The sequence below is a fragment of the Cavia porcellus genome, unplaced genomic scaffold, assembly GCF_034190915.1.
Source record: "Cavia porcellus strain 051 isolate PalLab524CR breed Dunkin Hartley unplaced genomic scaffold, mCavPor4.1 scaffold_12, whole genome shotgun sequence".
Taxonomy (NCBI): Eukaryota; Metazoa; Chordata; class Mammalia; order Rodentia; family Caviidae; genus Cavia; species Cavia porcellus.
Genome location: NW_026947495.1, coordinates 35,086,468 through 35,230,646, shown reverse-complemented (window position 1 = coordinate 35,230,646; position 144,179 = coordinate 35,086,468).

Below are 144,179 nucleotides of genomic sequence, written 5' to 3'. Positions count from 1 at the left end.
GGCATATCATGATTAACAGAACACATTAACATGTTCAAATTATTTAAATTAGCTGGATGTGGTGGTTCAGGCCTGTAATTCCAGCACTTGGGAGGTTGAGGCAGGAGGAGGATCGCTGTTAGTTCAAGGCCATCTTTGGGCTACAAAGAGAGCACAAGGTCAGCCCAAACTACATAGTGAGACCCAATCTCAAACACACACACACACACACACACACACACACACACACACACACAAATTACTTAAGTTAATGTGATGGATTTTAATGTCATAAAGTTTATCTATAGATTATAAATTTTCACATCTTATTGATTATTTACTGTCAGTGATTTTTCACTTTATCTTAAAATTTATCTCTATAACAGTTATGATGATAATAAAATATCAGTTGTTTTATATATATATATATATATATATATATATATTCTTTTTGTATTTGTTATGTTTATTCAACTTTGTTATCATTAACATTTAAAATGACCCTCAAAATTTGCATGTGTTCAGACATGGCAATTTTGTCAAGTAGTTTGATTGTGGGATGATATTCTCCTCAGGAGGTTAATGCATTGATGATTATATAGGTAAGTGTGTGATTAAAAGGTAGTAAAAAATGGGAAGAGATTGGTCTCTGGGGGCCTAGCTTTGGAGGATGTGTTTTTTTCAGGTTCTTCTCACATTCTCTATTTCCTATTGCTAATGGATGAGCAATTGCCTTCTGCTGGACCTATCTACCAGGCTTTTTCTGCCTCGGAGCCAGAAAACCATGGAATGAACTTGCATTCCATGAGCTAAAATAAAACTCCTGCATGGGTGTGTCAAGTATAAAACTCCTGTGGGTGTCAAGTATTTGGTGCCAGCAACATGAAGTCTGATCAATACAGATCTAAACAATTACTTATTAAACTTTTATTGCTATAAAACATTTTACCTATTAGTTGGTCATGAAATAACATCTGATTCCATTTAATCATCATCATCATTAACATCATCACCACACAACAATGAAAACTAAATCAGACCTATTAAAGGTTGAGAATATGAAATCCTCATTAAATTTTATCTCAGAATATTTCCCATTGAGTTGTCAGAATATTAGATCATCAAGAAATGAGAAACAGAATATATATTTGATAAAATGCTCCATAACATTACATGTGGTTAGTGATAGCATACAGACACAATAATTGTAAACAAGATGTTTCTTATATGCAAATGTTTTGCGTGTGCATATGTAAATTCTTACTTGGCTATCTATGTTGCCTCCCTATGAGTGAGAGTCATTTTTGTTTTTCAAAGTCCATGGTACTTTATTAGTTCAATGCAAGAATTAAGAATGTATTTTGTCTGAAACAATCTATACTTTTTAATATAAATACAAATAACATTCCCAATAGTTTATAATTAGGTGGCAAGGGGAACTGGAGAAAACTAAATGTAGAAGTGAATTATAATTTTTAAAATCTATACAATGGTAATGTAAGAGGTAAAGACATTTTTAACTTGCCTAACAGAAAAGTTTATATAGGAGAAGTTAGAAAATATATAAAAATACAATAGATAAAATGTTTCCAGCAAGCTCTTTGTAACTGGAAACTATAGTGAAATGGAAACTTAAGGCAATACTAAAACTTATCAAAAATTAATAGCTACATGTGATTTTAACAATAGCTTATTATGATTAATTTTTAGAACTTTTGGAGTATCACTCAATTAGTATGATTTCTAAATTCCTAAATAGTCACTCTACTCAATTTCTGTGCATGTTCTGTGTCACAGGACTTATGCCAGTTTTATAAATTTCATTTCAGGATAGGTTGTCCTGAAATAGTAAACAGTTCAGAGTAAACCTGCTTCACAGCTACAAAAGATAAAATATATTGATTAGCTTTTCCATTGGACAAATATGTGACACACAATTTATTTAAGAAAACTGTGGTTTATTTGGCTCATGATTTCAGATGTTTTGGTTCATAGAATGTTGGCTCTAAGGGAATAACATCACAGCATACAGGTGCGATGCAATAAAACTCATTCTATGATAGCTGGAAAGCAAAACACTTATGAAAAGAAATAGGAAAGGGTCAGGGACTAAATATTGTCCCCAAGATCACATCCTCATGTGCCTTCCTGACATACCCAGAAATATTCTTTAATAATCTAGGGATCCTCTCAAGCCAATCACAATTAATTTCAACACAGAAAATTTAAAAATAAACATAATACTTAAATTTCATGATCTATTAAAAGGTTGTGAAAGCTTTGAAAAAAGAAAGAAAAGAAGAATGAGTTAAATGGGAATGAGCCAACAAAATGTAAGTTGTATATTATCAATTGAATAGAATGCTCTTGTAGGTGACCTTATGCAACAGGTGACAGTAGAAAAAGGTCAAAATAATTAGCAAAGTAGAAATCTGGGGAGAGGGCACTCTGTGAGCAAAAGCAGCTTGTGCCAGTGCTCTGAGGAGAAGTAGGAATGCCAGGGCAGCCACGACAAAGAAGGACATAGAGGTAACAGAGACCAGGTATTTTGGATCAAAATTCATCATACTTTTCTGTAAACAATTCAATATTAAGTACTCAATGCTTTGTAAAACCAGAGTCCTTGCCATAGCTACTCAACTTTGCCTAGATAGTGTAAAAATAGCCAAAGTTGATGCATAAATATGTGTAAACAGCTATGTTCCAATAACCTTACTTATGGACATTTAAATTTAAGCTATATGATTTTCACATACCTGCATTTAAAGTGTTTTTAAATTTTATTTTAAAGAAGGTAAAACTAAACATAACAAACCAGATCAGAAATAAACAATGTAAGTAACACAGATTTCAAAGCAAAACAGCAGGAGATCAATACTGGCTACCATAATGTCTCTCGTTTTCTTCTAAATAGTTGTCCAAATCTTCACACACAATGAATTCATACAAAACAAAGAGTATCAAACTGATCAGAATAGAGTGATGGAGGCATCATAAGCCTTCAAAACTAGACGATAGAAAAATCAACAATGGGCCATAATGTCTCTTGTTCTCTTCAAATTAGCTGTCCATACCTTCATGTATGTTGAAATTAAACAATAAAAAACAAACTAAAGCCACTCTAAACAAAAAAATAATAGGATTACTGGATTTCACAGCATGGTGATACAGAATCAGCAATGGATATCATAATGTCTCTTTTTCTTCAAAGTAGTTGTTCATTTCATCGCACATAATACAATCGATTCTCATAAACTCTTTAGAAGAAGTTCTAGGCATGTACATGGATCCTTTCTGTATTAGCAGGAAAAACAAAACAAAACAAATTATTAGAAAAACACGAAACAAAGAAGACTAATAAATAACAATAGCAAAGAACCCAAAATATATAGGCCTTCAAAACAAGGTAGGAGCATATCTAGGGTTGGTATTTTATGTAATGATCTTAGAGTTCTTCAGATCACCAGACACTAACATGCACAATACAGTCCTATCAATGTTATCTGATTTGTTTCAAGAACTTATAGAATTTGTAACACAGTCATTTTAGCTATCCTGAATGTGTTTATATAATTTTATATATTTTTTCTTTTCCCTTCTTTTTTCTTCCTTTTTTCTGAGATATTATGTTTCCCCTTTGAGCAGATTGTTACCCTTTCACTGTATTTATTGAGGATTTTGTATTTTATGTACTCTTACCATTTCTTACACAAGGGAAATTATACAAAATTTACGCGAGTTTGATTTATTTCACTTATGAGTATGGTCTCAAGTTGCATCCATTTATTTATAAATATCTCAATGTGATCATTCTTTATAACTGAGTAGTATAAAAATTATTTTTGATCATTTAAAAATGTACTAACACACTTAGCTCATGAACCATTAAAAATAGTAGAGGGTCAATTTAGCAAGCAGGCCACAGTTTGTTGACTGTTGATGTAAGATTTGCTTGGCCATTGGAAGGCATTTGTTGATAGAGAAATGGGGTTTCTATATCCAATAGTGTGAAATTTTCAGCAGAAAAATGCATCATAATTCTTACTAAAGATTCCTTGGTCTCTGTGTTGAAGTGAGACTTTTGGAGGTAACAGTTGAAGTAGAATAACTTGTTAACAGATGAATAGAAAATTTCAGGCAAGAAATCAAAGAGACCAAGATCAGAGTTGCAAAAGTCAAGGCAGAGGGAAGCAGTCAGATTCTCGACCTGTTTTGAAGGACTTGATTTTCCTAAACAATCATATATATAACATAAAGTAACAAAAGCAAACCTCAAAGTTTGATGCCAAGCAACTGAAAGAAAAAATATAAAGAAAGGCATTTTAATCAGATTTATCTTGATTGAAATCTATCTCACAACTAAGGTGACAGCCATCAAATTAATTAACTTTTTCCATGATTTGTTCTTTTAAAGTAAAGATGGCAATATTTAACGTGCAAAAATATTCAGTGGCACTGAACTAGGTAATATGTGTGGTTCTATGTGTTTTATATACTTGCACTTGAAACTCTACCTGTCTTCAGCATCGGTGCGTGTAACCAATGTGGTCTTTTGCTTTCATTGAAAAAAAATTATAATTAATTTTCCTAAAATCTAGACAACCAACCAACTGATAACTTATTTAACTATCAGAGCTTATCTTAAAGTTGGTTGGAGTTGAGAAATTTAAATTTTAGAAAGACAAAGTGAAAAACAATAATTAAGCAGAGCACTATAAAAGGTGTCTGCTGTCCTGCAGAAATTACTGTGGTTGTAATCACTGAGCAGGATTATTTTTAGTGACTTCAAGAGAACTTCAGTACTCCTGGAAAAACCTTCAGAATCACAGAAACATAACTCAATTTCTCAGCAGAAAAAGAGTAATATATTTAACTTGCAATAAGAATAGGTAAAGAAACACCAAATAGTAGGTTATTTCAATTATTTTTATTCACTTCTCAGAGTGAAATGACTATCCGTAATAGGGACTTCTTATTTCCAAGATGATCAGAGCCAAAATGTGGGCACACTACAGAAGGTACGTAGGTAGGAGAGGAAAGAAACTAACAAGCCCAATTCTGATAAAGAAATTTTTCTCTGAGGGTAAGTAGTGATCAAAATAAATTTGTTTAATAACAGAAATTGTACTACCAATGTAAGAGAACATATACCAGAAAGTGAGGATGATATGAAGCATGCAGAATTTACTTGCACAAGGAATATTATACATTTTATTTATTCATAAGAATATATTAATCTCTGTACAATATTGACAAGAAAGACATATTGATGGAGAGAATAACAGCAAATGCAGATCTGTTTTGATGATATCTATAGTTTCAGCTGAGTTCTTTATTTTTTCCTTCATCTCTCAAATACAGACCCAGGCGCATTTCTCTTGCTGTCACCCTGTGCACCTAGCAATGCCTGCTGGGTAGTGACAGTATCTTTTTGATGAGCAGGCCGGGGCCAGTCCCAGGCAGCTCCCCTTTCAGCATGACAGCTGCATATCCCAGGTGGTCTGACATTTGAGATGGAGGCTGTGGATAAGATTGAAGGTGTTTTAGGGGAGAAGTAGGCTGTGAATAACACCAAGACTCCATCCAGATGGAATCACTCATGAGACAACCTGAGATACTCTATTACGGTCCATATGTCTTCTAGGTCTCCAAAGGCCAGACACCATTGATTTATAGAAACCCACTACTTATGCTTTTGGCTCATCTCGCAGCCGACCACTGTAAAGGATTTATCAGAGATGCTGCTGTTTCTGGCGGTTATTGGAATTTTATAAGTTCTTTAAATAAAACAGCCTCCATAAATATCCTAGTAAACATCAGACAATAAAGTAAATATTTGGGGGCAAGATTCAGTTTATTTCCACTTAATATACATCACCATTTTACAAGTTTCCTTCTGCATGCAGCCTCATGGCAAAACCTTTTACAGAAAATACCTATTTTAGGTAAATAAATACATATGTGTCTCCAAAGGAATTCAAATTACCAGATATAACTATGATAACAGTTTTGCTTACAGACGATTTTTCCCTTGCAGATAAACCTCAGAAGAATTATTTCATTGTTTTACCAGCCCAAACAGTTGTTATTAGAATATCTTATTTATAGATGGCTTTTGGAGGCACTACAGTAATGTAGCAAAATATCAGTTATCCCATCACACTGGTGAATTTAATGAACCTGAAGGTGTGTGTTATTTTAGCACTTGCTGTAGCTCCTGTGAAAACCCAGTGGTGCTAAAATCTGTAAACCTGTCATTGCTTAAGTAATAACCTTGTTAAAAGCATCTTCATTTAACTTACTTTAGCTTCTGCAGGATGTAGGTTTTATTTTATCAGTGCAGAAGGTATTTGTTTCAAATCCAACTCACTGATGGTAAATATAATTAATTGTAGTTCATTAATTTATTCTTAGCATTATTGCTTTTATTTCAACATTTGCTTTAAATTAAATATTGGCTGGAATCTAGTACCCACTTTCAATTTTTTGCACTCTTAATTTGTATTGGATTTCTGTGGTTACAGGAGCAAATTTTACTCCACGCCAACCAGAACCATTCATTTTAATCTTTAATACTCCTTTATGCGAAGTCCAACAGACTGTTCCCTCACCCCTCTATACACAACATGGAAGGAAAAACAGTGCATTTTTGTTAATTTGCTTGGAATGGATTTGAGTTGATTCTTGTCTTTTAAAAATATGTAGAAAATTGGATACTGATGGTAGGTGTTCAGAATTAAAGTTGATTTCTACAAGAGCACATATACAATTATTGAAATGCCAGTAATAAAAATATTTTCCCCTTTCTCTCCTCCCTACTTGAAACTATTCTTTAAAAGGAGGAGAGAGGAAGGGAGTCAGAGGAGAGAAAAACAGAAAGGAGGGGAGAGAGAGAGAGAGAGAGAGAGAGAGAGAGAAGAAATAAAAACTGTAATTTGTCCAATTAGAGTCTCAAAGAAAAAGAAATATTTAAATCATCTATATAGACCAATATCAAGGTGTGTGATAAAAGCTATATGCTATCACTCTCTTTTAAATCTTTGGTTAATTGCAATAATGCAGACAATAAATGCTGATGCATGTTATATAACTCCACCTATAAAATCATATGAAAACTGGTGATGCTGAAATTTTAAAAACTACTAATAGTCTTATCAGTCAAGTGTGATTTATATCATTTACTTTTCTCAAATGGTATTGATAAAAATGTAAAATAGAGATAGTATAGCAGGCCTGTTTGATAATGACTTGAACCTCTCTTGGAGTTTTGATTTGTAATACATTACTTTTAATTTAAGTTTTTAAAATAAAATCATAAGATTCCTTATTTAATTTATGTTAAACTCTTAGTAAATTGACTAATCAATATTATCTCTATTAAAATACTTTTAATTTAACTTGAATTCAATGCTTTAAAATATAGTAATGATTGAACAGATTATTGTAATCTTTAAGGTGTTTTTAGAAAATTAAAAATTATAATCCTGGTGTACATCATATCTTTCTATTCTTCTAACTAAAGTGTAAATTTTAAATTTGGAGGTAGATAAGGTGAAGACATTTATCAAAAATAAAACATAGTGGGTTATCTTTAATAGTATAAATAATACTAATTTTAAATTTTCTCTATTTCATTATATAGCTTTTGATACTGATTATAGAGTTAATAATGCTCACATGTCTCACAACATTTAAATATTCTCACAATATTTAATATTTACTGAAAAATTTTGTTTTAAAGTTTTCATACCTGCAATTTCTGTAATTAACAAACTTTTTGTAATATCCTTATTTTTAATTTAGTTTATGCTTCTATGCTTATATTTTTATTTGGTTTGAATATTAGTATTGTTTTTTAAATAATGACTGGTCAAAGATTATACAATTTTATCTGTCAATAAAATGTACTTTAAATATACATGGAGAAGAATTTAATGAAATCTACACTTATATTAAGGATTTTTTAATTAAATGTATTGGTTGTTTGTATCTGTGAACTCTTAAGAATAAACACCTGCAGTGTTTTATTATGTAAAAAGGTGGTTTAATTGCATCATATTTATCACAGACAAATCAAGCCCTATTCAGAAGATAATAATGACACAGTAATTGGATCAGTAATTGGTTCAGGATGATTCAATATTGTGCTCATAATCATAAATACTGCTGTCTTCTTCTTTGATACAGGGTTGATTTACTAATATAGATTGGATTTAGAGCAATGAATATTAGTGAACTGGATCTAGTATTAATGTCTAGAACCTTAGTTTGGCCATGCCATCCAGAAATATAGGCAAAACACACGCACCACTTGGGAAAATCTATATTCTAATTTACAATATAAATGTAGTCAGTGCACTTTCTTGGCTTTTCTTAACTAGGAATCTGAAACCAACATTGTCAAGATATAGGGATTGAGGGGTATAGAAATATTTTCTTTGTTTTCCTTATAAAACTGATGGTTGGGTGGGAGGAATATAGTTTTTACATGTGATTGAGCCAACTTACCATGGTTGATGTGACATGGTGACCTGGTGGGCAAAATTATTCACATGCCAGTCATATAATGATGGATAAGAAAATCATTCCCATTACCACACTGTGCTTGGCAGACACTTGGCGGTTAAACAGGACTATTTCTTAGCCAGTGTGGTGGCAGCCTTTCACAGACAGCCAAAGGAGGGGAGGCTCATTATAAAGGAAACAATGATCCTTATTCACTCAACATGGAAACTTGCCTTACAAGAGTACGTTGGACAGCTCTGGGCTGGAACAAAATGGCATATCCCCTTTATCAATGGAACAGAAACCCAGGATCAACATGCCTTGCTTGGAATGCTGCCTAGAGGTAATAGAAATGGATATATTCAAGCATTTGTCTATTTATGATAATTTCTATATATGGAGGGAGGGTGCTTACTTTCTAAGCACCCTGTCCCTTTGGAATAAGTCTGTTTTGTGGAAGCAGAGAGGGGCAGCTTTTAGGTGGCAATAAAAATTTAATTATGTGATCATAATGCTAAAGCTGTAAAACTACAGTAGATAGTCAATTAGAATTGTAGTGCTTAACTGGCAATAGGAGAAATATTTCTCTGTTGTCTTTAAATATACATGGAATAGGAATATGTATAAGAGCTATGCACAGAACCAAAAGAATTTTGTGGATATGGAAATAATGCTGCTTCGTAAGAACACAAATATAAACATCAGGTATCATAAAAGCAATAGAAAGTCTGATGTTATCAGTGGGTCTCCAGAAGACTGATTGCATTACCCATCTTTAGCCTTTGGTATCTTATTACTTACAAATTGGAATTTTATATCCCCCAAAACTCATTATGTAGAAAATTAATATATACTTAATCAAATTTATTAGTTTTACAAGTGCTCAAGTTTGCGAGTTGAGTTTGTTTCACATTATCTCAATATTAATTATTAAAAGTATCTTTGAAAGTAAACATCATACTATGATTTGTGCTACTTCAACAGAATCCCATGGAACGGGTAATTCAGCTCTTGGTTCCAGAGGCTGGGAAGTCCAAAGCCATGATGCTGACATCTAGTGAGGGCCTTTGGGCTGTATCAGAGTATGACAGAGTGTGAAGATCAAGTGAGCATATGCAAAGGACAAAGCCCAAGTGGTGTCATGCTTTTATGACACCCCCTCATCACTAACATAACACTGAAATAATGGCATTAACCATGTATAAGGAAGTGTTTCATCCTCATACGGTTGCACTATGGCCAAGTTTCCAACACAGGAATTAACCAAAGTTATACCCCAGTGGCATAAATGCCTGCCTGGCAAGTGAAAGGTCCTGAGTTTGATTCTTAGTTAAAAAAAAAAAAAAGACAAAATGAAACAAAAACAGCAATTGGTGAGAAATATGCAAATCAGAGCAGTAAGTTTAGAGAAAAGTGATCTGCTTCTGCAAAAATCAGGCAGCAAGTGGAAGTTATGAACAATGAATTGGGAGAAAAAAAGAGATAGTCATACTATACTGGTGAGGTTTTGAACAACCCAGTGATTCATATTTAATGTAGTGGGCTGCAACTTATGTAATATTCACAGCCTTCCCTTTTTATGCAAGGTAGGGATGCTACAATTTTCTCAGCATAGGCTCAGTTTAATCTTTTTTAGCAGTATAGCCATTGGCCCTATTTTCTACACAGGCATGGAAGGATGTCTTAATCATTTGTAGAAGGCTGGGGTTACTGCCAAAGGCAATGAGCCAAGTCACAGGTGAGGAAAAAAGATGATTTCAGTTCCTGAACAGCATTGCATGCAGGAACACCTGAGCAGTGAAAAATCCTGTGGTGTCTTCATTCAACAGCCAGGGGATTCCACATGTTTTGAGAATGTATGTCTTGCCTAAGTGACGAACTGTTTATTTTGAGTACCTGCGAAAGAAAATCTGCAGTCAAAGGCAGCCAGGCAGTCACACGTTTGTCATGTGTCTACGCCCCAGTGGTTCCTAGTCTGAATCAACTGCTCAGGTGTTGTATGATAACTATTGTACTGGGGACCATGTCTCTCTGAAATCTTACATGTAGTTGAGGTTCACTGGCTTAGTGACATGAATGACAGGAATCCACTGCACTTCAAATCTCTCATTACACAATAATTAGGACCCAGCTAGAAATATCAATATATTAACAACTTGTAGCAGACCAAGTTTCTCTTCTTCATTTAATCACACATCGTAAAGTATTTTGAAGGAGGTTATCAATGTGTTCCTTTTTTTTGTTTGTTTATTTTTGCCTGTCTGAGAATTCATGACCAAATAGATTAACATCCTCATTCCAGTCAGCAACACCTATTCAAGGAAATAAATGGTAACAGCTATAAGAGAAAATACATTATTAAAGACTAGCATATTTATAATTGTTTTGCGCTGTTTTCTTTTTTGTATTTATGAGCTCCACTACTTTGAACAAAAATTGTGCTGCTAAGGCAAATCATACCTTTTTTATTTGTTACTTCTAAATTTTAGAGTAATATTTTTAATGTTGCACACTCATTTTCACCTTAGAAACCTGTCTTGGCGGGGCTGGGGATTTAGCTCAGTGGCATAAGTGCCTGCCTTGAAAGCAGACAGTCATCAGTTCGATCCCTGGTACCGGTAAAAAGGAAAACAAAAACAAAAACAAAAACAAACAGACAAAAGAAACCTGTCTTGGGGCCACTAATTATTAGTACCTGTCATTTGGGGAAACTGAGTCACTTCCTCTGTGAGACAGAGACTAATTGTAGAAAATTTTTCTGCTTACAGTATTTATATCATGACATTTTTGAAAACTAGTTTTTAGGTGTTAATATAACACTAGTATTTATAGTAATTAAGGAGAACACTTCATTTTATTTATTTATTTAAATATTTACTTTTTCCTCAAACATGATTGCATCAAATTTCTAATTAACAACAAAATACAATTAAACTATAATTTAGAAACCTACCTTCAAATCAAAGAAAGCAAGCATGCAATACTAAAATTTAATCTGTCCTTTGGGGCATGAGACAGCTTACAGGTCTAGTCAGCCAGCTAAATGACAGTCAGGATAGATCATGTGACTGGGGTCTAAAAACTAATTAATCTCCATAAAGCTGTAAGTGAGGTAGGTAAGATGACTTGAAATCTGATTACATTATTGCATTTAAGGGGAGAAAATGCACCATGTATTTTTCATGTTGATTTTAACCACCTGAGCCCTTAATGACGTTTTGTACCTTAGAAGAAAACTCATATTTCATCTATATTTATAAAGAACTACGAAGATGCTACCGTTGTTAGTATATGATTTACACATTTTGTGTAAAAACTATGAATGTGAATTATATAGATGCCTTTGTAAAGTTTAGCAAGTTTAAGTAATTCTTAAAAAATATATTCATTGCAAAAATTAAATCATAAATTCAAAGATTAAAAGAAATTGACAAACCTGATTAAAGGAAACAGTAATGTAAATATTCCCAACCTTAATATAAAAAGCAAATGGCTAGGTAGTGTATTTTGGCTATTGAACACTTAGAGGCTGCATTACTTCCAAGGTTAAGAACCTAATTGTAATAATTCCAAAAATTGACCAAAGGATGACACGTAACTCACATATTTTGCATTGGTTGGAATGTGCTGAAAATAATGTTTATTAGATTGTATTATATGTGTGTGTGTGCACATGCATGTGTGAAAGGAGCATGGGTTCGTGTTATGTAAAAGAGTGAAAAAGATTGATATTTGAAATTTTATTAAGAAATTTTTTAATAATAGATTTTATAAATCATATACTATCTACAAATTTTCATTCAAAAAATTAAGAATTTTCTATTTGAGTAGAAATGCCAGACAGGGCACATTTGCTGCCAGGTAATCCATTGTATACTGAACACAGGCAGAACTCATTCTAGGGTTTGTTTAAAAAAATGATAATTATTTTATCATAATAGTAGTGAATGTGTAAGGGGAATGAATCATAAAAATACAGTTTCTTTCACTGTCAATCCAAAGCATCCTATAGACAAAGAAATTTTTAACCATATTTTACATGAGCACTGTTTTCATAAGCTGAAGTATATGCATTTTAGAACAAAAGTATCATTTGTCATTTGGAGAAAAAGTCTAAATACTACTCAGTTTTCTTCAATACACAAATTTTAGAGGATTCATGAGTGTGGTGGGTGTACTTTTACATTTAGAAGACAAGAACTATATTTTGCTCCTTCATTTCTCTTTAATTACCTTATGGTGGTTGTGCATGAAAACAAATAAATGTATGCCTAGAGAAATTCTCCTACTCACATTAAGAAGAGGGACTACTGGACTCTGGATGATAAAACTAAGCAGAATGCTGGAAAACCACTAGATATCATGTCAGGAAGAGGAGTCACTCCACCTTTTCTGACCTCTGCCTTTGAACCCAGCTAATCTTCTCACTACTCCTTCCTATTATCCTCTTTCTTTGCCTGTAGATATGGAGCATGAAAACATTTTCCCTGTCCTGACTAAGCAGTTGAACATAACTACTTCCTGAACTCAGTGAATATTTGTAGACCTTAAAAAGAAAGCATGGTAATTACAATGTTCTGATTATAAATTATTGGATCAGTTAAAATGTTATGGTTATTTAGGATTAAATCTCACTTCTGTTTATATCACCCAGATCTATACTTTCAATTATTGATGACTTGAAGTGTTGTTAAATGAAACCTTAGCAACATAAAACTGTTATACATACAGGGTTAAAAATAAAACGAGATGGAAAATGAAAATTATGATATTTCAAAGGATTCTAAAGTACCAAAACTTTCTAAAATGATATATGAGCAAAATATTTTAAATAAAGTTCATTTCAATTATTCTGAAGAATGTTTAGTGGGGTATGGTGTATGCCTGAGGTATAAGATATTACTCCGTCAAATAGTAAATTTAACCAGAATTTTGTTCTATCATATGAAAATATACAAATTCCTGATAAATTTGATAAACTGTACTACAGAAAAAAATTTGCAGTCCTATTACGCTTTTATATAATTGGATAGAAAAAAATTGCTGCTCAAGGATAAGAAAAAAAGGATGAAAGGAAGATAAACTGGATTACTCAAAGAGAAAGCTGATGTAATTCTCTACTGTGATACTTTAATTCAATTTTTCCTTTACTCTTCATATTATAGAATTGTTTAGCACTTTTAGAATTATGATATCCAGAAAGATTAATAGGAAAATAGAAATGTTTTAGCTGCTTTAAGGGATTCCTATAAGATTTTTAAAGCAACCATTTGTATAAATGGCACAAATTCTCTACTTTTTCTGTAATCTCTAGCCAAACTTTGTTTTGGATGTCCAACTCAGGTTTCTTACTGCTTGTCTCTCTTATTTCACTTCCTTTCTGCCTCACAAGGTACTTCCTAACACATCTGAAACCTGCATGTAAATTGGTACCTCGTTTGACAATTGAGGGATAGATTTATGAACTACCAAGATTCCTAATTAGCAATTTGTGTTATTTATTTATTTCTTCAATTCATTCATATACTTACTTATAGACAGAGCATCAGATAGAAATCCACTTGATGACACTTTGATGGTAGGTAAATTCTTTTTAATACAAAAGCCTCATCAACTATTAATCATGATTATAGAAAATCTCCATTGTGACAGGATATCATTTAACTTCTAAAAATTACAAGCAATGACAGTAAACATTTTTAAAGCTCTTCAGTGTAATAATTTTGTATATAAGACAGACTGTACAACTAACCTTTGAAAGAGCTAAATTACCAATCAAATATACATAACCTATTTAATTTGTTAGTAGGGTCTTGATTTTATGTATTATGTTGGCCTTGTTTTAACAAATATACTTGGCCATAATGAAAATAAACCTGCTGAAATCTCTGAGGTCTGAGACAAGCTATAACACATTTCCACACCACGGGGTGGGCTCATGGGATACCTACTGAGAAAATGCATGCCCACTGAGCATGCCCAGACTATTAAAATGAATTGACATGTTAATGCTGACAGGAAAAGAGCACAAGAGAGCTTGCTAAATTACTGCTCAGTCAGGCACTAGGAATTCCTGAGTGGCTAAATCTTGAGCAAAACCCACAGTAAGCACAACAACAACAAAACTTTATTGTCAAGTGCACTCAGACAAACAAACACTAACAGCACTGTCAAGTTAGTAATCCACCTAGCCATAAATCATATGGCTTTTAATCACACCTGCCACCTTAGCTGCTTATCCCAAGAGAAATTGTTTTCTTTCATTCACTTTCAATTATCTGGAAGCTGTTTCACATGTTTATTTATTTATCTAAAGTTCACATACAGTATGTACACACAAATTTTCTCCAGGGGTCTGGGATCAGGCAGATCATAGGAGGATGCAATGGCGCGAAGCAGCCAACAACCCGGATGAATGTACTCCGTTTCAAATATCGGCTTTGGGCCAGGATGACAAGGAAAGAGGAGGACAGAAAGTAATTAGTATGTGTACAATGATTGATTATGGCTTAACATTCAGGCATTCCACCTACAGGCCACTCTAGGTAGACCTAAAGACTGACAAGACAGGAAGTTCACACGTTTTTTGAAAGGAAGGAAGAGAAAACTGCTTTGCTGCATGTAAGTCATTAGTCTTCTATGGGGATAGAATAAATGGAAAAATATATGCTGAATCAATTTATTTATAGGTCTAATAATTGTTCAAAGTCTCAAGTATTAAGGTGGACATGAGGAAATGACTGTAGGCCAGTAGCAAGGAAGTAAAAGCAAGCTATGTGCTTCGGATGACATTACCCAATTCTGCTAACCTCTTCTCTTTTTCTGAGGAACAACTTCAGAAAATCATATCAATTTGGCTACTCAGGAATTAAGTGCACTGTTGGTGATCTTTCTGTGGCTTGAGACACAAAAATCATGGTCGTAAGGAAAAACAGAGCAGCAATAGATATGTTAGGTGTAAACGAAACAAAAATTTCACTTCATTGCATATAAGGTTAAGTGCCTTTGACATCCTCATTGTGGTGGTAGGTGGTGGTGATTGTGTGTGTGTGCGTGTGTGTGTGTAAACTGCAATACATTTTATGCATATTTTGATCTATATTTGCCATGCTGTGTATTAGCTCCATCTCTAGATATGATGTGTTTAGAACACCCATAGAAATTAAAAGGATCACATGGAGTTTGACATTTTGCAAAATGAAAGAATAATGGATTTATTATATTGTATGTGGTGTTTTTTCTTTTAATAAAAATGTCTGACCCTTGGGAAGCTTGACTGGAAGTTTAGAGGGCTGAATCATTTTTCTTCTTCTTTATACTCAAAAAATGTAAGAATGTCATTTCTTCAGTTTTATATTTGTTTTTGATATTTCAGAAAATTTGAGTTATCTTTCATGCTCATAAATCAAAAACTAATCTATATTTATTCTAAAATAAGTTTATATTTTATATTGATTTAGAATCTTATATTCATGTGCTCAAATTGTCATATCTTTCGGATTCCTTACTTTCACACTTTTATGTTTATATCTGTGACCAAAGCTCTGCCAAAACCCACAAGTATCTGGCCTTTGACCTCAAATCTGAACAGAAAAAGTCTATATCACCCTGCATGTAAAATTTTCACTTACAACATGTCAAACTATTTGCCCATAAAATGTATTTAAATATTTTTAAGTAGAAAGAAAACTGAGCATATTTCATGGACATTTTATCACTAAAATATATGTTTTAAACATTGCTGTCAAAATTTTATAATTTCACTACTCATTCTATAAAGACTACATTCGTTATTCTATCCAACAATTACTTTTTGAATACCTAATATGTGTCAAATAGGTACTAAATCATAGTATTTGAAGTGACATCTTAGTAAATTAATGCATATACTGACCTATTCATCTGTAGGTTATCAATCTATATATATAAGGATATAATTTCAAAAATATCAATGTCAAAGTCCAATCTCATTTCAAACCTATACATGGTTTTGACATCTTCACCAAAAAATGCACACAATTTTTTTTAAGGAAAAAGACAATTTTTTATGTATCAAATAAAGGCTGCTTAATGGAGCTTTAATATTCCAAGTCTATATGAACCCATATGTATCATGGATGAGAAGAGAAGGCAGCCTATGGAAAAACATAGAAAGCGTGGAATTGTAAAAAATCTCCACAGTGACTGAAAAGGAAGAATCGGAGAGGTTGAAAGAACTTGGGAGAATGTGAAAAGGAAAAAGACTATTTCAAGAAAGAGAATCCGATACTGTAAAAAAAAAAAAAATCAAATAATGTAATGGTGGAAAAACCTTCTTTGTGTTTCAAAAAAAAGTGTTATTATTGGTCTTGCAGGTATAGTGGAGTAGAAGCCCGAGTGTAGAGGCTATAAAAACAAATAGCAGAATATATGAAGAAAAAATTAATGAAGGAAATTATAGAATTCAGCAGTGAATGAGAGGACACATGGCCCAAATAGGAAGCTGCAGCAGGGCTGTGAAGCAGGGGGAAGTTTTAAGGACACCACCCCACAACTATTTATGCCTGCCCTGGAGCTGTACAGGACACAGACAATGCAGCCCCAGAAAGTGGCAATGTTGTTATTTGTTTATTCATTCGTTTTTAAAGTAGGGATACTTTTTTATGTTTGTGTATTCATGGAAAGAAGCCAAAAATGAAGGACAAATTGTGAAACAGTACTTGAAAAGAATGAGATTCAGAACAAGTATGACTAAGGGCTGACCACTGGGGCCACATGACGTTCCTCTTTTTATTAAGACAAGTGTGAGTTTGGATCAGCTCTGTATTACTTGCCAGTCTTCCAGCTTACATAAAGCAGCCATTGAACACTGTGACCAAGTCACTATTCAGCATCATAAATTTCACGTGTCACAAACCAGTATTTATTTGAAATAGGAAAAAAGAATTTTTTTCTTTTCATCATTGTATTACTAACTCCCAGTAGCTCCCCAAATATTGCCCATAGAAGGGGCCCAACAAATATTTATGCTAGTTTCAGTCACTTTGTAGTAGTTAATTTCTAAAATAGTGCTATGTTCTTGAAGAAAATATACCTATCTGTCTAAACAATAACCAGTTTGAATTTTATCACAGATTAACAGGTCCTCATTTTGCTCATGTGTCCATCTCTTCCCTGAAGACTCAAGTAAAATTGCAGTTGGCTTTCTCAGGTTGTGATTGTCCTATCCATCTTCTTTGCAGGGAAGTAGCTCATTGTGGACATGTGACCTGGCACCACCCAATAGAAAATGAACAAATTATCTTTGGGGATTATTTTTCTGGTAATAAAATAAAAAAGTTACTCATTTTTTTAAAGGGATTCCTTGTTTGCAATAAAATAGTTTATCAGCTTTTGCTACACATCATGTCATTTCCATTTTGTACCCCACAACTAGTGCACCCATTTTACAAGCATCAGAAGAGTCTTATAAAGAACAGATTGTAGCCTGGCATGATGAAACACACCCATAATACCAGAACTCTGAGAGGTAGAGGCAGGAGTTCACAAATTTGTGGCTATTTTGATCAGTACAGCAAGATCTTATTTCAAAATTAAAAAGGAATGGGAATGAATCTTAGAGCAAAACCGTGGATTCACTCTCCCTCACTACAAGGAAAAATAAAAAGGACAAATTAAGTTGCTCAGTAGAAAACAAAAATTTGGATTACTGAACAAGTTAACCTATTTTCATTTACTCACTTAGCTCAATTACCTATCACACTACCAACTGCCCACAGACATAGAGATGGCCACCATAAACTTTAAATTCAAAATTTCACAAATACCAGGGCATGAAAATGACATACCTACCTGTAGGTTAAAGGACAATGAAGAGACGCAAAACAAATGCTTTCCTAACTGGAGGACTGGATGAAACTGGTCCTATTACAAGTTAATTCAGACTATTGACAATATCCATGTCCATGTGGCTGTATGATTCCTGGTGGATTGCTTCTGCAAAACCAGCAACATAAAGAGTGATTTCGATTTAGATGACCCTTATATAATGTAATGTAATCTTGAGAGTAACATCCTATCATATCATATAAAATTAATTAGAAGAAGAAGTCCATTAATTAGAAGAAAATGCTAGGCCCCATCCAGTCTAGACGAGGATTTATCAAGGACATATATGTGGGAATATTTAGGATCACTTTAGTCTTGTTGACCATGGTCTACTCGTTGGTCAGCAACTAAATATACCTCCCACATAAAGAACAAACCCACCCCCTGTAAGTTTCTCTAAGTTTTCTGGGTTTCATCCCATTATAGAGCAAACAAACCATATAAATTATATATATATATATATATATATATATATATATGATCAAGGTAAAAATGAAGTTACTGTCAATTATCTGTTGATTACAAGCTAGTTTCTAAGGGATAATTTCTTTATCCCTTAGATAATTTCAGATCCCATCTGTGATCCTTATACTGTGAAACTAAACACAGAAGTTATCTGACCCCAACAAGTTCAATGTAAATTAGTGGGACAGATAAAAAATAACATCAATAGGCAGTCCAGTTAAAACTGAGCATAGCATATGTCTCACTCAGTAGAGCACAAATAGGCCACAGACTCAATTCCCAGAAGTACGAAAAGAAAAAGTAAAAAAGTTAGAATAGAAGTTACAGTGTTTACTAGTCCATGAAAATTCTGAAGTCCAGCTACTCAAATTTTGGTTTTGTGGGAATAATTTTCTGTAAGTCTGGATTTCTTAGCTGCAATCTTGGTTCTGCTTTCTTCGTCACTTTTTTCCCTTGGTAGGTCGTAGATGAATAGATTTTTTTAGCATTCCTGCCAGTAGAATAATGAGGAGTTGACAATATTTTTCATATTAGCCTCTGTGTCTTTTAATCTAAGCTGGTTGTGCTATCATTGAAAGAATAATTTCAAATACATGTTCAGTTTCTGGACTTCCCAGGGATGCGCTCCATTAGACAAAAGCCAGGCCCACAGGTCTTCTTGAGATAATTCCTTGTATACCTTGGCATCTTGCTAAAATGGCTAAAACATGCCACAATTCATCTAGTAGAATCCTCATGCTTTGGAAGAATCCATGAGGCACACCATTAATCTCTGGAAAGGCCCTTTTGTGACTGAATTTTGAACTTGTAATCATTTCTCATGCTTTAGTAAAAGGTTATAGTTTTAGGCTGTTTCTACAGATAATGCTTTCTTAACATCAATTATTTTCATTTTAATGTTTTGGGGTATTATGTTTCATTTTTTTTTTTTATGTGGAGAGATTGAGAATTTTCAAAATCATCAAGTCCTTCTTTAAAAAGCAAAAATAAATAAACAATAGCAAAAAAAAATAATCAGGAAGAATAAATAAGGTGGCACCTTCAACACTTTCTTTGAAATCAAATTAGGCAAATGTTTTACTGGTTGGTTTCAGTTGCTGGTAGCCAAATCAGAGATACAACACTTACAAATTCTACTTTCCAGAGCACTGATTGGAGAAGATAGTCTCACTAAGCTTTCTGCCTCTTTAACAAAGATTCCTTTACCTCCAATTTCCAATGTCATGGTTCTCATCTCATTTTTAGTGCTCACTGACAATATCATTATTGGCCAGATTTCTGCTAATTATATGTTCAAGGTTATCTGGCCATGTTTATCATATTCATCAAAATGCCTGATGCTTCACCCATGACTGGGTTATAAAACCATTCTAGAATTTTCAGGTATTACAGTATATATATATATATATATATAGAGAGAGAGATAGATAGATAGATATTGATGCAAAATGATCACAACATTAGAGCCTTAAAACCACACATACTTACTACCTCATGGTTTCTGTAGGTCAGGAGGCCAAGCACATCTTATCTCTGCACAGCCCCAATCAGGATGTTTGACAGGTCTGGGATTCTCATCCGAGAGCTTAACTGGGGAGGAATTTGCTTCCAAGTTCACACAGGTTGTTTCAGGGTTCATTTCGTGTGGCTGTAAATCTGAGAGAGATAGTAACATCTTGTGGGTTAATGAAGGATGCCACCCATCCCAGCTCCTTGATTTGTGGCTGCTTAACGGTTTCAGAGCCAACAAGGGAGAAACTCTCCAGAGCTAGTCTGCTGAGTAATTTTTTCATGTGGCGTATCACAGGAAAAAGCTATGACTGCTTTTGCCTTATTCTGTAGTTCAAATTTCCCACCTATGCCTAAAGTTCTTTAAAAGGGAACTATAGTTTATAGTTCTTTAAAAGGAAACTATACATAGGTGTGCATTTAGGAAGGTAAATGTCATGTGTAAATGCTGCAGCTGTCCTTCCCCTACACATAAGCTGTTGTTGTCTGAATATTTGTGTTCCCCCAAAATATGGAGTTTGAAACTTTACCATCAAGGTGATAATATGAGAAAGTGGGGCTTTGGGGAAATAATTACTTTTGGAGAGTTTTGTGCTCTTGAATGAGATAAATTCCTTTGTAAAAGAGACCTTTTGAAGCTGCCTTGTCCTTTTTTCCATGTGACAATTGACTGAAAGGAGAGCATCTTTAAAGGACAGAGGATAGCCCTCCACAGACTCTCAGTCTGATAGTGCCTTAATATTGAGCTTTGCAGCTATTTAAATAGTGAGTAATAGCGGGGCGTGGTGACTCACGCCTGTAATCCCGGCCCTTGGGAGGCTGAGGCAGGAGTATCTTTATGAGTTTGAGGCCAGCCTGGACTGCAAAGTGAGCTCAAGGCCAACCTGAACTGCATAGGGAGACCCTGTCTCAAAAAGACAAAAAAAAAAAAAAAAAAAAAAAAAAAAAAAAAAAAAAAAAAAAGTAAGAATTTTTTGTTACTATAAATTAACCAGTTTAAGGTACTTTGTTATCATGGCCTAATTGGAGTAAAAGACATGGGCTTTTTAAAAGTAATTAAATGAAAATAGGGTCACTAGAGTGGGCCCTGATCCAAGGTGATGAGTTCCCTGTAAAAAGAGATAATCAGATAAACAAGCACAGAGCAGACCATGTGAACACATGGAAAGGAAATAACCATCAGCAAGCCACAGAGAGAGGCTCCAGATGAATTCAAACCTGCATAAACCTTGATCTTATATTTCCAACCTCCTGAACACAGAGAAAATAAATTTTTTTGTATAAGCTATTCAGCCTGCTAAACTGTGTGGGTTGTTACAGTCAATTTAGGGTCCACCCACAACTATTGGTGTTGATACTGGCAGTTCTAATATACTTTCTAAGGAAACTTTGGTATTCTCTGAGGATACCTAAAATGTCTCCCTGGATGTGGTCATGAATTTATCCAACCTGATTTAAGTCAGTTTGAGAACTTTTGCTCAAGTCTTTTAATCTTTCTTTACTTACTTAAACAAAAAACAAGAAAAACACAGTTAGGAGTTTTTCAAATTTATTCTCAACTATTTTCCACCTCTTAGAGACCAAAAATACAGTAGCAATACATATTTTCTTGTTGATCACTTGCTTTGTATATTATACTTATAAGGGAGTAATAAGATAATCCTACATTATGAAATTTGTCTTGCAGTGTCTTCATTCAATGTTGAAAAAGACTTCTAATAATTAAAAGCCAAACATATGTGATCTGAATAAAGAACTTGACTATTTCCTCTAGCATTAGAAAGAGTCATAGTTTGTCCACTAACTACAATGCTCATTCTTAGTCACAGTGAAAATAAATTTTTGTTGAAATTCTAGGCACTTCATTTTATTTTTTTTCTTTGAGCCTTTTCACTCACCGGTGTGGGATTTTGAACCAATGAATAATTCTTTATCCTCACACCTGTAGTCTAAAATTGCTGCCATAGTTAAAAATTTATATTTCTGCCTTCTACTTAACTCAGCCCAGAAATAAAGTACATCTCAGCTTCACCCATCATAAATAAGTATTCATTTCCTGTAGGCAGTGGTTCAAAATTTCAGGACAGCAGGAGTTTAAATTTTTCCACGATCTTTTAATTCTCATTTGTTACCTATCCTGGTTCTGATGTCTTCAGCTCCACACTGAAGGTCCCAGAGCAGAACTCATACTTAATACTTAAAAAGCCTGGTTATTAAAGCTATGCCAGCCTAGCAAGAGCTGTTACAATAACTTAAATTCTCTGATGTGCTGGTGACAAGCAAGAACTAAATTGGCAGTGTTTGTTGAATTATTCAAGTCCATAGAGGGCAGGATTCCACCTGCTTGGGATCTTCAACTGAAGTAAACTCAAGCCCAGCCTTTATGAAGTGAAACGGGCTGCAAGGGAACAGCCAAAGTGATGGCAGATTTTTGTGTTCAATGACCGTATGGTTTTCATTATCTTGTTCTCAATGAAGAATTCATCCAAAGAACAACCAAATGAAAGCAATGTGTAATCCATGTCAACCCATCCTTGGATGAATGTGCCACATTTGCTTCATTATCTAGTAGTGATTGTAGAAATGTGGGGAAATAGGAGAGGAAGGAGTGGGGAAGAGTGAAGGTAGTACAAACAGAAGGTACAGTAGGAGAAAGAGGAAAGCCATGTGTCAGCCACTCCGCTGTCTCATTATGTAGCTTCCCACACTCACCAAAGAAGTAATTCATCCTGCAGGTGCAAACATTGCTAGCTTTCTCATGCACTCCTGACGGATGGACCGGATGCATGTTTCCTTACCCCAGATGCTCCTTCGGAACACCAGCAATGAGATAGGGGATTGTGTGCACCTGAATCAGCACATTTACTGAGTCTTTTTTTGTCTCATTTCTTGTGTTAAGAAATTGTGCTATGCACAGAGCAGCAAAAACTAGGCAGAGAGCTTTTATTTTCTTTTAATATGGAGAAATGGCCAATCCAAACAACCTTTTGAACTACTTCTTCATAACTACCTCTGAACTAAATATGCCATTGCTGCCCTGCTTATAATTTTTTTCAGAGAACAATTAGCAGATCACACGACAATACTGTGTCCTGTAATAAAACATATCCTTCTGATTTCTATAAGACTTTTAAGAATTTAAGACGGATTTTCTGCTACAAACTCAGGAAAAAAGGAAGAGTTTTCAAGCCATTTCGATTTATTACACATGAGAAATGGGAACACTGATAATGCCTCAACTGGGGTCCCCTACTTCTCCAACTCATTAGCTCCATCAGCTTCCACAATTCCAGGATCCCAAAACAACTGACTCTTTTTGGGGTTGAAGTTCCACTGACACTTGGCAAAATGCAACTTCCTGGTTGAAAGAGGAAAGAAAGAACTTATGAAAAACTCACAAGGCTTCTTAGACATCAAATGAGTCTTACGAAACCACATTTTGATGAGCTAAGTGTAAATGAATCAGAAACACATGGATTAAATTTCCCTTGAAATACACATGGGTTTGAAAATTAAGGAAAAAGTGTTTAGCCAAATGTGTTTTGGGTTTCCTTGAGCTGAAAAATCTGAAAAAAGTTTAGACATTTGCTAAACCCTAATACCCTGTTGTGTTTGCTCAATCCTCCTCCAAATCAATTAAATTTCCAGGAGGCTTCCTCCATTCCCTTGTGGTTTGTCTTGTCACCTCTGCCTTGACACTTTATGAACCAAACTAAATTTCCATTAAAAAAATAGTCTGTTGCTCATCTACTTAAAAATGAGGTAGCTATTAAAACATCCACCCAGCAAATCGGAGGCATTAAGGGGTGGAAAGCACCCATTAGGTCATGTGTTCTGTCCTGAGGGTTGGAGCTCAGGCACTCACAGCTCTCTAGTGCTTTATCCACTGCAGTTTTAAATATCTCAAGTGACAGGGCTCCCGGCACCTCCCTCGGGAGAACGCTGAGCATTCTAATAGATTTGGCCATTAGGAACGGTGCCTAAGTGTATCACAGAAGCACAACGGGCTGTCTGGGGTGGGGGCAGGTGTTAGGGATAATTAACTCTTTCACCACTCTGTCACAAGCACCTGTAGCATACTCTCAAAAAGTCTTTTAGTAAGAAACGTGCTTTATGCACATTACTTTTACCAAGACTTCGGTTAATGATATAAATGTATGCCTACTTCAAAGCAAGACAAATGTTCACAATAAATAAACTCATTAAAATAAAAGTAGCATGTCATAAAGTTATTATTTCATGATTTTACTGTTCCTTAAAATTACATAACCTTGAAACTTTTCTGATTTTAATTCATCATGAAATGATGTTTAAATAGCATAAACATACACTACACTTCTATAAATATTTCATTATATACCCTTCCCCAGAACACTTTCTTTCCAATTCCAATTCCAATATCTTTTCTTTAAACGTCATGATGAATTTCTCCTGCTCCTTGGCAATGCAACATGTTTATGAGGATATATCTATTTGTCTTTCCAGATACAGCGTAAAATCTAGCTTTCAATATAACATATTTTCAAAGGTCTTATGGCAGCGTTTACATTAATTTTCTCTATTTCTCATTCTACTTACAAATGAGTTATAAGGCACATAATGACTTACATGGGCTGTCATACTGCTACTACTCTGACCTTTTCACTGTGCTGATCGTGAACAGCTGACAGGCATACCTCTTCCACGCCAGTTATTGCAAAGTATAAAGCTTACCCAATGAAATGGCTGTAAGAATCAGGTAAGGGGAAATGGAAAATAGCACATTTTTATTTCTATTTAATCTCTTGTACATGGAGATTATTTTCATGTTTCTACCAACGTTTTCACTTCTTTTAAAATAACAATTTCCTCTTCCCACCTTGTCATCTTCCTTCTCTGTCCTAAGCATTTCACTGTTACTTACAAAACAAGCTCCCTGTTGGGCATGGAGTTGAAACTTGGGTGTATCCCCCCTACTTCCAGTTTTAAGATTTTGAGGAGAAACTGGGAATTCAATTAATTTTTTTTTAAATTCTACATCTTTTTGATTATTGACACATTTACCACTTCCTTGAAGATATTTTAAAGACTATTTGAAGCTGAGAAGTTCCCTTTTGATCACTATATATTTTACTTGAATATACTGATTGTAAGCTAATAAATCTAGGTCACTTTTGCTTCCTGGACTTTCTGAAACTGTGAAGTCACTCAGCCCGTTTTGATTACTTTACTATGGCTTTACCTTTACAGTTTCAGTCTCTTTCTGCAACATATCTCTCATTCTCTTTTCTTTAACCCTTGCTTGTAATTCAGTTTTTGTGGCCCACAGAATAAGCAGGTTACTCATCTCTGAATTTCTTCTAATATTTCTGCTTCTTCTCTTGCTTAAAAGCATTAATGTTACTCCTTAAAAGTGTTTAATTTCTGGTTTTAAAAATACATATTGCACTTTTTAATATTTAGGCGGCTTTAAATTTACATTGTTTAACACAGGAAAAAAATTTAAAAAACACATATACTTTTGCCTTTTTGTAGCAACCACTACCAATGGAGAAAGAGAAAAAAAGAAAAGCAGAATTTTTTGGATGGAGGTGTTCTGCTTTTAAAGAAAATTGATATTGATATTATTCAAAGCAAAGTATAAGGCAACATTTTGAATCAAATTACTGAGATTTGAATTTAGCCCTGGGTTTGTTAAGATTCTGAGTAAGGAAATATATACTTTACAGCTATAAAATGCTTTGATTAAGTCTTATGTTCAAAAAGAAATAATAGGTTCAGCTCCTCGTGTAGAGTTAAATTCGAGATTATGGTAAGCATATGATGCACACTGCCATATTATGGGCATTAGCTTGTTTTCTTCATTGTTGGAAAAAGTGAAACCAGATTCAGCATTGCAAACAACAAGATGCCTTCGGCTTTTAGTCGTCTAAAAATCTGCCAGCTGGTGCTGATGGCAAGGCCAAGCTCAACTAAGTTCAAATGTGCATATTTACTTTTCTACTTCTTATATAATAGATTCTTTAAATAGAACTCATTATGTAGTACTTGTTAGGCACATCAGATAAGTTATTGACTGAGAAAATTCAGACACTCAAGATTTGTTGCTTTAAAGTGCTTTTATTCTATTTTACTAATAAACATTATTTCAAAAGAAGATATTAATAAATCCTTGAAAGCCAACGTTTTCTATGCTATGATCATTCCATAGACACTGAGAAGAAAGAGAAAATATTTATAAAGCATTTTGGGATGAGTAATTCACAAGGAAATAATTATAAATACAAGTTGAATAAATTGGCAATTGTTTGCATTTCAAATTAGAAATCACATGGAATGAAAAGTTCTGATTTGCTTTATGATCATTTCTCAGAAGGCTCTTCCTACCTACATGAGACTCACATGGAGGTCTAGCTGATAGAATGTTCGCCTGACTGTCTGGATTTCATAAGTGCTCTCCTGGCTCTATCAGGACTCGCTGTGTGGCCTGGTAGAATGTACTCTGGATTCTCTGTATTTCAGTTTCCTCATCAGTACAGCTGGGAATAAAAAGCAAGAAAAAGAATATTGAAGGTATTAATGGTCAAGAATGCTAGCAATTAATTAAGATCAAACTATGCTTTTCACAACAAAGTTGTTCTCTAAAGCCACCAATTCTCTAATGTGTTTGGATTTGTGAAGACTTAACTTTATGTAGAATTTTTAGGCAGTCATGAGGTTCATGTACATTTACTTATGAGAGAAAGAAATTCAGCAGAGGAGATAAGTATAAACTATACTGATGTTGAACCTCCATAGATATCAGAACAGATGATACCGTGTTTATAAAAGTACTCAATAAATACTAGATTAGATACAGACACTCTCCCTGATTGTTATTTCTTAATTGACACTGTCAGCATATCTGATTGTCCTATGTTATGTGTAACATCAGAGAGAAAACAGGTAAGAATTTCCTATCTCTTCTCAATGGTCATGTTCTAAAGCCATAAAATACTCAAATTTAATCCTTACTGGTATTCTCAGCTAATGGAATGAAGAGCAGCAAGTAGCTAGGAAGAAAGTTAAGTAGAGTCATGTCAACCCTAAGACAATTTGAAATTTAGTATTTCTCCCTACAACCAATTGAACTAACAGTAAAGTGTATTATATAGAAATATGAGTATTATGAATGCAATTTGTGATCACTCTTTTGACATACACATTTTTAGTTGATCTATGCACAGGTAGTAACAGCAATAAATTTAAGCAGGAGACTCATACCCCCAGGTCTACAGACTCACACTTCTTGCCCATACTTCCTAAAAGTATTGGCCTAGGTTTTTCATTTTTGAACAATGAATTAGTATTAATGATTGTATAAGTCAGAATTGGTTGGTCAGAATCTACCTGTTAGTCTCATAGCTATTTAGCAACTGAGATTAAAGAATAGTGTAAGTATTCTTTCATGAGAATTTTATTTTTTGATCAACTTTATAAATCTACAAATAAATACTCATTTTATTGCCTGATGACTTTCTTCCTTTTTCAATATACAAACAATTATTTTAAAATACTTTAATGAAAACAATTGAAATTTTACTTCATAAGAATAAAGAATCTTTGCATAAATTTTTAGTTAACATTTACTGTCCTGTATTGTAACTGTCTCATTAGTAATAAACACATAAAAATGATTTTTTGTGATTGAATAGACGATGAATAAGAATTTTTTAAAAAGCAACATGAAAGTATAATTTCTTCATTGTTCCTCAGTAAACTGATTTTAGAAACATTTGAGCCTTCAAGAAATTACTTTATAATTAAAAATACATAATATATTCTAAAATGGTATTAACACTCAAAATTTTATATTGAGCTATCAGAAATCACTAGAAAAATTTTAGTAAAACATTGAAAAATGAAGTATCAATGTATTTGGGGCTTTTTAGAAAAATAGCACAATGGAAGACAAATTTTGCAAACAAAAAAATTAAAATGCATCTTTGCAATAGTGACAGGGAAATTGAGAAAGCAAAATAAGGAGAAATCAAGCAGTATGCAATATTTAACTCCTCAATTCTAAAATTGCGCATTCGCAGACTGATTTGTATGAAAAAATTTTGAAATTTTTGTTCCTATTGCAAAAATATATATTATAATATACTATAATTAAAAATTATATAGGAATTATAATTTTATAGATTTAAATAAGACAAATAATATATAATAATCATGGATAATATTTTAAAATTAATGCTATATGAAAATATGTGTTATGTAAAGGCAAAAAGAATAGAAATGAAGAAAATAGCACCAATGAAAAGATTTAGAGGGGATTATGTGCATATCTGTATTTCTTAAATTTTTCACTTGTGTAATTTTACATGTGTTTTTAATGAGGTTAGTAGAACACTTAAAATTAGATAAGTGTATTATATTTGTATGGAATGAGCTTGAATGAGAACATTGGCAGGTGTATGACACCTAATTATTTAAATAGATGATATTTTTAGCACTACGTCCTGTCCCTCCTCGGAATATCCAACTGATTCATTTCAGGTAGATATCTTCACATATATATTAAATAAAATTAGAATAGAAGGTATCTTTTCTTTAGTAAGCTTAGCAGATAATCCAGGGGTCATCAAGAGATCATTTTCTCTTCTAAAATATTTTCACCCAGAGTTGGAATGTAGCTCAGTGGTAGAGTGCTTGCGAGAATTCACAAGGCCCTGGGTTTGACCCCCAGCACTCAAAAATAAATAAATAAATTAAATAAAAAGAAAGAGCCTTAATAAGAGTCAATTGGAGACATCAATACATTCAAATGAACAATGAAAAAACAACATGAAAGAACTTGGCAGATAACTCTATGAAGTAAAAAACAGAAAACCTAGTGGTGATGTTTGCAGTATTCTATAAACATTGAATTGCACAGCTACAAAGAGTGAATTTTGTATCTTGTGGATTAAAACTTGATAAATAATATATCCTATGGACTCAAACCACTAACACAATAAAAAAACAAATAAAGTAAGCTGATTAAGATATATGGAAATATACCAAAATATTTTCTATGTTGCTCTATGATGTTCAATAAACAATAACATTTTTATTTTAATATGCATATATATTTATAAAATTTAAATAATCTTTGAATTAACATATGTGTCTAAGGGAACTTTTCACAACTAATAAATAAACTTTTCACCATCTTACATAAACTTTAGTGCTCCTACCACCCCTTCTCTCTCTTAAAAGTGTCCTGCTTTGTGTGATAAGTTGCATGCTTACACTGTTCATGGCACCTCCCGCTGAGCTCTGCTCTGAGAATTTCACAGGCAATTTTATGAGGAAGGTTGGGATGGGATTGGAAGTTCAGCAATGAAGTGAATTTCCTGAGTTAATCAGGTAATGGGTGATGGCCCCAAGATCTCTACCCAGGAAGTCTGGCAGCGGAGCGGTGTTGGTAGCCACTGACTAGTCGTTCTCTTGAGCTCTGCATTTGGGGCATGTGCCTGTGGTCTGTATTTCCCCAGTCACATCATGAGGCCCTGTTTTCCTCTACTGGTGGATATTTTCCTCGCAGGGACTTGTTTTCCCATAGTCTCTCTATGCTGCTTTGGTTTAAAATGTCCCAGAAAGCCCCATAATTACAGCCATATTACACTTCTGATCCCCTCCCTGCCTGCACATAAACATTTGGAGAAAGTTAAGAGCCAATGCAATGAAGCAAATGTATGCAAAAAGAGCAAGCTGCACATTACAGTTGCTTCTGAGAACCAGGTGATACACATGTAATAAAGGAGTAAGAGCAGTACTGACTCATGTAAACGTTCCTACTTTAAAATTACATCCCTACACAAGTTCCCCACCAAACACTCCCATGTGAAATGTCACAAAGGAAAGTTGATACCTCAACAAGAGCACATTTAAATGCTGATGCGGTTCTTCCCGGTTAAGAAAATACTACCTTTCATTCCTCTAGTGAATAGATACAAAAACGGAGTAGGATTTATTCCTGTCTCTTTAGATTCAAGGGCTAGAGTGCATTTAAGGCTGTATTTCCCAGTGCTCCACTTTCACTCCTCAATTTCCCTTGAATAAGTTCTCGCTTTTCTGCTAACTCTTTTGATGATCTCATCTAGGGCTATGTTCATCAAAAGGCACATGGCTCTGTTTCATACCATATCGTTGGTCTCATGATGGCAGTGGCCATTACCTCTGTTCTCTTTTTCTTTCTCCTATCCATATAACTTCTCCTCAAAGATCTGATTATGATCCTACCTTCTTAATAGGTCTCTTTAAACATGCATAATTCCGTGTTGAATTCTAATAACATACTTTGGCTATATTACATCATTTTATACAATTACATTATTTAAAAATATGTATTTATACCATTTTAACTTTGTGTTGTTCTTATTTTCATCCTTATAACTTGCTAATTTTTATGGAAAGGAATACCGTCCTCGATTTATCGACTTTTCAAATTGTTCTTCATACTGTTAATAGATATTTGCATACAATTAAGAGTACACTTTGTCTCTGGAGCAAAACCTGACCTCTATAATTAAAAGAAGGAGAGTTTTAACAGTTACAGGCCATAGTCCTCTAGCTGCAGGGCAGAATCAGCATTGCAGGGAGGCAAAGGAGAGGCAAAGTTGCTTTGAGTCATGGCAGCCAGAAAGCAGAGAGAGGAGGAACCCTGCAAATCATATCCACAGAGATCCACCTTTCTGACCACCTTCCATAGCACACCTGCCATGCAGCACTAACAGATGATTCCAGCGCTGATACAGTGTCCCTCTACCCAAGTATCTTCCACAAACACCCTGTGAGTGCGTGAGGCTTTGGTGAGATATTCCTCTAAATCATAACTTGTATACATAAGGGGGCTTTTTTCTTCTGAGTGTTTCAAGGCACTCCTTTATAAAGCAAATGAGTCAGTAACTCTTGATTCCTAATTATTTGTACTCTGGTATATGGAATATGAAATGAACTTTTCTCATACTGAAAAGCACTATCCCATGAGTCTTGACTTCCACTAGGCTTAACATCCATCTACTCTCTAAGGCAATTCCACTGAGGCGTAGTTAGCTGGTAACACTCCACCTTCTTGACGATGCAACAATCACTGTCCAATATGTTGATTTTTTTTATTTATCTAAAAAAGCAAAACAGACAAAAGGGTAGAAATAATACTGAATTTCAAAAAAATCAGTAAGAAATCACTAGTTGATAAATTAAATACTGTTATCTTAGAAGTAGTTGTTCAAGTCACAAAATCAAAGCATAAAAAGTAGACAATCAAACATTGATAGTACAAACCATTCTGTCTGATGAACTAACACAAACTTAACAGTATGGTTTTCTATTTGCATACATATATACAGTTATATGCTTTAGAGCACTTTTTTCCCATTCATTATTACAATATTATTCATTTTGGATCTTATAAAATAATAATAAAAAGCTGAAAGAGTAAAAGGATCCAATATGTTGATTTTAAAGGAAGGAAACTGGATTAGATTTCTCTAAAGAACTTCAAACAGCAGACACACTGTAACATCTAAGTCATATCTAATCAGTCATACAGTCACTTAACATTTCTTAAGTTTTATTTAACATGGTATCACATTGAAGTATGTTGAAGGCTGAGCAAATGAGTAATAAAAGCACAGGGAGAAAAACAAAAATATTCCCAAATTTCTGGGATGTGTAGGCTGTGAAACCATCATTCATTTAATACTGTCTTATTTTTTCCTTTTCTTCTCATTCTCCTCCTTCCTCATAATTAAATTTAGGGAAAATATTCATGTATACATATAATCTACTCTGGCTGTGAACACATGCCTTTAAAAATAAATATATAAATTCTGTTCAAAGAAATATTCATGAAACAGTTATGTAGGAATGTGTGCTTTACTTTGCTTAAACCTGGATATATCAGGTTAAATATCTTAACAATTATTATTATTCATCTGTTTTAATATAAGATAGTAAATTGTTTTTATTGAATATCAGTGTAAGATAAGTACAGAAAGAAAAATAAAATTCTCATTTCTTCAAGCCAAAAACTAATTTCTAGAAGTGAAATCAGGAGATGTGACCTTTTGAACATGTATATTAATATGTTACTCTAATAATTATGTTTAAAGATTCCAAATTTCATTTGAAAATCAAAAAAGAATTAAAATGCAGTATTTTATTCTAGTAGCACTTGTATTACTTTCCATAATTCCCATCATTTGTTACATAAAAACACATACTATTAAATGCTTATACAAATATCTTTGTGGTACTCAGTATTTTCCATAAACCACATTGTGACCTATTTATGATACTAAGTGAAACAAATATGTTAATATGTTGCCTGAATGAAGTCTCTACCCTTATTCTCAACACTTATTTGGTGTATATGACATTGATTTCATCTAGAAATTTATTTAAGAGAGCAAAGACTGAAGAACAGGAGGGAAAGATCTTATTTTGTAGCAAGTTTTTGTGTGGATTTTTGTTCTTTTGTTTGCAGTCAAGTCAAACTTTTTTCTTGTAGAGGAAAAAATTGTATTTAAGTAGAAAAATTAGTCTAGAGAGGTAGCTTATTTCAATTTGATTAATGGAATATTAATAGTAAGACAAGTACAAATTCAGTAAATATGCACTGAATATGTTTTCTGAATGTCTTTATAATTGCATTTCCAGTATAGTCATTTTTAGCTTTTTTTGTTTCTAATATAAGCACCACTTAGGGTCTTTCAGGAGTGAACACCCTGGAAAAATGAACACCTCCTAGCCTTCTTTGTATGATATATATACTCTAGGAGAGGTGGGTTTTGAGTTGGTTTACTTAGGATGATCAGGAAGTGAAAGAATTTACCTCAAGTTATTTAGTGTGGCACAGAATATTTACGCATTGGGTAATCTGTAAAGCCATGAATGTTTAGCTTGGTGTCTGATTGTAGAAGAAAGCAACTGTCAAAGTATTTGTAACTTCATTAATATAAATTAATTAGTAAAAATTTTAGTGGAAAAATAAACATAATAAATATGAGGCTTATAAAAGGGGATATGAAGACCAAGAACAAATGTCACATTTTCATACTGCCATATACTTGTAGGATCCTAAGTAAGTGCCATTTTAATTGTTTCACACCAAGATAAATCTAGAAATGCAGTTTACCCATACGGAGCTTACCACCAACACTGAAACTCAGTAAAATTTGGGCAGCAAAACTGAGACTTACACACCACCAAGACAAGAAATGGGAATCAATACACACAAAGGAAGAATTATAGAATTCAGTGTTCCAGCATGACTGTTCACCTTACTACTTCTTACATCTACAAAGCATGAAATCTGGGACCAACTCTACCAAAGAAATCACCCAGCGGGATAGTTCACAAATATCGCTCCTGGGATCACTATTAGCCTAAATTCACAATAGTTGCTTTGTGCGGAAGAAGAGAAAGAGAACCAAAAATTCACAGTTCTAACACCCGATTGCAAAAATTCTGGTTGTGTAGATGTCACAGAGGTGGGACAGGGGCAACTGTGGTGTGTTATTTTGTTGTTATTGCAAGACATAGTACAACAGAGAGGGGTTCCAAGATAAGACCTTCTAAGATTAGTTGTTCTCAATTTTTATAACTTTATTGAAATCACCAGTAGGGACTTGAACTGAAGATTGCTTGAGAATTTATGTTGTTATCAAGTTACCAAGTGATGCTGATATTTTAGTCCAGAAACTATAGTTTAGAAACTCCTTTAAGCTCAAATCCTTATAAAATTTTAAAAAATTCATTTGAACAAACGTGACAGAAGACAAAACAAAAGAATGGGAGAAGTCTGTGGATTTGTGAGAGCAGGCCCAACATAAAAGAAATAATAATTTAATTTCTCTTAAAATATTCTACCTTCTAGTTAAAAGTTCTTTTGGGGAAACTTCAGACCTAACTCATTAAATGTGTGGTTTCTAGTTCTGTGGATTTAAACAGGACTTTCTAACAATGGTGGAGACATCATTCATTCATTCAACAAATATTTTTTGTGAAAGTACTAATGCTAGATATGTTTCTTGGTATATGAAATATATAAGTGAGTAAAAATTTTAAAATAAAAATGGCCTTTACTTCGGAAACTAATTGACATTCATCTACTTATTTAGTTTACTTAGAATTAAAGTAAGAATGATTGTATATTAGTTAGAAATCTGAAGATTGAAATTACTGAATATCAAGCAAAAATTCTAAATTTCAGTCTTTAAATAAAGTATTTGTATCATCTGTTAGGAAAACTAGCTTGTTTAAATTCTGAATTACAAATATAAAGCCTGTAGTGGCTTCTAAAGTAGACTTTTAAGAGGTTTGTTTTTAAAGGAAAATGTGCTTTTTCTGAATACTTACAGAATGTATAGGACAAAAAAATGGATAAGTTGCTTGAAAGAAGAAACAAATGCTCTTAACTTTAGTCTTATTTGTAGTGTATTCTTTTTCTTTGTGTACAGCTAGTATGCATTTATCACATTTGTAGCATCCGAAGCAGTCCTCTGTGCCTTTTGATGAACCACTGCTCCTCTCAGGCTCCTGCATTCTCTTTAGTCATCAGTCCCTGCAAACTGTCAGCAACCATAATTTCATCCATGTCTCCATACACTCTAAATACCTTTGAATCGTTCCTGGGCTTTCTGAGTATGTACCCCGACAAGCAATGTGTTTGATATATGAGTACATTGTACTAATTCTCCAAGCAAATCACTAAGGTAGCAAATTCTCTCATATTTTGAATACAGAAAAAGAAGTAAAGAACAGAAAAATACCATTGATTAGCTTATAGAGTAAGCCAAAAGCCAGAATTTTATATCAGATTCGGCCAACTTCAATGCCTACACTATTTTTCTAGTTTATCTTCTCAATGCTTCTGAAACATGGTTCTTTTTCTTCTTAATCATGTGGTACAATTCTAATCCCCTCTGGTAAGTGTTATTCAATGTACCAGCCTTTCGTAGGACATTTCAAAAGTATGCATTCTCATTTTTCACAGTTTTCTTTAAACATTATAATTCATACTGTCTTTATTTGTCACCATGCTTTGCAAATAGATGGAAGTGGGGCCCACAGGGCTGACTACACTCTTCCAATGTTTTGTGTATAGCACCAAGTGGAGTGGTACCATTATTTCTTTTATTCTAGCACAACACGATTAATGCAGCCTCAGGGCCCATCAGCCTTTTTGGCAGTCACATTACTGTTGGCTTCTACTGAGCTTATTGTCAACTAAATGCCTATGTCTCTTTTCACACAAGCTGCTGCTAAGGCATTTTACCCCCAGTCCTATCTTTGTGCACTTTGTTTCTGAATCTAGGTGTAGCACCTAACAGTCATTCATAGTCCATGTGAGAGTCAGATAATTATTTCAGTCTTTCAGGATTTTTTAAATGTCTCTCTACGTCTGAGTAAAGTAAGGAACATTGTGATTCTGTCATTTGCTTTATTCCCCCTCATTTACATTTTAAAGCTGATGCTTTCATCCAAATCTAGCCACATCTTCTTTGTCCATACTGAATGTTTTGACAAATCTCTTAACTGAATATCACTTGCTGAAAACCACCGGAAATTTCTGTGCAGGATGAAGAAACTGGCTTCAAGGAGATGGAGCTGTTAGGCTATAGACCAAGCTGTACCTCTCAGTACCATGTACTAGTAAATCGCACACTTCTGTATGGATCTTGTTGTGTTCATGCATAGGATTAGACTAATCATGGTGTATTTAAGACGTGACGCTCAGGGAAGCAAAAAGTTACGAGTAGCTTAAAGCAACCTAATGATAGCGAGGCTGTTCCCTTAAAATAAATTGTCCATACACATTAAATCCCAGGGACAATAAAAGGCTTTAAAATTATGACAGAATAAGAGGGGATAAACACTATGCAATATTTTTCTCACCAAAAAGTTATTACCTTCTTGAAATTATGTACATATTATGACTGAATGCACTGAAAACTTTTATATGAGGTCAGGGATGAAAACCATTTGAAAATAAACCAAACTTTTTTTTCTTTTCTTTATCCCTTGCCCTTATTCTGTTCGTTTTGTCAAACCTTAGACAAATACTTTGACCTGAAAACATTAAAGAGAGGCAAGAATGTTCCATGCCAGATAGTTTTTATCTTCATCCTCTAATAGCTTCCAAGAAACTAAAAAGGGAAAAGTGGAGAGAGGAGGCAGATAATCAGAGTTGATTGTAAATCTGGAAAAGTCTCAACTATGCATTGAGATTCACAAAAACGAAAGATGAGAGATCGCAAGAGAGGAAATGAATAACCATTTTCCTATTGCCAGAGCTCTGCTCCCCATTCTTCCAGCTGTGGCAGGGGTTTCAGTTTCACCCTTCAGATATGAGTTAGAGGCACATGCAGATATCTCAGCTGCATGCTTTCTGGTGCTGTTGTTTGCCTTTCTTTAGAATGCCCTAAAGATAGCATTCTTAGTAAACATACTGTCAGGCTGAGAAAATTTCATAGCGGGGATGGGACCTTCTGTCTGGTAGCAAAGGCTTTTCCACCTGCAAAGTGTAAGACATTGGAAATTTTTTTTAAAAAGAATTTTTGGTAGCATCAGCAGGCATAAATAAGTGCCTGATTCAGTTGGTGAGCTATTCTTTTTTAACTCTGTGGAAGACTTGTCATAGTTGTCCTATGGCTGCCTTCTTCACAGCATGTTCCTTGTGCCCTAGCACAGTGCATGGCACATACGAGGCAGGCCATAAACATTTGCTGACTGAATGTTGACTATTTGTTAGTGATCTATCCCCTGAGCTATCTAGAATCAACTGGTTCTTTTGATACATATAATAGTCAGCAAACATCAATCTGCAAACATTTATTCATCAGCTAGCTGTTGTTGGTGCTGCTGAACTAGAAATCACAATTTGTAAAAGCAGTTTAGTAAACCAACACCTTTAAATGAGAAAAGAGAAAAGTAAATTAAAAAATACAGAGAAATAGGGTGCAATATAGGCATTTGGTGTGGACATTAGGTGAGCTCCAACCTAATCCATATTTCTCAACCTAGTGCATGTTCTTGCATGCAGCTTTTCCATACTAGCACTGCATGAGATAGAGCCAAGGGGAGAACTTGGTAAAGGAAACACCAGTAAATGAGGATGGATCTTATGTGAAGGCTGTGGAATATATATATATATATATATATATATATATATATATATATATATTTTTTTTTTTTTTTTTTTTTTTTACTTAGTTTAAAGTTCTCTGGGGGAAAAAAAGAAGTTCTATAATCTTTCTTGCTAACTTCTTGCACATCTAAAAACAATATTCAGAACATTCCTGCTAGGATCTTAAGCCCATTTTCCATTGCTAATGAGGCATTCTATATTATACTACTAAGGAGTTGGTGTTGGAAAATATACGTGTCTATGAAGTAACCACAGTTTTAAAAATTTGAAATAAAAAATAATTAAATGCAGCCAGCTGCTTTAAGCAATCATTTCATCACATGGTAAGAAAAGTATTCAAAAGCTGTCCAAAATCTGTTCCTCTCTGTTACTTCTTGCCACATTGCTTCACCACAATGAGCCTTATCAGTTACTGAATACATTGTCTGTCTGCATTTCCTGGTTTTTTGGCAGGTCCTGATCCTTTTCCACGAATTGAACCATCCTCATTTATTCTTTTGTACTTATCTGATTTTGCCTTGCTCATATCACAAAGCAAACAAAGCAAAATCTTGGAGATATATATATATATATATATATATATATATATATATATATATTCTTGGATATATATTTTTTCTTGGAGATATATATATATATTTCTCTTCTAGCCACATTGAAGAGTCAATGTCAGAAAGGGAACAAGTGGCCTGCGTGCAGATTCTCAGTATAGACGGTAAGTATTATATTGTTCCTGAAAAATTAGAAGTGTCACTTTTGATCCATTTTATGCATAAATACTAATTCTTTAAAAGGGGAGCAGGATGCAGAAAAAAAAATACACCTTTCTGAGAGAGGTAATCTTATCTCTGCTATCCAGCATCACACCCTATTGTGTGTATTAGAGGACTACCCATTAACTCACATAATTATGAGCTAGATATTCCCCTGATTCACTTCAGAAGTCATTTAGTCTGCTACCTAACTTTTGTTTTCCCTATATTTTATTCAAATGGTTAATACTTGTTCTTATACAATATGAAGTGAGTAAAGCTGAAATAATAACAAAGTATTGTCCTATATTCCAAAATATTAACATAGTAGCAAATTAAAACAAGAATAAACATCGTTACACTGAATTTTTGCCTCCAATTTTTATCATGTAAGAAAGTCTGTGCTGAAAAAAAAAAATAACAAAGATTTTGATAAAATACATTTACACTTTTGATTGTTAAAAGAGCAACAATTGCTATTACATTTTGGGGCACATTTCTGTAAGTTACTTTTAAAAACTAAGTTTTTCAATGTGTCAATGTTATTATTGTCTATATGTGTGATTATATGTGCTACATATCTTTCTAATAAGATAAATGAGAATAGTAAGATTTTTGATAACACAAATCTAATCTAAATATACTGAACCAAATGTTTCTCACATCATTATTAAACATATTTAAAGAGATTATAGAACATACAACACACACAAAAATAAAAATTTCCACAGAAATTAAGTTTATTGCAATATACAAAATATATTCTGATATTTTCTAGTCTGTTATATGTTGTACTTGAAACAATTTTGATCAAATTGCTGTAAATTAATTTTATCACTCACTAAATTTCATAGAACTCTTATCTTTTGGCATACACTATATGGAGGGAACTTGATGTTTTTACAAACTCCATAGGGATAAGCAAATAGCCTGTTAGTATATTAACTTCTGACTTGCCTCTATACAACTTTTAGATTTGTAAATACAACAGATCTTTTAAAGCTATGTTTACCTCTGACTAATGCCTGGCTGTAGACAACTATGAAGCATATGTTATATCCTTAAGACCGTGTGGTACGATATAATCCATGATTGCTTAGGATACAATTTTAAATGAATGCTTTCCAGCTATAACATCAATTTGGTGAACAAAAGTTCAGTGTCCATGGTCAGCCTTATTACCTTTGTGCTTTAACTGCTTTAGGCTCATCTAGACCTTCTGTATGTTAGATTACTCCTATAGAAGTAGGAGTTAAAAAAAAAAAACTAGTAATCTTTAATTCATATGATTAAAAATTTAAAACAAGCCTTTGTACCAGCTGTTAAACTATGTCTGTAAACTGTAATCCAGAGTTCAAACCCCAGCAAATTGAAGGTTGGGTTAACAAAATCACTCAGTGGAACTACATTACACCATGGTAACTGAAACAGTAGGTAGACAGCTTTGTACATGCTCATTTGCAGGAGACAAACTAAGGATGAGCAAACTTCTTTCACAGGAAATCTTGCTATTTAATTTGATTTTTTTGGCCTACTTTCTGTAATACAGTCTAAAAGAGAAAGCACATAGATTTCATTTACTTTACAAAGAATTTTTTAAAAGAAGAAAATAGTGTAACATGGAATCTTATTTATAAATTAAAAATTAATTTATCTTTAGATTTGCTAGCTTTCTGAAATAAATCTAAAGTTTCAAAGACAAATATTCTTGCTGCTCCAAACTGAAATGTGTTAGCATGTTCATTTGTGGAATCTTTATAAATTAAAACAAGCTTTTAATAATAATATTGGTACTCCTAAATGTTTGTGGTCATCATAGTGAGAAGTTATCATTATAATTTGTTTCTTACTTTTAAAATTAAAATAATTTAACTCATAAAATAGAGCACTTGAGAGCTAAGAATTGGTAGCTCATGTCATTTCCTAGTGGAAGGGAAATTATGATCTTTTAATTCAGTGTCATTTAAACTTTTTGAACCTCATTTTCTCATGTATAAAATGAGAGAAATGACATGATCTCTTATCTGGAAATAAATGTCTTGTTGCATGAGATTTTGTACTTGGAAGTTTGTGCAAAAAATTGCTATGGGGCTGTATATAGTTGCAGCTAATTAGAGACCACAGAAAACAGAATTGAATTGTTACAAAGCTTTTCTTTTCTTTAGGCGAACTTGAAATCTTCCCGTTTTCTCCAAAACTTTTTAGTGCACTGGGAAGGTTAAATAAGACAGCTATTAAAGAGGGTGAAGAAAATGGCACAAATTAATAAACTAAGCTTAAATAAAACAAAATCAGTTGAGATAAATGTAAGCAAATGTTTCTGCCTCATAGTGCAGCTGGCATGAAAAACAAAGGTTTGAAAATTTTAAAAAGATGAATGTGAGCTTCAGGAAAGAGGGCACTGTATCACAAAGATAGCCCATAACTTTTCTTAAAAGGGGCACAGGAGTAGATTTTTCTTATGAAAGCTCGAACTGATGTTTTGAGTGAGTATCTTTACTAGCAATAACATATTTTAAAGGTAATTTCCAATAGTAAACATGAGATGCTAACCCTAACCCTAAGTATCTTGAATAAGTTGGTATGTCTACACGCTATAGATCAGATCAGGTATGTTTTGAATAATTAATTAGTGTGAATTAGCATTAATTGGTTTTCTCTGTAACAATACCTCATTCTCATCATTTTGGGTTTTTTTGTTTGTTTGGTTGGTTGGTTGTTGTTTTTTGTTTTTTTGTTTTGTTTTGTTTTTTGGCACCAGGCATCAAACTCACAAACTCACACTTGTGCCCCTGAGCTAAATCCCCAGCCCTCATCATTCTGTTATTTGTAATAAAATGTTCTCTGCATCCATGAAGAGATTTATTTCAAGCACTCTACAAGCATGAATATTAAAATTATGATATTGTTCCTTGTAAAGAGTGTATTTTTACTAAAAAAGCATTTTTGTTAATTTCTTAGGCTCAGAGACAATTGTTCGTTTTTAAGTTTCTCATAAACAATTCTGATTTATCAAGTCGATGTAATCAATAAACATTAAGGGATACGGAGTCAGAAAATCCTAAATCCAACCTCAGATCACTCTATTGTGTGAGACATAATAAGTCACTACATCTCTCTGACTTCCAGTTTTCAAATTATTAAAAAGGAGATATCCACTCACAGTATTATTTTGAGTTTGAATGAAGTAACACATATAATGCTTGCCATGTTGGAGTTAGTGTATTACTTATTAGGTTATTTTTTTCTAATACTGATCTACCAGTAATACTTTCCCAGACAGGAAAGAATCCTTCCGAAGTACGGGTTCAATAATAATTATTTATTTCATACCATACTGTATCTCCCAATGGAGATGAATTTTAAAATATATAGAATATTATGTATCCAAGTTCCTTTAAATATTAAAAAGTACTGGGCATGCTTAATTGAAAGAGTGGTTTATATTAATGTGGAAGAATATATTTCAGAAGAATGAGCATTATCTTTACTGATGAAGTTCACATAGTTAGGTATTGAGGACTCGTCTGGTAAACATCTAAGCAGAACACAAAATGACACCAGCATTTGTGGAGCAGTATCCTAGTAAGTGGAAGGGGATATATAGTAAATAACATTATTAAATTACACATTGTGCTAAAAGACAGCAAAAAGCATAAAAAAGAAATAGATCAGAGTCATTATGACCATAACGTGGTAGAGAAAGATGAATTTTAAGCATACTTCAAGAGGTAAATACATTTGCCATGTCCCTATGTGTCCTGGCAAGAGTCCAAAGTCCTAACAAAAGAAATAAGTAGTAAGTAAGGACGGAGGAGTGTGAAACTATGTTTCCTAAATAACAAAAGACCCAGTAAAACTGCAATGACCAAATCATGATGGAAATAGGAACGAAATGAGGGAAGGGTAACAGCTAGAATCAAACCTAGAACAGTATAGACCTTTACTCTAGAATACATGGTAGGGGACTGAAGATATAATTCAGTGGTATAATTTCCTGCCTAGCAAATGCAAGGTCCTGAGTTTGATTCCTGGTACACTCAAAAAGTAGATTAAATGGTAGGGCATGGGAGACCTGCAGGTATTCTGAAACAAGTAAGATACTATAACTTACTCAAATAGGATCAAACTGATTGCTGTTTGTGAAGACATTTTTTAAATTCTAAAGTGGAAGCTGTGAGACATATCTGAAGGATACCAACACAATGCAGGAAGCATAACAGAATAGTAATAATGGAGAAGCTGAGAAGAGATCTTGTGCGCAGTGTACTTAGAAATTAGAGATGATAGAAATGATGATAAAATAAACGTTGGGTGACAGACTGAATAATGACAGAGGACACTACAATTTGGAAGTTGAGTAGTTGATGGGAGGGAGTTGCCACTAGTTGAGCTGAGAAAGAAATGGTACAATAAATTTCAAAAGGAAATATAAGTAATTCAGTTTTGTCCATGTTAACTACAAGGTATTCATTGAAAAACAAGGCATTGTATTTAAATGCAGAATGAATTTACAGAAGACTGATTACCTAGAAACATAAATTTGGGGTTCTACCACATACATTTTCAGTTCTTTAGTGGATTCATTTTATTTAAGGCTGTAAAAAATAGGTAGGATCACCTAAATAAGTAAAGGTGAATAGTGAGGAAAGAGTCCAAGGGGGCAAGTGTGAGATCCTCCTTTATCAAGAGATCAACCCCACGTGCTCTGTCTCAGGTCCTTCATAGTGTTATTTTCCAAGTTTGCCAGCTCCTTTCAGAACTCTATACATTGGTTTGTATCAACACTACCCCTAACTTGAGCTCTATAATACTTATTAGAGACCTTTCTTGTCTTCCAACAAGCACTACATCTAAAAGAATAATCCTTTATATAAGCCCATATTCTTTGATCACTGCACACATCAGTTTTTGTCCATTACAGATTTGTATCTATTTGCAGTCTTCAGTAGATTTCAAAAGACTTTGATAGCAGTAATTATAGCACATCTGTCAATACTGCTGTAAAAATAGCATATGATGCTCCTTAATATGCACCAGATATACTCTTAAGTGCTTTTAATGAACAATGTCATTAAATATTTCCAGTTGAGGAAATCGAAATTTAGAGAACTAGGGTAACTTGCTTGAGATTTCCTAACAAGAAAGTGGCAGAGTTGAATTTCAGTATCATTCTCAACTATTCCGAAGGCCTTGACTATAGGTCTGAGTCAACTTCATTCCACTAATTTCATAGATATATGGTACATGGTAAATAATGCATAAAATTTTGCATAAATAGATGCTTAAATGATTACTGAAATTAATGTCGCTGCTTTCATTTTGGAAGTCATAATAAAACCCTGATGAGCAGAAATTAATTTGGCTCATCCTTAAATTAACTGAGATTTTGCTCATTTTTTCTCTAGTTTGTTTTTAATAAAATGTGGCACATCACATGTAACAAATCTTGTTTCTGATTTTCAATCTAAATTGAACAGACTGCTGAAAAATTTATTTGAAGTGGGTGCCTAATTGTCTTTGTTAACTACAACTTGGACATCTGTACAATAGATATTCTTCTTTGAGAAAGTATGACCTAAAGGATCCTGAGACCTTGAACATTCAGGGAAGCATATGTATTATACTACCCAGGCAATTCACTTGGGAACATTTTAAAAAATGATACTTTAGAATAAATATAACAATGTGAATCACAATTCCCAATTTTGTTGTATTTTTAGAAGCTTCAAATTCCACGAGATTGGGGCTGAGGATTTCGCTCAGTGGCATAAGTCCTGCCTTGCAAGCAGAAGGTCGTGAGTTCGATCCACGGTACCGATTTAAAAAAAAAAAAAAATTCCACAAGATCTTACTTTTCAGTATTTTATATGTAAGATGCTGTTGAGTGCCCCTTCCTCGCTCAACATATTTTGTTGTCTGGCCTCCAATTTCATCTGTTTGCCTAAAGAGTTTGTTTCTGAACCAGAAAGTGCTACTTTAATGCAAACATTGCTGTCTAGAATTGCCAAGAGTGAACCCACCACTACCACTATCTTTACCTCCTCTTACTCAAAATCTCTAAGTCCGTTAACTCTGAGAAGGTAGCATATGAATATCGTTCCCCCCCCCCTCACCTCTTGGATGGAATCTTTCTGAGATGTGTATTATGTAAATTCCAGGATTCTCCTGCAGGATTAATCTCAAGGCACAATCAGGGTCTCTCCTTTGCTGTCGTTGACTAGTTTTCCCTGCACCTCCCTCATAAACTGCTTGCCTTTAAGTCCTTTAAGTTCTTATCTCAAGTACACTTCTAGGGAAACACAAACCAGGACATACAAAGTTCTGTTATTTGAATATCTCTGTACTGGTGAATTCTGCCAGCTAGAGGAAAAAAAAAAGGAACGATATGCATTTCTTTTCTTCTAGAGGTCTTCCCTTCAGCCACAGAAGCATCATGTTTATATGTGATCTTAATAGAGAAATAAGGTGATAATCTGATTGTATATGGGAATTTGAGGGGTCATAGTTTTATGAGTTGGCATTATTCTATACCTTGACCCATACAGCCATAAACCACTGAGAAAACAGGGCTGAGTGGCACTGTGTATACATCTCAGAAGAACAAATCATACTTATGAGGATATTCTAGTCTAAGGTGTGACAAAAGTATGACAATTAAACCTACCCAAAAATATAAGAACATGAGTTAGCTTTCAAAATACTTTATATAGTATAAACTATGAGACAAACACCGGACCAAAAGTAACCTAAAATGTATTTCTTTTCAAATTTTTCTAAACTGTTGTTATTATAAACTATTTTGTTGATAACTAAATGTCATCATCATCATCATGGCTAATTACATTCATTGAATTTACAGAATATTTAGAACATTCTATTTAACCTCAAAAATGATTTATAAAAGAACTGTCTCACTTTTATTTTCAACTCTTATTTAACTGCAACTTATAAAACCAGTCCAAAGTTCTTAACAGAAACTACAGTTCATCCCTTAATGTCACATGCCTAAAATGATCTTTATTCTGGGAAACAGGCCGTTTCCTTTGCAACACAAATTATAAATTCGAAGTACTCTGTTATTTCTACATTAACTTCTCAAGAAAGTAGTAGCTCTAAGGTTTATCACTATCTGAAAAATCAAATGCATTTACATATGATGTAATTCACTTTTGAAATTAATTTTAGGAAGAGAAATTCCCCACTGCCAATTGGTGCACTGGGTATAAAATGTGTTTTTAGTTACGGGGTAAACAATTTACTTTTGTCTCACGGAAACATCAGTTAAGATTTTATTATAATTCTAAAAATGAATAATAAGCCCAACCCATGCTTGTTGTAATCACTAAAATAAACTTGCTGCTCACACTACGGTGACTTAGCTAAGCTCTTCTTTCGTTCCATCAAGCTGCATGGGGCAGCAGCTGGGTTTTTTTTCAACACCCTTGATATGTTTACTGCAGCCGCTTAACTTTGTCTCAGAGGGCTGGGCTGTTGCTAGGGATCGGACCACACCTTTCTCAGGGTTACCTAAAGCCTATTGGTCATGATTTCATAATTAGGCAGCTTGCACCACGTCAACATGGAAGCGTTGGCAAAAATATCATCTCTGTTTCTACAGGTGCTACAGTTTGACTCCCTTGATGACCACTAATCATTCAATTGGACTAAAATGATATATTTAAAAAAAAAAAAACAATGTCCTGGCATTGCTGAGAACATACATATAAGGCCATGAAGGTCTACACAGCAATGATTGCACAATAACCCATTAAAATAAACATTTGCAACCACAGATAGCTGGACTGAAATCCTGCTCTGATACAAATAACATCTGGACAACTTTTGTTTGCATCTTCCAGCATAAAACACCCTTGAGAAAAAATAGAAGGCAACTAAAAGACAAAGGACCGGCTAAGGTTTTAATATGCTATGGGTGTGGTGCCATAAATTTGAGGGGGTTCAGTTTGGAGTTGCCAAACCTGAATTTAAACAGTATGTTGTTTTCAAAAGTTGTAACACTAGTGAGGAACAATTCAGTTTTCTAACATAATTAATCCAGTGTGAAATAGAGTGACTGGAAAAGTTCCAGTGGTTTAAAAATAACTCAATTATTTATAAGTTCCACAGTACTATAGGATTCCACAGTAAAAGGAAAAAAGTAAATCATCTTGGTACCAAGCATGACTTTCTTACTGAGCAAGGGCTTGAAGATGTCTACTTAAACAATCAAACAATAGAAGTCTATGTCAAGAGCCAATGACGTTAATATTTCTTTGGATTATTAATCAGATTGGTGGGAAGAAAAGATTTTGGTAAAATATAAAAATATATATCTTCTGTGTATTAATATGTACTAATAATACTGAAAGGACTAAACAGTATGAAGTAGGGTAGAAGATCTGGGGAACAGAAGGAGGACAGGACAAGATCTGAGAATAAAAGAAAAATAAGCAGTTTTTATAGGATCCTCAACATAGGCCATGAATCATACACAACAGTGAATGGACTTTAATTTCTAATGTTATTCTTTGATGTGAAGCAAAATAATTACAAGCTGAAACATATTAACAAGTATTATATTCAATATAAAGATAAAGAAATTAACCATAAATAAATCCTTAAATAAAAGCTGATGCCTAGGGCGGGCTCAAAGCTAGCAGCTATATATTTGTGTCAGCCACAGCTGGCCACTGAACAAAGGGAATGAAAGTTTTCTTTAGTAATATTAAAATCTTGGAAAATATTTCACAGCTACCTCAAATATATTTTGCCCTTTCCTCTACTAAAAGGTAACATGTGAGAGGTGGCAGGAGCCCCAAAGGGCCAAGTCAGAATTTAGAAGGATTGAATTCCAAGGCCTGTCTGGGTAGGCTTTACTAAACCATTTGATTTCTTAAATTTAGGCCTTGTTTTAGCTAGATATAAAGCTTGACAAAACAATAAAAGCAGAGCTTGATTTATTCATCTACTCCACTAGCATCCAATGTTCGTTTAGTGGGTTTTAGAATAATTGTGTATTCATTTAATGTATTTGGAAATAAAATTTAAAACACAAAGACAACATAAGTTTACCAGGCTAAATAAACACTGTTGATGTGCTAATACCCACAGCAATGAAATGAATGTCAACAATTTGAACCTTTAAAATGAGAAAATAAATGTATTTTGCATTCAAATATTGATTATTTATGGATATTACCTGATAGATACGTTTCAGTAATCTCATTATGAAAGTATTTTTTTTGAAGAGCTACAAGTCACAGTGGACACATGGTGGCAGGGGTGTGAGGGCATGACAATTCTAGGTGTTTGTAGTCCTAATATCTAACAGTTACCAAGTGAAGTTGTATGAGCTGTGATAACCATACCAACAACAGAGAGAGAACTTCTAAAATAATTTTACACATTTTTGACTAAGAGTCAAGCTAATAAATAGAGCCACAACTACCTTGTTCTGTGATATCAAGTTTCCAGTGCTTTACTGCTTTTCTTTTCTGTGTATTAACAGATCATTGGCCATTATCTAATCATAAGCAGTCCCTTCGGTAATTGTCCTTTGGTTTCTATCTCCCTATTCAACTGAAAAGGAAAAAAAATAAGCCAAAACTTCTTTGTGGGCTGACTATGTGATGTAGCAAAATCTGTCTGGAAATAAACAGGTATAATTCTTACTGATTAGATCAGAGCAAGAAGAGAATATTCTATGTTAACAGCTCTGAGTGACATCTATGCACAAAAAATATCCAGCCATTTCCCCACCCATTTAAAATAATCCTTTCATATAGAACTTATTTATTTAAGATCTTCCTTGTGCTAATTATGTTATATATCAGAGTGCAAGGCAGTATATTGTTTATGGGGTTGGTCAGTGATATTTGTTCTGAATAGGAGCAGCTCTGACTCTTACTTTGGGATTTGAGAATAGCTTTGAGGATAAGCCATTTTATGTGGCTCTTGAAAAGGAGTAAAATGTATTTGATAAAAAAAGAAAAAAAGGAGCCTGGACAGAGGAGCCATAACGCTGCATAACATTTGGGAAGAAATGTCACTGTTAATCAAGACTACACAATAAAGGACAAGGAGGGATGTGCCAGGAGATGCAAACTGAGAGAGAGGGAGTGAAATTGAAAAAGAAGGCAGGCCAGAGAGTATAGCATACAGCAGTGACAGGAATGGAACATTTAGGCAGAGTTTGACAGGTTGTCTATAAAGAGCTGAGCAAAAGTTGATCATTGGTCTTAAAGAAAAGAACAGGTCTTGATTTTTAGGATTTGCCACAGTTCGGTAGAATGATTTATAAAGTCCACTTTGACAGGTAAGGAAAGATGACGGCTCACAAAGACCAGGCTTGTTTTACCCTCCCCATCAATCCTAACGCATACACTCACTTTCACTCCTGATCATGAGTTAGCAGCATAGATTTTCTTCTCCAATAACAAGTAGATTTTCATCTCTTCCCCCCACAACAGCAAAAAAAGAAAAAGAAAAAATTAAGAGAGCTTTAATTAAACTGAAGTTTCAGCCTGTAAACACATAAGCCTATATCTGCATGAGGAAAATGAGGTATTAAATCAAGCATTGACCCAGATAAATCAAGTATTCTTTATTTGTTGTCACCTCAGAACTTCTTTTAACCTATTTATATCTATATTTTGTGCAAAAGGAATATTATTCTAATAGGTCACTCCTTCATAATTCATTTTACTTTCCATAGCTAGAATAAACTTTCTAATGATTTACTAGATAAATAATAGTCCTCTTTTTAAAAATAGAAAAGATTATCCCAAGATGAAATGCATTATGACCCACGCAGACCACCTGGAATTCTTTAAACCATTATAATCAGTAACAATTCTCAGGCAATGTAACTTGTATTCCCTAATTTCTCAGGAGATATTAACTTGGACACTAGCTTTTTGTTTTCAATAGTTTTCTTTCCCTTGCAAATTAATCCCCACCTGTAGTCAAAAGCTTCCACTTATGAAATCACAACAGTTGTTTAAATCATTGGATTCAGAATGGAAAACTTTAATTTTGGGATGTGGGAAGAGGAAAAGGAAATTTTAAATGAGCCAAGCAATCATCATATTAGGTTATATCTCTAAAAATAAAATAGTAAAATTAATTAAATGTTCCTGAGGCTAGGAGAATGAACTGTAGCTATGTGTAACACTTGGTTTTTCTTGCTTTTTTTTTTTTTTTCTAAATCAAATGGTGAAAGTACTGATGCAAACTTTCAATGGTCTTAATAATCATCCGAATAATTTACTCATTCCATAGATGGTATAAAGTATCATCACCAAAGAGAAGGCTAAAATGACTAAGCTAATCACTGGGCTCCACTTTACTAAGATATTGTGGGATGATTGGTATATTAACTGACTCAGTTACACAAAGAAAAAATTATAAAAACTCTCATTGAATTCAAACTGAAATTTTGCATCCAACTAAATCATTCTAAACCATAAATCACTTTTACAGCAACCAATGCCTTTGATCCACATTTAGTCAATCATAATTGTTTCTTCTTGTTCTTCATGTTGTGAAAATTTAGTAACTCAGTGTGTAAGACAACTATGACCTACTCTTTTTGATGCTCTGAGACATAAATGATGTTATCATGAGAGAGAAAATAATGACAAAGTGATAAAATAAGACTTCCAATTCCAGCCAGGAAGTAACACTGAGTAGCTTTATTCTTAAAGTTGAGAGTGAACTAAATATATGAAAGAGTAGTTTTCAATACCTGAGATTGTGCAGTGAAGGATGTTGATCTTTGAAAGATAAGGGAAAATGGAGAGGAGGAGCTGGGCAGATCTGGGGTGCCCTCACTGGCCTCTCTGCGTGTCTGGAGGACTCTGGATTTCTGCGCCCAGACTGCTGGAGTTCCCTCAGGCTTCCAGGTGCAGTGAAGGAGAGAGGTGGGTTTAAGGCTTCCACACCAGCCTCCCCATTCCAGGCTTCATTTGGAGACCTGCTGAGCTCCCGATAGGTGGGCTGGCCCACACTACCAGCCTAGCCCAGCCTGTTTAGCTGCCGCGCCTGGCCACAGGTCTGCAGAGGAGGAGCTGGGCAGATCTGGGGTGCCCTCACTGGCCTCTCTGCGTGTCTGGAGGACTCTGGATTTCTGCGCCCAGACTGCTGGAGTTCCCTCAGGCTTCCAGGTGCAGTGAAGGAGAGAGGTGGGTTTAAGGCTTCCACACCAGCCTCCCCATTCCCGGCTTCATTTGGAGACCTGCTGAGCTCCCGATAGGTGGGCTGGCCCACACTACCAGCCTAGCCCAGCCTGTTTAGCTGCCGCGCCTGGCCACAGGTCTGCAGAGGAGGAGCTGGGCAGATCTGGGGTGCCCTCACTGGCCTCTCTGCGTGTCTGGAGGACTCTGGATTTCTGCGCCCAGACTGCTGGAGTTCCCTCAGGCTTCCAGGTGCAGTGAAGGCGAGAGGTGGGTTTGAGGCTTCCACATTAGCCTCCCCATTCCAGGCTTCATTTGGAGACCTGCTGAGCTCCCGATAGGTGGGCTGGCCCACACAACCAGCCTAGCCCAGCCTGTTTAGCTGCCGCGCCTGGCCACAGGTCTGCAGAGGAGGAGCTGGGCAGATCTGGGGTGCCCTCACTGGCCTCTCTGCGTGTCTGGAGGACTCTGGATTTCTGCGCCCAGACTGCTGGAGTTCCCTCAGGCTTCCAGGTGCAGTGAAGGAGAGAGGTGGGTTTAAGGCTTCCACACCAGCCTCCCCATTCCCGGCTTCATTTGGAGACCTGCTGAGCTCCCGATAGGTGGGCTGGCCCACACTACCAGCCTAGCCCAGCCTGTTTAGCTGCCGCGCCTGGCCACAGGTCTGCAGAGGAGGAGCTGGGCAGATCTGGGGTGCCCTCACTGGCCTCTCTGCGTGTCTGGAGGACTGTGGATATCTCTGCAACCAGGGAGGGTCCACAGGTTCCTGAAGCACTGCGACCTGTGGTGAGTACCCTAACCCGGCTGCGATTGAAGAACTGTGGAGCTTCCAAGGGGCAGGTGGGCGCACAGTGTCCCTGAGGCCCAGCTTGTCTGGAACTGCGGAGTTCTGAGCAGGCAGAGGAGGGCCACTGGTTCTGTAGGCCTAATGGCTTGGAGTAGCGCGGCGCCAGAGTCCCAGTAGCTCCAAACATAGAAGGGGATTTTCAACAGATCCTGAGAAAGCTTTCAAGTAACACTTGAAACACAGAAATATAGGAAAATGACAAAACGAAAGACCAAATTACAACCTCAAACCTCCAGCCCATCTCAAGAAACACTAGGAGGGATGTATATAGAAGAAAATATATCCCATCCACCTCATATATCGGACACAATAGCCACTGAAATTGACAAACAACTCCAGGAAGCTTTAAAGAAATTCAAACTCGAAATAATCTCCCAGATAAAAGAAGAAATGATAAAAGAAATGAAAGAGATTCTAAATATATCTAAAGAAAACACAGATAAAAAATTGGAGGAACTAAACAAAAAGATAGAATCCCTAGACGAGCAATATAAGAAACAAACAGAATACATAATGCAGATGCACAGAGATATACAGGAAATAAAAAACTCCACTGAAAGTTGTAAAAACCGCCTTAATGAAAGTGAAGATAGAATTTCAGACCTTGAAGACAGGATTGCAGCTAGTGAACAGGAAAGGGAAGATCTTTTGAAAATAACAAGGAACCAGGAAACAACAATTCAACAACTGCAAGACGATGCAAAGAAGAATAACATAAGAATGATAGGGATTAATGAAAGAGAGGGAGACAACATGAAGGATATCAGAAGGATATTTAGAGAAGTAATAGCTGAAAATTTCCCAAGCATGAGATCAGAAACTGACATCAGGATCAGTGAAGCATATAGAACTCCAAACAGTCATAACCAAAATAAAACTACACCCAGACATATAATAGTCACCATCCCAGAAATCCAACACAAGAATAGATTATTAAAAGCTGTCAGAGAGAAAAGACAAATCACTTATAAAGGAAAACCTATCAGAATCACAGCAGACTTCTCAGCACAAACGATAAAGTCAAGAAGAGCATGGAGTGAAGTATTCCAGATCCTAAAGCAAAATGATTTCCAACCAAGACTGATATATCCTGCAAAACTATCATTCAAAATAGATGGTGCAATACGATACTTCCATGACAAAGAACAGCTGAAGAACTTCATGAACACCAAACCAACCCTGCAAAAAATATTGAAAGACAGTTTAGATACACAAAGGAAAAAACCACTAAGCAAAGCAAATAATTAAACAGAACCGAAAGATAAAGATGCAACAGCAGAGAGATAACATTCCTACAATTAACCAGCATTTAACAGTAATAACCATTAATGTAAATGGTCTCAATGCACCAATCAAAAGAAACAGACTAGCAGAATGGATCAAGAAACAAAATCCAACCATATGCTGTTTACAGGAAACCCATCTAACCCAGAAAGATACTCACAGACTGAAAGTCAAAGGATGGAAAACAATTCTTCATGCAGCAGGAATCCAAAAAAAGGCAGGAGTAGCCATTCTGTTTGCAGACAACTTGAACTTTAAACCAACAATGACCATAAAGGACAAAGAAGGTCACTACATACTCGTAAGGGGAAAACTCCAAGAGGAAGAGATAACTATCTTAAATATATACGCACCAAACTCCAGAGCACCCAGTTATATAAAACAATTATTAACAGAAATGAAAACTCAAATTATCAGTAACACAATTGTAACAGGAGACCTTAATACACCACTGACACCAAGGGACAGATCAACCAGACAGAAAATGAGCAAAGAAATAACAGAACTGAATCACACCTGTGAACAAATGGGTTTGATAGACATATACAGAATGTTCCACCCAACAACATCAGAATACACATTCTTCTCAGCAGTACATGGATCATTTTCTAAAATAGACCATATATTAGCTCACAGAACATATTTAAGCAAATGCAAAAGAGTTGAAATCATCCCTTGCATATTATCGGATCATAGCGCTCTGAAATTAGAAATTAATGACAAAGGATACTGCAAAAATTCCGCAAACACATGGAAACTAAATAACACACTCTTGAGTAATCAGTGGGTCACAGAAGAAATTAAAGAAGAAATTAAACAATACCTAAAAGAAAATGAAAATGCAGATACAACTTACCGGAATCTGTGGGATGCAATGAAAGCCGTTCTGAGAGGAAAATTTATTGCACTGAGTTCCCACATCAGGAAAACAGAACGAATACAAGTAAATAACTTGATGCTACACCTCAAACAGCTAGAAAAAGAAGAGCAAGTCAAGCCCAAAGCCAAAAGAAGAGAGGAAATTATAAGAATCAGAGCAGAAATCAATGCAATAGAGACTAAGAAAACAATCCAAAGAATCAACGAATCAAAGAGTTGGTTCTTTGAAAGAATAAATAAAATCGATAAGCCCCTAGCCAACCTTATTAAAAAAAGGGAAGAAAAAGCTCAAATTCATGCAATAAGAAATGAAAAAGGAGAAATCACTACAGACCCAATAAAAATACAGAGGATCATCAACACCTATTTCGAAAACCTCTACTCTCAAAAGTTTGATAACACAGAAGAAATAGACAGATTCTTAGAAGCATATGAAGTACCAAAGCTAGATCAAGAGGATATAAAACTGTTGAATAACCCAATCTCTGCTAATGAAATTGAGAATGTAATTGGGTCCTTGCCCACCAAGAAGAGCCCAGGCCCAGATGGATTCACTGCAGAATTCTACAAGAAATATAAAGAAGACCTAATGCCGACACTCCTCAAACTATTCAATGAAATTGAAAGGGAAGCAATCCTTCCTAAGTCATTCCTGGAAGCAAATATTACTCTAGTACCAAAACCTGAGAAAGACCCAACTATAAAAGAGAACTATAGACCGATCTCCCTAATGAACACAGATGCAAAAATCCTCAATAAAATATTGGCAAATAGGATCCAGCAAATCATCAAGAAGATTATACACCATGACCAGGTGGGATTCATCCCAGGAATGCAAGGATGGTTCAACATACGCAAATCAATAAATGTAATCCACCATATCAATAAAGCCAAAAATAAGAATCACATGATCATCTCTATAGATGCAGAAAAAGCCTTCGATAAGGTCCAACACTTATTCATGATAAGAACTTTACAGAAAATTGGAATAAATGGTCTTTACCTCAATATAATAAAGGCCATTTATGACAAACCAACAGCCAGCATCATACTAAATGGCCAAAAATTGAAAGCCTTTACTTTAAAATCGGGTACAAGACAAGGATGTCCTTTATCACCACTCCTATTTAATATAGTACTGGAAGTACTAGCCAGAGCAATTAGGCAAGAAAGAGAAATAAAAGGGGTAAAGATAGGAAAAGAAGAAGTTAAATTATCATTGTTTGCAGATGACATGATACTCTACATAGAAGACCCCCTAAACTCCATTGAAATACTCTTAGATACAATAAATAAATTCAGTAATGTGGCTGGATACAAAATCAATACTCAGAAATCAATAGCATTCCTATACACGAACAACAAAATTACAGAGAGGGAAATAAGAGAAACTGGACTATTCACATTAGCAAGCAAAAAAATGAAATATTTAGGAATTACTCTTACGAAAGAAGTGAAAGACTTATACAGTGAAAATTATAATACACTGAAAAAGGAAATTGAAGATGATCTCAGAAAATGGAAAGACATCCCTTGCTCATGGATAGGAAGAACAAACATTGTGAAAATGGCCATTCTCCCAAAACTGTTATACAGATTCAATGCAATCCCAATAGAAATACCATCAACATACCTTATAGATCTAGAGAAATCACTCCTAAATTTCATCTGGAACCAGAAGAGACCTAGAATCGCAAAGGCAATTCTAAACAGCAAAGACAAAGCAGGAGGCATCACAATCCCTGACTTGAAGTTATACTACAAAGCAACAGTAGTAAAATCAACATGGTATTGGAATCAAAACAGAGCTGAAGATCAGTGGAATAGATTAGAAGATACAACCACAACTACGAACACACTCAACCACCTTATTTTTGATAAAGGAGCCAAGTAGGTTCACTGGAAGAACGACAGTCTCTTTAATAAATGGTGCTGGAAAAACTGGCTCTCCATTTGCCGAAAACTAAAGCTAGACCCATGTCTATCACCATGTACTAAATTAAAATCTAAATGGGCCAAAGATCTGAATATTAAAACAGAAACACTAAATCTATTGGAAGACAAAATAGGTAGAAACCTTGGAGACATAGGAGTACGTAAAGAATTCATGAACAGGACTCAAACCGCACGGGAAATACTTCCCAGAATCAATAACTGGGACCACTTCTTATTAAAAAGTTTCTGCATGTCAAAAGAAATCTCCAGCATAGTGAAAAGAAAACCCACAAACTGGGAAAAGATTTTAGTGAACTCTCTCTCAGACAAGGGCCTCTTGTCTAAAACATACAAAGAATTAAAGAAACTCAGACCTCCGAAATTCAAAGATCCAATCCAAAAATGGGCATCTGAGATGAATATGCAATTCTCAGATGAAGAAATGCAAATGGAAAATAAATACATGAAAAAATGCTCATCATCATTGGTCATTAGAGAAATGCAAATTAAAACCACACTGAGATACCATCTCACTCCTGAAAGAATGGCCAGGATCAAGAAAACCGACAACAAATGCTGGAGAGGCTGTGGGGAAAAAGGAACTCTCCTGCACTGCTGGTGGGAGTGTAGACTGGTACAGCCTTTGTGGAGATCTGTCTGGAGATTTCTCAAAAAGTTGGGACTGGAAATCCCATTTATTCCAGCTATTCCACTTCTAGGCATATTCCCAGAAGAACTGAAAGCATCATACCACAGTGATATATGTGCACCTATGTTTATAGCAGCACAATTTGTAATCGCCAGATCTTGGAAACAACCCAAGTGCCCATCAACTGAGGAATGGATAAAAAAGTTGTGGTATTTCTATACAATGGAGTATTATTCAGCTATAAAGAAGGATCACATTGAGATATTTATCAATAAATGGGCACAGCTTGAGACCATACTCATAAGTGAAATAAATCAATCTCGCATGTGTGAATACCGAATAGTTTCCCTAATGTAAGTAATGATTCAAATATATAAAAATATGTGGTAATCATGATTCCCCATTAGGTGGCCTTGAAGCCTTATAAAGTTTTCACTCATTAATTAGAAAGGCTTTATTCTGGGCTTCTTGATATGAAAATATTTGAAGCTAGAGTATATGAAGTTTTACCCAAATATTTCAAGGAAAAAGACACTATGGTAACTACTATTGGGTCAGGTTGTAAGGTGGTGGGGTACTGGGTTGTTGAAACAGTCATGCTGTGACCTCTATTGTTGTGTTGTTGTGTCCTGTTTTATCTCAATCTCCCCCTTATTGTTTCAAAAAAAAAATTATTTAGTCATTTCTTATGTTTGTCTTAATTAAGGAAAAAATTCAAAAAGATTGGGATATATAAATGGTAACTCTTTTCGATTTCCTATTGACTTGTTTTGAAGTCCTGTGGTACTCCGACGGTCTTGTTTTGGCTGATTAGACTCTGTTCCATTCTGTATGATAGTATCAAGTTTGAAGACATGGGCAACTGCTTTGAAGACAATAAGATTCACTAGGATGCCCATTCTGGTTTGACTGTTGTCTTCTTTGGAAGTCCTGTAATGTTTACAACGCCTGGGTTTTGTTGGTCTTGTTCTCTACTGTTTTGTCCAACTTTATAATATCTAATGGGATGGACAGTTCTTTTTAAGGAAACAAGGGACAACGTTGATAACCATTGTTGATAAACTTGTACTATGTTCTACACCATGTGCTACGTCTATCCTTGGTGTTGACTGACAGCTTTGTTTTGCCGTATTTGACTGTATTCTTCCCCCCCCCCCCAAAGAAAGTGATGGGCACTGGGGAGTAATGAAATCCAAGATGTGTGGATTTTGTTGTAAAAAAGAGAGGGGAAAAAAAAAAAAAAAGAAGAGGAGCTCTGGCGGATGTGACAGCGAGTGTGTTTGGGGGTGTTAAATGGCTGACTTTATCAATGTTTTTGGAGCGTTGGGCACGGCTGTTTGCAGTCTCCCTGTTTGAATGTCCACCTTGTGTTCTTTGATACTGTGATTTGAGGAACTATTTTCAGGAAAATAGTGTGTAGTCTACTGGCAGGTAATTTCTTACTGTTATGGTGTTTTGTTTTGTTTTGTTTTGTTTTGTTTTGTTTTGTTTTGTGGTTCTGTATTGCGTGTACCCTTGCGCCGCTTTGGTTTGTTTTGTGTTTTTCTCTTTTTCCTCTTAAATAAAAAAAAAAAAAAAAAAAAAGATAAGGGAAAATGAGTAAGCCTTGTAACTGTCCTGGAGAGTGAATAGAGCGTCCCTTGTATTGTCTACCAAGTCTACCAAGATTAGGGAGACACCCTTGCAATTTGTGGACTGAACTAGCAGTCACCCACTCTTCATCCCAGCCACCATTAATCCTAACATTGCATTATGAATCAATCACACATTCTAGATCCAGCTACCTCCAAAAAAGTCCAATCTAAACTTTGGGAGGACATATAGACACAAACCATAACATAGGGTTAAACCTAATAGCACCTATAATCACAAAATACTTAAAAGCCCCAATTAAACAGTAGAGATTATCAGATTGACTCAAAGAGCAAGATCTAACTATAAACTGACTTCAGGAAATGTACACTAAATATAAGAACAATAGGGTATTAAAATGAAACAGATGAATGTTCACCATACTAACATAGTCCCAGGAAAGATGGAGCTACTGTATCAATGATCATTGTAGAGCAAAGAATGCAAAACAGATGTATATGTATATATATATATATATATATATATATATATATATATATATTGAATATATATATATATATATATATTGAATATATATATTCAATAAGTAAATGTGATAACTAAATTTTGATATTAATAATAACAAAATTTCAAAATGCATGAAACAAAAACCGATGCAGCCACAAGTAAAAGTAAATTCATCTTGACAGTCACATGTCGAGGAAATTCCTCATTATAATCAGATTTCTGGAATTTATTGTTTAAATTTGCATGTATATGTTTGTTTTTGTGATTCTCAGTGCAGTCATAGGTCTCAATATCACTCCATAATTGTAGACCAAATAGTAAATCAGTAAAGACATATAGGAACCTAAAAAATATCATCAATCATTTGATGTAGATATCATTTCTTGCTTAAACATTCCAACCAACAATAGTAGATAATAAGCTGTTTTAAAAGTTCCAGGCAATATTTACCGAGATTACATCATTTCAGTCAATAAGCCAATATATTTAAAATTCAAATAAAGTGTGTTTTCTGATTAAAATATAATTCATTTGAAATACATGATATGAAAGACATCTGGAAAGTCCATGTATATTTACAAACTATATAGCTCATACTTATTTCATCTATTAATTAGAAAAATATATCAAAAGAGAAATTTAAAAATTATTTGAAATAAATGAAAATAATGTTTCAAGAAGTATGGAATGCCATTCCCTCAAAATCCTTATTCAGTCATGGAGACTGCTTGGTTCATTGTCCAGCACTGGGATTGCGGTGTGAATGCTGCACCCACCCAGGGGAGCAATATACAATATAAGGAAGGATACTTCTTTTTTGTTATTTTGCTCTGATCACTTCTGGTTTCTGCCCCAGCCACCATGTTGACCTCCAGCCATGCAATCCTAACTCAGAGCCAGATTTGTATGGGCTGAAGCTTCCATGTACTGTGAGCTAAATGAACCTTCCCTTCTTTCATTTTGGCATCAAGTATTTTGTCTCAGTGAGGAGAGAAAAATAACCAACGCAAGCACTACATTACTTTTTAAAAACTAAAAAGCTGTCCTGTTCCATTCACTTTCTCCATCCAGGAACTCTCTGTCTGCCTCATTAGCACACACTGAAAAATTGAGGCCATTCTTGACATTTTCCTAACAACAAGGCAAAACGGTGTCAAATCTGTGGAGATCAAAAAAATAACAGTAATAAAGATAATGACAAACTGAAGTTCAGTGCAACAGATCTTTTTGTGCCTTGATCATCATGGACAAAAACAGCAAGGAGATACAGAAGCAACCCCTACTGCAGTTTAGCAACTGTAGAGCCAAGGTCAGACACACTGATTTTAACTGCAATAAAAATCTGAAGATTATAAGGAAAAATCTCAAGTTAATAATTCAGTTTTCACCATAAAATACTAGTAAAGGGAGAATAAATTGAATCTAGAGTAATTATAAAATCAAAATAATGATTATAGCAGAGACTATATAAATGATTAATAAAACTAACAGCTTTTTCTTCTAGAAAAATCAGTGGAATTGTTAAGCATTTATCCAGATTTGTCAGATAAAAAGATACACACACACACACACACACACACACACACAAACACCCTTCTATTAGCAATATCAAGAATGACAGAGTAGCTAACAGCAGAGTTGAAAATACTAAAATAAGAGTATTATGAACAACTCAGTACAGGAAAATTCAACAAAGTTGTGTGAAGTGGAGATATTCTTTAAAAGATCAAAAATATCAAAACCTCTGAAAAGAATACTTAAGTGAGATCCTATGACTAGCACTGTCATGTAAGTTGAAACTTTTTATTTAAAAACCTTCCACAAAAAAACCCTTCCTTTTTAGATAAATTGACTAATATAATTGTACCAAATATTTAAGAATAAATAACACCCTGAATTTTAAATGAATTCATTAAAAATTCAGAGAGGAAGCACTTCCTTACTCATTCTGTAAGGCTAGAATTGCCTAACTTGAAAACTATTATCATTACAAAACTAAAAACACAGACCCATCTCCTTCACAGCATATATGCACAATTTCTCAGTGAAATACAAATAAGTCAAACAATATATAAACAAGACAGTATGGCATTGTGACTAACCGGAGTATATCAAAATGATGCCTGGGTGACTCATCTTTCAAAAATCAAACCACATGATTGATTGCATTAATATATTATAAAAGAAAAATCCCCATGGTTTTTTCATAGATACTCAGACATGAAAGCATCTGGCAAAATTCAACATTAATTGTTAATTTAAAAACGTCTTAGCAAACTAAAATAGCAAGTTCCAAGCCTTAAAAATGCACCAAGAGAAAAAATATAGCTATTATTATATTTAGATGAAAGAACAAAGATTTTTAACATTAAATTAGGAAAAAAATTTCTTTCACCCCTTCTATAATGCACTGCAAGTTGTAAGGAGCTCAATAAACCAAAGGATGGAAGTCATTTAAGTTAGAAACAAAGGGCTATTACTCTCTTTAATTTCACATGACATGATCATCTGTGCAGAATTTATAAAATATTGTTGTAAGAAATTAAACAATATCTAAAGAAAGAGAAAAATAACATATTCAACGGTTGAAGAAGTCAATATTTTTAAGATACCTATTTCCTCCAAAATTACATACAGATTAAATGTAATTGCAGGTAAATTCACCAGAAGTTTTCTTGAAAATTTATAAATTAATGCTAATAATCATATAAAAATATAAAAGACCTAGAAAACAACATTATAAAAGAATAGTAAAATTGACAACAAATATGACTTAATTTCAAAACCAGATTAATGCATTAAGAAACATGACAGAATGTTATGGTCTTAAATATAGACCAACAGAACAAGATAACAGACTACTGAGGCTAAAAAGACACCCAAACAAAGGTGATTTATTCTAAACAAAGACACAAAGATACTTCAATGGGAAATGAATATTCATTAAATATTGCTAGAACAATTCAATATTAGTATAAAAGATACATCAATCCTTATTTTGATTATGTAAAAATTAAACTAAATCATAGACATACATATAAAATATAAAACTTGTAGAAGAAAATATGGTATTTGAATAGATAATATCATTAAAATAAAAGTTAGAATACAAATGGCTATTATCAAAAATTAAAAGTTTTGCTCTTAAGAGACAGTGTTAAAATATTAAGATGAGAATCTTCAGACTGACAAAAAAATATGTGCCCAATTTATATTTGATGAAGGACTATGGTTGAAAAAACTTCCAAAGTTCATCAATAAGAAAACAAAAAATTCAATTAAAATGGACAAAATTTTTGACACTTCACCAAAGTTGTTAAATAAATGACAAAATCACTTTTCATTTATTCAACATAATATTAAAGAAATGCAAAATAAACCATCAATAGTTTTTGCTACTTACTTCTTAGAATGTTTAAAATTTAAAAGCCTGACCATATCAAGTGTTGATAAAAATTTGGAGGAACTAGAACTCTCATACACTACCAATAGGAGTAAGAATTTAAATTGGCACCTCACTTTTAAAATAATTTTACAGTTATTTTAAAAGTTAAACTTGCATGGACATTTCATCCAACCATTGTACTTCTACTTGAAGTGGAAAAAAGATGCATCCATGTAAGTAAGTATTGGTACTCAAAAGTTCACAGAGGATTTATTTTTAATAGCATCAAACTTGAAACAAGCAAAATGTCTACCAAATGAGGAATATATAAGTAAATTATATATTCTTAGATTGGACTACTACTGAACAAAAATGAAGAATGAACTATTGATACGTACAACAACACAGGTGAATCTCAAGATATTTTTGATGAATGAAAACCATCAGACACATGAGAGCTGACTCAATTATTATTTAAAAGTCTAGAAAATTCAGATTAACCTGTAACAGTGGAAAACTGATTAGTAGTTGCCTATAAGAAGACATAAGTAGGGTCCAAAAACAGGGCTTTTCAAGTGACATGAAAAGTTTTAAGGTGAAAGATACAGATATGTTCAATGACTTGAGTATAATGAAGTTAATCTCAAAGCCCATCAAATTGTGCATTTTAAATATGCTGCTTATTGCATTTCAATTATGCTTCCAAACACTTTTAAAAGACAAAAATGGGAATATGACTTTTTTAGAATACTTAATGAATACTCAAGTGTGAACTGTCAATTTCTCTAGCTTTGCCTTCTGCAGAATTACTGATAATTTTACATATTGTGATGGATGATGATTTTTACATGATGGATATAAAAATTATACAAGAATGTTCTTCTCCCTAAAGAAATTATATCTAAATAAATTTTGAGCATGAAAAATTGTACTTTCTGAATATAACACATTTATTCATATATGCAGTGTTTATACTTATATGTTAACACACTGAATTTATTTTTATGTGTCCCTTGAAGACAGGGAGGATTTATTCACTCAGAACAGAGATAACCCAAATTTGATCAGGTGCCAAATGGTATTGTGTGATCTCATTAAGTGGTGGGTATTTCATGAGTTTAGTCTTTCACATCTGGCTGTTATGAGATAGCCCTACTTGGCTACCTCACAAAGTAGCATTTGCTCTAAGGGCCAACTCTGCCCCACAGTTTACTAATATCTCTTACACTGACTAAATCCCCAGAGAAAAGTCTGGCCCAAAAAGTCAGGCTACAAAGTAGAGATACAGCTGCAGAGGAACTATTTCTTTTTCTGTTTGGATTTTAAGTGCATTTTGCCTTGACTAACTCCAAATATTGATTGTTAGAAAGTGGACCGGCACTGTAATGATTGACTGATTGCAATGTGTTACATACAATGAATTTTGAATACCACAGAACTAATTGAATAAATGAACGGAAATATTAATATTGAATTAATAAGAGTGATCAGAGTGAATTAAACACAGCAGGCCAAATTCTGCCCTTGGATATGCATGTGCAATTTCTATTGACTTCAATGGGAGTTTTGTTGTGTGTATCCAAGGGCAGAATCCAGCTTAATGAATTTTTTAATTGTTTTTAAATGGTGAATGAATTGGTTAAAGTGCAAAGCATCAGAGACAACTTTGCACATATTTCATATATTCCTGTGATTTTTAAACATGCCTGAGATGCATGCTTATAATCTTATATTATGAACTACCACAAATGTGAAATTTTAGTTTTCAGAAAACAATATAATAAAATTATTGTCATTACATTGTCTTTGTAAAAAGGTTAATACATACATTTTTCTGCAAAACTCCATTTGCTTATATGAATATAACAAAATTTTCATTTAATAATACAATACTGAAATAAATCTGAAACTTTGGTGACCTGGAATCTGTCAGTGTTCTGTCGAGTATCACTGGGGTGTATTCCAATACCTCAAGATGCCTTGTCTACTATAGAAAATATTCATCACTTTCTTATTGTAGTTATAAAATATTTTACTAAGTATATATTATCATTGACCATGCTTATTATTTAATCTTAAGCAACTATCAGATGAACTGAATTTTGAAACTTAAATTTAAAAATCTATCACCAAAGACTTTCTGTATTATGAGTCTATAATGAAATCTCAAATGTTTGCTCTAATTAATTCCATTATTAAACAACCCTAATTCTACTCCACATCAGCAAGCTACTATTACGATGCATGGAAATAAACACCAGAGACCTGAAATGTAGACCACTTTTAAATAAAATATTGTTTTTTAATATTATCTGCCCAGCAATGAAAAACAATAGTTTATGAGATAAGCATTAAACATTGATAAAGTAGTATAGGCCTACGAATGTATGCATATGCACGCATTTCTTGAGAATAAGAGTTTGAAGAACAACCCCATATAAGAACAATAAAGTAAAATAAAACAAAAGAAAAAAATCCAGTCTATTACACAAGATAACGTACTGCTAAATTGACTCCTTTTGTTTTTATTTTTTAATTAATTATTTATAACAGTTGTAGCATCTAAACAAAATGGAGCACAGAGCACAAAGAGTTGCCATACACTCCCCAACACACTCACTCCAGCGTCCCAGATCTGTGTGGCACATTCCTTACAACTGATAAACAAACATCGGCATACGATTATCAGCCAAAGACCTTAGTTGCTATTAAGCTGCACTGTTTGTATTCTTCATTATATGAGTAGTAATGAATGTGTATGTCCATCTATCCACAACTGTATTACCATGCAGGATATTTCTCCTACCCTAAAAATTGCATGTGCTCCATCTTTTCACCTTTCACACCTAAAAACTGTGCCAACCACTGTGGTTTTTTTTTCCTACTAACTCCATAGTTTTGCCTTTTCTAGAGTGGCAATATCTTGAATCACACAATAAGAAACACTTTACATTTACATTTATCACTTAGTAATATTTGACTCAAGTTCTTCTATGTCTTCACATGGTTTCTTTTTAGCATTGGATAATTTCCCACTATCTAGATACACCAAAATTTGCTCATCTCTTCTCCTGTAGAACAACATCTTCATTGCTTTCAACTTTTGATAAGTATAAAGCTGGCATAAACAATTGTGTGATAGTTGTTTTCTGAATGTGTTTGTAAAACTTCTGGGTAAGTACCAAGGAACAGATTTGATAGACCAATTGGTAAAAGAATATTTAGTTGTGTACAAAACTGCCAAACTGTCTTCCAAACAGACTGTACCATTTTGCTTTGCCACTAATAAGAGTTCCTAGTGCTCCACATGTTTCTCAGCATTTGATGTTGTCAGTGTTTTACATCTTACTTGCTTGAATAGCTGTATAGTGACATTCCATTGTTATTTTAATTTGCATTTCCCTAATGACTGTGGCGTCAAGCATCTTTTCATATGCTTATTTGCCCTCTGTATGTCATCTTTGATATGTTCACATCTTCTGTTTATTTTTTAAAGTTGAGTTGCTTGTTTCTTATAGTTAAGATTAAGATATCTTTGTATACTTTTAATAACAGTTCTTTATCAGGCTCATATTTTGGAATTTTTTTTTTCATGTCTGGGCCTTCTCTCTTTCTTTTCACAGTATTTTTTAACAGAATAAAATGTTTTTGATTTTAATGAAATCCTACTTACCATTTTTTTCTTTTCATGGATTATGTCTTTGATTCTTAATCTAAAATAGCACCAACCCCAAGATTTCATCTGGGTTTTGTAATCCTCTAGCTGTTTTTATAATTTTTCATTTTACATTTATCATTATAATCTATACTGAGTTGATTCCTTCAAAGAATATAAATTCTTAGTATCATTGTCTAATGTTTTCTTTTTTTCTCTTTTTTCATTGCAAGTGTATATTCAGTTCACTATTTGTTTATGAGATTGTCTTCAATTAAATTGTGCTTTCTACTTTGTCGAATATCTGTTGACCAAATTTGTATGGGTATACTTCTGAGATCTCTGTAGTCTTATTTATGTAGTTGTGTATTGTTTTTCCAATACCACACTATGTTGATCACTGTAGATTTATAGAAAGTCTTGAAGTCAGATAATGTGAATCCTCCATCATTACTCTTCTCTTTCAACATTGTATACAGTCCTTTGTGCTTTTACCACTCTAAAGAATTTTAAGAACTCCTTTCACAGTTTTAGAACTCCTTTTAAAGTTTTCTTTCCTTCTAGAATGTCTCCTTTTTCACCCAATTGAAATCTCTTTTTGTGTTGGCCAGAAGATAAAGCAATATATGAAAATTCTATAATTTCCTTTTGTAAAATCCAATGTATGTTTGGCAATAACTACCCCAAAAAAATAAATAAATAAAATGACCACAATTTATTCTATTGACAAGCGCTAGCATTAGGCTTTACATAATAAAATATTTGTTGTATGAAAATTATTTGTTTAAATTATTATAATTTATGTTATATGAATATTTAGTCCAAAATACTCCTACTACGTTATATAATAAACAATTTAAGAAATCGTTTAAGAAAGGACTTTAAGATAAACAAAGTACGTATTTAAAATATCTATCATTTTAATGATCAAGTTTTATAACACCAATTTTTAAGATAATAAATTTCTCTACACTCTCAGCCTAGCACCACTTGTCTGTCGTACTTGACAGTGAAGACCTGCACTCTCTCCCTAATGGAGTATTCTGAAGGTGGCAAATTAAAAAAAAAAAGAAAAAAATATATATATATGTAATTACACTAAGCACTATGAAGTACATACAGGAAAAAATCCTTCCAACTCAGACTCTATATCATTAAAACATTCCCAATAAAACTTTATTGGTGATAGCAGATTGAATTTGGGAGTATCCATTTTTGTTTTATTGCTTTGTATTTATTCATTCTGTATTTTGTGTTTTGTTTAATAAGAAACATAAATCTGTGGCACTAAAATTTAAATTCCCACAGGCAGGAGATATTTATTGGGGGGTTACCTGTAGAACAACAAAAATATTGCTAGCTGCTTACTGTATAGGAACTATGGAAGTAGAGAAATTTTTCAAATGTATCATTAATGTACCAAACTTATACCTACACTCATCCATCCAAAAAAATCTCTGTTATGCTTTTAGAAAGTACAGATTGTGATGAAGTTCAATTTCCTAAATCATGATTTAGAATTTCTCAAACAATAAGTAATATAACAAAAGCAAAAAAAAAACCTCTGTAAATTATTGTTAATAACTTAATAAAAGGTGCACCAGTAATCCTCAAAACTCATTTACAGTGGTCGTGAATCCCTGCAACACAGAATATGAGTCATGTAGTTATAGCACTCTTCTCACCTACTTGAACATTTGTTAGAAATGTGATATCTCAGGCTTATCCTAAGCCACTTGTTTCGGAATTTGCATTCAAATAAATAAATAAATATCCTGTGATCACTGCAAACAATAAATTTTAAAATCTTAATAATAAATTTGAAAACAAATGGACTTTGGAATTATAGCCATCTTCCTATTAATTATAAGTATAATCTTGTACTCTTCCCAATCAGTCTACTCAATGTTCCCCATCTGTCACATACAGGTATGTGACACACAGATAGCTATGTCCCACAGTTCTTGTGCACATAGATGAGAAAGTATTTGTGGGGGCTGGGGATTTAGCTCAGCGGCATAAGCGCCTGCCTTGCAAGCAGGCAGTCGTGAGTTCGATCCCTAGTACCGATAAAAACGAAAAAGACAAAAAAAAAAAAAAAAAAAAAAAAGAAAGTATTTGTGAAGTCCACCTATCCTTCCATTCAGGCAACTGCTCATGAAACTATCTCAAGTAATATGTTTGTACAACTTTAATTCTTCCCATGAAGTTACACAAAAATGAAAAGATAACAAAATATGCATTAGCTGTTAAAAACTTTGTGTTTTACCACAGGAGGTTCTGGAGTGCCTCAAGCTACAATATTTTTCTATGTTTTCTTTCTGTTTTCAACTGTGAAAGGACTAAGTTAAGGCGCAATTATGACTGAGTTCACCCTTCTAATTTTCCGCCGTCTGAAGCATTACTTTTTGTGAGTGGCCAGAATTCCTTTTTAGGGCTGCCATCAACTGTTGTCTCTCTTCTCTACCAGCACTGGTCCTTGATGCTTCCTGAGATATTACCCATTCCATTGTCAAAGACAATGTGAGCTTTCCACAACAGCTATCACTTAAAACACGTTTGGCTGAGTCATCCATAGTCCTTGTAGAGGCAATGAATTATGTCCTATTAGTATCCATCTCATTTATCTTCTAAAATTTTTGTTATCTCCCAAAAGTAATTTGTGACTTCCATGATCAGGTCAACTAATCACTCTAGCCTTTATATTCTCATGGCAAAATTGATGCCAATCTCAATGCCTGACACACTATTGACCTTGAATATATACTCTCTCCCTTTTTCAACTCAGGTTATAATTTGTAGTTACTCAAAATACTACTATCACTAAATAGAGAGAAAGAAATAGAGATAGAGGTATTTAAAGAGAGAGAGTTATTACATAATACTAACACTATATATTCATAGGTATTTTTTATATATTATTTATCAGAATCTTGTTGCTAAGATCAAGTTAATATTTTTATATTATAAACAGCAATTTCTAACACAGGGTCACTATTCTTTGGAGTAGAAAAGTTTACATTTACTTTCTTTTCCTGAAATGTTGTTCTAGAATTTGAATAAATTTTGCACCATTGGTGCATTTATTCTTGTTAGGAGTACAATTATGCTCATACAAATAATTTAGATTTCTTTGCCCCTAATAGCAAATCTCTCCCTCAACTGTTACGATTTTATCTCTACTCAACTTTTCTTTAAAAATGACTCTTTTATTTGGGAAATAAATATAATGCATTGAAGAGTGATGACATAAACTGTTTTTTATGGTGAGACCACATATTTTATAGAAGGCCCTGGAAGGTTGCCTCTGCATAACAGAGTGTAGAAGGGACTGGAGCCGGGCAGAGAGATAAATAGGAAGCCTGAGCCTGGATCTCCTTTCTTCACTGCACTGAATTTTTCTCAGGCCTGCAAAGCTCCTGAGTATATTTAAATTTAGATGAGAAGCATTGGTAAGTTTTAAATTTTGTAAAGAAAGAAGATAGAATTTATTTTGTCTCCTTAAAAGTGCAAATTCTAATGTTTGGGGCATGAAGAGTGCAAAAAGTAAATAAAATTGTTGCACAAATTTAGTCCTTGGGTTGTCATTCAAACCTAAGCATTTCAAGTAGAACAGAAATTTCGACAATGTGGCTTCTTTATGGCTTTCTCTGTGAAATCCAATGCTCTGTCTCCTCGACGTAACATAAAACACTCTGTAGGTCTGTGTTATGTAACCTCCAACCATATAATTCCATACTTGGCTCAAAATCTGAAATTTTCCTTGGGGAAAAAATATGAAGGAATAATAATATTAAACTTGAAGTCACTCATATAAAATATATATAAGACTTTACCTTAAAAGCTGAATACTTTGGACTATCTGCTTTAAATAATAACTAATTCAGACCAGCTTAATGCAGTTTTTGATAATGTTTCACTTTATATTTAATTTGGAAGTCTCTGGCTCTATGTATTCTTTGAATTTTGTCTTTTGATACTAAATAAACTTTGAAAAATGAATTTACTCAACTTAGCAAGGCAAATATTGATTTTGTTATAAAGTCAATGCCATTTGTCAGGCATCCTCACTTTAAATATATTAGAGTACACATGATTTTATTAAGCCACCATTAAAGTCATACTGTATATAATCAAACCCTTTTCTGACCTTAGCATTCTCTCAAGGATTCAGAGAAAAGTTTATTTTAAAGAACTAATAAAATAATCCATAATTTTGAGATTTAGCTTCCCTTTGGAATACAATATTGGGTGTGCTATCTATATGCTAACCATAATTTAATAACTCTCTAAAGACCCCAGTTTCGTAGGAAACAGTGAGTACTGTTCCCATTTCAGTCATAGAGAAAAGATATCTTTTCTAGAGTTCATGAACTCTAACTCTTGATATCCCTTTTGAATCTAAAATGAAATAAATTGAAGTATGTTATAATATTAATGAGAATCATTTTATTAATATCTATTGATTCATAAGAGCTGTATGTTCAGTCAGATGTCATTAGAGACAATTATTAAGCTATTTTCTGTTAGTAATGCTAGTCTAAGGTTAGCAGAAATAATACATTAAGATCAGAGATCTTAAGTGACTTCTAAAAATTCCAGCTAGACTAACCTGACTTCTCCAGCAGAAGGACCATATTATGCTTTTTCACAAAAACATGAACTATTTTTGGAGTGGTGAATATCTAGGATCTTACACTAAACAAAAAAGAATAATATCAATAATGTCTCCTGTTGTATCTCAGAGAAAATTTACTCTCTACAAAATATGTTTGACCCTAGACTTTCTTCTGTGTTCTTGATTCGCTGTAAATATTCCATAAAAGCCTACATTAAGAAGTTAATGTATAAATATTTTTATTTTGAATATAATAGCTACTTCACTACAGGGGTTTCTAAATTATACATTCTTTTTAAAAATACATTTTGATAGTAGGTATTTTGGTTAAAATTCCTTCAGGAAGTGAAGCACAGAAAGACAGACGATGCTATATGCTACATTTATATGTTAAAGAGTTAATCTAGAAATAGAAGAATTGAGAGCAAAGGGTAACAAAAGTATGCATGGGAGATAGAGAAGTTGATTGAGGGGAGTAAGATTCTGCTGGATAGGGACAATAACTGCCAATGTTTTAGAGCCCACAAGAATAATTATAGTTGAAAATAATTAATCATGTATTTCCAAATCACAAATAGAGAGGCTTTTAAATATTTCCAACACAAAAAAATGAAATAGGTTTGAAGTATTTGACGTACTGATTTCTCTTATCTATTCATTTTATCTTATTTATAGGTATTAAAGTAGCATACTGTGCCCTGAAAATAGGTACCACTATGATGTGTCTATCAAAACTAAGAACCATTTTTAAAACTCTTCAATAATTTCAAACCCCAAAGGCAAATAAAGTAATTGTAATTGTTGATTAATTAAACCAGGATACAATTCTAGAATTATTTGAAAGCAGGGTATCAGCAGACAGTGCCATACTGTAAGTGTACTAAAGCACTGATTTAAGAACATTGACTTTGGGAACAGATGGAATTAGCTTAAAATCTAGCTTTATCACTTAGCATATCTGAGATATGAACATAAACGATCAATCTGAAAGGCCAATCAGCAAATATTCCCTAGAAGATAAAAACCTGGAGGACTTGACATGGAAGTTCAGCAGGAATGGCACAAGTAATTCTCCATGGAGGAATTTTACTGTTTTCCTGACAACATATGAGTACTTGGGCAAGTTACTTATTCTAAGTCACTTTGGAAACACCAAACTCACAGAGAGAGTTTATAGTTCTAAATCCAGCACTTAAAATTGAAGTCTCAGCTGGGGATTTAGCTTAGCAGTATAAGCACTTGCCTGGCAAGCTCAAGGTCATGAGTTCTATCTCTGGTACCAAAAAAAAAAAAAAAAAAAAAAATTAAAATGGAAGCCTCCAATAAAGAAGCAATTATCATCAACACAAGCATCCTTTCCATGAGTATGTGGTGTGGTTTTTTTTTTTTTTGGGGGGGGGTTAATATTTTAATAGTTAATGGACATATCTAACTTTTAAATTATTATAGTTTCCATTTTTTCACATGTTCATATAGGCATTCTTCTCATGTTGCACATTAGTAACAATATATAGTTTTAGATGATGACCACACTTTCTTAAATAGGACTGCCATGTCCAGAAATCAAACAATTCTCTAGAGACATCACATCAGTTTCAAAATCATCCATCACAAGTATAATACATACAGTGACCACAGTAAAGGTATTAGGTCTAAATTTTAGCAGCTACTAGTATAAGATTAAGATTTCAGATTTTCCCATTGCACCTCATGTTCACCTCATGCAGCAGTTCTTGAAATTCCAAGCCTGATCTTCAAGTGGACGTCTCCATGCATTTCATGGGGATTACCAAACAGTACATATAGTTCATGTACATTCATCACTCTCTGATATAAGCAATTATAAGGGTTTTTCCAATTTAGAGTAATTATGCATCTAGTCCTTAAGCATCTACATGTATCTTTAGGTCAAATAACATTTCCTCCATTTATCTTCAGTGTTTTAATTTAAATACACTGTTTGGTAGTAATGATTTCAGACTTACAGAAAAATTGAAAAGGTCCCATGTACCCTGCACTACTTTATATTAACATATCCTGTGCACATTGTATATTTGACAGAATGTACAACAATGTTGTATTGCTACTAACTGAACTCCACGTTCTATTTGGGTCTCACTAGCTTTTCTGTGCCTTTTTTTTCCTACTCAAAGCCCCCTTCCAGGACACTGCAAGTCTTTTAGTATTTGTGTTTCTACACTGTCTTCTGGCATATGAGTGTCCTAAAATTTTCTGAGTTTTGATGACTTTGGGAATTTTGAAGAATATTCCTTAGGGATTTTGTACCATTCTTTCATTTGGGTTTGAGTAACATCTTTTAATAAAATAAGGGCAGTCATTTTTGTGGGAGGTCTTCTGTTTACTTTGATGTTCTGATTGCATTTTGTTTACTGAGATTTCAAAATAGTTGCTTCATATGAGACAACAGTCAGGATTACCCTGCATTATTTCATTTTCCTACCTGACTTTTACTAAGTGATTGAGCGAGGTAAGCTTCTAGATACTAATGGAGATGAGAAGATACTATCAAATAATCATACAAATTGGGGGAACCTTGTTTATTTCTCAGAATAAAGTACATTTTCCTAAATCTTTTTTCACACCAAAGACAATTGCTCACCACATACGAGTTTTCAGTATATTTCTTTCATTCTGTATGAAAAAAGACCAACCTGAAAATACACATCAAAACTGACTGAAAACATCTTCTTTCCTGTGTGACACACCAGTGCTTGAAGTTTGCTATTCCAGCATTATTTGTTTAATAGAAATATTTTCCGTACCACCTGGTTCTGGCAGAAAGTCAAAATTTGCATTTATATGAGGTAGTTTATCAAATATAACATACAGAAGTCTGTTAAGTACACATTGCATTTTGTTTGTGAGAAAATCTGTTTGTATTTAATGTAGTTTTTAAATTAACCTTAATGAAAGCTTCTGAAAATTGTTGTTCTAAGCATTTGAAATATGCAACTAGAACTGGTGGGAGACCTTAACATGTTTTCCATTATATGTTATCAGATAGCCCAAAATTACTACAAAGAAGAATGTGGGACTATGTTAAATTAGAAAGATAAGTAAGAATTTAGTTAAAAGCAAAGGCCTTTAGAAGAGGAAAGCATCTGACACAGTTAACCACAGACATCTTATAACAAACTTCAGTCAAAGGTATTTTAGTATTTTTAAGTTAGAATATTACTTACATTATATGGAAACTAAGGTTACTTACACCAAACCTAAGCTTTCATTTCTTCATCTTAGACTTGCAAAAAACTCAAGGTTTTCTGAATTGCTGACAAAGGTAACTGGAAATATGAATGAGTAAGTTTTGTCTATTAAGATAAAAGTTACAGTCCTTTCATTGTTTCATCGTCATCCTTTGCAATGGTATTCTTAATAAGTTTTAGCATTTCAACACATCACTGTGATTTTCATCTCTGATGGCTGATATAAGGTGGACATTTATTTTTATGAACTGTTTTTATCAGTTGTGGCAAACCCAAGTGTCTTTAGTGCTTAAACAAATTGCTGATGTGAGTAAACACAGGTAGACCAGTGCTGAGGTTGAACAAGAGAGCAGGTATCCAGTTTTAACAAAGAACATTTTACTTGGGCTCCATATCATCATTGCTATGTATAAGGGAACTCTTGATATCTTCAAAGAGTAGGTTTTTTAAAATTACGAATAGAAATCCAGTTGCTTGTATAAAATTATATGACTTCGATATTAGAAACTAAGATGTTCAAAATATTGTATTACTTAAGCAGAACATGGCTAAGGAGTCCAGTTTTCAGCCTGAATTATAAAATATAACAAACAAAGAAAAGTAGTAATTGCCTACTTCTACTAAAATATTTCAATATGAATATTTCTTCTAGGAAATACCTTCCTTCAGTTATAAAGCCATCTTATTTAGATATACTGTAAATCAAATTCTTTTTGGGAATTACTGCTCTTCAATGTTTTCAGCATTTGACAGAGTCTTTGTTACAGACCCCAATTGTAGAGTTTAGTACTGTTTTTGATCACAACCTCTTTGCAGCTAGTACAGTTATTGCTTTGTAACTTTAAAATGTTTTAAGACAATTTTCCATAATAAATTACATTTTGGATTAAATAATTTAACAATTTTTCCTTCCTAAACTCTTTCTCTTCTTAGATTTGCTTATTCATAAGTTTTGTCATTTGGAAACCTGGTTTGAAATTTCAGTTTTATTTTTATTTTTCAGTGGTGCTAGGGAGTGAACGTCTGGTATTGAGTATGCCAGGCATATGCTCTACCTCTGAGCTATATCCCTATTCCTCCAAATTTTTAATTCAATAATCCTATACACAGAAAGCTTGTACTAAATCTGTTTCTAATTTGATGTTCTATTAATACAAAAAACGTTTTGTTATACTATATTTAGTGCCTTTTTGGATTAATGTCCACCATGTTTGTGATAGAAGGAAGCTTGTGAACCTGTACATTTCTTTTTGTTTATTTTGCTGTTGTTGCTTTTTCTTTTTGAAATGAGGACTCACTATATAGTTCAGACTCACCTTGAACTCCTATTGTATTCCAGGAGCTTGGAAATCATAGTGACCCTCCCGCCTCAGCCTTCCAAGTGCTGGGACTACAGACATGCACCCCCATGCCTGACTATTGGGTTTGTACATTTTTATAATAAGATCTGTCAAGAAAAATCTTCTGCATCTTGTCCTTTCCTTGTAGTTGAAAAAGTGTAAAAAGAAAAGACTACTGTCCATCCGCTCTCTACAGACTTTATTTCCCCCTTTTGCTAACATCAGTGTCATTTGACAAGTTAGAGAGAAAGAGACCTAACTAGATTTAAATAGTTATCCTCTTTGTTTTTCAACTCCAATATGCTAAAAGCTCAAGGGATAAGCTTTGAATTCTTTGCCACCTTTTCTATGTCCTCCAATTCTTTCAAGTAGCTGAAAGTCAATATTACATAGACATTAATATTATTTTAATTACATTATAGTAAAAGTGTGACAATGTGTTTGGTAGGATGTTAAAGATAAAAGTGATGTTTAATGATAATTTCAGAGCTAAATAATTCTAGTGTTATTAACTTTTATAAGTCTTTTCACTATATATCACATTAACTAAATATCTGTCTCGGAGTGTAATATGGACATGCCCCCCCAAAAAAAAACAACTAGCTGGCCTTTTTGGGGTAAGGAGAACTACACTTTCATACATATGCAAATATATGGCTCTTAATATTTGAAAACGACACATATATTTCATGTTATGTAATACAATTTAAAGCTCTTTAAATATTTCGTGTAAATTTCTGCAGAAATTCCTGCATAGCTTTTAGGATAAACTCATTGGTAGGAAATACTTCCATACTTACAATATTTTGAAGTAGCCATGGTTAGTAGACAAAGTGGATAAATTAAATAACACTACACATTGCATTGCAAGATAAATGACCAAAATTCAATTTTCAATTAACACTCAATAGGTACCAAAGAACTTAAGTGGCAACCTCACTATAAAAAGAGTATAGAATCAAGTTTTTAAAAGGAAAACACCATACTAAGTTGATACTATTTTTAGGATAAGATAATGCAATTAATCAGTCATTGTTTTAGTCATCCTAATATAAGACATCAAAGGTTGTTATCATCCTGTTAGATATCTAACCTTACATGAACTTAAATTTTTTTCTGACCACAAACAGAAATCCAAATAATTTAATAACAGATAAAGTTTGAGATCTAATAACTATGTGCATTTCCACAGCTTACCAAATGCTAATGATGAGGTTCAATGGAACGAATTTTCCCTAGAAAGTGTATGTCATCCTTGGTTCAAGTTCAAGACCCCTTCACACTGAAAAAGTTATGTGGTGGTACTGGTTAAAAACATGAACTCTTGAACACTAAAGTGGAATTTACATGTCATCTATCTCAAGTTATTATCTTGTACAAAAAAATTGAAACTACCAATTTATACATCAATAAATCACTGTGATAGGCCAATCAATTTTTCACTTATTCCTAGAAAAATAGACTTTTTTTCATTAACTTCTCTGTTAATTAAGATGTTCATACATGTCAAAATGTATATTAGTGCCATGTGATTTTCTCTAAAATCTACCTGATGTATTTCCCTTTCTTGATAAACATTTATTTATATCATTTAGTTAATTTCTGTCTGAAATTAGTGTGAATTAGAAGAGTTAATTTCATAACATGAGGGGGGAACAAAGATTTCAAATCATAATTACATTGTGATCACTCTCAGGTGCTTTATCTTTTCACAGAAAAACTACTCTTTTAGATAGCTTTGAATTTTTATAAATTTGTGTCATTCGTGTATATTTATCTACAGTATGGTATATCTTTGATACATCCTATCTTTCCAAAAAGAATGTCAGGTAGGTTGATACGTTTTTTTGTTTGTTTGTTTGTTTTTGTACAGTAATTGAACTCAGGGCCTTGCACTTGCCAGGAAGACAATTGTACACCTGAGCCATATCCCAAGCCTGGTTTATACATTTTAAACAATTAAAAAATTACAGTCTTGGCAGTTGATCCCTGTCTTTGAAAATGTAAAGAAAAACATATCATTTGATACTATTGCCTTTATTATTTTTGGTGTATTTGTTTGTACCAAGCTTCTATCCTGAACAGTGCCTTGGTTACAACAAAGACACAAGTAGCAATTATTATCATGGATATGGTGTTAAAAGTGTATTTTATCTTCCTAGAAAAGACTTTTATAAAATGGATTTATTTACACACTTAACCTTTTCTGGTCATAAAGTAATGCAAATAATTGGATAACATTATTTGCTTATACTTCAAAGTTCAAATAACCAGTTACATATAGAACAATGGAGTCTTATCTGCTTCAGAAGAAACATACTCTGTGACTATACAATAGCCAATATCAGACCACTAATAGATTTAACCTTGTAAGTTCACAGATATTTAAGAGTGTTATGGTTTGAAGGTCAACTCTCTGCCTTACCGTAAAAGAAAAGCGAAGAAATGAATAAAATTTAGAAAGAATTAATTCTTCAAAAAGTTTTTACAAATCAAAACCCTGCAGTTTCACACTGAGAACAAAAGAAGCATATTAAACACCAAAGTTTATCAAGACAAATTAGGTCCCAGTTTCAAATTTTCTTTAATCTTTCGCATCTGAACGGTTTTTTTGCCTCATGCTGTTTTCCCTAGTTAAATGTTAAAATGAATTCTAGCCAATACCATTGACTTCCTCCCTTAAAAATATTGAGACACATAATAAAAAATTAATTACTTCCCCTAATTTCCGTGTGATTCTTTAAAAAGATGTAAAATTCATTTAAAGTAAGTGGTGACTTTGTCTTTGAAGATCACGACAATTAACATGGATCAAAGCTTAGGTTCTGTAACGATGATAGCTTATTAGCATAATGAAATTAACTTAGAGACAAGAATCTTTAATAGGTACAACAAAAAACGCTTTAATAATACTTGAAGAAAATTATGTATTTGCTAGAAGTACAACAGTTTCAGATTTTCTATCCAATTAATAAGTTGTTAATTAACTCCTTTTCCAAACAATGCACACTTTAAACTAACATCTGCCCACTGGAATATTCTATCTATTGTACTTCATTTTTTGGAAGAATATAGTAGTTTTACCAATTATGCTTTGTATTTTTATCATTAAGAAAATTCAAGTTTACTTTTTCTTACTCTTATTATGGTATTTCATCATTAAAGAAAGAAGAGTTAATTTCATAATGTGAGAAGGGAATAAAGATTTCAAATGATAATTACATTGTGATCACTCTCAGGTGCTTGATATTTTTCACAGAAAAATGTACTCTTTTAGATAGCTTTGATTTTTTATAAATTTGACTCACTATTTAAACCTGAGAAGAAAATACTTTAATATTAAAATTTTTAATTTAATTGTATATATCAGAATATATTTGGAATTTGGAACAAATAATGTATTATTTCCAGCATCGTCTGAATTTTTAGTCCTATATCAAAAAGTTGTAGAAGAAATGTATCTGTGATTTTTAACCCCTCATCCAATAAGCCAATAGTTATTGAACACTAATATTGAATGTGCCAGGCACTATGAGACTCTTAATACTAAAAAGAGGAGACATGCTCTGTTTTTACCACAGCTAGTATTTCAATTTCAGTTGAATGATTCATTTTCATTTCGTCCATGTATAAAAAATAGGCGTTCTATTCATTTTCTTCCTTTAGTAAGTTAGATTATCATAGAAGTTTTTTGACTAAGATAGTTAAAAACATTCACTAACGTAGAAAAAATCCCAAAAATAATTTCATAAGCACTGAGAAGAAGATTACTTTTTCTTTTCTTTTTGTGGTGTAGGAATTGTACCCAACTTCTTCAGACTGAGCCACATTCCATCTCTTTAATTTTTGTTTTATTTTATTTTTTATTTATTTTTTTTTTTTGGAGATAGAGTTTTCTTAAATCACACATTTGCCAGACATGGGCTTAATTTTGTGACATTTCTGCTTCTGCCTCACAGAATGCTGAAATTGTAGCTATGTCCCACCACACCCACCTGGCCTTAAAAAAAAAAAAAAAAAAAAAAAAACAGAACGCAACAGGGGTGGAGGCATAGTCTAGTAGGGAAGGACTTGCTGAAAACCACACACACACACACAAAAATAAATTAAAAAGTTAAAATCTTAAAATGTAACAAATAATTTCTCTATTTCAATCCCTCTTCCAATTCTATCTCTATAAATCCTCTCTTTTTCATATGCATATGAGAAATATGTGATTTTTCAATTCATGTACATTGCTAATGCATCGGCTAATTGTTTTATTTTCTGGATCTAGAAATTAGTAAACAGATTATTATCCTAAATTTATTATATTTCCCTTAATCCACAACATCATGTCTGATCCCCTTGGACAAACATGAAGTGTCTTGGCTGTTCTTTTTCCACTTAATACATGAGCACTTCTGTCCAAAGGCTACACTATTAGACATTGTTCTGTCAGACAAATATGAAAACAGGTTGCACAGAAATCAGAATTAAAGAAGATTCATCATCCTAAGAGATTAGGATTATTTGGAGATATAGCACAAAACTCTAAGATGCATTCAACAATTGCCTCTAGAATAGGCTAGATCATGGTTTGACAGAGATTCAAGACAAGGAGTTTGCTCTACTTTGTAAGGTTTTGCATAGCTGTGTTCCTGGATTTGAATTTTTCTTAATAGCCTTATTTTAGTGTCTCTAGCTTTTTCTCCTTTTTCTGAAAAATGTTTTTGTTTTTCATACTAGATTTTCAGGCCTTTGCTAACTTGAATTTGAATAACATTTTTTTCTAACCCTCAGAGGACCTTGTGGTGCCAGGCAAGAGCTGTGCTACTGAACTACAGTGCCACATTTCCAGTCTTATATGACAATTCAGCAGGATTATGTACTGTAGTTTAAAAATCTGTTTTGTTTTCTCTCATCTAGTATAAAAGATTTTAAAATTTATATTAATGTCAACTAATAGCCAAAGATTACAAAAGGAAAATGTTACAGAAAAGGAAGATTAAAGGAAGAAAACAAATATGAAAGAAAAGTTACATATGAAAGAAAAAGTTTAGGTTGGAAAAAGAGGAAAGTTAAACAAAATATTGCTTCTTTTTCCTCGTTTTGAGACTCCTTTTCTGTCTATGAGAATCATTGCAGGAATAATTATAATTGTTTTATCACTAAAACCTAGAAATTAAAGTTAGGTCAGGATCTCCCAGTGGTTATATATACAAGTACATTAGTCAAGACTTACAAAGAAAAACCAAGGAGTACAGTAAAGTCTTAGCCAAAGAATGAGTGATGCAGTTCCACTTAACGACAACCACAACAGATACAATTTCTGTTCCATTCACTTCAGTTTGAGCCAGAATCTAAATAATACAATAAGATATGAATAGATTCTCAGAATTTTTACAATACTTTAGAAAAAGCTAACATTTTCTGATACTGCCCATTTCTGCAAAAATGTTTGATTTTTCCTTTTTAGCCTGTTAATATGGTGGATTATGTTATGGGCTTTTGAATATTAAATCAAACTTGCATCACTAATAAATCCCATTTGGCCATAGAATATGACTCTTTTTATATGTTGCTATATTTAATTTGTTAATTTTATGTTAAAGATTTTTTTGTTTATATTAGTAAGGGTATTAGATTATATGATTTTTCCCTGTACTGTCTTTAGTCATCTTCAGTATTAATGTAATATTAACTTTCTAAACGACTTGAACTATGTTTTCTTTTTTTTCCTCTTTTTGAAAGAGTTTATATATGATTCATATTAATTTTTTTTAAAGTTCAATAAAATTTCCCAGTGAAATAATTTGGTGTTAGTATTTTCTCTTTCAGGACTTTTAAAATTATGAATTAATTTTTAATCATTTTAAAGTATTTTATGTCTTATATTTCCTTTCAGGAAGTTGAGATAGTTTGTGCTTGTCGAGACAATGAACTATTTCATCTAAGTTGTCAGACTTTTCTGGCTTAAATTTATTTTAAAATTTATATGAAAAGAATGCTTTATGCATATTAATAGGCTATCATTTGATATTTTAATATATGAATACATGGACGAGTGCTCAAATGGGGTAAAAAAAATCTGTCTCCTCAAATATTTGTTTCCTCCTGATGAAAGATTCTTCTAGCTTTATTTACAATTGTTTTTGTCAGAACACATTTGCAGTAAGTGATGACTACATATCTCATGGGAAGTTGGTACATAGAGACGACACATCTTTTCTTCATCCTCTCCCCCTTTACTTCCCTCCCTGCTCCCCCATCTCTAGCTTCCCTTCCCTTTTGTAAAAGATCTGTCTCTTTATGTTCTAATAATTATCATTTATTTTATTCTTTTATGTTTTGGTTTTTTTAACATAAGAGGACTCATACAATATATTAAGCTTGTGTGGTTAAATAGAATGGCTTACAAATTTCTGTTAATTTCCTTTTTGTGTCTTTAAGATCTGTACTGATATCTCATTTATTCCTCATGTCAGAAAACTGTCCTTTCTTTTTTGGTTTGTGAATTTTATTAATTTTTTCAGGGAGCCAGGTTATTGTTTTTCTTTTCCATTTCATCGAATGCTATTTTTATCTTTATTGTTTTCTTTTGCCTACTTGCTTTATGTTTCTTTTGCTCTTGTTTTAGATTTTTAAGATTGGAGTTGAAATTATTGATTTGAGAATTTTCCTTTAGAAGTATTCATTGGTATAAGTCTCCCTCTTGGTGCTGCTTTATTTGTGTTACATAAATTTGGTATGTTGTATTTTCATTTTCATTCAATTGATACAGTTTTGAATTTTTTGGAGTTTATACGTTTCCTTAAGATCCACACATTTCGTTCACCTACATATTGCTACTGAGTTTGAAGTATTTTATTTTTGTGTGTGTTCTTAATTTCGAGATTGATTTCATTTTAATCACTACATTTTTATTATTTAAAATATTTGAGCTTTGTTGAAGCTTATTGTATGGTGCAAGACATGGTATATCTTTCAGTTTTGATCTCTTTACCATGATTCCAATGATATAAATCATAGTCCTATAGAGTCTAATATCTGTTAAATTATTTTTATTTCTTTTCTATTTTTTACTTTTAATTTCTATGTGTTCATGAGATTCTTTTGTCTCACATATGTTTGCAAATGTGCATTGAAACATTTTGATGATGCTTGCTCTAAACTCTTTTCACATATTTTCAATATCTCTGTCTTCTTGATGTTGGTATAGTGAACTTGCCTTTCCTATTCAAACTGACATGTATCTGTTCTTCAAATGACCTAGATTTTCATTGAAACTGTACTTCTGGGCAACATAATGGAGAACTCAGGATCTTATTTAGAAATGTTTCATTTTAGTTGGCTCCCTTTCAGTGCAATCCAGCAAAAAGGAATGCAAATTTTTACCAGTGTGGAAAAGTGATCTAGACTACCCACTTGGCTTCCATTCAATAGTCAAGAGCTTTTTGAGACAGCATAATGCCCAGGTGGTATAATTTTATTCTCAGTGAGTATCCAGACATCTTCATCCTTGTCCAAGAGTACTTGGGCACACTGTTATAGCCTTTTGCATCATCATCTATACATAAACCAGTGCAACCAAGTATGAAGAAGACATTTTGATAATAATTCATTGAATATTTAATAGCTATCATTTGTGAAAAATAGCGACAGGTAACAAAACTCTAAAACTAATTTTTGCAGCCTTTTAACATTTAAATGATAATTTTAATTGAATAGTAATTAACCCCAAAACCCTTCCATTAATTTATACATGGGATGTTCACTTTTTAGAAATAATTTTAAATCAATTGGATGCTTCCTCATTGATGTTCAATTTATGAACACATACATTATTAGGACAATTATGCTGAAGTTATCATGAACATCATTAAAATGGCTGTCATCCAAATAAGACATACATGAATTCAATACCTTAAAAGTAATGGTGCAGGGATAACCTCACATGTCTATCTACCAAGTTTCTACTTTGTTATCATTCAACCTCTCCAATTACATCAACATAACAAAGAACGCATATACTAAGCCAACAGCTAATATTATACTAAAAAGAGAAAAGCAGAAAGCTTTTTAAAACTTTATGAAGTATGGATCAACACAAGGGTACCTGCTTTTATTCAACATTTTACTGTAAATTCTAGACAGAGAAACTAAGGCATAAACAGTATCCATTGAAAAAAAGGAAATCAAATTTTCAATGCTTCCAGGTGACAAAATCTTATTTACAGAGTCCATTAAGACTATGGTAATTAAAAAATAATTTGGAAACAATTTTAATATATATAGTCAACATATAAAAAATCAGTGGTATTGCTAACTACAAATAACAAGTTATTTGAAATAAAAATTGAGAAAAGAATAGGTTCAAACAATACCAATGATTAAATTTAACTAAAACAATGAATATTAGTCACTTTTCCATCACCAGGCAATATATCCAACACCCACAACTTGAAAAGGAAGAGGTTCATTTTGGCTCATTGCTTCAGAAGGTTCATTCCATGGATAATGATCTAGCTCCAAAACAGAAATGGCATGGTAGAAGGAACTGCGGAGGAAAACTGCTCAGTCCGTGGCAGTGAAGAGCTTGAAAGAGAGGTAGAAAAAAGAAAAAGATGCAAACTTCAGGATCTTGACTCTAGTGACTCATTTCTTCTAACCAGGATTTTAGCCTGCTAATAGCATGCTCAACCACTAAGATCTCCATAATCCAAATCACCTTCCAAAATTCTCATCTCTGAATGCATGAGACTTTCGGGACACATTTTTTACCTAAACCATAGCGAAGTGAAAGATCTCTACCATAAAAACTATGAAACATTTATTACAGCAATGGAGGAGAAAGAAAAAGAATAAAATTAAATATATCATGTATACATAGAGTAGCATAATCAGTTTTGCTGAAATGTCCTTGCTCAAAACTGTTCAAAATCTAAAGATTCTAGGCAGTCTCTGTTGAAGTACTAATGACTTGCTCAAAACAAGAAAAATAATACTAGAATTTGTATGGAGCCACAGGAAGGAGAAGAATAGTTAAGTAATGAAAATCAATTACATGTCCATCAGCATGGTTTAAAAAAAAGAAACGTAGAAGAAGTACATGCTATGGGTTGTATCTAAATGTTCCCCAAATACCTCATGTGCTTATAAGTGAAGCTTTTAGAGAGTGATTGCGTAATGAGTGCTTACAGCTGCAACTGTAGTTAGTACGTGGGGTCTGGCCTGAAGAAGGTCACTAAAGCATCTCCCTGCTTCACCCTGCTTCACCCATCTGCTTCCCACCCAGCACTGCATGAAAAGCTTTCGATTATTTTACCATATTATGGTGCCTTACAGTCAGCTGACAATGAACTAAAACATGAGCCAAAATAATCCTTACCTCCTTTTCAAGTACTGTTTCTCAGTGACAAGGTGACTAAAGCAGTACATAATAAGAGTACTAGTTTAAAAATCTGTTATTTGTGACAACCTAGAGACGTTAGGATCATTATGTTGAGTAAAATAAACCAGGTTCAGAAAAATTAGTATTTCATAATTCTACACATGGATAAAACCTAAAAAATTTAAAAAGAAGTTTATCTCATAAAAACATTATCTCATAACATTTGGAGCTTAGAATAGTGATTACTGCAGCTGGAAAGAAGTAAGGGGGACAAAGGTGCATGGAAATGTTAATGGGCAAAGTTACAGTAATATAGGAGTAAGAATCGTGTACTAAGTTGACTATGGATAACTGTATGTACTGTATAATTCAAAAATCCAGAAGAAGCATCTAGGATATTTTAACTGTAAAGAAATGATATATGATTGAAGAGAGAGAGATATTTAATCTGATTTAAATATTATATATTTATCAAAAAGCACATGGTGCTCACATAAATATGTACATCTTTATGTTCTTATACATCAGTTAATAATTTAATTAAAAATAATAAAATACTGGCCAATTAAAAATAATAAAATACTTTAACAAAAGATGTATATTTTTATTTTTTAAAAATGTCGCATGTCTATAGAAAAGTATTTTTAAATTCATTTCCCAAACTCAAGATTAAAATTAATGGATTTAAAGATTTAATAATTTAAGAAAATAGAGACAAATAATATTATTTGCATGTTGTTTTAGTGCTTAGGAAGAATGAAATTATTGCTTATGTATGTCTATGAAACTGTATCTGAAACAAAAAATAAAAACAAAGATATCATGGGTCTCAACCTATCAGACAGCCTAAAGTCTCATTATATGCTAAATGGTTAGTATTTATTGAAGATGAGCAACCAGATATAATCCTTGTTAGCACAGTACAAGCAACTGCAGTGATACACCAGCATTCCCTTGGAGAAGTCCCCATTGACAGCTATAGAAACAAATTAATTCTCACTTTGTTTTTAATTTTAGTTGTCACTAACAATGCCTCCACCTTCTGGCTTAGCATCTCAATATTAACTTACAAGCATGAAACAAGAACTTAATCAGTGAATGTTTGGGGATTTACTTTCTAGCAGCTGAGATACTGAAGGTGAGGGAAGAGCAAACATTTGGTGGTGTGGGACAGTAATTAGGTTCAGCAGAAGGTACTAACTGCAACGTTAGCAAAATCTGTTCATGGTGTCTTATCTCAACTAAAGAAAAAAAATCACATCAAGAAAGTGTGGAAAGGTTGAGCTTTCTTACAGAACAATACAGACTGATCCTGTCCTGTTAGCACTGTTGGTACTTTCACAGATAGAAGGCTTGAAAATATTACTTTTTGTGTGTTTTGTTTCTTCTTCTATTTTTTCTGTTAATTCTTAAATCATTTCCAGCCTCTGCTTCAAAGACGTATGTCACACAAGGGAAAAAGATGCACTGTGACATGGTCCTAAATGCCACGTGATTAGAGGTTGAAAAGGAGTCATTCTTCACTTATAAAAAAGCTGAGAAGTACAATCTAAAGAAAACAAAATAGTATTTTGACTTCAGATACAAGATTCATCCTGTATTAAGTTTCATCCTCTTATTAAGTTGAATAATTTTAAATATGCAAATATCCAGTGCTTCTGTTTCTATACCTGAAAAATGGTGCCATTATTCATTCTACATGCCCATCATGTGCTTGTAACTCAGTATTTCTTATACTAATTTTTAAAGTTGGCATTTATGAATGGAAATTTATTCCTCATTTAGCAGTGAAAATTTTTGTCATGTTTCACATTTAAGGACTATAATTCCTTGTGTTGCAAAGAAAAGAGTATCTGAGGTCTAGACCAATGATTTTTTGAAGATCAGCACACCAGACTCACAGAATAGGCAAATGCACACGCCCAAACCCTGGTCCACTGAATCAGAATCTTTGGGCCTGGATTCTCCTAGGAATATGTATCATCAAGAAGGTCTACTAATGGTTCCAATAGGTATTTCAGTCTAAAAGCCCTAGATTAGAAATGATCAGAGAACAAAATAATACATTTCAGGTACCTGAACAAAATTTCTAAAGGAGAACTGTAAAAGTACATGTAATGATATTTTAAAAATAGAAATAAAAATATTACATGAAATGATTATATGCATACTTGCCTCATTCTAAGCATAATTTGATTTGATAATTTAATTTCCTCTCAAAAATACCCATGTATAAAGTGCTTATATATTAAGGCAATATATAACTCAGTAATTTACAATACCTAAGGAAATGGAGAAATAAGGAACTAGGGAAGGGTAAAACCACCTAAACATGTACAGGTGAACAACTTTTCCTCTTCTCCTTTTTCTCCTTCTTCCCCATCTCCTTCTCCTTCTTCCATTCTCCTTTTTCTTCCTCTTCTCCTCTTCTTTTTCTTTTCTTCTTTGTCTTCTTGAAGTTTTGAGGCAGGATCTTATTATGTGATTCATGTTGACTTGAATTCAGTGTGTAACCTAAGCAAGTTGAGCTTTTTCATCAATTTAGTTATTCATTTTTTTTCCTCCGAACCAAAGTACATTTCTTTATCTAGATATTTAAAACGTAAATATCTAGATAAAGATAGTTTAGAAAGACCAGAAGTTTAGAATGTATGCAATCATATATGATTGCTTTAAAAAGGCTATAAGGAAACTATTTTAACAAAATTTGAAAGAAATGTTTAAGATTCCCGCAATGATATGAAGAGAACAGTGTGTATTAGCTCCCCACGAAGCCAGCTTGGCCACCACTTTTCTCCCAACCCTGGTGACTGCAGACTTCCCAGTGACTTCTCATCATGGTCCTCCCTTGACCTTTATGTGTGAAGCAGACTATCGTGGTTGCACATGACTGAAACCAACTCAAATAGGTTAAAGGAACAAGTAACAACAATGATTCAGGGGATAGGTGAATCAAAGAACAAAATGAGTAGACAGAGTTAGTTTAAATCATGCCTGGTTTCAAGATCTTACATGAATTCATAGTCCGTTTCGTTCCACTCCTATTTTAGCACTGCCTGACACTGGACTGACTTTTCCCCCATAGGTTTTTAGAATGTTCTGCTGACAAGATGATTTTCAAAACTCTAGGCTTTGGTTGGAACTTCTCAATAAGCCTAACATTCTCATGAGGGTTCTTGAGTTCTAATTGACTGCCTCTGAGTCCCACCCTTCAAAATCCTCTACATCTTGCTCCCTAGCAGAAGTGTCTTACATTTCCTTCTTCAACAAAGTGCATCTTAGTAAACTTTCTCAAATATACAGTCTATCTGTCATGACTTAAATACATTCTAAGAAATTTAACAATGATGGCCAGGAGTCCTTTGGTCTTGCTTACTTTAACTGTGCTAAAGGTCACATTCAGGTAGTCATTACTACTTTTAAGTAAATCCCGTGAACATTTTCTACCTTATCTTGAGTTTGTATGTGCTCCTCTATGCTTTCCCCATTGGTTCTGATGCTTTCTGTGATGTTATTCAAATCACATGTAAGACTTACCTTACACAGTAGATCTTAATATGTCATTCTAGACATTTAACAGCCACATATTTTTTACTTATGTCCATTTTTTCCTGCTATGCAACTCTTTTCTCCTGAATTATGTTTGATGGTAGGGGTATTACTTTATTTGCTTTCTCTTTGTGTTTATTTTCAGAATGTCAAGAAAATAAAAGTTCAACCAATATTGTATGTAGAAGTATTATTTCTTCATATCATTATCTGTCATCTACTGGTCTTATATATTACAGAGCAACAGAAATGTAATAGTTTCAGCTATGGAACAAAATATACTGAATTCCTGCATATTTTCCTGTCTTCTTTAACTTAACAGGATGTTTTACTACAAAACAAACCAAAGGTCAATTTGGATCTAATAGAAACTATAAACTTTATAATCTAAATTATGTATTACTGCAAATAGTTGGATTCCTTCACATGTGCCGTGGGAACTGAATTTCTGCCCTAATATTTTGGCACATCTTCAGTATACTTACCTCTGTAGGAGTGGTGTGTATTCACAATTATGCTATTTGAAAAGAATCTTTGTACTGGAAAATCCCATTGAGACATAGCATCACATTTGCAAGGGTGTCTTGGGACACTAAAGCATGGGGTAGTAACACACAACCACTTGGTTACATCATTTACACCAGAGAAATCATTATCCTAGTGCTGATGGGGAACACTTGTACTTCTCTATTATCAAAAATTTTACAGAATTGCTCACCCCTCCATTCATTTCATTCCAGCTGTTCTAATACAAGGAGTGAAGCAGATTGTTTCATGCTCTAAGCAAACACTGAAAAGCACAATGCCATTGTTGGGGGCTTTGAAGAGTTATTTATTTTTTTTCCTCAATTTGGACTGTGTGTGGAGCAAGCTCACTGCCTTATAACAAAAGCATAAAACTCTGTGGTGGCAGACAAGTCAAAGAGTAAAGAATTTGTTAAAAGGAAGAAGCCCCAAATGCTCAGCATAAACAAGAGACATGAGAAAGGAAGCAGGGAAAAGGTAAAGGAGACCGTGAGAAGGAATGTGCTCTGGCTCAGCACTGTGGCCTTTTATAATCCTTTGGGAAATCTCACTCCTAGGGCTCCCAATGGCTCTTTCCTGACCGTGTCCTGCTTCAGAACCGCAGCTTGTTTTGCTTGAGTTTGTACTTACTGACTCTTACGCATGGGTAGACTTGGGGATTTTTTTTAATGCCAAAATATTAGAATTGTTTTTACCAGTGTCTGGATCATGCTTACCAAACGTCATCCTAAAGCAGAGGTCTGGTGCACTCCTGGAGACACTTTACTCCTTCACACAGTCTTCATTATTCAACACATTTTCTACCACACCACAGCTATCTATCACTCATTTTCCTTTCTTTTCACTTCCTATTTCTATTCCTCTTAAATCTCAAATACATGAATTTTTACTACCACTCACTTTTTCTACACCAAGGACAGACATTACAAACTCATCATGGGAACTTTATGGTATATGAGTCATTTTCCGTGTCTTCCAGGAAGTCATCACCAAGGGGACAGGGTTGAAAAGTGAGCTGAAATCTAAACATTCTGGATAAATAATGTAACTCCCAGGAATCTAGACTTCTCCCAAAGTATTTCATCAATATGAATTTTGTGAGGAATACAGCTGTACACTAAGCTCAATAGTGGTAATAAAATTCTCAGTGTAAAGCATTGCATAGGGCAGTATTTTATCTTCAGTTAGACTCATCTGTAAGTTCCCAAATAGATACTGATATAGTACTTAAGGATTCTGAATGATTTTCAATTATCATTTTCAGAAGAATTTTAAAAATATTTGCATTCAATTGTGAACTGTAGAAAGAAATATATTCCCTGCATTTGCCTTTCCTTGTTTGCTTATTGTCTCTCTTCAGTATGTATAGGAGTGTTTTCTGAGGTTTTAGTTCCATCATTTGGAGAACTGAGAAATTGTGAAAAGGTTTACTTACTTCAAAAAGGGTTTTAGTTTTCAGGGTCTGGGGTATCCTGTCTCTCAAAACATATCTTTTCTTATTTTCCCTCCCACAATCCTAGTGAGATCTGGGCTCTATATCCTTCTAATTTATTGCAATCACAAAGTAATCCTACAGTCTCCTGTATAAACCAGTTTTGAACAGACTACATAGGGCATGGATCTCCTCTGAAATTACTAACAAGGGTATGTAGTTTTACCTAATATGTTCTCTTTCCTTTGAATACTTTTTGAAATAATACAATCAAGACTGGTATGAATTCAAAGATTTAGTGATCCTGAGCTTGGCCATTTACTAGTAATAAATATAACAATGTTTATGAAATTAACATGAGTATATGTAGAATTATATGTAGGAGGGCATTGGGTAAAAGGAATTGAATTCTTCATTCTAATTATAAAATAAAGTAAGTAGCTAACAGAGGGTAAACTGAAAAAAATTCATTCTTTAAAGAGATCATTTAGCCTAAAAGTAGATACTCAGATGTGTCACTATAACAACATACCTGGTATAATTAATTAATAGGAGAAATCATTTATTTTTCTCACAGTTTTAGAGATTTCATTGCAAGATCCGGTGGATTCATTGCTTTGGGCTCAGTGAGTGTCCTAGATAGACAATGAGAAGTCTGTATAGGAGCAAAGTGCTCACATAATGGCCCAAAACCAAAAACACATAGAAAAAAGAAGCAGCCAGGGTCTTGGCTAAGAATCTTTCACAAAGCTTCTCCTTCTAGAGACCCACAACACCTCCTTTTTGTGCCACTCTGAGTCCCAAGCCTTTAACACACGGATCTTCCAGGGACACTTAGCCAAACCACAGTACTAGGAAGGGCTGTTGATTGGCTCACATGTGTTTGTGTTTCATGATTATAAATATAATGCTGTTATGCTGTAATCTCTTCCTGGTAGGTTAATTCCCCAGCCAAGAGAACCAAAGAGCTTAGTCTGTTGCTAGGCTTTTCCCCCCAAGACCCAACTGTGTTAATATTTCCCCTATTGTTTATTCTCCAACAAAGCCATCTCCTAAAAAGTTTCTGGTCCCTGCTGTACACATACACAAATGAAAACATCATTTAACAGAAACAAAAGTTAGTCCAAAAACCTATCCAAAATTTCTTCAGATGATTGAGTTATGTGTGCTTCCAATTTTTGACATCTGCTTAATTCTTGCTCATTGAATTTGAACTGTTTTTTTAAAAGCTCTACCTTTAAACATCCCTTAGGCTCTTCAAAGCCTTTTTTATTTAACCTTAACCCCTTCTCAAAGAACCCACAAACACATTGTTAATTTTTTTTTTGTTTTGTTCTGTTTAAAGAACTGTGGGTTTGTGAGTCATAGGGAAAGGAATATTTTGTGCAACCAAATGAGTTTAAATTGTTCTTTGGACATTCCTCTCCTTATATGCCATGACCACCCTGCTCTTAGCAGTTCGCTGATCCCGAAGGCAGCCAGTGAGGAAGTATCATGATAGACTTTGTAGGGAGAGGGTTTCATGTTAGTATGTGGTAGATGGTTCTGCAGATTGAAATGTATATTAACTACAAAAAACTTTAATCCTTAAATGTCTGTCTGAATCACTGAGACTTGAGGACCTAATGAGTAGAGCCATATTTTCTTTTTTACCATAACCTCTGATGCCTTTTCATGTTAATTTTAATTAGTGATTTCTAACGTGGCTGAGCAAGGTAGAACAATGTCCAATTGTATAAAAAATTGAAATTATGCTTTTTTATTAATCATATGTTTAAAAAGTTACAAAAATGCAAAAATAAATACACATTGTGAGGTTTTGGCAAAAATTATTTTATGGAGAGTCTCTGTAACTGCAGAACTTTTTGATACTGTGCATCCGGGGAATGTGCTGGGGAGAGCGATTGCTTCCCGTCCCATGTCGTGTTCTCACCTCCTAGCAAAGCCAGTGGCAGCGTACTGAGGAGCTCCCCACCTGTCTATCTTGCATTTAGTATGCCCCAACCGTTGCCTGTCCCTTCCATTTTCCATTTCTCTTCTAACTTGTCTTTGCTCAAACAGTTGAGCAAAAGGAAAGGTATTTTTCCCTTGTAAAAAAGATCTTGTGACCGAGTGGTCTGTTTCCTCCCCTTCCTCCTTCTCCTCATATTTCTTTGTCTTTTTCTGATCTTCTGCCTCCGATTCCTCCTCCTTGTCATCTTTTTCTTTCTCTGAGAAGTTAGTGCTTTATATATTTCTTTTTTATCAGGACAACAGGAAAGATAAACACGTCCTGTTAACAGCCAGTTCTTGACTATATGACACATGACTCTGGTGTCACATAACAGAGAAATCTTGGTAACCTAAATTGTATTACTTACCATTTCCAACCTAGATAAGCAAGATTTTAAACTTTTTGTTTTTAAGACTAGATACAGTCTTTCTGCTTTCTTGATTTCCTCTTAAATACAGTGGAACTTCAGAAGTAAGAATCAAGAAATCTGCTTTTTATTTCTTTTCTTTTTCTATTTATTATGTATAGCATCTAATATTTGGTAGTCATTCAGTTAATATTTGTGAAGTTGAAGGATTTACTTAAAGAGAGTGCTCTATGTTTCAACGTTAGTTTCAGTCACAACCACCTAGCCTGCTTATACTCTTAGATTGCTGGACCCCACTCCCAAGTTTCTAATTTATTAGGTCTGGATAAGGACTCTAAAATCTGCATTTCTGCTAAAAATCCAGGTTGATGCTGGTGTTGCTGCATGAGGGAATTGCATTTTAAAAACCCCTGTAAAAATGTGCTGTGTATTCTCATAAAACACACAAAAGAATGCAGGAACTAAGCATAGAGAGATAAGATTAATTTTAAGATATATGTTTTCCTTACAATCATGTGCCATGTTATATCTCTAACTATGGAAAATAGACAATATTAAAGTTAAAAGAAATAGTGAAGAAGTTGGAGATTAAATTATTTATGTTATTGCTGTGGGATGATAATACAGAAAACTAGATATTGAACTCATAAAAATGTGGTTAAAATGTATATACTACATTGTTTTGTGATTGTTTTTGAAAAGGTAATGTCATTTATTTTGTACAACAGTCTTTCAGATTATGAGTAATCATCCACATTTTACAAGTGGAAATATTTCAGAGAGCTTGCATCACAGGAGAAGGGCATGTTAGTTCTCACAGCTCTTCACGCCTTGCTCTTGCCTCTCATGCACCCACTGTGTTGTGTCTGATGCTCAGTTGTGACATCCCTGAGACCACTGAAAATCCCCGGCAGAATCCTAAACAGTCCCTTAAGGGAGAACTTAACCTGGTAGTTGAACCCATGGGTTGTGGGCTCATGTTCTCATTTATCCACTGGATGAACTGTGGTACGAATGTTAACCTGTCTCAGATTCATCGTACATAAATGAGAATAAAGAAATCTCATCCTCTTGAAAAGAAGGGTGAAAATCAAATTTCAGAATGCATTTGTAATTTAATCCATGAATTCATACCAACCTCATTGCATAAAGGATTAGGAGGTTGGGTAGATAGAAAATAATCTAGAAATTTATGAAGGAAGGTAAATAGTTGTATGTGATTATGACTTCTGATAGTTCTATGGATTGGATAAAATAATGATCAGATTATTAATATACAAGCTACTTAAAGCACATTTTTAACAAAGAATGTGAAATTATCTTTTCAAGGATATAATCTACTGCTTGGAACTAGTAGTGTGAAGAAAAACAATACTACACATGGCTCTGTATTCTGAAATCAGGACACAAGTGTGTTACCAGGAAAGTAACAACAGCCTGCAGCTGTTTCCCCAAAGGGAAAAACTTCGATTCAACCTTTCTCCTACAAGTTTCTCTTCTTTTTTCCCTTCAAATGTTTTCCAAAAAGTTTTGAAATATCTGTCCTCTGAATTTCACATTTGTTCATATTTCTCTCATGCAATTTGTTTACAACTATTTAATGCAATGCAAATTTTACACAATTTTAATGTCCCTAGCAACTCTTACCTACTTGAGTATCTCTATCTATATCTGTATCTTTATCTATATCTATAGATCTGGGTATTATAATATAACATAAATCTAGAACTAAGGCCTAGTTAATTCAAATGAAACACAGAATATTTGAGCCAAAAAGTACCTTAAGACCACATTGAGCCCTCAGTCTCTTATGTCATAGATGAGAAACTAGCAAACCTAGAAGTCTCTAAAGGCAGATTACTATTGGGTAACAAAGCAGGCCAAAATTGAAGCATCCATCTCTCCCACAACCCTTCCTCGGCCCTCACCATTATGCTTTCACTGGAGGCTTCACCTTTTCCTAGGAAACTAAGGACATTACAGAGTCAAACCAAAAACCCTCACTGAGAGATAAAAGCTACTGAGAACACTTACAGGAGGCCAGGCAACATGTGTTGGAATCTCGGACCTATTTATAGTCAATATGGACCTGAGGTATCTGGCTTTACCTTTGTGAGTTCTGATTTATTCATTAAGGAAATGTGGAGCAAAGATATCTACACAAGAAGACTGTTGATGTAATAAAACATGACAAACTCTGTTCTGAATACATAGATGAAATAATAACCAGGTCTTCACTCTGTTCCTTGGTTCCCAATGTGCCATTGTTCCATAAGTTATATCATCTCCTCCTTACCCAGCATTCATAGAGTGAAATTTGCTGTTTCTATTGTGATCACTTTGTTAAGTTTTCTGCTTGTTTCTTTTTGCTCTTCCTTCCTTATTCTTCTGTGTGTAGTCCTGGGGTCTCTTTCTTCCTATATGGTTTTTTAGAAGTATTTTTCTATCATCCATAAAGTGTGGGAGTTATTTACAATGAAAAAAAATGGCCATAGTGTTATCCCTTCTGCATGGTTTTTCTCCCCGTGGGTTGAAGACCCTTTCAACCATGTGCTGTGCATGCTTTCCAAAACTAACACGCGTTAACTTGGCACTTGGAAAATGGGTAAGACACACACACACAGTCTCATTCTGGTTAAGAAACATCCTGTCAGTGTAATCATTAAACTTCAGTGTTTTTATTCAATTCTTGCTTCAACATTGTACATTTGATTTTTAAAATCTTTATTATATATCTGTTGCTTTAGAAAAATATGTGACACTTGTCTGAGTTCCACTATGACCTCTTACCAGTGTTGAAATACCAAGTTTTAAAGAACAAGTAGAAATAAAGGATATTCTTAAGATAGCCAGAGAATCATTCACTAGAAAATTTCTCCATTATTTTGCAACTCTGTTATGTCGCCAACAACATTGCAAGATTTGGCTGGTGTATACCTGGAAAATGTGAGCCTTGGATATTTCATGTTGACCCTCTGACTTCACTCCCCTTGAGGGTGAGGGAGGGAGGCTGAACTTCATATGTCAAATCAGTCCTTACACAGTAACAGCATATGCTAGAGGGGGCTTCCTGGTGGCATCTCAGCCTTCCAATATTTACTCCCAATCTTTTTATCCCAAATGAGTTGGTCTTAGCTGTTCCTTTATTGGAAAAAGGTGTTATTCAGAGTCAGCTTTAGCACCAGGTAGAGGAAGCAAATGCTTATGGAATATGACTTAAGGAAAATTCAGAAGCCTCTTACAGAAAATACTTTTCCTAATCGCCTTACTGACATTCCCATATTAGTCACTTCCTTGGAATGAAGCAGTGAGAAAAAAAAATCTCTGATAAAACATACAAGTTATCTAAAAGTTGCAGACATAAAACCCCTTTCACTTACTGATCAAATTAGATAAACAGACATTTCGAAGGACTAAGATAAAATAGCTGTGATGGGAAAAGGGTAAAAACAAGGCATGGAGCATGTCCAGACTCGGAACGGCCAGAGTCTAAAGAGCAGAAGGAATTGATGAAAAAAGATGCCATTAGATACATCATTCATGGTCTTGAAATGTTTGCCCAGGAAAAGCCCGAGTGCTGTACCACCACGCATCCATCCATCCACCGGTGCTTCCACCCACCCATCTCTCTGTTTCAGAGTTTACTCAATAACTTTGTACAAGGTACTGCAATGTCATGAGTCTTTAGTCATAAAGAGCTTATGAAAGAATAGAAGCCAGTGACTAAAACATGCCAAACTGCAGATGAGGACATAGCGATAAGCAGTATGGAACTTACCCAAAGTCTAAAAGATATAAATAGCCAGGATTATAATGGATGCTAAATTTATCTACCTCCAAAATCCATTTTTTTAACTCTCTGTGTTAAGAAGCTACAAGAGTTATAGCTAACCTATGAGAGATAAGACAAAAAAAATTTTTTTTTCTAAGTCATATGTATTTAAATGTTCAAGTAGTTAGGACCGAGCTATAGCTTTTTAGGTGAAATTGGGACATTGCTTCTAAAGCATTGGTATAAGCAGCATGATTTAAAGCTCAAGCATCAAACAGTTCATTGGTGAACTGTCCTTAAGCATTAAAGAAGGTTAATAGGATTATGATTCTCTGTATACTGTGTTTAAATGTGGTTCCTTAGCCAATGACTATGTCAAAATGTTTTTTTCTTTCTTTTTTTTTTTTTTTTTTTTTTTTATCAGTACTCAGGATCGAACTCACGACCGCCTGCTTGCAAGGCAGGTGCTTAAGCTGAAAATCTAAATCCCAGCCCCAACTATGTCAAATTATTACACATGAATTAAATGTATACTTAAAAAGTCTGTTCTGTGTCTTTAAAGTATTATGATTTGACCATTTTCTTTTTGAGTAGAAGAGTGCATTGGCCTTTCTGTAGCTCACAAATCAGATAGGTGATAAAAGATTGTGGAAAGGTCAGCAAGGATTTGTAAGCAGGACAGATTTTGTCCAGGCATACAGAGTAGGCCTATGAGACTACAGCATCTAATTTGATACACTTATAAGCCACAAACATGTCTGAATGACCAAGGGCCAGCCACAACCACAAAATAACTGAAGAGGACCAGAGTCAGCAGGGAAGGCCTAGGAAGAAGGCCAGGCCAATAATGAAAGGGGGCATTAAGGTACACATTAAACTCTCCAAAGGGGAAAAAATAAGCAAAATTTCCAAGACATCTCGAACAAAAAGTTGAAGTATTAAGATTTTTGCTAAAGTAGCAAAAAAGGCAAATTTGCTGGTTTCACTAAGTACATTATATTCTTTTTTTTTTTTCCCCCTTGAAGTGGGGAAGCGGTAAAGCTTCACTGAGCAGTAGTAAGTGAGGATGTAAGAGACTTTTCAAAAGTGGTACATCAACCAATTACGTGGAGTTCAGAGGGACCACTGGGAAATCAGCATATTTGGAGCCTTTGGAGCCGGCCCCCAGTGAGTTAGTCCACTTTCCTGAGCAAGTTGGGGTTTCAGATGGGAGGGCAGCTGTCTTATTCTGTGGAGTGAAGCTGCCGCTGGAACCCGGGGCGCTTGATTGAAATTTCAGACATCAGATTTTGTCAGAGTTCGGTACCTTTCCTTTGAAATGCCCTGCCTTAATAACCACTTTAACCCCTTGCCAGTCTTCCCAGCAACATGTCTCCCTGTGATGAGGAAAATTAATGAACAGGCACTAGCTAATATAATTAAACCCAAACACTCCTGATTTTAGTATTAGGAAAAGCCACTGCCCTGATTTTCTCTTGACAACACAAAAGTCCTGCCATCTCCGAACTGTTTAATTATTGAAATGAACTGTAACAGTACACCGGATAGGGGCAGAGGTCGCCCAACAGTACTGGAAGTCAGCAGCAGAGCAGCAGGGGCTGACGGGGAGCCTGCCAACGCCTCGGGCTGCAGCTACAAACCCACACACTTTTTCTCAGGCGTCCAGCCCCTGATAGGTAGCCTGATAGTGCACTCATTTGCTCATTTCCAAAGGCCCGACGACGCTTGCTTGTTTTAAGAAAAGCCAAAATATGCTCTGGTGACCATCACGACACTGCAGTTCCCATGCCCTGCCACATTCCGCTTCTCAGATCCCAGGCTCTTTTTTTTTACTCCTCTCTACGTGCAGTCCAGGATGTAGACAAAATGAATTCCAAGTGACCTATGCGGAAGCAGATTTTATTTTATTTTTTAAAAACAGAAAATTAAATGGGAAAAAAAAAAAAAAAAAAAAAAAAAAAAAAACCCTGTTCGCACTCTTTTTTTGCCGCTTTTGGAAAGGAATGTATATTTATTTTCTCAGAGACACTTTCTGGCAATGACACAGAATTCAATTGTATTAAACCTTTCTTTTCTCCTTCCCCGATTTTAAAATACTAAGTATTAGTCTTCTGTCTTGTTTAACTTTATTCTCTGCCTCCCGAGCCTAATAAATCTTAAAACACTGTTTTTTACATGGAGATACCAAATTTTCCTGCTTTAGAAATTGTTGTTTTACTAAACTAATATTTTAGAATGCCAAAATAATGGAGAAACCCTGGGAAAGTTAAAAATGTTACTGTAAGATAAATCAGAGTGAAGGTGTGACTTTGAAATGTGTTTACCAAGTTATTTAATAATCATGAATTGTAATAACAGCAAATGTATCTAATGCTTCACAAGATAATTTCAAAACATTTTAGGTGCTTCAAATTACAAACATTTTTTAAGAGAAAAATATGGGAAGAACCAGATGTTTATAACACCAGTCATCTATGGAAGCACACTTGTGAAGCTGAAGTTTTCTCTCTTTGTGAGTCTTCTTGACCTCCACATTCTCCATCCTGCCATCCTTCCTGTGTTCACGCTCTGTGCCTGGTACCAATAGAATTGCTGTATTTCTTCCTTGATGTTATTTTCTTCACTGTCTCAAATTACTTTTCAAAATTTATTTAAGACTAAGAAATTATAGTCTTTAAAGTATTTGATAATCTTAATAATTTAGCCTGAGCATAAAGCATCTTTATAAGATCACAAAAGTAATGGAAGAGTCAGATACTGTGGTGCACGTTGATTTTGTTTTTCATCTGTATTGGAACATTTCTGAAAGTGAAGAGAGAACAGTCAGGGTTTGCCTGTCCCAGAGCTCTCCCAGGTAAAAGGAGACACTGTATGTAGATAACTAAGTACTCAATAGACGAGAAACTCCTGTTCAACTGCAACTTAGATGTCTACAACTTATTTTTCTAATCACATGAGCTCTTTTTTGCTTTCACATATTGTTCTGTAATTGCAGCCTGATCCTGGATCCATACTCGCAGCTTCCTAAAGTTCCATCTCTCCCTATGGGGCCACCAGATATTTTCCAGGCTTTTAGAAAGATTTGCTAGGACCTAGTGACTCTGTGATATCTCCTGATTTATCCTACAAGAATGAGGGCTGTCATTTCTCAGCCTCTCTGTCTTGGTCTAGTTACCAGGGAGCGAAGAACTCCACACATGAGAAAACTTCCCTGAATAGGCGCCATTCCATGTATGAAACATAAGGACATGTGGAAATCCTATAGTTCTCTGTGATAAACTTAGTACCAGAATCTAGTATCATAGGAAGAGCAACCTATCAACACAACATAATAGTACACAGAGCACAGCTAGTCTAAATTTAGTTTCAGATGTCTTCAGACACAAATATAATAAATAACCCCCAAAAATCCTTCTGGTTAAGTTTTGTGAAAATGTAAATAATGGCTAGCAATTGTTTTCAGGCATTAGTCTATATAAGTCTCCCAATCTCTCAGGCACTGGTTTAAAATGGATCTTGGGTTCTTCCCCTAATAAGTAACTTGGTTAGCAACCAAATAATTTGTGTGAGTAGTAAGTCTGTCTGGTGATTTGGATCTAAATATTTTGTTCAGTCTAAACAGAGGTAAAAATCTTCATTTTAGTCATTCCCTTGCTACCAAAGAGAAGTTTATGGTCAAATATGTAGAATTTTCTGAAAGCCCAGATGTCCTCCTGTGTTGGGAGGGGTGTTCAGGTCTCCCTAAATGGGAAAAGTAAAGTTTTTGCTCCTTTAAAAGTAGCATCATGTATGCCTCAGGAGAAAAGACCAATTTTTGCCCAGATATAAAACTAAGGACTAAGAGCAGTCTCTAGAGAAATATCGTTAAGTATAACATAAACTTCATTCAGTAAGAAACTGTTAGTCCCTTTATGATTCAGTCTTGGCAAAGAAAAGTGAAAATATGGTTCAGCTCCCTCAGCAATGCACAAACTACACAGAATACAAATGAAACTGCCGTTACCAAAATATCTGAGTTTTCAGACAAGGTGAGTTTTCTTCCTTGATTGTCTAATTCAACATTCCAACATGAGAAAATCCAGCACGTGTAAACTGTACTTAATCCATTCTTTAAATAGCATTACAGCTTTAAAAAAAAAAATTGTCTTCACATTGCATTTTGTTGTTTTTGTCTCGGAGGCTTTAACGCAAGGCTGGGACTTGTGCTGGGAGGACTTCAGATTACAGGAAATAATGACCTGTATATATTTAGTTGTTCAAAGGAAATTAGAGTAGCCTGATTTTTATTATTCCCTGTTGCCCCACGTTCTCTGGTGTAATAACTTGCCCTGTTCTCTAATTTACTTTTACATCATCGGAAATGTATACCATTTAGCCCAGATTCTCCCATGACCAATCAGGACCTGCTGCTTAGCTAGGTTAACAAAACTTTGCACAGAATGTAAAGCCTTCCTAATGCAGACCATCCAGAGATACCAAAGAGCTGATCTTTCTAGAAAATACGTTATCTGGAGAAAAGTTACTTATCAACCTGTTCCCTTAGGTAGCTTATGACCCCTGTGTGTCTCTGCTATTAAATGTGACTGCTAACCTTTTCAGGACTGGTGTCAATCTAGATTAACCTTCTCTGGTAAAAATGTGTGGACAGTTTACTTCTGGTTAAACATTTAACTGTTAATCTCTTTATTCATTTCCAAGGACACTGGCTCTTCATCCTGCATTTATATCTCTCTTACCAGTTACCACCTAAATTGTGTATTTTCTCTAACATTAATATACGAAATCTAAAATTTATCTGTGTATATTTTCTTTAAAAAAGAAATATACATAGCTGATTCAAATTATGTTTAGACATTTAGAACATAGTTTTGGGGGGATTTTCTAACCCCATAGCACATATTATATCTGCTAGGATATTTGAGAAAGAGACGGACACAGTGGGAAATGCACCCTTATTGCAAATAAGACTCACAATATTTCTAGAATATTTGTACAGTATTTCAGCTTTTCTCTTCTCGTAACTCCTTATGTAGTCTTTGAGATGAAACCAACATTTGAAAACAGGTAAAACTGATTTTTGTTAGAATTGTTCTGTTTTTCAAGACATTTTATGGAGTTTTGTGTATTCTCCAAGTTCTAGTTCAGCAGTTTAAATTGTGTGCTTTTTTATGGCAGAATTTCACAAAATAAAAATAAAAACAATTTTTAATAAGTAGTTCCAATAATCTCAACTTCTGAAATTCACTCCAGCATGACTGTATTTTAAGAGCTCACAGATTTGATCTTTATGAACCTACCTTCATCTCTCCTCAAGCATTTCTTTTAGTTTGGTCAGTTCCTTCATTATGAAATAAGTTCTCTATTCCAAAAGAAACTCAAGTCGCCATATTCATTTTAGTTTAATTTCCTTCAGCTGCATTTATTATAAGATTAAATATTGGCTTTGTTTTGTCCTCTCCCTGCCCCGTCTGAAACAAAAGCAACCCACCTCACTCTCTTACTTACTACTTCTTAAAAATAACTATTCTCCTTTTAAATAATGTCTCAAAAGAAACTCGAAACTCTCTTAAAATACTAATCTATGGTTCAGACTCAAGTGATAATTTTTAGGACAGTTATTATTTTATAGTATCTTTAAGGACCTATCTATGGTTATATTGCTAGAGCTTATACAGTTTCTCCTACCAAATTGCCCCTAGTGCTTTAAATTCCAATCCTGGGCAACCCAGTATCTTGCACAGATCACTCTCCAGAGATTATAGAAATTCCTTTGGTATATTCTGGCTCACTAACCTTCATAGGACCTCAGAGCTTCAGGAAAAGCTTGGAATGGGAATAGGCTATACCTCAATGAGTATTTAAGTCAGTTAATATCTGTCCTTTCCAGGGAGTTGACCAGATGGTTGACAATGGAGCCAGGGGTAGGGGAAATACATAGGAAATTGTAGAGTAGAATGAAGAAGAAAAATATCACTCTCTCTGTGTTGAGAAAAATACTCAATTGCCAAACATCAGTTGTAAAAAATTCATTTCACTTGCTTCTATTCATTCTAAAATGCTTCCATTGGGAATCATGAAAAATATTATGGCAGGATAGACAGATAATAGTCTGTACTTCTTTACTTTAGGAAAGAAACTCTAACTTTACTGTTTTTTTTTTTTTTCTTTTCTCTTATTCTTAAAGCAGCCAACCCTTTTTTCTTTGCCTCAGCTAGTATTTTTAGCAGAGCTATTGAGCTATTTAATTCTTGAACCTATGTGGATGTGCCTACTTTAAGTCGACAGGGCAATGTCTTTTGATAGACACACAGTGTTTTGCACCCAGCACAATAATTAACTTTACAACTTTTTCATCAAGGCTCCAACACTTGTGCCCTTAGCAACCACTAACATTTTGGGACTATAAATATGCCTGTTCTGGAATCCTATTACATGTGGCTTTTGTTTTCAAGGTATGCATAATGTATCATATATAAAATACCACATTGTTTTGTTTGGTTAAATATGATTCCATTAGATAATTGTATTCCCTTTTAATTACATATTCATTAATATATATTTGAGTTCTTTGCATTTTTCTGGCTATTACTAATGCTGCTATCTGTATGAACAGTGATGTACAAGTATTATATGCACATCTGTTTCCATTTCTTTTGAGTATATGCTTAAGAACAGAATTGCTGTGTCTTATGAGAACTCCATGTTTTATCTTATGAGGAACTGCCAACTGTTATCCAAAGTTGTTTATTCAGTTTATTCTCCCAGTATCAGGGCATGAGGGTTTCAATTTTCCCACTACCTGCTTACACCTGTTACTATTTGTATTTCTTATCATCATGCTAATAGAGGTTAAATGATACCTTATTTTTAATTTTCATTTTCCTGATGGATTATGAAGTACACTTTCATGTTCTTATTGGAGCCTTCTATATCTTCTTTTGAGGGAATATTCATAATCTTTGTCAAATCTCTTTGGAGATAATGTTTATTTATTAAGTGGTAAGAATTCTTTACATAGCCCTACTTATGTCCTTTATTCAATATATAATCTGCATTTTCTCCTTACTTACTGGATTGATTTTCACTTTTCTTGTGTCATTCTTCAAATCACAAAAGTTTTTAATTTTGTGATTACCATCTTGAGACATTTCTGAAATTAAGATAATGATTTACTCCTACATCTTTTTCAGGTTTTATAGTTTGGGTTCTTATACTTGAATCTCTGACTCATCTTGCATTAATTATTATATATCATATGATACATTTTATTTTGCTTGTAGGTTTTCTGTTATCCTAGAACCATTTTCTAAAGATTAATTCCCCCCATTAGACTGTATTGACACCTATACTGAGAATAAATTGACTGTAAATATGGAAGTTTGTTTCTAGACTCTCCATTGTATTCTATTTATCTGTATGTCTCTCATTACATCTGTACCAAATTGTTTTAATTATTGTAATTTAATGGTATGTAATGGTGAGGAAGTGTGAATCCTTGAAATTTGTTTTCTTTTATTCTTTCTTTCTTAATTTTTTTTTCTTTTAAAGTGAAATATCACAACGAAGCCCAGACTAGCTTTTAACTCGTCCTTCTGCCTTGATTTCCAAGGAGCTGGGATTATAGACCTGTGCCAGTGCACTGAGCTTAAATATTATGTTGACTGCTCATAGTCTCTTGAATTTGCATATACATTACCGTTCTATCTTGTAAAATTTTATATAAAAATGGATTCAGATTTTGTTAAGGACTGTGTTAAATCTGTAGATAAATTTTGGAAGTATTGCTACTCAAACAATATTAAATCTTCTGATGTATCACATTAAATACTTTTCCATTTGTTTAAAGTGCCTTTTATTGTCAAAGTATTTTCTAGTTTTAATGTATATATCTTTGTACATCTCTTATTACATTTATCCCTAAATGTTTTATTATTTCTGATGGCATTGTTTTCTTAATTTCATTTTCTGTTTATTTACTGCCAGTGTAGAGAAATGTAATTTATTTTTAGGTGTTGATTTTATACTGCATATCTTCCCTCAGCTTTTTTCTGTATTCTTCAGTATTTTCGGTATACAACATAGTAGCTATTCAGGTACAACCATTTTTATTCTTTTTTACAGTCAGGATTTTTAAAATTTCTTTTTCTTTCATATTTATTCTTACCAGAGCTGACATTAAAATGTTGTGTGTAAATATCAAAAAGACACATCTTTGTCTTGTGCCTTGTTTTAGGGAAAAGTATTGTCTTCACCATTAATTAGCTGTGAGGTTTTGGCAGATGCCCTTTACTGAACCGATGAGTTTCCCTTTACTTGCAAATTTATGGAGTACTTTTACTGTGAAAATTTGTTGAATTTTGTCTAATCTTTTACCTGCATCTACTGAGAAGATCATATAGTCTTTGTTCTTTATTGACATAAAGACATATTCCATTTATTGGTATTCAGATATTAAACTAACCTTATATTTCTGGGAAAGACCCCATAATCATAGTGTATAATATTTTATTCCTGATGGTTATAATTTGCTAGTATTTTGTTAAGGATATTTGCATCTTTTTATAGAAGAAATTGTTCTGTGTCTTTGTTTACTAGTGATGGCTTTGGTTTTGATATTGGAGTAATTATTGGCCTCTTACAATAAGTTGAAACATATTCTTTCCTACTTGATTTTTAGAAGAGTTCACAAAGATATAATTCTACTTTTCCTATAAATAGTTGTTTCATCAGTGAAGCAATCTGAGTTTAAGATTATATTTTGAAGAAATTATTAGCAAATTAGCAGAAGTCTCTCAATTATATGTTGCTCTGAATTTCAATTTCCTAGAACTAAAAGTTGAATCATATTCCTTCTATTTGCAATAACTAAAGCTCATGGAAAAACTATCTGTGAAATCTTGGTGAGAGAAAGAAAGGAAGAGCACTAAAGCAGCATCAAGATAGAGAAGAGAGACACTTCCCTGACCAATAAAAATACCGAGTATATCAGGTTTGTATCATAGTCTGGTGGAGAGGACAAGATGTGAGAGAAGGTATATGACACAAGTAATATCTGTGGACTTGATCCCCAAATTTTGATGCCCACTAAGACATTCAGGACCTACAGACCTGCCTGCAGAGGCACAAGGTCTGAAATGTCTATACACAGTGATACGAAAGGAACTTTGGCAATACGTAGTGAAGATTTAAGTCTAAAGATTGGAGCAGTCCTCAACACTTTGATTTAACCAATGTATATGATTTATTGTAACTGTCAAAGTTATTCTTAATATCTGAAAATCTATTTCCATTTTGGAGGATAGATTATTGGTTGCATTTAAGGTGATTTATAGAAGACAAAAATATGCAATATTTTAAACATCTTAGTTGCATTATAATTATATAGATGCATAAAGTATGTGTAATTCATATATTTTATTGGAAAGTCATTGACATGCTACGTCTTTTATAGTTCCTTACAATAGATCAGTGAGGTCTGAGCATTCCTTCAGGAAATCTAACCCAGTTAAAACACTTTTAGGATACTAATCTCATTTTATATAACATATATTAAACTTCTGATTCTAGAATGAAGTCCCTTGTGATTGTCTATATCAAGATATAATTTAGCTTTAACAATTTATGTAGAATCACTGTGCTGTAATTTATTAATTTTTAAAAATACAAATAATATTTCATACCTAGTTAGCACAGGCCACTTATATTTATGTGAAAACTAAATAGTATTGACTCCTTTCCTACTATTATAATTGATATATTTTCATTAACAAGTAGCTGAGAAGCCAAATGCTATGTAATATACCAAGTATCTTTCTATTTTCCTATTCTTATCTTCATTCTTCCAATCACAAATTACCATCATTTTTCTTTTATGCTTTTATCTCTACTTTTTTTTATAATCTAGAGGCTCCCTTTGCACATTACTTTCCATATTCTTCCCTTTTTCTCCAACTCTCAGATCTTTTACTTACAATATAGAGCAACAGCTTTCCAAATTTATTTCCAGTGCTGCTTTTCTCAAGGAACTTTAACTGTGTACTCAGTTCTAGTTACTCATACACATGTTCTCTCCTATATACACAAGCCCTTCAGGACACAGGCTGCCATCTCCATTGTATAGATATGGAGCATGATCCAGACAGATTTGGTGACTGATCCCAGTTCACTTGGGTGAGACACGGTAGTCCTCACACGCAGATTTGATCTTCTAAGTATGAAATCCATGTTTTCTTATTCTTCAAGCTACTGCCAAGCTAACTTTAATACAGTACAACTTTAATTATAACACACTCAGCTCAGTGTGTCCTTATTGCTTGTAAAGTCTAAACTCAGCCTTGGAAGTAAAGCCTGCTCTAATCTGGTCTAAATCTGCATTTCCAGCTTCTCTATTCACTGATCCTTCTCACAACCACTCCACTCCAATAAAAACAAATACCTTTCCATTTCCAAGCACGTTTTGCACTTCTCCCTAAGGATGGTTTTGCCCACATCTATGCCTTCTACTGCAGTCTCACATAGTGCCACCTCCACCATAAGTGCTTTAACTCTCAGACGGATACAAAGTTGCATCCTTTGAACCCCCATAGTGCCTTGTATATTGCCAGTTAATTACTTGTATCTACTTAATATAGAAAAAGTACCAGAGAGAGGAGAGAACTTTTCCTGGGAAATAAACCTGTCTGGTTTTTAGCTACATAGTCAAGTCAAGAAAAAACAAAGGGCAAAAGTGAAGAATATGGTAATTGAGAGCAAAAATATATTGGACTGAGAAAGGAAAACAGCTTTTTTCATTTTCCCATTCATTAGAACATATAAATTATTAGGTGAAGTGAACTATATCAACAGATAAGGATTTTGGCAGAACCAGGAATTTGGCTTCCATTTAAATTACTGGCTTGGCATATTTTATATTATTTCTGGATGTTAGTTCAGTTTTATTGAGATTTTTTGTAAGACTGCCTATCCAAAATTGAAGATATTCCTGGGAAATAGGAGAATGGGAAGAGGCCAAGAGTAGCCATATTCCATGAAATTAATTACTTGGACAGATTCATGTCGAAGAACACTGATATGGATGTTAAGTAGTCATATGTAACCACATTTTAATTTTCATGTAAGTCTAAATGTACTGGGGTGTGAAGGAGGTATCTTATTCACAGTGCCTCACTCAGTGTCGATTATGTAGAAATGCATAGTGCAGGGTCTTTGGAGAGACTTGGCGTCTATTTTCATTGTGAATCGTTCACAGCTTGACGTTACATCTGTCCACTAATGGTGAGTTAGGCAGATGAAAAGAAGGGCATAGAACAACTACTAAAAGAATCACGGAGGAAAGAGATAGGTAGTGTACCCTGAGCCACAGTTGAGTGGGACCTCTTATGTTCTTGGCCCCCGTGTATACAGGTAAAGACTGGGGTTCCTCATTGTTAACATTTTGGGCCAAATTTTTTCTTTGTCATGATGATCAGTTTTGTGTCTTGTGTAACATTTAAAAGCATGGTTGATCTTTAAGTACTAAGCACCAATACCATCCCTCTTCACACAGACACACACTTGTATGCATGCATGCACACACACACACACTGTGACAAACTAATATGTCTACAGATATTTCCAGATGCCTCCAGAAAGCTGAACCCACCCTGACTGGATACCTCTGGCTGAAGATAATGAGCCAAAAAGAAACCTCTCAGGAGATGTTAACTCCAGGAGTGATGCAAAACACTGTTCAAGAGGCTTCTAGGAAGGAACTGCAGAGGAGGGAAAGAAAGGTAGGTAGTCAGACCTGGAACAATTTGTTCCGCTGCTCCTTTAAAACTTCGGAAGTCGCAAATCATCTGTTTCAGTAGATTTAGGAGCTGTTGATGGTAGAAGTATGACTGAGATAAACATCTGGGGATGGGATACAGTTATGAGACTTATGCTACTCTTAGTACCTGGATAAATGGCACAGAGGTTCTTGCTGAGATCATCAGGATAGTTTGATAAACCTGGGAAAGAGGAAAGACAGTGTGGGGAGGCATCCAAGGAAGTGCTACTCAAATAATCCAGAAGACAGTCTCTCTCTGGGTTCTAGGAAGGCAGGTACACAGAAAATATTGGAGGAGTAGCATTACACTTGGCATGTGCAAAGGTGTGGTACCTAGGTAAGAAATGGTAAAAAAAAGGGGGGTCTTTACGATGAACAGTGGAAATTGTTATGGGATGTTTGACACTTAAAGGAGACTTGGATCTGAAATTTTAGAACTATAGAACTTCAGGGGAAAAGGTAAACCAGATTCTGAGCTCCACCCTGGAGCCAAAAGATAAGCAGGACACTTCATATCATGGGTGCAATAAACCACAAAGGTGATTCAGAGTTTATGGACTCACCCTGAACGGTGCAGCAGCACATGCCAAAACAACCCACAAAAACCAGATAGAGTGAGTCAGAAGACGTTAACACATCCCCAGGCAGCCATAAAAATCGGATTTGAATATTTTGCAATGAGCTGGTTGAAAATTTAAAGTGTTATAATGGAAAAGGAGGGTACCAGAGTAGTACTATAGTATGATCACCCTTCTATATTAAAGGAGTGAAATATGTAATTTCGTAAGTAGTTACCAATTTCAGCACCTAGGAAACACTGGAGAAAGAGAAAGGGAGGCGCTCTTTATGATGTCGGAAGTTTCAGGAGGAGATAAGGAGTCTTTTTTTTTTTTTTTTTTTTTTTACTTTAACATTCGTATTTTGGGTGGTGAGCATTTTAATACTTCTTTCCAGTGTTCTACAAAAATGTGCATTCTATTTCAAGCCAGTTTTGGTCTAGGAAATAGAATTGACAAATTCTTTTAAGTGGAGCAAATTCTATAACTTATGAAAAAGTACGGGGAAATTATAGTATGAGGACAGTATGGGAAACATGGAAAATATAGTGTGCTTTGTAGTAATTACCACACTTCTTTATGAATTTCATAAGAATTTAGCATGATCATCAAAGTACTTTCTTTCTAACAGAAAACTATTTTGTTGTGTTGTAAAAAATATGTTGTCTTCTTCCTCTTTCCCCACTAAGAACTGCTCTCTGAGTGAGAAAATGAAAGAAAAACAAAAGAAAAATCCCAAACCCTTTGGCTATGTGTAACTCTATATGAGACTATAGAGTACAGGGTTTGTTTGGAATGATGAATGGTTTGACAATATAGCACAATCAGACAAGACCAGCCATCAATCACTTTAAATCAATGATAGACCCTGGGTGTGTTTTGTGCCACTTTCATTCATTCTGGTGCCCAGAGAGTTCCGCAGAGCAAACTCGTGACCTCACATGAGTAAAGAAAATGGCTTTTAAAGTTGTTTCCAGCCTCTATTCATCACTCATTCCTGGGTGAGATGCCAGGAAGTAACTTTCATGTCTTTTTCCTAAACTCATCTTTCTCACCTCAAATACAGTTTGGTGGTGAGATTTGCACATAGACAAAAAAGGAATAGTAGCCCATATGTGTGGGATACGCTTTTGGTAATGGAATTGAAATTTATCCCTTGACTGCTTTTTTGTTGTTGTTACTTTCTCTTATTCATCAAATCATCTACTCAGAATTCTCCCTTCTCTTTCGGTAAGGAACTTGTGAGTTAGTCTTGATTTCTTCTTGGTTCATTCTAGAACAGTTGGAAGAAGGCAATATGGTCATGAGTGCATACCAGGAGTGTTAATATACTCCAGTCAAGATCATCAGGCATCTTCTCTGCTGGCTGCAGATGTTTTCACTGTGACTCTTGGCCACAGTGATTAATGTTCAGTCACCAACTCCAGGAACCTTCAACTACCTCATGAATGAAATAAACACTTGTTAGGATCAAGAATGCCACAGGTGGGACAAGGTGGCAGAGTTTACTGCTCAGGAAAGTGTACAAAATGTTAAAAACACCTGTCTTTTCCAAATAGTTTGTAAAAAAGGTGAATCAACTCAAAATGTATCTTCCTTACAGTATTAAAAGACAAAAGACTTCTTTTTTGGCTCAGTGCACCCTTATTCCTAGCCTCAGAGGTGAAAAGGGAAGTGATGGTCTCTTAGTGCTTCAGAAATGCAGATGTCAACTCTACCAGTCCGGATGGACAAAGCTAGTTTTTCTCTCATATTGTTACATAGATTTGAAATGCAATGGTTTGCTAGAGTTGATTGTTTTTTATTCCTTGCCTTCAATACTTGTACCCACCACATGGTTTTTAAATTTTTTACCAACCCAGGAAAATCCTTTGTATTTATCTTGTGATTCTATCTTACGAATTCATGTTTCATATAAAACTTATTATGGTGTTGAATAATCCTATTCAAAGTTGAAAATACTTTAGCACATCTTTCAAGGGCTAAGATTGTGTTATTATATATAAACTACTCAATAAAAAGGTGAACAGAATTGAACGCTAAGAAAGTAATGAACCGGTTAACACTTGGGATTTAAATAACTTGATTACAAGGCAGCCTGGAGCAATAGCAAAACCTCTGGTTAGATTATAGATCACTTAGTAGGTAAAGGGCTCTTGCAGAGCATCTAGCATAGCCTTTGCAGAGAAGACAGAAGACAGAGAAAACAGAATAATAACTGTCTTCATCATTTTGTGGCAACTGTTAAAGAGGATGTGAATACTACCAGCTAAACTGTATATGTATATGAATGTGTGTGTGTGTGTGTGTGTGTGTGTGTGTGTGTGTGTGTTTATGAATGTGTGGTGATGTGTGCATAAGCTACATGTCAAATGTGATATTACTTTATGTAGAAGTATTAACATGTTTATAGTATTAATAAAAGCGTGTCATCAATCTTTTTATTGCATTAAAGACTAAATCAGGAAAAACTGATTTGGCACTAAACTATTTGCAATCATTTATAAATTAGGGGAACATCTATTGTCCAATAGTGAGATAACAACTATATTCTTTTCATAAAGAGAAAAAAATACAGCCTAAAAGAGCTCAATTTCAAAATGCATTTAGGGAAATATAATATGGTCAATAGAGGCAGGCCTGAGCCAATATGCATGCCTGTAATCCCAGCATTCTGTCAGGTAGAGGCAGGAGGTTTGCCAATTCAAGCCAAGACCTCCCAACTTAGCAACTTCAAGAGACCCTGTCTCAAAATTTAAAAAAAAAAGGGGGGGGGAGGGATACTGCTCAAATACAAATACTCAGTACTGAAGAGAGAGAGAGAGAATGGAAAAGGCCTTATGCATGACAAAAGATATACAACCATATTCTCCTGAGACTCAGTTTTTCCAATGTAAGCAAACACAGAAGTCCCCACCCATGCTATCTTTTGCAGTGTGAATCTAGTGGCAGAAAAGAACATTGTTCAGGAAGTGAGAAAATCAAGCAAAGTTTCACTCCTCCAGGATAGACCATCCAAGAATACCAAAGCAGAGCTGTATTTTTATTTTTCCTGTTACAGCGCAGATCCGTTGTTTGGCTACCAAATTACAGGTTGTGTCTGGTTCTCACATATTTCTGCTTTTCATGTACTGAACAGGAAGAGTAATAACAGGCTACTCCTTCTGCTCATGGGATTTAGGTAGTCTTCATCACAGAATGGGTCATTTTTCTAAGAAAACCTGGCAGTTTAAAGACTGGAGGTGTATGCCATTCATGTGGGGATGGAAAACCCATAAAAATGAGAGGTTTTTGGCAGAGAGAGTGGGTTCTAGTTACTTGTTCCCAGATTTAAATGACATGTTTATGAGTCATACCCTTATTATCTAATCCTAACAGCATCATCCAAAGATCACTATCATTTAAATGACTACTTCAGAGAAGGTCTCTGGGAAATTTTACCAAGGAGAAAATTACACACATCCACTCAGTTAAGGAGCAGCAGTCTGCACACATTTTTAAGCCATTTTTTAAAACGCTGTATTGAAAAATCTATACAAGATAATTAAACACAATATAACAAATATTGTCCAAATGTATATTATCTGGTATTCTAGACAAGAGACCTGTTAACCTTAATGTAGCAGGTATTGAAGGAAACTACTGCACACAGATATTACCAATTAGTATTTGAATCAATCAGTATTCATGTAAATATTATCTCTCAATGTCTAATGCTCAGACATCAATAAAAAATGAAAAAAAGTGACTTGACAGGATAAGTTTCTAAAGGAATCTTGAATTCAGGAAACCAACTGACAACTAAGGAAACTGTAGGAACAGTTTAGTGAGAGATTCCTTATCAATCTGACCTAACCCAAAGCAATGTTAGGGAACCTCACTAGCCAACATGGGAAAGAACCTTGGAATTTTGACTCATCCGAGAATTTCTAAAGCACTCTTTTGGCAGACAAGACCTATGTGGAAGACATCTGGGTTTCCTCAAATGAAATTAATTTATTTCTTTGTTTCTTAAAAAAAGAAAAAAATAGGCATTTCCTTGCCCTTGAGACATTTTTTGTCCTAAGATTAAAAATTAAAACTATTATTTATATCCATCTTCATATCTGTGGCATAAGAAGCTATTATATTTTATTAGAAGAGGAAATGGAAGAATACAGGGTCTAAGTTATACCTGTTAAGGGCAGTAGAAAATTTTGGCTATGCTGAGTGGTCTCAGGATCCACCCCTACACCAATAGAGGACAGCACAGATGAGAACTTTCACTTTTAAATGCTGAAGACTACAGACCTTGACTTCTTAAAATGGCTGATCTACACTCTTCTCCTTAGTAGAAAACTGCATGGTCACACTCTTGTTCTCTCCCAGAGTAATTTTCTTATCTCAATACGCATAGTTTGAGAATTTCCCAAATATTTTACTTATGATTCCTTTTTGACTAAAAGTTCTGTCTTTAAGCCTGTTTACTCTCCCCTCACCACTGAACCTAAATGTCCAATGTCATTGCTCATAAATTCTACCATCTACAAAGCACCAGGACAAAAACAAAACTCAGATGTGTTCTTTGTCATTTTATAACTAAGATGGTCTTTCCTTTAGCTTTCTATATCCTCTTCATCACTTCTTTTTGATTTCATCAGAATGATTTTTATCATCCCTGTTTCTGATCATAAACACCTAGAAATTATCATAGAAGACTAAATCTTTCTCCACAATTATCTTTCCCTTCTGAAACTTTACCAGAAGGGCTTTTAATAATTTTTGTGGCAATAAAGGGTTGTCTTATCATGTGCCGACAAATTCTTTCAGTTTATACTCATTATTTTGTTCCAGTGACATGTTCACATTTTAAGTATTTGTTCTACCAGCATACCAATTTTTATATTTTAGCATCAATTTTCTATCTTAGTCTGTTTGGTATAACAAAAGTACCATAAACTGTATGGTCTATAAACAACAGAAATTATATTTCTCATATATTTAGAGACTGGAAAGTCCAAGACCGAGGCAGTGCCCAATCTAAGTTCTAGTGAGGAACTGATCTCTGCCTTGCAGATGGCATCTCCAGACTATGTCCTCACAATGATGAATGGAACTATCTTGCACTCTGTGTCTCTTGTATGAATGTACTATTTCTATTGCAGAAGTTTCAGTCTCCATACCCTAATCACCTGTTAAAGGAAAAACTTCCTAATACCATCCCATGGAGGTAGGATTTCAATGTAGGTGGAGCCAGAAGAGACAACAGCATTCATATGACAGCACCTAGAGTGCTTATTATCCTTGTATCAACTGCTCTCCTAAAGACGTAGGCATCCATAGGTAGGACTTTTCACAGGTGGCTAAATCTAGGATGACACTAAGACCAAGGGTGTATGATAACTAATGAGTTTAGCATATGAGTTCTGGGTGTGCAAATTGGAAGCCTACCCTAGTTGTGGGTGGCACCAATCAATAAGCTTGTAGCCTGGATGAAATACAAATAGGCAGAAAGACAGGAGGCTTATTGCTCTTGGTGCTACTTGCTACCTCCTTGTCTTCTGCCTGGGACACCATGAACTATTTCTCCTCTCTGATGCCCTTCTGCTGTACTGTTTTGCCTTAGAGCCAGAAGATTATAGGATGAAACCGCTATAAATTCTGAGCTGAAATAAACTTTAATTTTTGGGTGTTAGGCATTTTGTCTCGACAATAAGAAAAGTAGTAAGATTCTGCTTATTTTGTAATCCCCATGTATGACATTTCTCTGCATAGTCAAAAATACCAAACTCTTTCTTGGACCTATCACTTCTACTGCCAAAATATTATTAGGCTATTGCTTATTATAGAAATAGAGTGTTTAATATGACTTGGAAGTTCATGGAACTTCATGCTGACTCAAAGAAAATAAGACCAAATAGTCTATGCTACTAAATGCACAAACTATTCTACTTTGAACATTGCATGGTTTATAAAATGGGAGACTTGATGATAAAAAATTAATGATGGGTTAAGAAAATATATACTAATATTCAAAATTACAGATAAAGATTTCATAGCATAATCTGCACGTGATGATTTTGATTGACATAACTAAAATCTTAAGAAATCAGTCCTTTAGGTGATATAGTTGTTGCCAATATCCTCAACAGTTAATGGGCTTTTAATATTTAAAAATAATGTTCTAGCTATGCATAGTTTATTTATAAAATTCCACTTAGCACTTAAGTAACTAATAATAAAAATCAAAACAGCATCAACAACAAAAGCAACAAAACAAAATAAAACTCCTAGATCCAAACTGTGTTTAGAGCTTTGTATGATTATAGTCTAGGACTATTCTCATAAATAATTAAATTCCAATATTAGCATCTTTTCCTTGATTATTTATCACTTCATGAAGCCATTTTTTCATCTCTTTTTTAAATGTTCACTAAACAGTCTTACTTAACTGAAACTTTATATTTCTTAGCTTATCAGAAGAGCTTAGCAAGGTTACATATTTATTCATCTCTAAAATGCTCCTATCTCTTGTTGTTTCTTCCCAAATAGCTTGAAGTCATTGTTTCAAGCTCACTATTAAGTGTGCAGATCTCTTTAAATAGCAAGTGGAATTTAATAACCTCCTATAAGAAGATGTCATTGCTCAACACTCTGTGCTTGACGATGTGGTTAAAAAATCTTCTTGGCCCTCAATTCCTGTACTTAACAAAAGACAGTGCTGAAAGCTAAAGCTTCTTTATGCACTTGATGTCAACACTGCAGCAGAAGCACCGAACAGCAGCAAGAATTGCAGGTGTGGACTCTAAATCAACGTGTCTTTACTTTCTCGGGACAACCTCCAGTGAGCATTCCTACTCACCACACATCTGGCTTGTATTAATTGGTTGCTGAAAAAAACCATATGAAATAATTGTATATATAATTACATATTTATCAAAATATTACAGGGTTTGGTAAAAGGCTTTCCCTTTGGCCATGTTTGTAATCGGAGAAAGCGTGAAGAATGGATTCCCAAGCAGCACTTCTGGTGATTCTCAGTGCTTGATGATAATGTTCTCTGGGAGGATAGTGAACTAAAGTTCTCAACTGGATGGCAGGAGAAACATTAAAGACAATTTTCTCCCCGTGCCTAGAGTATTTCACTAGCCATGTAAATGATCCTTCAGTCCACAGCATTGCCCTCCTCCATCTGTTCACTGTTCAGTAGAGTGCTCTTGCCAAGTCCTAAGTGAGATCCTGGCACACCTTCGCTCAGCAGCCCCCTTACCATCTCCTGCAGAGTTTAACTCAAAGTCCTTCCAGAGGGGATTGGGTGTCTATGAGGCTGAGTTCCAAATTTCACTATCGGTCTAAGATAATTTTTCTTGTACTTCCTCTGGCTTACACCACAGTTGCTGCCCCGGGCTTTTGCACTGATTTGTGTTGTTTCTTTCTCTTGTCCCAGAGACTTGCTTCCATCATATCTTTGTTCAAATAAACACCTGCTCAGTGAAGCAATACCTGGGCCTCATTTTTGCCTGCTCCCACCTCTATCTCTTCCCTTCCTCATTGTTACTCTCTAATATTATGTTTATTTGCTTATTCACCTTATTAGTAATGTTTTCTCCTATAAGAATATTTAACACCCTATGGATAGGGTGGTTTTGCTCATTATTTTGAAGAGTGACTAGGATATTTTTGGTGTTTAGGAAATGTACACCCTGAAAATGATTCCTGGATAAACGATTAAGAAACTTCTGAACGTGAAGTGTTTAATTTACCTGGCTACTTCATAAAATGGTAAAAATTCAAGTCATTTGTTTAATCAATGAACCAGTTATTGCCATAGGGAGAAAAACCCCTCTGTTTCACAGGTAAAGAAGTTACTTTAATGCTTCCCCTTTACACAAACGTTATACACATTGTCACAAGGAAATCCGGGTAACACAGTGTGACCCACAATATAAGCATAAGTAGGAAAATTCTTATAGTACATACCTACCAATAGATATTATTAGTAAAAATGATTTTACGTATATACTTAGCTACTATAGTGCATTTGTCGAGAAAGTTATGGTAGTTTAAAGGAAACTAAGATATAAAATATATTTAAAGTCAAGTAGGCCCACAAATGTTTTATTAATGTTTTATTTATGTTTTATTAAATATGTTAGCAGTAATCATCTTGCCAAAACTGAGACATTTTGTTTTACCAATATTATAAGTAACCGTGTTTTTTCTCTTTTTAAAAATATGTACTTTATTACTTTAAAAGTTCCCAAAGAAATATACCTATGAAAAATTAGGTAGTATGGGGAATTTTTTAAGAAAAATATGTAATCATGACACTCTTGTCATTAGTAATCAAGTAATCTTGATTTTAAGAAAAACAGCAATTCGCCTTTAAGAAGCACATAAAGCTAATTTAAAATGACAAGTTAGTCACTGAAGCAAACAACAGCTCAGAATCAGTCCCCACTACCTACCCTAAACTGACAATGACATAATTTATGGTTTAAAATGATCTTTTTTCAATTACAGTTTCTAAAACTCCTAGCAGCTTCAGAGTCCTCACTTGCACTTTTCTGCCAGGGTCGGTTGATTTATTCTTTGAAGTTGTCTAAGTTTTTGTGTATGTAAGGCTGTATCCATACAAACATTTATTTAGAAACTCATTAATGCTTTAGCTAATGAATCGTCAATTACTCATGCTTGGAGATTCAAAAAGCTTGAAAATAAAACAAAGGCATTTGTAGGAAGAATGTAAGATTGGTCTATCCACATTATATCCCATAGAGAATTAATTTAGTAACTAGACAGATATAAAATCTATCATGAACAGGTAAAATGGACAGCAATTGAAAGGTTCTCTTAAACAAAATCACATCTCACTGTGTGCCATCATGTAAATTTGAAGAAATTCTGTTAAGCTTACAAAATATCTTTGGAAGTCAGAAAAATCTGAGTATATATTTTTCCAACACCTCTTTGTCTATTCATCCTTGCAATGTAGTGTTTTTCTTTTACCCATATTTTCTGTTCTATATTCCTTTGTATCGGACAAGAAGCTCTACGTTTCTTTTTCTTTACTCTTTTCATTATTCTCATTCCATTTTGTCCCTCCAAACTATTGCAGATGCAAGTGGCCTGGCCAAGAGTGGGTGCAATCTAAAATTCTGCTGGTTTTTATTCAGATAAGGCTGTTTAGGGTTACTAAATAAACTCATAGCTATAAAAAACAGTGGGAAGAGGTGAATGGTAGAGATTAGACTACATTTCTTCTTGAGCAGAGTGCCTAAACTCTTGACCCCTATCATACCTGTGTTAAGTGGCAGCACTGGCTTTGGGAGAGTTAAGGACAGTTACAGAGCCACTGGGACATCAGGCAGTTTTGGATGCTATATTTTGCTGAATGATGAAGTAGCAACTGCTGGAAATAATAATAGGTCTTAAAATAGCAAAAATTCCTGAATGACTATATCAGGGAGTGACCAATTTCTATCATGTGTTCATGCCAATTTAGAACATGGATTTCCCTAGAGAAAAGTGAAATGAGATTCCAGGCCTACTTTATTTTTTTCCAAGTGATTTAAACTACATACAAAATCCTTTCAGGCTGGTCACATCAAAAGGCCAAATGACAGGAAATGCATTGTGTATATTGAGGTTGTTCTCTACATTTAACGTGGGAATCTGAAAATCCTCAATATACTCAGAATTCCTGAATAGATTTGAAATCCCAAAATTCTACAACATCTAAGTAAAGAATAATTTCTAAACATAAGCATTTTTCCCCACACAATATTATACAAAACTCTTAAAATGAAAGTGCAGGTAATTAGCGAAATGTGATTATAAAATAAACTAGAAATGGTATTATATTAGAGAACTAGGATCAGGAATACCTGAACATTGCCAATTACTATGTCTCATTTTCTAACTTCATTTTGGGTTTCTTGATAAAATATGCATATGCAGCAGATGCATCTAATTAAATACACGGGGTTTTTGTTTGTTTGGTTTTTTACCCAACGATGCAATATGAAAAGGTCCTAAGAACTTAGATTAGACCAGAGGAAGTCTCCTTTCCCCAAAGCTATAGATAAATTTAAACAGCCTAAATAGATGAACAGCCCAATTTTCCCCATAAACTTAAGATTACAAATTGATGGCCATTAGCTTGAACAGGTCTATTATTTATGCATGTATTGGCCCTCAGTTGTATTTTTGAGAATATGCTGAATTGTTTGTGAATATTTGAAATGAGAAGCCTCTTTATTTTAAAAGTTTTTAAAATCTAGCTAGAAAACAAAACAATCAAACAAAACAAAAAGATTTGCACTGTAATAATCATGTTCTTATTTGAGTACACTGATCCAGAACAGAGGTGTAGCTGTTGTATTCACAGGGCAAACATTTCCTACATGTATCCCTCACTATTAGTCTTATTCCAGCTCCACTTCATGCATTTCCACCACCTTACTGACTTCTGAGTTGACACATTTGACCTATGCCTTTCACCTGAGTCAATATGTGAAAACATCAACTGCCATAGATAATGAGGTTAGAAAAAACTACCTTAAACTATAGAAAAGAAAGTAAGTTTTTCATAAAATGATGTAATTGTCCTATCCCAGTCTTCCCAAGATTTCTCTCAACCCAAGTATATATTTTTAAAAAAGAAGACATGATAAGAAATCTCCAAAACATCTAAACCCTGAGTATGCATGAAAGACAGACAATAAATGCAGCATGATGAAAGAATGAAGGAGGAGATATAGGGAGGTAACTGATCCATCTGTGTGAGAGCATCGTACACATCTTTGATCATTCAGATCAGTACTCCTCCTTCTGAGTCAAGTGCAGGATAGGACAAGGAGTATTAAAAGAGCATGAAGCTTCACACAGAGTCCTCAATCATATTCCCGTATTGATTGGAATATTTCTGAGTAACCAGGGTAGCTTAAGCCCCACTGTGTTAAGCACTTGGAAGGTAGTTTCCAAGTTCCTATACCTATTTTTGTACTTATAATTTGCATTCTTTTTCTCAAAGTTTTCCCAATATTGTACATATTTAAATTCTCAGAAAAATGTGTATCTGTCACTGCCTACACATTACATCTTGCATGTTTTGACTAAGTTTATTAGTCAAAAAATAAAATGAAAAATGTGTATACTACATCATGTGTGTCTGCTTGTGTGTATTTCTTTAACCAAGGCAAGACATACCAAACAAATAAATAATCCAGGAATTACTAAAACATATTGTAGAAGGAAAATGATTCAAAAATTGCTTACTTTGTGGAATACCTCCTGATTCATTTTACCAGAAAATAAGCTAATTTCCAAAATCTATATCATAATTAACATGTCAATAAAAAGTATTTGACAGATAAAATCAGAAGCACTGGTACATATGTACTATTTCATAACTTAATACTTTATGTCATTTAACATGTGTGAGGCATAACCTATTTAGGGTTTCTCCTGACCACTGACATGTGGAAATGTTTAAAGTGGGGTTTTAGCATAACTACATCTTAGAAGATTGTCCACAAAAATACTATTATGACAGATATTCTATGAGTATTAATCAAAGTCACAGATATAGTGAATTCATTAATATAACCACTTATTCTTTCCTTATTTAGAATCATTATATATGAGTATAAATAATCAGATATTAAAAGCTTGGCTTTATATAATGTTTAAACATCTTTCTACTCATTAATGTTAGAATAATGTTTGACATAGATCTAATATGTAAGTGAGGTGACTTCTAAATTATACCCAAAGACAGAAAGAGAATTGTGCCCAAAGAGTTTTGATATGTCCAGGTTCTCAGTGGCTCAGTGCTTTTTTTTTCCCCTAAAAACTGTTATTCTGTATTGAAATGGAGGAATTCACTTTATTTCAGCATGGAAATTTAACATCAGTTATAGAGCAACAGGCAGGCATATAAAGAAGATTCCATCTGTCATCATGAAATTAAGTTATAATATACTGGAAATGGACAATATGCTTCCTTTACACCATTGTTAAGAGCTTGTCAGATGCTGACATGAATTAAAATCAAGGGCATTCTAAAACTATCAATAATTAAGACCTTTAACTGATTTCAAAGCGATCAATCTTGAATAAAATGCCCCATCATAGACAATTTATAATTCTTTGGTAAAATATATTAGTATTTTTTTTTCTTTTTCAAGTCATGTTTTGACAAGTGTGCAGATAAATACATTGAGGTCAGTTCATGACTTGTATATAGATGTGCCTCAAAAGGCTCATGGAGGTGGCTGGATCCAGAGTGCATGAATATGAATTAAGGGAGTGTGATATAGTTATTACTCCACTGATTGGTTTAGCATAGTTCTGGATATGGGTAATGGTGGAAGTAACACCAACCAATAGGCTTGTAGCTTGAATAGATTAAAAGCAAAAGGGACGGTTGCTGCTGCTGCATTTTCTCTTGCCTGACCTGCCATGGACTGCTTCACCTCTGCCATGTTGCTCTACCATGCCACACTGTCTTGTATCCAGACAACTATGAGCTTAAATCTCCATAAACTGTGAGCTAAAATAAACTTTTCCTCCTTTAACATGTGGGTGTTTGTTTAAATACAAAAGCGGCATGTCTTACTAAACATAATTTGACTATGTTAGCTGATAAATCAAACATCATTTTTTTCATTAGTAAAATTAGACCTACAAAGCCTACTAAGTGTAATGACACAAGTCTTTAATTTTATATGCACTTCACCAAACACAAAATTGTAATAGGCAACAAATAAGTATTTTTGCACCTACAAAATAGTTTATTTCTGCATGGACTAAAACATTTAATGTGACTATTGGCCCCTGTAGCCTTTCTAACCAAAATTATTTGTACCAAAGTAAAACATTGGAGATATTTGTCTTAGTTACTTTCTTGTTTCTAAGGCACAATACCTGACACTCACAATTTAAAACAGAAAGGTTTATTTTGGCCCACATTTTGTAGTAGTTTCAATTAATAGTCTGATGGCTCCAAGCCTGGGCAACATAGCAGAGATACATAGCATAGAAGGCTTATTTATGGCATGGAAGTTAGGAAGCAGAGAGAAATCAAAGGAGGAGAGAAAGAGATATCCTTCCAGGCTATTCCCCCAGTGACCCACGTCCTCTGACAAGGCTTCACCTCCTTCCCTCACATTTAGCTGTATACTCATCAATGAATTTATCCACTGATGACAATCACACTCCATAATCCAATCTCTTCTCCAAATCCTCACAAATGAGCACATGAGGTTTTGGTAGGACATAAAGATATAAATCATAACATTCCCTGCCTTTCCCCCTAAAGATTTATGTGCATCACTGTACAAAATGAATTTAGTTGATTTTTAAGAGTTGCCAAAGTCTTAAAAGTTTCAAGATTACAGAAAAGTTGAAGTAGCTACAAGTCTCTGTAAAACTGAAAACACAGTTAAACATGTCAAAATCTAATGGAGCAGTATAAGCATTCCAAAGTAGGAAAATAGGGGCATAGAAAGGGATAGAACCAAAGCAAGACTGAAACACAACAAGGAAAACAGTGAATTCCATACTTCTGGGTCCAGCACGTAGGAGGATCACTTTGTGAGATGTGAACTCCAAAGGCTTGGGTGGCCCTGCCCTTGTGGCATTGCAGAGAGCTGTAATCCTCATGAATTCCTTCTTGAAAAGGTGTTTTTCAATCATTTGGCTTTCATCAGTACATCATCTACATCACTAGCTTCTTCAAAATCCCAGTCTCCACTATATCTTGCACTTCTCTCACACAGCTTCAAACACTGTCCTCTGCTTTTAGGCCTTCTTCTAAAGTCTGGTGGAAGCCTTTATGACCTCACAGTTTTGTATCAGTATGTACTTAAAACCAGCACCAAATGGATGATTCCAAGGTCTGTATCAACTGGAGTAGTAGCTGTGCTTCCTTGTACTTTGGCTATAAGGGTCCATGAGAAACTAAATGGTGGAAAGGAACTAATTCCTTAGGGAAAAAAAAAAAAAAAATTCCCTCAACAGCTTCCATTCTGGAGCATAGTAGCTTAGGGATCTCTTCTCAAAGCAAAGTCTTTCACTTTGTAATTTTGAGCCTAGGAAGGGTAGGACTTTTGTGGTTTCTCACATTCCCCAAGAAATTCTTCCTATTGTCTTGTTCTAAAGTACTTGGCTTCTTTTAATTGCTAATTATTTTGGCTGCCAACTCTCCTTTGCTCCATCTTTATCGGCCCCAACTTATCTAAAAGTTTCTTCATGGTCAAACTCAAATCTTTTAAAATAGTTCAGTCATGCCATTTGCTTTTGATTCTCACCCTAGATTTGGCTAGCCATGCCCAATAGTATCCATGCTATAGCATCAATATTAAACTGTCTTGAACTTTCCTCTGCCAGATTTTTAGTCCATCACTTTTAATCTCTGTCTCCTGCACAGTTTCAGGACATGAGCAAAATGCAAAATATTTGGCCTAGAGTCCAGCTGCCAATGGAGTCTTTCTTTCCAACTGAAACCTCTTGAATCTGGTCTTATCTAGCTGCATTACTGTCAACATTCTAGTATTCTGAGCTCTGACTAGACTTTTTCAACAAGTTTGGGTCAGTGCATTCTAGAGCTACTTCTCCAGCAGCATCTTCACATTTTTCCAAACTCCTGCTACTATCTTGATTCAAAGGGTCCTAAACTATCTGATCATATACAATCACAGAAACAACCTCACTTCTCTGGTACCAACATTGCAGAAAATTTGAAGTACACATTTTCCTCTGAATTTTAAGGCAGACTCTTAGCTGTCAGTCTTATGAAACTGAAAATAAAGTTAAACATTTCAAAATAAAATAAAGTAATATAAACTCTCCAAAGTGAGAAAATAGGGGCATAGAAAGGAAAAGAACCAAAACAAGCCTGAAATCCAACAGTGAAAAATATTAAATTCCATAATCCATGTCTAGCACAATGCCTAATACAAGGATTAAAGGTGTGTTTTAGCTTACAGTTTGTAGAAGTTTCAATCCCTATGGGCTCAGTTACAAAGTGGGGCCACATGGCAGTAGGGCATGGCAGAGGAACTTTGTTGATAGCATGGAAAACAAAATCAAAAAAGACAGCAACCAAGAAAGAAGAGAGACAGACCCTGATAAATCACAACCCAGTGACTCACCTCCTCCAACCAACCTTCAATTCCAGTATCACGATTATCTGATGAGCATCACTCCACCATTATCCAACCATATTTTGTAGTCTTCATCCTATGAGCACATGACAGGGGATGTCTAGATACAAACCATAACAATGTTAAAATCAACAAATTGCATTTATAAATGTGAGCATGTATTTTCTTTTTTTCTATGTTGTTTGTTTGTTTGTTGGAATCCATGGTATCCTAAACTAGTTCAGGCTGACCCCAAATTTGTGATTTTCCTGCCCTGTACAAGGACATGCTGTCATGCCTAGCATTCTAATAATTATTTAGATTAATAATTTATTACTATATTTGTGAATGTTATTCTTTTGTATTTTGGTTTTGCTTTTATAGGAAAAATCTTTTATTGATAATAAATATGTTCTATTTATAAAATAATCCTCAACAATTTTTTAAAGTTAATATTTTTCTAAGAAATGGCAAGGTTTCATTCTTCACATAAAATAGGAATTTGTCTTTGTCCAATTGCCTTAGAGAAGTAGTTTTTTTTTTTTCCTGTGTTCTTTTTATTTTGTGAGGTAATGAAATATTTAAATAACTGATACTTGGCAGGACCACTTATTCCCACAGTGTTTCTTGCCAAAATGAAAGAAGAAAGATCCAAATATCAAAGAAGGGACACTGTATTTGTGAGATCACAAGCCTGATTTTCTACATAAATACCCTCTTAAAAGAAAAGAAAATAAAAAATAAAGTAAAACAAATCAAAACAAAATAATTATAGGAGTGGAAATCCGGAAGACTCCTTGCTAAATGATATGACTGTCCTCAATTGATTACAAAAATTATAAATCACACAGGATATAGCAAGAAGCAATCTTACTCTGGCACAGAATAGATCAGATAACCAATTTATATATCCAGTTTCAATACTTGTTCAATTTTTAAGAGAAGCACAGAAGTTAGGACAACATGACCCATAACTTGTGATCATTTAATAATATTAAATGCCTTTTAAAAGTCTTCTACTGAATTCGAGCTGGGCTGGAGGGGAGGGGGTCAAGTTCAGCAACAAAATATGTTCACTGGGCCTAGATTTATGTAAGGAAATACTCTATTAAGAAGAGAAGCAATTATAATCTATGCAGGTTTCAATTTTGTAAACATCGAACTGGCAAATTTGCATTTAATCTTTTACCCAAGACTTGACCTACAAAATGTAAAGAGGAGCTCACTTCAGTCAGATTTCTCCATTTAATTATTGCATCCAACATTTATTAAAGAAAGAAAACAAAAACATTTGTGAGTCATGGCGACCAGCGTTAATTCAGGTACGGTGAAACCAGGAGGATCTGCTGATTCCAGATGGAGTGGATGTATTCCCATGGCACCCATTGCTTGCCAAATGTTTTGTAAAGCAAACACATGACCTAAAAGATTTTGCAAGTGTGGGGTCTCAACAAAAAAAGAAGAAGAAAAAGAAGAAGAAAGAAAAAAATCATACCCTTGTAAAAAAATTCTGTTCTTATTTAAAAGTCATTTCTTAATTCCTAACCATAAGTTGTTTTTAAAAACACACACACTTTTAATATTTTTCAGCTGTCATGCCCACTTTAGTGAGTCTACATGTGTGGGTACTCCATAAAATCTCAGTGGTGGTGGCAGATGTCCCTTTTGAAATATTTCATCTGCTGCTGGGGATGGGGTGGGGGAGTGTCACTTTGGTGCCATGAACACCATTCTTTCTGAAGCCTCAGATTTGGGACAGCCTCTCTAGAGCAAAAGCAGCATTTTTGATGTCGCTCAAACTAGCAATACAAAAAAAAAAAAGAAAGAAAAGAAAATGGAGAAACATATGACTGTATTAAGATGAAAAAAAGGAATTTTAAATAATAACATATATATGAGGGCTTTTATAAAAGCAAAAAGAATTGCTGTAAAAAGTTAGGCTGGATGTTTAGGTTAGTGGCACAAGTGCCTGCCTGGCAAGTGCGAGGTCAGAAGTTCAATCCACGGCACCACAAAAAAAAAAAAAAAAAAAAAAAAAAAAAAAAAAAGTCGGTAATTGTTATAATTAAGGCTTGTCTATAGTGGAGTAAAAATTTACACCTGTTATTTGAAGTGACCTAATTCTTGGTTATGAAAGCCTCACTCACTTGCTAATGACTCGCCTATTTGTGTGGCATCTTTGAACTACTCCGGGCAGTTTTACTTCGTACTACATATTTTAGCACTTAATTACATCATGTCATAATTTATCCTCTCATTGTTTGGAGATTTTGTGGTTTTGGAGGATTTACCTGTTTTGTATCAGCCTGTTTTCTGCCTCTTCCAAGATGACTGCTATTCTGAATAGAACATTCTCTCTGCAAATCAAGCTGATTATTATTGTTTTCAATAAATTTTAGTAAATACGACAGAGCAGGCTAAAATACATATGTCCTTAAGTAAGAGTATGTCCAAGAGACAATAATCCAACAGTTGCAGGAATATAAGTACAATTGGTTGTGAGTAATATGTAGAAAATGCACAAAATGTAATGAGCGCCTCTATCAAGTTATGACATAAAACCAGGCATGGTGGCTCACACCTGTAATCCCAGCACTAGGGAGGCTGAGGCAGGAGAATCCTTGTGAGTTCAAGACCAGCCTGGGCTACAAAGTGAGTTCGAGGGCAGCCTGAACTGCATAGAGAGACCCTGTCTCAAGAAGACAAAAAAAAAAAAAGTTACGACATAAAAGGCCACTGGGATGAAGTGGTGTTTTCTGTAGAACTGACACTTCATCTCAGGACCCTGTGTATGTAGGAATTATCTAGGAATAAGGAAATGAAGACAGCTTTGGAACATGCAGGCTAGGTTCAACAACTAAAATAGATCACTGTGATAGTAAAGGAGTAAATGTAAGGACTATAGAAGAGAATACTAGAAAGGTTAGCGGAAGTCTGATCTTGTACATCCTTAAAGTTTATGAAAAGAATTTTGAATTTTTATCCTTCATGAATTCTGAGGCCATTTAAGGTTTTGAGCCAGAGAATGGAATGATCAAGTTTATCTTTTAGTATTATCTTTTTTTGCTACAAAGACAATAATGGATTAGAAAGGCTATAAACAGAAACAGACCAGATTGAGGCAGGTGTAAAATGACACAGTTGTGAGGCAGGACAAAAGACAGTAGCAGACAGGAAAGAACTGGACAGACAAGATACACTTATACTATTAAGTCCTTAGGATTCGATGATGGGTTTTGATATAGAACTTGAGAAATAAATGAATAAAAATTAATATGGAATCAGAATTCTTTACTCAATGGCTTACTCAACTAGATAGATGATGTTACCATCTACCAAAAAGTGTAAATGTATGGGAGGGTGGAATGGAGTAGAGTCATTAGCTGGGTTCAGATACTAGGTTTCAAATCCCCCTTGGGTGTCAACATGGAGGTGTCTGATAAGCAGCTGGATAGAACATCTGGAATTCAGGAAAGAGATTTGTTTGGAGAGTCATGAGACTACAAAGAGCATTTGGAAAATGGCATAGGAAGAATTCACTTAAAGAAAGAAGTGGAAAGGTGAAGAGAAGAGGGCTCAGGACAGAAATAGGAAAGCGTTTAAACGGATTGAAAAACAAGAAAACAAAAAACCCAAAACAGTTGTGACCATTAATCCTAGTATGTGAACTTCACTGAATTAAAATTCACCCAGCAGATTAGTAAAGCAGTCCTCTAGGTGTGTAGGGGTAGACTGTGAATACATGGTTTTGTAAACCACTTCATCTTGAATTTTAGAAACTAAAACACTCCCAGTTTCATGAGAATTCACCTTTGGTTATGGCCACTTAGACATCTAGTGGAGCCCTCACTGACTATTCAGAACTACGGATTCTGAGTCTGAACTACACGACATGGAATCCAGGCACTGTTATGGACTGTTCCAGAGAAGATATAGTATCTTACTGGCTACTCTTATCTTAACTGAGCTATAAATTAATTTGACTTACATCATTGGGGCTATAAAATGTCAGGAAGGATGTGCAAAACTATCTCACCTATAATATTACTGAGTATAAAATGACTTTGCAATACCTGCTACCATCATATCATTTCCACTACTCCCAACAACTTCTGTTCCATCCATATTAACAGGGTAAAACCAATGAGACATATTTGCCGTCAGAATGAATGAATACAAAATTGGATTTAAATACTAGTTTTATCATTTATCATCACGTTAACTTTTACTCATCTTCAAAATGGAGAACATGTACTGACTCTATAAAAAAAAGGTGGTTTTTCATTCCTGAAACAGAGAAGGGTTGAATTAAGTCAGCGATAACATGATCACAAACTCAATGTCAGTGTGACCTAAACCCGAACTAAACATTTTTAAACACTGTGAATTCCTCAGAGATATTGAATGGAGCATACAAGATAATGTGCTTTATATCTGATGGCATTAAGGAAGTAAAGTAAATAAATCATAGCAACTTGGCCAATTAATGGAGAGAAAAAAAGAAGAAAATACTTCCAAAGCAATAGGCAAATTCTAAAAAGACTAGGTAAATAATAACACATGTAAGTCAAAAATAATCTCCTGGAACAAAATAGATCATATGCAAATGGATGATTAATCCTGAATAAATATTAAAATTTCTTAACACACAAAGCAAAAGTTGAATTTTTAAGACTTAAAGAAAATCATCTGAACTGAGAGAAAACAACAAATCATTAATACTCTACCTTGTGATCATTAATCCCCACTGTCACTAATGATTACTAAATTTATTAATATGTATAAGCATTTATGCTTTATAAAATGAACTAATTAATAAATGTTTAAACATATTAAAATATATAATAACTTTCTAGAGACCAGTTTATGAGTATCAGAAGTTTTGCATTTCGTATCTTAAGTGTCGTTACTTAATTTTAAGTACTGCCTTACGCTATCCAAGCTCACTCATCTGGTAAAGAAATTTCATATACAAAGTTAAGTCTTTTTCAATTATAATTCACTTTCTTTTTGAATATATTTATAATTATATCTATATTTATATTCATGAATGAGATCCCTGGGCAGTAAATACATTTCCACTTTCAGCTCTACTTCAGCATGTGGAAAATTGATCCTCCGTGGAATGCTCAGCTTCAGAAAGACTTTCCCCTGGGTCTCACGCTATATATTTTACATCAGTTTGGGAGAGTAACCAATAGTTTTTATTGTTCTCAGGAGCTTTAGATGGGTAAGAGACCACCAAGAAATGGGATAAGTTTTCAGTTCTGTGGGTGTTACTGGAAAGGATCTGTTAAACCTACAAATTTCCTCTTCAGGTTACTATAAGTCAGGGTGACATATATGTAATATATATGTGTTGGTGAGGTAATTGTGACAAATTATTTCTGTCAACATGAATTTAAAATACATCTTTATCCTAAATATTCCTAAGGCTATCAGTAGAAATATTTTTCAATTTATGGGAACTCATTTTATTACTTTCTATAAATACTGTAAGGATAATAAGACATCAAACAGAGAAAAATGTCTTTTTACCTCTATAATCGCTTCACTGTAAACATATCATTTTGAATTTGTACCTCCTTTATTTAAATATAAAATTCTTTGCATGTATTGTGAATATGATAAATCCTTGGAAAACGACAAAGAAATAACATTGTAATAAGTAAAATTGGCTAGTAACAGTGAAAGGGGTGAAAATAGATTAATAATAACAAAGTAACAGCTAACCTTTAACAAGTGTTTAGCTTGTGTAAATCATAGTGCATAGTAATCCTATGCATGGTTTAATGTAATCTTATAAAAATCTTATAAAATAGTGAAAGATCAAAATTAAAACCTGAATACAGATAACTGAATCTCTGTACAATGATAAAAATAGGATTGAAAGAATAAAAACACTTTAACCTATTCTGCTTCCCAAAGCACTTTTATTTTCTAAAAAAAAAAAAGAAAGTGCTTCAGTCTTGCACTTCTTTCCAGATAACTCAGACTTACTACTTGTCATTATCCATCAGAAGACTTACAAACCACTATTGCCTGAGTGCAATGGCAGAGGACTATACTACCAGCACTCTGGGAGGCTGAGGCAAGAGGACCAAATTTCAACACAGACCCTGGGTTCAATCTCCATTACAAACAAAATGCCATGAGCCAGCTACCAGCTTCTGATTTTTATTCCTGATCCTCTCGTAAAATCCTAATAGTATCAAGCCCACTAATGAAAACCACAAGAGGTTTCTAATAAAGTCAGATTTCAGACCTTTCAGGAAGGAAGTGCTAGGTTACTAGTCACAGGAATACACATGACTAATTGAAATGTTGGTGGTTTAAGGAAGAGAAGTTAGGAATGGCTGCACATCATTGTACTCTCAGCACATAGGAGGCTGAGGCAGGAGGATCATGAATTTGAGGGTATCCTATGTATGTAGTAAGTTCAAGAGTAACCTGAGCTATAGAGAAAGACCCTCTCTCAAACATTAAAAAAAATCAGGGTCACACATTTAATAGGATACTTGTCCAGCATGAACTCAGTCCCGAGGTTTATTTCCACCACTGCAAAAGCAAAACTTTAATAATATGAGTGCTAAAATACTACTAGATATGAAGCTCTGGTATATCGTCCTACAGTAGGCTATCAATGCTATATTTTCTTTCTTTCTTTTTTTTTTTTTTTTTTTTTTTTTTTTTTTTTTTTTTGTCTTTTTCGTTTTTATCAGTACCAGGGATCAAACTCAGCACTGCCTGCTTGTAAGGCAGGCGCTTATGCCGCTGAGCTAAATCCCTAGCCCCCTATATTTTCCATTTTAAGAGGCAAAAGAAAATGTTTTGAAAGTTAATGCAATAAATGAAGAGAGACATACATTGAACCTGATTTAAACATTACACAATGTTTACATGATGGGAAATTACATGATACTTCATTAATACAGTTTTTATGATTCATCTATCAGTTTAAAAATAAATTAACCTAAATTATTTTTAAAAGGTTAAAATTCTACTTTGCATGTATTTCTTGCCAGACTCCTGTCGGGGACAAGTGTATTTCCATGGTGCCAGATGCTCAGGACAACCCAGAGTTGGTGACAGCACTCACTCACCTCTTCCTACTTGGGTTTCAAGCTTTCTCTTTCATTTCTATTTAATGCAGGATGCATTAGACACCAAATCCTTTTGCTATTCCTCTTCCACAAAGGGAAAATGGGATTTCTGGGAATATTTTCATTTACACCAAATTCAAACAGAATAAATAATTTGGCTAAACTTATAAATGATTTAATTGTTCAAAGACAGCAAAAATGCGTGAGAGTTCCCAGGGACACCTCGAGGCTGTTTATTGTGGTACTCTGAGAACAGTAGAAAGCCAGATTACTCAGGGGACCCTTTGCTCTTGCATCCTCTTGAAAAATTGCCTGGTCACTTTTTCTTTTTTGTATACATAGTACTCACTCCACTAGCTTGGTCTCAGCTAAATCTCATCAGATCAAAAATATGAGGACACTAACTACTGATCTTAGAGTTTCTAGAATTTAGAATAAAAATTAAAAACCATCTTAGTGCTTGAATGAGGGATGTGAAAGAACCATTTTTTTGCATTGAAAATTTAACCACACTGTCATGATTTTCTTCCTAAATAGTTACCAGTCATTCACACACAAAAACATAATGAGAAATGAGGAATTCTCCTTACATAAGAGAAGGTAAAAAAACATGAAGTTCACTGATCTGTCTCCAAAAGGGAAATCAAAATTCAAATCACTTCACCTAAGTTGCACATATCCACTATATTTTCTTGAAATATTTAGGTAGTGTATCTAATCTGAAAGTGTCTTCCAGAAAATTTTGGACTCTGACATAAATGGGAACATAATTCCACAGAATTTTTTTTTCTTTATACCTTTGTTATTCACACTAACTTCCTATTAGTATGTGTGGGCTTGCAGAAGGTGGGAAGGAGAGATCAAGAGATACGACTGATTGCATCATTTCCTTTGACCGCTGGCCCCTTTTCAGGGAAAACTGATGAGAACAACAAAAGCATAGAGAGAGGGAATTTAGATAAGTCTTAGATAAGTCTAAGAAACTGAAGATAGATGTTTTTAAAAGGCCAAATAAAGAATATAATACACTCATGAAAAAGAGACAGCCTTATTGATCTAAGTTCTTATCCCTGTCAGCAGAGGAAATAAAATGTAAATGCTGCCACCTCTCAGGTGTAGATAACGGGTAAAATGCAACAATTTGCTGATTTACTCTTAAGTTCACTTTTTTAGTTTGAGAACATTGCTGGAAATAAACTGAGCTGAGAAAAGCTTCCTATGAGGAATGCATGCTATGGGAAACTGTTAAAAACAGGGTTTGGTTGTTGACCTTCTCAGTACACTTTAATCAAGCTGCAGGCAACACATCAAAAAAGCCAACTGGATAAAGAAAGGAGATTTGACAGGCCAAGATATCTTACCTTCCTCTAGTCTGCGAGTACTGTGTAAGACATGAGTGTACAATAAATTTCTAGCTCATGTATTCAGAGGCTGAACTATGATAACGATAGACTGTAAATCATGGAAAATGTTACCTTTATTTTAGGACACCCAAGAGCTAGAAATAGGTGCTTACCAATAGCACAGTTGTCTGGTAGATATAACAACAAATACTTGGCAGTTGTTTAAAAATGGAAACTACATGGGTCTGACCTGAAATACATTAGAACATAGCAGCAGTTTCATGATTTTGTCAGGCTTCCAGTTTTGCATTTCACTACTTCTTTTTTAAAATCTCATGTTCCATTTTAAAAGACAGAACAGCAATTTTGGAAACAAAAAAAAATTGTGTCATGCGTTTGCAAAACAACCATGTAAATATTTGTGGGTTGATCACACATTTATACATGACTTCCTAGGTAAATTTGTTTTTCTTTGAAATTTTAAGGATAACTGAGGGCCAAAAAATCAAATATGAGTTTGTAAACAAATAAGAGGCTCTGGCAGAAGCCCAGAGGGCTGGAACTGGGATTTCAATGTGCCAAATATTAGCTAATTGTGAGTATGACACTGACTGGCTGGACTCAGAATACAAGTCTCACCGACTGCCTGAAAAGAGCTTTTGAAAAAAGAAAATGCTCACTTGTATCAACAGTGAGCAAGGTCTCTGCAATCACAAAGTGGGCAGTTGGATATGGGGTCTGTAACAACCGTGACAGCAGAAGGGTCAAGGAGACCTCACATAACCCTGAGGGAGAGGTAGGATGCAGCGGATGAGATGCTTTAAGTATGATGCGGTTAACAAGCTGTATGTAATCTACTTGTTGCAGTGTTTGCAAAATGCAATTTTGGAAAATTCCAAAACTTATGAAAAAAATTACACATTTAATAAATCTTAGAATTTTTTTTCTGTTTGCTTTTCCTTTTATCATTTGTACCCCTTTTGTTTATTCACACATCCATTTATTTTCAGACTTGTATTATTATTGTTATTATGTTGGTGATGATGTTAGTGGGAAGGTTGGGAATGGTCAGGAATTTGGGCAAGTTGATTAAATTAAACAACTGAAACTCTAGAGAAATCTCATCGTAAATTCCCAGAGGTAGAGAATGAAAGCTGAGATTTCTGTGATTCTCCATTTCCTGGGTTTAGTGAGGACAGGGATCTCAAGAATTAAAATATGATGAGAAAATCTGTCCTACTAAGATTTTCTCACCCCAGCAGGAAAGTACCATACCAGAAATTTCACAAGAAAGTCTGCTCTCAGGAGACTCACACGCAGACTTTTAAGCATTTTGATAAGTTCAGAGGAGCTTCAATCAAAAAGCTTTCAAATTCATGTCCCAGATGACCCCATAGATGCCTTTGAGAGCCACCCAACACCACTTCATAGTTCCCATAAACACTTGGACCTTTCCCTATAAAAGCTGACAAGTTTTCCCGAAAGTCCTTACATACCACACTCAGCCTCATCTTGCCAAATGTGCTATCTCTGTGGAAACTGCTGGAACTTTCCAGACATTTTATGCTAAAAACAAAAAGTACCTCAATCACTAATGTCTTGAACTGTTTTCTGAGACTGACAGTATTGTTATATTTCATATGGTATGTATTAAGTTGCTTACCTGTCTTTCTCGCCATATAACTACATATTACTCTCATAATACTTTATGCAAACTATCTCGTAACTATAGTAGTTACTGATGTCAACACTCTTGTTAATATTCTGGAACTGCAAACATTTCGAATCAAATCTCCATATAAAAAGGGAACCATTCACCTCTACTTTGTAAATTAACTGTATGATTTATCTGTGGGAAACATTTCAAAAATATAGATTCAGAAAGACATCTACCACATGATGGCTTTTCCATATGGCATCTCATAATTATTTTGCTGTGTGTGAACATGATGAAAACAGTTTCATAATTCTCCAAGGGTCAGAGTAAATTATTTCAATTAGACATATTTCAGAGCAAACATTACCTTAGGGTTTATTAATAATATTACCTGAGAAGGAACAGCTGCCTTTTATGCATAAAAAGCTGTCAGCTTCTTACTGCTTCTTACTATAGAAACACTTTGTGACTTTAAAAAAGATGGCAAAATTTTCTCAAGCTTTACCTAAACACAGAACTTGGCAGCAGGAACCTGGTTGTAATCCTCAGCATGGGAGCTAGTGGGTGGATTTTTTTCTCTATAAACTCTTGTATAAACCACACCAGTCTCCTGGTATTTATTCTGGGTAATGCTGGAAATTGTACACAGAGCAAGCAGACCATGTAAAGGAGTTTTGTAACTTCCTGAAGTCCTTTCATGCAAAATCTTACTCTGAATGCAATTCCAGGAAGATGTGACATTAAAGTAACTTAAAAGGAAAGATTTGTTCTGTTGTCTTTTCCTCCTCATAGAAGCCATGCAAATATGAAGTAGGTCAGTTGAGGTGACATAATAGCAGCAATTAATATGACATTAAATGATCTATATTGAAAATTCAATGCCAATTGAAATAGCTTTAAAGATAAATCATGTAGATAGCTATATTCATAATGAAACACTAGAATATCTACTATAGGTTGGTTGTCACTTCATAAGAATTAGAGCTACATTAACACTGCTCATCAATTAAGCTTAACTTTATTATTGTAACTACTTTCTGAACATGTATACTAAAAGGTCTTGGGCACAAAAGTCTCTGAGGTTTGTTGAAAAAGATTAAATATATGCCTTATGTCCATAAAATGTATCACTTTATCACAAATCTTTCTTGCCTCCTACACCAAGATGATAATGATGACAATGTTAATCCTAGTGGGACAAGGATTTAATAATGGCTCCTCACCAAGGTATCCTACTATTAGCAAAATCTTCCTAAGATAAGCAAATGCATATCTATCTTTGTAGAATTAACCAACACTATTTTGCTTTTTGTTTGTTTGCATTTGTTGATAGATTAAGTTGGTTTGGAAAATAGCTGAATCAGACAAAACCAAGTCTTCAGAGAGTATTCTCTTGCCATTGAAACCCAGTACAGCTTCATATTTAAGAGGAACCCCATTTTGTCTTATCTGTGACATTATGAGCATTTTGTGAATCGAATTAAATTTAAACACTGTAACTAAATTTGAAAGAAAATTGAAATGTAAAAATACAACCTTACAAATATGTGCAACCAATACGACTTTTCACAAACATTCATGAAGCTGTAGTTCCAGCAATTCTCCACCAACAGTCAGAAGAAAAGAAGTTTGTCAGAAAATTGACTGATATTTGTCTGTTTCATCCTTGAATATAACAGCTGTGGGTGGAAAAGTGTACTTTATGGAACAGAAATGAAAGTTGCAATCAGAAAGATAATTCCTATAATACTTTACTATCTTATTTTACAACAAAGTATCAATAGAAATTAGAAGCATCATACAATTTAAAAGAACACTGGTATTAGTTTTTATATTCCTACGGGAAATATACTCAGCTTTGTTGCTTTATTTTTATGTATTTTACAAATGAAGAAAAAAGAGTGATGAGCTCTTCTCCACAAGCATGTCACATACTTATTTTATTCTTGTTTTGACTTCAACTAGGACCTAAAGCAGAGCCATAACCAGGGAAGAAGAGATTTTGAAATCCCATTACACTATGAATGAACCACTGGCAATGGTTCAGTGTTTAGTTTGGGTACCATTTTACCTTACACAGTGGTCTTCATGCAACTAAATTGACCTTTATCTACTTAGTTACTCATAACAAAACCACAAAGTTGTTCACTCCTGCCTTTCACACTTCAGATCCAAATCACTAGCAAAACTTCCATTAAACACTCAGTATATATTAAAACCCAACAATGTGTCATCATCTGCACAAAAATCATATCATTTATGCAGATTTTTGTAATAGCACCCTCAGCACTCCCTATATTACTCGTGTCTAGTTTTTGCTTTCTACTGTTTTTTCTTCGCTAATTGTCAGTGATCTTTTTCAAAGAAAAATGAGATTGTGTCACATCCTGTTGCTCAACCCTTCGTCTCTTCTCATTGTGCTTAGCATAAAACTTAAAGTGGCTTCTAAATCTGCACAAAATCCAGCTTGCGGCAACCAGTCTTCTCAGTCCCCCAGCTTAATTTATCTTCCTGCTGCCCTCCAACCACAGCTCCTCTCCATTCAGAGTTGATTTCTCTTTTATTTTCCAAGATGTTTCCTATCTCAGGGCTTACATTGTGCTAGACTTCATGTTTCATAGATATTGGCACAACTTTCTCTCTTTCTTTGAACACTATTTGTAGCCCTACTTGAAGTACCCTGCAATGGCCATCTCCTGGAGGTAAGTTTTATTTGTCATCTAGACTAGATTAATCATTGCCCATATAGCCAACAGTTCATCATTTCTGGATATGTTTGTGAAGATATTTCCTGACAAGATTAGCATTAATTTGACCAACTTAAGTATAGAAATTCCTCCTCACTAGTAGGTGTTGGTGGTATCTAATCTGTGGAAGCCAGGACTTGGATGCATGCTCAGTACTTTACCTTCATTCTTTCAGATAAACTGTGGAAGCCCAAAATAGGATAAAGAGGAGGAAGAAAGTTTGTTGTTTTTGCTACAACACAGACTTCATTTTCTTGTGCTCTCAGAAGTCAGTTTTGCTTGTTCTTGGGATGAAAGCCCAAGACCAGGACTTATACTATTGCCACCACCCCAATCTCATTTCTCATGCTCTTGAACTGAGTTCCGCCATTCCCTTTCTTGTTTCTCAAACCCTTAGTTTTGAACTAGAATTAAATGACTAACCTTACCAGACCTCCAGCTTGCAGGAATCTGATCATTAGACTGATTTCAACCTGTGAAATCTTGTGAGCCAGTCCTTCATAATAAAACTTTATTCATCTCTTGTGTGTAGGACTCTTATTAATTCCATTTCTCCAGATAATACATATACTCTCCTTTAATCGTATTTCATTTTTACCTTAAATGTACCTGATGTGTGTATTGCTGGGCTACATTTATTTAGTTACATGTTTACCTAATTATTGTCATCTGTTCCCTGGAATTACAAGCTCCCTGGGATCATTACTTTGTATGCTTGTTTATAACTATACCTTTAATACCAAGAACACTGCCTAGCATGCAGTATATACTAAATACATATTCATGACCTAAGAGAATATGTGAGTCAAAATTTAAAATTTTGAAATGTATGAAATTCAGATACACAAGTAGTCATTTAGCTTCGTCTACCCTTTTTCTGTTTTAAAAGAAGCAAAATTAATAAATACGGTATTAATAAGTGCTTAACTAATAACTGGTTGGTTTAAGAATACCCACAGTAGCTGAATATTAAAACATCTTGTATTGTCAACACCACTCATCAAGTATAACTACTCTCAGTATCATGTAATATACGATTGTACTTTTGTTTATACAATGATGACTTGTTCTAAGTATGTTGTTTACTTCTTATGTTTAACTCCTAGATCACATAAAGAAACTCCTGCAGAGTCCTGATAGCACAGGGAATCACATGACAAAAATAGTGAGAATCCCAGATGTTTTGCTCCTCTTTTATAAAATCACAATCCCATTGGATTAGGGCTTTATCCTCAGGACACTTTTTCCCCTTAATTAAATCAAAAATCTTATTTTCAATTATCTGAATTAGATTGTTTATAACCTTTTGCAACTTCATAAAACAGATTAATATTCAACATGAGTTTTCACTGGAATATTCAAACCATGACATACTTCATAACCTCCAAATCCCCCTAAAGTTGCATAATTTTACTGAGAATGTTGAAAACTGGAGGTTCGCCTGTGATTTCAGTTATTTAATATCTCCCTTTGTTATTGTTCATTAGCTACCCTATATATACAAATGAAACACTTGATAACCTAGGATTTCCCTTACCAATGGAATTACAATTTTGAAGATAAGCATTCTCATTGACTGTCCCTGACAAATTTTACAAAACAATCATAAAGAGTGGCTAATAAGATTAGAAAATCACAACCCTGATACATAATATGCTGTTCACCAAACCATGTACGTTCTCTCCATTTGGCATTTGATTGACCAGGCCATGTTAAAAAAAAAAAATGATGCATAGAGTACTTCATAGAATCTTCTTTACATGGCCCTATTCCTAAATTACTTTGTCTGGAAACAAACACAAAGAAAAATATGACAAACAAGAACTGTCAGGAGTTGAGGCACAGTGGGACAGAAGGAACTGTACAATCTTGGAGGCTTAATATTAAAATTTTGGTCAAAATTTCAGAAGTGCTCTGCAACATGTCTTCAGAGTTGTCCTGCTTTGATCCAAAAGGCTGGATATTGACATCTGATTCAATCATAATGGGATGGAGCAGGGTGGGGTGAAGAGGTTGAAGTTCCCAGAATTTCTTGAAAACTCTCAAAGAGCTAACAGAAGCTCCTAGCACGAGCAATTGAGGAGTTTTGTCTTATCTTTCAATGGTAGATAAGCAAAAACATATGCATTCCCTCTAGTCAGAAAATCATACAGCATATCCTCTTACATCTCTTAAATTAATACAAAATGATTAAATCCTGTATGAGCACTTTCCCAGAGACACAATCATATAATACTGAACATTCTAGGTTCAACCTATACTAGACAATGACAACAAGGATGTCTGAACTACATTATAGGAAACATATATTTGCAAGTGGGTATAGGCTTCTCTGTGTAAGAGATTTTCAAGTATTTCAAAGATCATTTACAAACTAATATACACAGCAGAAAGAGTTAATTACCAAATTCATAAATTGTGCTTTTACTAGCTTGTTCTTTCTTAGACTTATCAAAAGTATTGGTGATAGCTCTGGGTGTATTTGTCTTATATTTGAATTTTACATACCCCAGAGTTTATTTTATTGGAAAGGATTCACCAACATTTTCATATATGTAGCAATAATAAAGACACATTTTTGAATTTTCCGTCAATATCATTTGGCCTCAAACTGTTAATCTTAAAGTATACTATAATTATCCTTCTATCTTTCTCTTCTCACTTAAATACTTAAAACTGATTTTTGTCTATTTCTGTCTTATTTTTTAAATAGTCTAGCGCTTGTTTTAGCCCTCTTTCTTCTGCCGTGTCACCTTTTAATACAGGTTTTCATCACCTCTGTAAAAGGGATTTTTTTGTCTCCCCAGTGAGAAAGATGGATTGGTAAGTGGCCCCACAGCCTATAAACTGTTTCCTTTTAATTCAAGCCCCAGCAGTTAGGCCTGGCTCACATTCAGGTAGTACTGTAACTTGTCCCAACATCAGCTCAAGCGCCTTCTGCTTGTGTATTTATGTCTGTGCACTTGGGTGAGCCTTGAAATCCACTCTCTGAAGAGTGATGGGCTGTGTTCACCTCCAGCCCACATTGTAATGAAGCATGCCTCTTGCTTTTAAAACTCAGAGGTTTTCACCTAACCAGGTGAGGCTTTCCCTAGAAATAGCCCCTTGAGGCAATTCCCAGTTGTACAGTTTATGTGTCTGACACCAATAACTGTGTTCGTTTTTAAGGGTTTTCTTTTCCTTAACATTGTCAGCTGCTCTCATGTCCAACATAGAGTCCCACATAGGAAGTATTAGAAGATTTTTAAGTCTCCGAAAGTTAAACCTGATAAAGCTTCCTTTTAATATTCCAAAACTCAGGGTCTTTGTAAAAATAACAAATTTTGCAATGGTATGTTCACTTTAAAGAGTGGAGTATAATATGCAAAATAACCAAGAAATCTTTTCATAATAAGTGTCATTGCCAAGAACAAGGATTGTTATATGAGCTTTGATCTTTGCTTTCTTTCTCTTCTCCCACTGTGTAATTCAATTATATATCCTTCCTTTACATAATGTAAGTACCATTCCTCCCCAACTCCTCCTTAATTAGAGTATTCAGGGGTCCCAGATGTCCTGAGCTAGTGCCCATATATTTTATCTTTGTTTTATTCAAATCTCTGCAAGATACCGCATATTTGAAACCATTTTTAAGGTCTCCTAAAATCATATTGATACAAGATAATTCATTCAGTAATCAGTAAATTATGAAGTGTTTGAATGTAGATGGACATTAATGGACAGCTTGAGACAAAGAAGCTACTTAGACTTCTTTAAGGAAATGTTGTAGCAACTTGTACCTAACCTGCCTGCTACTTTCTCTCACTGTATTATCTATGCAATTGCAAACTTCCGTCAAGTGGTTCTAACTATATTTATATTGTGGCATGATCAAATACAATTTTAACGAAACTTTGGTCCAGAATTGAAGCTTTAAAAGCAAAGTGGACAAAACGAAAAATTCTTTCACCTTCATACCTCATTTCTTTACCTGCAACTTAGATTTGCTCATTTTGGAAAAAAAAGAAAATTGAATATATACTGTTTGCAAAACTAAAGATAGTCTGCAAATCATGATGCATTTTTCAGCATATTTGTGTGCTAAGCCTGGTACAGAGAAAACTAGAAGAGTTCTGTCTTCAGAAGCTTATGATCTATGACTGTAAAAAAATGGCATGAATAAGTAAAAGTGAAAGATTTTGCATCAATAGATACTAAAAATAGCTGTGTGAACTGAGATATTAAGGGTGAATTTCAATCTGTTGTTCTAGGTGTTGCATGGAAGAATCTTGATAGTAATGATGACGTATGAGTTTAGAGAAACAAAGCATGGGAGGGTTTTCAGGTGTGAAATCTTAACTGAGACAGACAGCCTTAAGATGTGTTGGTCATGATGGTCCTTATTAGCATAGTGATCTGACTGCATATTGTCATTTGTTAATAACATTTTCCTGTCTTTCTCCATTTCAAAACCTTTTCTTTTTTCTTTTTTTTTAAATTTATTTATTTTTAAATTTTATTTAAGGAGAAAAGAAAAAAAACAATGAAAGGGTACAAGTTACACAGATTTACAGGAAAAAAATGAACAGTAGGAAATCACTAGTTAATGGATTACATATTGCCATCTTAGAAATAATTGTTCAAGACACAGAATTAAAGCTTGTAGAGTGGACATTCCAACAATGATACTGCAAACAGTTCTGTTCAATGATCCAATAAAACTCTGTGATATCATTTTCTATCTTATACACTTAAATATACATGCAGTTATATAGTTTAGAGCACTTTCTTTTCCTCTCTTTTGTACAATGACTATTACATTTTGGGTTTCATTGCTCCCACGGTTCTTATTGCTTTTTTGGAAGAGAGTAAAACCAGATGTGACATAACAGAACAGAATCGGTCAAGTCAAAAGGGTGGACATAATAGATAATGTAAAAACATAATACAAGGTGATCAACAATGGTTACCATAATGCCTCCCGCTATCTCTAATAGAATTGCCTATATCATTAGTTATAATACAATTGAACAAAACAGTAAAGAACAAAACCGACAAAACCAAAACATTGGAGACATTGTAGGTCTTCAAAAGTAGATAAAAGTCAACGAGAATGGGCGTTATAATGAATCTCATTATCTTCACAGCTGATGCCTAAACTTTCGAATCTGATACTATCCAGCAAAACAGAATAGGGGAACATCAGTCAAAAACAAGATGGTGAGAGTAATACAGGGCTTCAAATCGAGATAATAGAAAGTCAAAGTGGGTTACTATAATATATCCTGCTATTTTTTTCCTTTTAATTAAACGGATAAAAATAAAAAAGTAAATAATGGAGTGGAGATTGAGATAAAAGAGGGCATAACAGCGAAACAGCACAGATCAAAACATAACCATTTAAGCAGAATAGTGTTTCACCACCAGATAATTCTGACCCAAAAGTAGTTACCATATTGACTCTTTCCTTGAAGTCCTTGAGTACAACTTCGTATACTGTAGCATTAAGTATATCAAAACAATGTAAAACCATTTAAGAGAATGACAGCATTACAGAGTATTTAGAATCGACTAATAGAAAATGAACAATGGTTTCTGTATAATCTCCTTGTCTTTAAAAGTTTTTTGCTTATACTATCGTACATAATAAACTCCAATAAGATACAACCTATTTAGACCATTGGAGACAGAAGAACAAAAGCTAGATGAGACTTCAAAACAAGATGATACTAAATCAGTATTACCTATTAAGATGCCATTTTCTCCAAAACAGCTGTTCCTATCATCCAATCTTCTCTGTCTCATTTCTGTTGAGCTCTTTTTCTGTCAGTAGCTGTCAGTTTGTCTTCTTCATTTTGTTCTCTGCTCCATTCGTTGTGGCCTCCCCACCACTATTTCTGGGTTCTTTGTATTTTTCTTTTTTTAGAATATCCTGCAATACTCTCTGTAGAGTTGAATTGGTGGTTGCAAATTAACCTTTTCATGACTAGCAATCATTTCTTACAACTTCAAGTACATTTTCCTTGACAAGGATGATTGTTAGGTATTAAAATTTACCCTCAATAAATTTTTGAATTGTGAAGGCTGTTTCTTAACTAGTGAAGAGCAAAGCCTTTTTACTGCCAACTTTTCATGCTTATGTTATATGCTACCATCTTCACTTCAGCAGAAATTCTTCAGGTATAAATGCTCCTTACAGAAAGAAAAAGACACTTTCTACTGTGACAGTTAAGTTGGATTGCCAACTTGATTGGCTTGAAAGCCACCTAGTTGCTTAGGAAAACACATTTCTGGGCTCTTCAGTGTGGTGACAGAGGGAGGACCTTAAGTACTGCATCTGGTCCTTGGCACCTTCCCTCAGGCTCCGCTTTGAGGCTATCATGGACCAATCAGGTTCACCCAAAGTACTTTCACCAAGATGCTCCTTCGCGGGAGCTGACCACTGACAAAACCTAGAAACTGTGAGCTGAAGTAAACCACTCTTTATTTATTGTTTTTTTTTTAAACTTAAAAACTGGTAAAGTTTATTGATTTATTTTTGTACAAGTGTATAGTGCATATTGTTATTTTTGTAGGAAGTTGGTACATGTACATAATACAAAACTTTTTAATTCCTTTTTGCTCCCCTTTCCTTTCTACCCTCATTTTTCCAAAATCACAAACTTTGGACTTTTTTTTATAATTGCATATGTTGTGTTTTCTTCTTCTTCTTCTTCTTTTTTTTTTTTTTTTTTTGTAGGAAAATGGATACACCTTGAGAGCGTAATGTTAAGTGAAATGAATCATTCGCACAAGCTTGAATAACTCTTTGAATCTGAGAAACTCAGAGTAAAAATAATGAGCAAACTGGAAGATAGATAACAAGAAGGAAGAAGATAGAACATGCTAAAAGTGGAAAATTTCTAGAGGTGGAGGGAGGCACGAGGGAGGAAGGGAAAGGGAATGAGAAACAGGAATTGGGATGTGTTACAGTCATGTACCAACTCCACACAAGGAATGTAAGCATTACACACTGCAAAATTTACTCTTACTTTAAATTGTGGGTGTCTGGTATTGTGTAACTGTGATGCAAAAGGTGACAAATTCATCTGCTCTAAATATTTGATGAAGTTTGATCGTTTTAGTCTCCTCAGATAACTTTCTTTTTACCATGAAAATGTTCCATAAATTCAGTTAGAAATTTGAAAATATTAATTTAGAATAAAAAGACAACTGAAGAGAAAAGTAATAATGACAAAAGACTATTTTCAGAAAGAGTGCTCCTTACACTGAAGCTCTAAAATAAAAAAAAAAAAAAAAACACAGATATGATGTAAATAAAGAGCAAAAAACATAGTGTTAAAAGTGGATAGAAAAATGACTTCTGTGGTGAACTGTAACACTGTTGTGTATATTTGATGCTTCTAGAGGGTCAACAGATTATATAAACTAAAAAAGGTACTGTGATTGAATAAATACATTTTAATTATAAATGCTGCAGTGTGTACACTATCTCAGCATTATGAAATGTAAAAAATTAGTCATGTTCATTTCATAAAATATTTCACTGTGTTCTACAAAGCAGACACTATGCAGGTCATGCTGACCATTATGAAATAATATTTTTAAAAGGCTAGAGAAATAAACAAAACAAGCACAAACTGTAATAATTATGAAATTTATAATAATTTCTCTATATAACTTTGCTTTGACCAAAGAGAGATTAGCTGTTAAAAATAATTTATGATATAATGAAAATTAATATATTGGATTTTAATTCCTGTGATTGTAGTCAAGGTAGTATCCAGAGACAAAATCACAACCTTGCAAATTTTTATAATTTCATAAGAGAAAGTGAGCATTCAATTCAAGAATTTAGAAAAAGAAAACACACTTACAGGAAATAGGAGTAATATAATGAAGATAAAACAAATTATTATAAAAGAGAAAACATAATAGAAATATTAAATAATTTCAAGAAGTACGAAAGAACAAACACTTCCTGTAAATAAGATCAAGAGGAAAAATATCATAATTATGATAAATGCCTACAATGTACCATTTATGTTCTCTGTAGCAAATGCTATATGTACAATATAGCATTTTTGTCATTAAAACAGAATGCTGAAGTGTTTATGACTTTGTTTTGCAAATGTTGTCACTTATTATCACCAAGTTTATTATGCACCAGATATAGACTTTCAGCTTACTAACCCTTACCCACACTCTAAAACACGTGCTCTTAAAAACTGTGCTATTTGTTCAAAAAGCACTACACAAGATTGTCATAAAAATTAAAATGCAAACTTTTTAGTCAATCAAGTGGGTGAACTGTGAAATTTTATGAAAAATATACATTTGTCAATCATACCAAGCTTCAGTAGGCAATGCAGATATGAAAGTAACTGAATAAATTGAGAAAGGGACAAAAATTTATTTACAGGTTTATTTCTAGGTCAACATGATATTTCAAAAAACAAATGTTGTTCTTCAGTTTCCAAAGAATGAAAATTCTGGCTGTATTTATTCATTT